A 131,226-nucleotide genomic window follows, 5' to 3' on the forward strand; every position below is an offset into this window, starting at 1 on the left:
CTCCAGATGTAAAGAAATACCTTACGGGGGCCGGGCGTAGTGGCTCACGCCTGTAACCCCAACACTTTGGGAGGCTGAGGCAGCCGGATCACCTGAGGTCAGGAGTTTGTGACCAGCCTGGCCAACATGGTGAAACCCTCTACTAAAAATACAAAAATCAGTTGGTGTGGTGGCAGGCACCTGTAATCCCAGCTACTCGGGAGGCCGAGGCAGGAGAATCACTTGAACCTGGGAGGTGGAGGTTGCATTAAGCCAAGATTGTGCCACTACACTCCAGCCTGGGCAACAGAGTGAGACTCTGTCTCAAAAAAATAAAATTAAATAAGTAAATAAATAAATAAATAATGAGTTTATCCTTCATGATTTTCAAATCTTTTTTTTTAAACTTGGAAGAATCTTACAGGAAATATTATTTATAGTGAAGAAACATTTATCTGAAGTTCCACGGTTCTTTCAGTTAAACTTCTATTTCTGTTCCTTTTGTTAAATTCAAATAAGGTTAAATGTAATTTTAAAAGTAGGATATCCAGTATTAATTGATTGTCATAAAATATTTTTCTATTTATCTGATCAGGTGTCTAGAATGATGCTCACTAAATGTTAACACAGTCATAGTTATTTCTGGGTGGTAAAATAGGGTGGTTTGTTGGTTTCTTTGTTTATTTATGATCTGCTTCAAGTTTTCTAATGAACATGTATTTTAACAGTAATGATAAAGTTATTAATCTTTTTCTTAAGTACTATTTTTTTTTTCTTTTTTGAGACGGAGTCTTGCTGTGTCGCCCAGGTTGGAGTGCAGTGACGCAATCTCGGCTCACTGCAACCTCTACCTCCCGGGTTCAAGATGGGGTTTCACCATGTTGGCCAGGCTGGTCTCGAACTCCTGACCTTGTGATCCGCCCGCCTCAGCCTCCCAAAGTGCTGGGATTACAGGTGTTAGCCACAGTGCCCGGCCTTTTTTTTTTTTTTTTTTTTAATACTGGATCTCACTCTGTCACCCAGGCTGGAGTGCAGTGGCGTGATCACAGCTCACTGAAACCTTGACCTCCCAGGCTCAAGTAATCCTCCCATCTCAGCCTCCCGAGTACTTAAGACTACAGGTGCACACCACCTTGCCTGGCTAATTTTTGTATTTTTTTTGTAGAGACAGGAGTCTTGCTATGCTGCCCAGGCTGGTCTTGAACTCCTGGTCTCAAGCGATCCCCTCACCTTAGCCTCTCAAAGTGCTGAGATTACAGGTGTGAGACACTGCGCCCAGCACCCTTGCCTCTGTTCTGAATGGGCCCCACTGTGTGGTTTTCTGGACAACACTGGGTCATGCTTGAGCAAAGGTACCAGGTCTCTTGGGAGCACATGTGTAGCCGGGGCATGGGGCGGGGCTCCAGGCACAGGCTCATGGGACATTGAGTCTTTGCCATTGGTTGGCGGCATTATGTGTTATTGGGGCAACCCTTGACAGGCCCAGGAGAGGCCTCATAGGAGGGGTCAGGGCACTTGGTGGGTGGAATCAGTTAGAACCTGTGAGTGAGAATTATTATCCCAGTTTCCAGATAAGGGAGCAAACTGAGGCTCAGAGAGATTAAGGGACTTGTCCAAGCTAGTGATGAACAAAGGCAGGAACTGGGTGCAGTGGCTCATGCCTGTAATCCCAGCACTTTGGGAGGCTAAGGCGGGCAGATTGCTTGAGGCCAGGAGTTCAAGACCAGCTTGACCAACATGGCAAAATCCCATCTCTACTAAAAATAGAAAAAATTAGCCGGGCCTGGTGGCACACACCTGTAATCCCAGCTACTCAGGAAGCTGAGGCTCGAGAATTGCTTGAACCTGAGAGGAAGAGGTTGCAGTGAACCAAGATGGCACCACTGTACTCCAGCCTGGGTGACAGAGTGAGACTCTGTCTCAAAAAAACAAACAAACAAAAAAAGATGAACAAAGGCAGGACTTGAACCGAAGCCCACTGCCTCCTAAATTGCTGGGATTCCCAAGAATTCAGCTTCTGGTGTAACCAAAACAGAGATGGAGATGAGCTGGCCTGCAGGGTGGGGCATGATGGGGGTAGAGGGGGGCAGAGCTGCTGACCTCTGACCTCTGCCGAGACAGACACCTTGGACAACAGAGCTGGGCCCGGGATGAGGCTAATTCCTCCAGATGTGAAGAACACTTTGAGGGGGCTGGGCGTGGTGGCTCACGCCTATAATCCCAGTACTTTGGGAGGCCAAGGCAGGAGGATCACTTGAGGTCAGGAGTTTGTGACCAGCCTGGCCAACATGGTGAAACCCCGTCTCTACTAAAAATACAAGAATTAGCCAGGTGTGGTGGCATGTGCCTGTAATCCCAGCTACTTCGGAGGCTGAGGCAGGAGAATCACTTGAACCCAGGAGGTGGAGGTTGCAGTGAGCCGAGATCACGCCACTGCACTCTAGCCTGGGTGACAGAGCAAGATTCCATCTCAAAAAAAAAAAAAAAAGACGGGCCCGTGGCTCACGCCTGTAATCCCAACACTTTGGGAGGTCAAGGCGGGCGGATCACGAGGTCAGGAGATCGAGACCATCCTGGCTAACACGGTGAAACCCCATCTCTACTAAAAATACAAAAAATTAGCCGGGCGTGGTGGCGGGCACCTGTAGTACCAGCTACTCGGGAGGCTGAGGCAGGAGAATGGTGTGGACCCAGGAGGTGGAGGTTGCAGTGAGCCTAGACCACACCACTGCACTCCAGCCTGGGTGACAGAGCAAGACTCCGTCTCAAAAAAAAAAAACAAAAACAAAAAACACCTGGGGTGGGGGTCAGAGAGAGAGAAAGGGAAGACCCAGAGAGAGGCGGGTGGTGGTGGGCTCTGGTGGGGTTAGCCTGCCCTCCCAGGTGAGGCCTGCCCCATGTATGCCGTCCACCTGTGAATAGTACCAGATCGAGTATCTGCCTCACTCTCCCCGTCCTGTCCCTCCTCTTCCCCCTGCTCCACTACCATGGCACAGCCCACGCCTCGGTGCACCCACTTAATGGGCCTCCTATAATCCCCTGACATCACCACCTGCCTGGCACAGGCCCTGCCGGCCAGCCCTGGCAGCCCCCAGCCTTGGAGAGCCTGTTTAGGACCCCTCACCTCAGAATCCATCTTTTCTTCAACCTCCTCCCTCCTTCAGCTCGCAGTTCAGATCTGGAACCCCACAGCCAGCCCCAAGCTGGGGACAGGAGTCTAGCATCTGCCCTGACTCTGCTGTGTGACTCCAGGTAAGTAGCCGTCCCTTTCTGGGCCTCAGGCTCCTTATCTAAGTCTTCCCAACACCCAGCTCATCACACCAACCTGTCTGGGCTTCTTTCTCAGCACCATGTCACTTTAGGAAATCTTGCTGTTTGTTAATTCACATGTTTCTTGCTGGTCTCCCCGACCGGACTGTGTGCTCGTGAGGCAGGGACCTTACCTGCCTTATTATTCACCCTGGTGCTGGCACACAGTAGGTGCTGTGTTAATATCTACTGGGGTCAGGTGCAGTGGCTCACACCTGTAATCCCAACATTTTGAAAGGCCAAGGTGGGAGGATCACTTGAGCCTGGGAGGTGGAGGCTACAGTGAGCTATGATGGTGCCATTGCAGTCCAGCCTAGGGAACAGAGCAAGACCCTGTCTCTCTTTTTTTTTTTTTTTTTTTTTGAGATGGAGTCTTGCTCTGACACCCAGGCTGGAGTGCAGTGGCGTGATCTCAGCTCACTGCAACCTCCACCTCCCAGGTTCAAGTGATTCTCCTGCCTCAGCCTCCCTAGTAGCTGGGATTACAGGGAGGCTCCTGCCTCTGCCTCCCTAGTAGCCTGTGCCACCACACCTGGCTAATATTTTTGTATCTTTAGTAGAGACAGGGTTTCACCATGTTGGCCAAGCTGGTCTCAAACTCCTGACCTCAAGTGATCCACCTACTTCAGCCTCCCGAATTTCCGAGATTACAGGTGTGAGCCACCACGCCCGGCCGACCCTGTCTCTTTTTTTTTTTTTTTGAGACGGATTCTTGCTCTGTCGCCCAGGCTGGAGTGCAGTGGCGCAATCTCGGCTCACTGCAAGCTCCGCCTCCCAGGTTCACATCATTCTCCTGCCTCAGCCTCCCGAGTAGCTGGGACTACAGGCACCCGCCACCACGCCTGGCTAATTTTTTGTATTTTTAGTAGAGACGAGGTTTCACCGTTTTTTAGTCAGTATGGTCTCGATCTCCTGACCTCGTGATCCACCCGCCTCAGCCTCCCAAAGTGCTGGGACTACAGGCATGAGAAACTGCGCCCAGACTTTTTTTTTTTTTTTTTTTTTTGAGATGGAGTTTCGCTCTTGTTGCCCAGGCTCGAGTGCAATGGTGCGATCTCGGCTCACTGCAACCTCTGCCTCCCCCGGATTCAAGCAATTCTCCTGCCTCAGCCTCCCAAGTAGCTGGGATTACAGGCATGCACCACCATGCCCGGCTAATTTTGTATTTTTAGTAGAGAAGGGGTTTCTCCATGTTGGTCAGGCTGGTCTCAAACTCCCGACCTCAGGTGATCCGCCCACCTTGGCCTCCCAAAGTGCTGGGATTACAGGCGTGAGCCACCACATCCGGCCCGGCCAACCCTGTCTCTTAAAAAAAACACCTGTTGGCCGGGTGCGGTGGCTCAAGCCTGTAATCCCAGCACTTTGGGAGGCCGAAGCGGGTGGATCACGAGGTCAGGAGATCGAGACCATCCTGGGTAACACAGTGAAACCCCGTCTCTACTAAAAATACAAAAAATTAGCCGGGCATGTTGGCGGGCACCTGTAGTCCCAGCTACTCGGGAGGCTGAGGCAGGAGAATGGCGTGAACCCGGGAGGCGGAGCTTGCAGTGAGCCGAGATCGTCCCACTGCACTCCAGCATGGGGGACAAAGACTCCGTCACAAAAAAAAAAAAACAAAAAACACCTGTTGGCCGGGCACAGTGGCTCACATCTGTAATCCCAGCACTTTGGGAGGCCAAGGCGGGCGGATCACGAGGTCAGGAGTTCGAGACCAGCCTGACCAACATGGAAAAACCCTGTCTGTACTAAAAATATTAAAGTTAGCTGGGCGTGGTGGCACTTGCCTGTAATCCCAGCTACTCAGGAGGCTGAGGCAGAAGAATCGCTTGAACCTGGGAGGCGAGGCAGAGGTTGCAGCGAGCCGAGATCATGCCACTGCACTCCAGCCTGGGCAACAGAGTGAGACTCCGTCTCTCAAAAATAAAAAATAGGCCGGGCGCGGTGGCTCACGCTTGTAATCCCAGCACTTTGGGAGGCCAAGGCGGGCGGATCACGAGGTCAGGAGATCGAGACCACGGTGAAACCCTGTCTCTACTAAAAATACAAAAAATTAGCCGGGCGTGGTGGCGGGCGCCTGTAGTCCCAGCTACTCGGAGAGGCTGAGGCAGGAGAATGGCGTGAACCCAGGAGGCGGAGCTTGCAGTGAGCCGAGATTGCGCCACTGCACTCCAGCCTGGGCGACAGAGCGAGACTCCGTCTCAAAAAAAATAAAAATAAAAAAATAAAAATAAAAAATAAAAATAAAAATAAAACACCTCTTGAGTGACTGTGTGGGCCCCTCTGCCTCCAGGTCACCACCTGACCAGGAAAGCTAGAGTGGAGCAGTATTCCAGCCCACTAGGGTGGGAGTCTGACCGATCACTGCCTGACTCAGGGGGTGGGCAGGGGATAAGAACTTAACATTGGCTCCATGATGGAAAGATTGGGGAAGTACTGGAGAAAGACCAGAACCCAGCGTCTGCCTCTCCGACCCTGTCCCTCTGCTGCAAGGCTTCCCCAAGGGACAGTGTCTCAGGTGTGTGTGTGTAAGTCCAAGTGTGTTGTGCCTGGGCAGAGGGATGAGATCTCCTACTGTATCAGAGGCTGAGACGTGGCCAGATCCCATGACCCCTGGTCCCCACCTCTGCGTGCATCTATGGGCATGAGGTGTGTGTCCCACGTCTGCTCTGTGTAGGTGCCTCTGGCTGGGCCCCCAGGGATGCACTATGGGTTCCCCTGTGTGCATGCATGTGTCTGGGACTCTGTGTGTGACGTGTGTAGGCCTGGCATGATCCCACATATATGTACCCATGCCTACTAAAGTGTCAGCTCCACGAGGGCAGGGATTTTTGTCTGTCTTGGTCCATGGTCTGTCCCCAGCACTTAAAACAGGGACTGGTGCACAGTCAGGGCCCATTAAGTCCTGAATGAATGAGCGCATGAAAGTGTGTGCTCATGCCTGTGTATGCCCACGTGCCAATGCGTGTGTAGACGTGTGACTGTTCCTGTGCCTAAGGGTGCACCTGGGTGTGGACGATGATGTTGCTCACACACCATCCCTCCTGTCCTTTTTCCAAACTCCTTAGGAGCCCGGGCCCAGCGCCTGGGTCCCTGTGGGGTGGAGCAGGGGGCGGCCTCCTCTGGGAAACTGGATCCCAGGACGTGCAGAACAGCAGGGAGCGGGGCGGCCCCTTTGTCCCTGGATAATCCCCATCACGCCCTTGCACCCTCCCTCCCAGCCATCAGGGTTTAGGGTCGAGTTTGGGAGCTGGAGGGGCCTGGGGGCCCCATCTGTGTCCCCTTCCCTACCCGTTTCCTGCCTCTGGGGTTCTGCACACGAGGCCTCCTCGTGCGGAACATATGTCCCCCTTCTGGGTCCTCCCACCCGCTCCCTGTCCTGTCTGGTGTCCAGGTCTGTCTCTCATTCTTTGCCAGGGCCCTGCCCGCTCCTGCCACTCTCCCCAGGATGTGACTCCCTCCCTCCCTCTTGGGCCGTCCCAGGGCTCAGCCCCAGGTATAAAGACACGTGAGGGGCAGAAGGACAGGTGTCCTGAAAGACCCAGAGGCTTCAGAGAGGAAGAAGCTGAGGAGAGAGCATGAGCTGTCCACTGGGTGAGTGAAGGGCAGGGGTGCCAGGCCCCAGAGACACAGGAGGGGGGGAAGCGCAGAGCCCCTCCTCTCTCTGACTCAGGTGTCTAGCTCTCTTTGCACCTGCTGAAAACCTCCAACTCCTCCCACATCAAGGCTTCCTTCATCATTAATTCGACAAATATATATTGAATGCCTATCATGTGCTAGGTACTGTTGGAAGCATCTGGGGAGACAGCAGTGAACAAACAGAAAAAAATCCATGGCCTCATGGAAATTTCATTCTGCAGACACGTAATATGTGTACTAATAAGAAAATTGTAAAGCTAGTGTGACAGAAAGTGGTGCAGTGATCCAACTGTGGCTTTTTTTGTTGGTTTGTTTGGTTTTTGAGACAGAGTCTTGCTCTGTGGCCCAGGCTGGAGTGCAGTGGCAGAATCTTTGCTCATTGCAGCCTTAAACTACAGGGCTCAGGTGATCCTCCTGCCTCAGCCTCCTGAATAGCTGGGACCACAGGTGCAGGACACCAGGTTACGCTAATTCTTTTTTTTTTTTTTTTTTGAGACGGAGTTTTTGCTCTGTTGCCTAGGCTGGTGTGCAGTGGCACGATCTCGGCTCACTGCAACCTCCGCCTCCTGGGTTCAAGTGATTCTCCTGCCTCAGACTCCTGAGTAGCTGGGATTACAGGTGCCCACCACCACGGCTGGCTAATTTTTGTATTGGTAGTAGAGACAGCATTTCACCATGTTGGCCAGGCTGGTCTCGAACCCCTGACCTCAAGTGATCTACCTGCCTCGGCCTCCCGAAGTGCTGGGATTACAGGCGTGAACCCCCGCGCCTGGAATAATTTTTTTTTTTTTAACTTTTTGTAGAGATGGGATCTCCTATGTTGCTCAGGCTGGTCTCGAACTCTGGGGCTCAAGTGATCTTCCCAAAATATTGGGATTGCAGCTGTAAACCACTGCAGGCCCGAAGTTTGTCAAATGAAGGAATTAAATGGTCTTGCCTCTCAGGCTTCTCTGAGTTGCTTCTGAACTCTGGGAACTCAGGAATGTGGCAAGGGGGATGAAGGAGGCTGCCCTGGGTTTGCCTCTCATCTCCGTTGCTCCTGGGTGGTGACCTTAGGTCATTCTCCTCCTCTCCGAGCCTCACACTGTTGGTGGAAACATAAACGGACCAGATTTTTTTTTTTTTTTTTTTGAGACGAAGTCTCACTCTATTGCCCAGGCTGGAGTGCAATGGCGAGATCTCAGCTCACTGCAACCTCCGCCTCCTGGGTTCAAGCGATTCTCCTGCCTCAGCCTCCTGAGTAGCTGGGATTACAGGTGCATACCACCATGCCCAGCTAATTTTGCATTTTTAAGTAGAGACGGGGTTTCACCATGTGGGCAAGGCTAGTCTCGAACTCCTGACCTCGTGATCTGCCAGCCTCGGCCTCCCAAAGTGCTGGGATTACAGGCATAAACCACCGTGCCCGGCCTTTTTTTTTTTTTTTTTTTTTTTTTTTTGAGACAGAGTCTCGCTGTGTCACCCAGGCTGGAGTTCAGTGGCTTGATCTTGGCTCACTGCAACCTCCGCCTCCCAGGTTCAAGCAATTCTCCTGCCTCAGCCTTTTGAGTAGCTGGGATTACAGGCACCTGCCACCACGCCTGGCTAATTTTTTTGTATTTTTAGTAGAGACGGGGCTTCACCATATTGGCCAGGCTGGTCTCCAACTCCTGACCTTGTGGTCCGCCCGCCTTGGTCTCCCAAAGTGCTAGGATTATAGGCGTGAGCCACCGCGCCCAGCTTGGACCAGATCTTTGAGAGGACAATTTGGCAGCATCTATTTACATTTAAGATAAGCATGCAGCCAGGTGGAGTGGCTCATACCTGTAATCCCAGCACTCTGGGAGGCCAAGGCAGGAGGATTGCTTGAGGCCAGGAGTTGGAGCCCAGTCTGGGCAACATAGCAAGACCCTGTCTCCACATAAAATTTAAAAAATTAACTGAGTGTGGTGGTGTGGGTCTGTAGCCCCAGCTGCTTGGGAGGCTGAGGTGGGAGGATCGCCTGCTCCCAGGAATTCGAGGCTGTAGTGAGTTTTGATCACACCCCTGTATTCCAGCCTGGGTGAGAGAGCAAGACGCCATCTCTAAAAGAAGGAAAAAAGTCACACTTGCACTGGCTGCCTTTAAAGCATAGAGCTAGCAGGATTTCCTGTGGGATTGGGTGTGTAGAGTAAGAAAAAAATGAAGCATCAAAGAGCACACCATGACTTTGGCCTGAACAACTGGAAGAATTGAAATGCCTTTACCTGAGACAGGGGGGCCTGGGAGAGGAGGGGCTTGGGGGGAATATTCCAGAATTAAACCCTGGATATTTTGGGTTTGAGATGCTTACTAATATTCAAGTGAAAATGTCAAGTAGCGGCCGGACGCGGTGGCTCACACCTGTAATCCCAGCACTTTGGGAGGCCAAGGCGGGCGGATCACGAGGTCAGGAGATCGAGACCATCCTGGCTAACATGGTGAAACCCCGTCTCTACTAAAAATACAAAAAATTAGCCGGGCGAGGTGGCGGGTGCCTGTAGTCCCAGCTACTCGGGAGGCTGAGGCAAGAGAATGGCGTGAACCCGGGAGGCAGAGCTTGCAGTGAGCTGAGATCACGCCAGTGCACTCTAGCCTGGGCGACAGCGAGACTCCGTCTCAAAAAAAAAAAAAAAAAAGAAAATGTCAAGTAGCTGAATCAATCAGCCTGGAGTTCAGCGGGTTCTGGGCCAGGATAATCTACCTGCAGGAGGGTTTGTCACTGACTTGGACACGCAAGATCGCTGGAGCCCACAAGGGATGGGCCCTTTTCCGGAGTTGTGGAGATGAATAAATGAATCGGAGGCAGGGTCGAGGCCATGGTGCTGACCTCCGGCTTCCTCCGCCAGCCCGCCTCTGCCTGCTGACCGTGTTGTCGCCACCCCTCAGCTCAGCAGCCTCCATCTCCCCAGCTGAGCCCATCAGTCAAGCCTATAGCCTGGCCCTCTACATGCAGAAGAACACCTCAGCGCTGCTGCAGACTTACATGAGTGACAAGGGGCATGAGCAGGGGATGAGGGGAGAGGGATGCTGCCTCCCTGGCCCTGCCATGGGTAGGGCGAGCAGAGCAAGTCCAGAAGACTCCTCCATAGCCCGAGGGGACAGGGATGCCTGTAACACTCTAGTGTTCATTAGAGCCACACTCACTCGTGCCACTCATGTCACTGGTGGCTGGGTGACCTTAGGCAAGTCATTCTTCCTCTCTTGGTCTCAGCTTCCTTATCTGCAAAATGGGATGCTGAGCGTGCCTTTGCTGACCTCCCAGGACTGTGACAGGGTTAAAACGACACACCGAGAGAGAAAGGCTTTACACAGCCACATTTAATTCCCCACCATTCATGCTGTGTGATTATCTGGGCCCATGCCTGCTTGGCACTCTACCCCCAATGTCTGTCACCCAGGCTGGAGTGCAGCGGTGTGATCTCAGCCACTGCAACGTCCACCTCCCGGGTTCAAGTGATTCTTGTCCCTCAGCCTCCTGAGTAGCTGGGATTACAGGTGCATGTCACCACGCCCGGCTAATGTTTGTATTTTTAGTAGAGACAGGGTTTCACCATATTGGCCAGGCTGGTCTTGAACTCCTGGCCTCAACTGATCCACCTGCCTTAGCCCCCAATGTGCTGGGATTACAGACATGAGCCACTGTGCCTGTCCTTTACCCCCATTATCTTACTGACTCTTCAAACAGTTTTAGGAGGTGGAATTATAATCCATTTTACAGATGAAGAAACTGAGTCTTAGAGGGGGGTGAATAATTTGCCCGAGGTCACAGAGCTAATAACTGGCAGTGCCAGGATCTGTAGCCAGGTCTGTGGAATTTCCTCCCCCTTCCATGGCCTCCCACACCGTCTCAAAGTTAAAGCTGGAAGCCTGCTGGCTGAGTCTGACCCACAGCTATTTTTTTGTCTGGCCCATACAGCTCCTGTTCAGAGTCTGAATATGAATGGAATGCCTGTCTACAGCAGGCACCGGGATACTGTTGGTCAAAACTCCCACCTGGCATCATAGTCCTGCCTTCTTCGCAACTTACATGGTCTGTCTGGCCCTGGAGCTCCTGACATCTGGAGTTCTTTCTCTGGGCTAGATTTCTGGCCCCCGTGAAGTGACTGAACCTTTCGACCTAGTTTCTAGTCCCACAGCTGTCACTATTCCCTGGATAGCCTTGGGCACCCTTAGCCTCAGTTTTTCCACTTGTAAAATGGGACCAGGCAATCTGCCAGTTAGGACATCTATCAGTGTGCACTAAGGTCCCAGGGCTAGGGGCTGTGGCTCACACCTATAATCCCAGCACTTTGGAAGGCTGAGGTGGGAAGATCACCTGGGGTCAGTAGTTCGAGACCAGCCTGGCCAACATGGCAAAACTCTGTCTCTACTAAAAATACAAAAATTAGCCAAGTGTGATGGTGCACACCTTTAGTCCCAGCTATTCAAGAGGCTGAGGCAAAAGAATCTCTTGAGCCCGGGAGGCAGAGGTTGCAGTGAGGCCAGATTGCACCACTGCATTCCAGCCAGGGTGACAGAGTGAGACCCTGTCCCAGAGGGAAAAAAAAAGATTCTGGCGATCTTACTTTGTGGAAGTAAGAACTTTGATGGGGAAGGTTCTCAATTAAATGTAGTAATATTAACAAGTATTTATTAATGATTGTAAGAAAATTAACAGGCCAGGCATGGTGGCTTATGCCTGTAATCCCAGCACTTTGGGAGGCCGAGGTGCACTTGTGGTAAGGAGTTCAAGACCAGCCTGGCCAACATGGTGAAACTCTATCTCTACTAAAAATACAAAAATTAGCCGGGAGTGGTGGCACATATCTGTAATCCCAGCTACTCAGGAGGCTGAGGCAGGAGAATTGCTTGAACCCGGGAGGCGGAGGTTGCAGTGAGCCGAGATCATGCCACTGCACTCCAGCCTGGGTGACAGAGCAAGACTCCATCTCAGGAAATAAAATTAAAATAAAGTAAACAAACATAACTAAATGCCATAAATAAAAAAGATACCAGGCTGTAACTACATTGTCAATAATATACTTGGTTTAAAATATTTCAGTAGGCCAGGTGTGGTGGCTCGTGCCTGTAATCCCATCACTTTGGGAGGCTGAGACAGGTGGATCACCTGAGGTCAGGAGTTCGAGACCAGCCTGGCCAACATAGTGAAAATACAAAATTAGCCAAGTGTGGTGGCGTGTGCCTGTAATCCCAGCTACTTGGGGGGCTGAGGTGGGAGAATCGCTTGAACCTGGGAGGCAGAGGTTGTAGTAAGTCAAGATCACACCATTGCATTCCAGCCTGGGCAACAAGAGCAAAACTCTGTCTCAAAATAAATAAATAAATAATAAAAGAAAAGAGCCGGGCGCGGTGGCTCACGCTTGTAATCCCAGCACTTTGGGAGGCCGAGGCGGGCGGATCACGAGGTCAGGAGATCGAGACCACGGTGAAACCCCGTCTCTACTAAAAATACAAAAAATTAGCCAGGCGTGGTGGCGGGCGCCTGTAGTCCCAGCTACTCGGAGAGGCTGAGGCAGGAGAATGGCGTGAACCCGGGAGGCGGAGCTTGCAGTGAGCCGAGATTGCGCCACTGCACTCCAGCCTGGGTGACAGAGCGAGACTCCGTCTCAAAAAAAAAAAAAAAAAGAAAAGAAAAGAGAACATTACAGTAAATAATGTAATCATAGTGTTCATTGATTGATATTAATATAAATATATTATTAATTAATGATGGCTTATCACACCCTTATTGTATATCAGATGCTGTATTCTATATTAGACTGTGCTAAGTGCTTTTTTTTTTTTTTTTTTTTTAAGAGTTTCACTCTGTCGTCCAGGCTAGAGTGCAATGGTATGATCTCGGCTTACTGCAACCTCTGCCTCCTGGGTTCAAGTGATTCTCGTGCCTCAGCCTCCTGAGTAGCTGGCATAGCAGGCGTGCACTGCCACAGCTGGCTAAGTTTTGTATTTTTAGTAGAGACAGGGTTTTGGCATGTTAACCAGGCTGGTCTCAAACTCCTGACCTCAAGTGATCTGCCCATCTCGGCCTCCCAAAGTGCCAGGATTACAGCTGTGAGCCACCGTGCCCAGCCTGCTAAGGGCTTTATATATATTATTTCCTATAATCTTCATAATAACACTGCCAGATGGGAATTTCTGAAGCTTGTGACTCCACGTTGCACAGCTAGCGTGCAGAGGATGACACACCTGAGCCTCCTAGGGCCCTTGCCCTGTGTCAGGACATCCCAGCAGCTCCCTGAGACGCAGCCAGAGACGACTCCTGGGAAGAAGCCAGTCTCAGTGGGCAGGCACTGAGTCAGAGTCCCAGGCACCGCTCTGGTCCCCTCACTCCTGTCTGTCTCTGTCCCTCCTGCAGCTCCAGTACCAGGGCAGCCCCTTTAGTGACCCTGGCTTCTTGGTCCCTGAGCTCCTCCAGCTCAGCAGCCTGCCTCCTGCCACCACCTTCTTTAAGACCTGGCATGCCCTGGATGACGGGGAACGGCTAAGCCTTGCTCAGAGGGCCTTCCTGGCATTGACCCAGCACTTCCAGCTCGTGGGGGACGACCAGAGCGACCTGAACCCTGGCAGTCCCATCCTGCTGGCTCAGCTCGGGGCTGCGAGACTCAGGGCCCAAGGCCTGCTGGGCAATATGGCCGCCATCATGACAGCCCTGGGGCTGCCAATCCCCCCAGAAGAGGATACTCTAGGGCTTGTTGCCTTTGGGGCCTCGGCCTTTGAGAGGAAATGTCGAGGCTACGTGGTGACCCGGGAATATGGCCACCGGACAGACCGAGCTGTGAGAGACTTGGCTCTGCTCAAGGCTAAGTACCCAGCATAGAGGGGTAGGACTTCCTGTCAGAGGCTGCAGCACTTCCTCTTTCACAATGGCCTCTTTTCTGCCTTGCTTGTGGGCTAGAAAAGGAGATAAACCTCGTCTAGCAGACGGGGCTTGGGTGCCATGTCTGGGAATATTTCCTGGGAGCCAGGCGTCAATTTCCTTATTTCAGGGCCTTCCGGCCCAGGTCCTCTGGCCTGCCTTCCAGGTCTGGGTCAACCTCCATGGATACCATTCCATGGGTTACCCATCCAGTGGTACTGGGTGTCCACTTCCTGGTTGGAAAGATGCACCTCTCCAAAGAGGCTTCACCTGTTACTCCACAGGGAGAGGACAATTGGTCCCCTTCCTAGGCTTTCCCTGAGACCTTCCCCTTTTTGTAATTTTGGGATGGTTGGGGCTGCCTTCCTGTCTCTGTCTACCTTATTCCCTGTATGAAGAGCCCGCCTTTCTAAGCGGATGGGCTTCCTTCTTCCTGCTGAAGTTCATTGGCTCCCCTCGTTGGCCTGTCTGTCTGGGGCCACCGTTCCACTTCCTGTCCTCAGGGGCTCCACTTCCTGATCCATGGAAGCCCAATTCTTGAAGAACTAAGGACTGCATCACATCTGTTTCCTGTTAGGACACATCCACTTTCTGTTCTGGGCTGGCAGAGGGCACCACTGGCCAGGGGCTGTCAGCCTCCTATTTATACTGCTGCGCTTCTTGGGCATGTCTGGGGGACTAGGCTGCATCCCAAGCGTCCTTTTCTCCCTAAAGCTGTCTCCCCATTTTCAATAACTATATATACAGGTAACTTTAGTTTCTTTTTTATTTTTAAACATTTTATTTACAAAAAATTAATTTATTTTCAGAAATAAAACTCTTTTAAGGTGTTGCTTGTTTTGTCTCCACAGATCTGGTGGGAGGCAGTGGAAGTGTGCAGGGACAGGGCAGAGGGGCTGAAGGAAAGGAAGACATCAAAGGGACAGGGCTGAGGCCCAAAGGGATGGGGTGTGGAAGACTGGGGATGTGGGTGGAGTGAGCCTGAGGAGGGTGGCTGAGATGTGGAGTAGCCTTCCCCCCATAGGACCAGCAGGCACGCCCCTGGCCAGGGAAGCACAGAGAGACGGCCAGACGGGGACAAGGAGAGAAGGTGTCACCTCCTTGAGATGAAGCTGAGATGTACACATGCGCTCACACAGGGCCATGGGGAGGCAGGAAGTGGGGATGGAGAAAAACAGAGACCCCCCCAAGAGCTGGGTAAAGGGGGAGGCCAAAGGGAACTGAGGCAGGCCCAAGGAAGGAGGGAGAGCAAGAAAATGGTAGACCCAGACGGAGTTACCATGCAGACGAGGAGGGCCCAGGAGTTAAGAGAACGGGGCAGGCAAGCAAAGAGAGGCTGGGACAGTGGCTCACGCCTGCAATCCCAGCACTTAGGGAGGCTGAAGTGGGAGGATCGCTTGAGCCCAGGAGTTCAAGACCAGCCTCGGCAACATGGCGAAACCTCGTCTCTACAAAACATTAAATAAAAAACTAGCCAGCTGTGGTGGCGCGTGCCTGTAGTCCCAGCTGCTGGGGAAGCTGAGGCGGGAGGATGGCTTGAGTCCAGGAGGTTGAGGCTGCAGTGCTGGGATCGCGCCACTGCACTCCAGCCTGGGCGACAGAGACCCTGCCCGTCCCCTCCCCTCTCCCCAACAAAAAGCAAAGAAGGCCGAGGCAATGGAGACAGCTAAGAGCAGACAGACACCGACAGCGGCAGAGAAAGACAAAGAAGCGGAAGGAGAGACGGAACCCAGCGAGAGGAGGCGGCGCGAGCTGCCCTGCCGCGCTCAGGCAGAGCCCCCGGGCAGCAGCTGGCCCAGGTCGCCCTCGGTGCGGCTCAGCCACTCGCGGTAGAGGCCGCAAACGCGGAGCCCCAGCACCTTGGCGGGGAAGACCCCGGCGGCGGAGGCGGCAGAGGCGGTGGCGGCGGGGGGCTCGGCCCGGGGCCCGCGGTTGGCGGCGCCCAGCGCGGCCAGCAAGGCCTCCACGGCGGCGCCCAGGGCCCGGGCCTGGCGCGCCGCGTCCTCCAGGCGGCGCAGCAGGCGCGGCGCACGCGGGTTCAGCTCGGCCTGGCGGCGGCGCACTGCGTCCAGCAGCGGGGGCAGCGCGGCCAGCGCCGCCGCGTCCAGCCGCAGCCGCTCGTGCACTGGCAGCCCCGAGTGGCTCGTAGCCGGAGCGCTCAGGCCGGCCACCGGCAGCCGCGGCGGCGAGAAGCTGGGCAGCCCGAAGGGGTCTCCCTGGAGCTGCACCTGCGGAGACACGGCCGGCGGGTCAGCGGGGCCCCGGAGCACGGGCAGGGGGCTGTTAATTGGGCTCTCCAACCTGCTCTCTGGGGGCCTCAGTTTCCTCATCTTGCAGATGATAATCCCTCCTAACAGACAAAGCTGCTCTGTTTAGGGCAAAACAAAGTGGCATGCGCTTGACACCAATGCCTGTTTCTTCCTCCCTAAACTGGACCCAGACTGGGCCAGTTTAGGTCAGCACTTTGGGAGGCCAAGGTGAGAAAATCACTTGAGCCCAGGGGTTCGAGACCAGCCTAGGCAACACAGCAAGACCACAGCTCTAAAAAAAAAAAAAAAAAAAAAAAAAAAAAAAATAGCGAGTGTGGTGGCGCATGTCTGTAGTTCCAGCTATTCCGGAGGCTGAGGCTGAGGTGGGACGATTGCTTGAGCCCAGGAGGTCAAGGCTTCAATGAGCTATGATGGCACCACTGCCCTCCAGCCTGGGTGAGAGTCAGACCCTGTCTCAATAAATAAATAAATAGGCCGGGCGCGGTGGCTCACGCTTGTAATCCCAGCACTTTGGGAGGCCGAGGCGGGCGGATCACGAGGTCAGGAGATCGAGACCACGGTGAAACCCCGTCTCTACTAAAAAAAATACAAAAAATTAGCCGGGCGTGGTGGCGGGCACCTGTAGTCCCAGCTACTCGGAGAGGCTGAGGCAGGAGAATGGCGTGAACCCGGGAGGCGGAGCTTGCAGTGAGCCGAGATTGCGCCACTGCACTCCAGCCTGGGCGACAGAGCGAGACTCCGTCTCAAAAAAAAAAAAATAAATAAAAATAAAAAATAAAAAAAATAAAAATAAATAGGACCTAATAACAGCAGCAACTTCATAAAGCAGTTATGACCATGTCAAGTGTTCAAGACAGGGCCTGGCCCTAGGAAGAGTTCAGTAAAAATGTCAGCTCTTTTATTAAAGTTACCTTACAGACCGGAGTTCAAATCCTATCTTCACCACTTACTAGCTGTGCAGTTTGAGCAAAACCACTTCCCTTCTCTGAGCCTCAGCCTTCTCATCTGTACAATGAATGGGGAAGCTTCCTGTCCTGTCTTCATGGAAATCATGTAAGATAGTTGAGGGGCCAAGGGGGCTTCATTCCCTTCCCTATCCTCCCCAACCTCTGTACCTGCATTGAGCAGGGGCTCAATGAATCAACGTCATATGAATGAACAAATGTAAGATAAATGTGGGGCTGGGCACGGTGACTCACACCTGTAATCCAGGCACTCTGGGAGGCCAAGGCGGGCAGATCACGTGAAGTCAGGAGTTCAAGACCCACCTGGCCAACATGGTGAAACCCTATCTCTACTAAAAATACAAAAATTAGCCAGATGTGGTGGCAGTGACTGTAATCCCAGCTACTCGGGAGGCTGAGGCAGAAGAATCCCTTGAACCTGGGAGGCGGAGGTTGCAGTGAACTGAGATCGCACCATTGCACTCCAACCTGAGCCACAAGGGCGAAACTCCGTTTCAAAAAAAAAAAAAAATGGGCCGGGCGCGGTGGCTCACGCTTGTAATCCCAGCACTTTGGGAGGCCAAGGCGGGCGGATCACGAGGTCAGGAGATCGAGACCATGGTGAAACCCCGTCTCTACTAAAAATACAAAAAATTAGCCGGGCGTGGTGGCGGGCGCCTGTAGTCCCAGCTACTCGGAGAGGCTGAGGCAGGAGAATGGCGTGAACCCAGGAGGCGGAGCTTGCAGTGAGCCGAGATAGCGCCACTGCACTCCAGCCTGGGCGACAGAGCAAGACTCCGTCTCAAAAAAAAAAAAAAAAAAAAAAAAAAAAAAAAAAAAAAAATGTTGGGCGGGAGATACAGTGACTACAGTGACTTACCCTAGGAAGTGGCAGAGCTGGAATTTGAACCAAATTTCATAGCAGTACAAAGCTAATTTTGTTTGTTTGTTTTAAATAGATGGGGTCTCATACTGTCGCCAAGGGTGGAGACCAATGGTTTGATCACACAGCTTCCAGGGCTCAAGCAATCCTCCACACTCAGCCTCCTGAGTAGATGGAACCACAGGCATGCACCACCATGCCTGGCTATTTTTTTCTTTTCCTTTTTCTTTTCTTTTATTCTTTTCTTTTTTAAGAGATGAGAGCTCACTGTGTTACCCAGGCTGGTCTTGAACTCCTGAGCTCAAGCGATCCTCCTGCCTCAGCCTCCTAAAGCAATGGGATTACAGGCATGAGCCAATGCACCCAGCCCAAAGCTAGTTCTATTATGCCACTATTCTCCCACTATCCGCTGCCATAATTGTTACATTATTATTTTTAATGTTATTGTTACTGCCCAAGCTCACAGTTAACAAGTTGGCAGGCCTGCAGCCTGATTCAGCTATACCCTCCCTTCACTACATGAGGGTAATTTGGGGAAATATTTTCTTTCCTTGGGCAGGGTCCTTTGCCCAACTAAAGATGTCAGCAGATCCCTGTCTTCTGTAAAAGTGCCCTCTTGGGATAACTGTTGCTCCAGATTGGAACCTCTTCTTGGCTTCCCTGAATATCCCAAGTGGGAGAGTTCACAGTTAATCATATTTAGCTGCCTCCTTTTACAGTTGGGGAGAGACCAAGGCACATGGAGGGGAGATGTCAAGGTCATGCAGAGCCTAGAACCTCGGTTTCCTGACATACAGATCAGAGTTCTCTTCACTACCCCAGGCTACCTGGCTACCTCTGACTTAAAGCACCAAGGTCACTTGAGCCCAGGAGTTCAAGACCAGCCTGGGAGGCCGGGCATGGTGGCTCACGCCTGTAATCCCAGCACTTTGGGAGGCCGAGGTGGGCGGATCACGAGGTCAGGAGATCGAGACCATCCTGGCTAACACGGTGAAACCCCGTCTCTACTAAAAATACAAAAAAATTAGCCGGGCGAGGTGGCGGGTGCCTGTAGTCCCAGCTACGCGGGAGGCTGAGGCAGGAGAATGGCATGAACCCGGGGGGGCGGAGCCTGCAGTGAGCCGAGATTGCGCCACTGCACTCCAGCCTGGGTGAAAGAGCGAGACTCCTTCTCAAAAAAAAAAAAAAAAGACCAGCCTGGGCAATATAGCAAGACCCTGCCTCTATAAAATAATGAAAAAATTACCCAGGCATGGTGGTGCGTGCCTGTGGCCCCACCTACTTGAGAGGCTAAAGCAGGAGGATTGCTTGAGCCCAGGAGGTTGAAGCTGCAATGCGCCATAATGGCACCACTGCACTCCAGCCTGGGCAACAGAGCGAGGCCTCCTCTCAAAATCAAAGCACTGAGGAGGGTGCCTCCAAGCTGGAGAGGACAGAGTGGCATCTGGGTCACAGACAGGGTCCTCTTCCAATTTGCTGTGTGGCCAGGGGCAAGTTGCTGTCCCTCTCAGGAGCCCTGATTTCCACAGCTGGAAAATGAGGTTGAGAGAATGGGTGATCGAGGACCTCTGTGATGTCTGCTGCCATTCCCCAGGCCCCCGGCACCCCCACCCCCATTCCCACTCACATATTCCTGGAGCAGCTGCTCAGCGTATTTGGTGAGGAGGTGTGCAAGGCTGTGTGTCTGACGGATCTTGGCCTCCAAGTGGGGAAGAAGTGAGACTGAGGAATCAGCCTGGGGGTCTTCTGGTGGGAAAGGGGGGAGGAATGAGGATGGCCCAACCTCCTGCTCATTGATCACCTCTCCCAGGCTGGCTCTTTGTTCCTGACCCCATCAGGGTCTGTCCCATTCCAACTGAAGGAAAATGAGGCACCAGACCTTTGTCAAGCAGGTGGTCTACCTGAAATGTATTGCCTGTCCCCAAATCACTGTTGAAATCCTATTAAAGTCAAATTCAAAGACAGTCATGCCTTGCTTAACAACGGGGATACATTCTGAGAAATGCATCCTTAGGTGATTTCATCGTGGTGCAAACATCATAGAGTGTATTTACACAAACCTAGGTGGTACAGCCTGCTACACACCGAGGCTATGTGGTGTTAGTCAATTGTTCCTAGGCTGCAGACATGGACAGCGTGTTACAGTACAGCAGGCAACTGGAACACAGTGGTACTTGTGATCTAAACATAGAAAAGGGCCGGGTGAGATTGCTGATGTCTGTAATCTTAGCATTTCGGGAGGCCAAGGCAGGTGGATTGTTTGAGCCCAGGAGTTTGGGACCAGCCTGGGCGATATGGTGAAATCCCATCTTTACAAAAAATACAAAAATAAACCAAGCATGGTGGCACATGCTGGTAGTCCCAGCTACTTGAGAAGCTGAGATTAGAGGATCACTTGAACCCCGAGAGGTCGAGGCTGCAGTGAGCTGTGAGTGTGCCACTGCACTCCAGCCTGGGTAACAGAGTAAGACCCTATCTCTAAATAAATAAATAAATAAATAAATACATAGAAAAGCTAGTTAAAATACATATATATGTATGTATTTTATTATATAATATATATTGGTTGGGCGTGGTGGCTCATGCCTGTAATCCCAGCACTTTGGGAGCCCGAGATGGGCAGATCACTTGAGGTCAGGAGTTTGAGACCAGCCTGGCCAACATGGTGAAACGCCATTTCTACTAAAAATACAAAAATTAGCCAGGCATTGGGCTCAGTGGCTTACGCCTGTAATCCCAGCACTTTGGGAGGATGAGGTGGGCAGATCACTTGAGGTCAGGAGTTTGAGACCCGCCTGGCCAACATGGTGAAACCCCGTTTCTACTAAAAATACAAAAATTAGCCAGGCACTGGGCTTAGTGGCTCACGCCTGTAATCCCACACTTTGGGAGGATGAGGCGGGCAGATCACTTGAAGTCAGGAGTTCAGGACCATCTGGTGAAACCCTGTCTCTACTAAAAATACAAAAATTAGGCATGATGGTGGGTGCCTGTAATCCCAGCTACCAGGGAGCCTGAGGCATGAGAATCGCTTGAACCTGGGAGGAGGAGGTTGCATTGAGCTGAGATCAGGTCACTGCACTCCAGCCTGGGTGACAGACCGAGACTTCCTCTCAAAAAAAAAAAATTGTCTGGGCGCAGTGGCTCACGCCTGTAATCCTAGCACTTTGGAAGGCTGAGGCAGGTGGATCACGAGGTCAAGAAATCAATACCATCCTAGCCAACATGATAAAACCCCGTCTCTACTAAAAATACAAAAAAAATTAGCTGGACTTGGTGGCACGCGCCTGTAGTCCCAGCTACTTGGGAGGCTGAGGCAGGAGAATTGCTTGAACCCAGGAGGCAGAGGTTGCAGTAAGCCGAGGTCACTGCACTCCAGCCTGGCGACAGAGCAAGACTCCATCCTAAAAGAGAAAGAGAGAGAGAGAGACAGAGTCTCGCTCTTTCACCCAGGATGGGGCGCAGTGGTGCAATCTTGGCTCACTGCAGCCTCGACCTCCTGGGCTCAAGTGATCCTCCCGCCTCAGTCTCCTGTGTAGCTGGGACTACAGGCATGCGCCACCATGCCCGGTTAATTTTTGTATTTTTTGTAGAGACAGGGTTTCGCCATGTTGCCCAGGCTAAAAATGCTTAGAATCTTATGGGACCTCCATTGTCTGTGCGGTCCACCTGTTGACCAAATGTTGTTATGCAGTGCGTGACTGTACTGCCTCCTCAGTGAAGCCTCCAGAATCACTCCTCCTTTATAAACGAACTCCTTCCTCTGACTTAAGGCCATATGCATGAGTTCCAGGGTAGCTCTTTTAATGGCTTTTCTGTGTGTATCTGCCTTAGCCTGAGAGCCCTTTGAGGACAGGGCTTACATATTTCTACCTCAGCGACTGCTAGTGGACTTCAACATCATCGAAGCACAGAACTTCACATCAAAATGTGCCTTGAAGGCCCATTTTACAGATAGGGAGACTGATTTCCATTTCCATTTCTCTCCCTGATGCCCCATCCATGCAAGGCGCTGGCCTGGCTAGTCAGCGAATCAAGGTCCGCAAGAGCCAGTGTCTGGCACCCTGGGAGGGACTCCACTTCCCGAAACGCACAGCGCGCGCCCGATATGTGCTGGGGAATGTAGTCCTGACCTGGTGCCCCGCCCCGCCCCCCCCGAAGGTTCCCAGCACCAGTCGCGATCCTCAGCAGCCCAGACTTTCGTCTCCTGTTGTCACTCACTACTTCCTGTGACTCCAAGACTGCCTTCCCTTACTCTACCCCTTCCTTCAGCCCCCCCAGCTCTGATTCTTTCCCGAGACTCAGTGGACGCAGGGGTCCTGCCCCAGCCCCGACCCCAGTCCTCCCCCTGGGTGTACTCGAACCGGTGATCTAAGCCCTGAGCCCAGGTCCCTAAAACCTCAGCCCCAGGCCTCCTCTAAACCCTAGCGCCTGCCGTTTCTCACAACTCACCCGCTCACTCGTTACCTGACACCGGAGCCCTGCCCTTCCCCGCCAAGGCCGCTCCCCTCCCGGACCCGGGGGTGGCGGAGACCCAGACCCCCAGCTCCCAACCCCTTTGACTCCTGCGCCCCTCAGCGACCCGGCGTCCGGTCCCTCAGCCCCTTACCCAGACTTCCCTCCCTCCGGCTCATGCTGGACCCTGGCTGATCCCGGCTCCCTTCACGCCCCCCTTTCGGGGGGGGGAGAAAGGGGAAAGGGCTGGGGGCGTGGCCCGGGCGCAGCCAATCAGAGCCCAGACCCCAAACATTTCATCCTACCCCCCCTTTTCAGACAGGATTCCTTGGCCCTGAGCTCAGCTCCTCGCCCGTGGGGCCTAGTGGGGGAAGGGGCCCGAGGGGGGAGGCAAGTTGTCCGCCGGGTGGACAGGACCTCGGGGCTGGGGGTGTCAGGGCCCGGGAGGCAGCCCAATGTCCTGCCGCGGGCTCAGGCTTGGACCTGAGGCAGGGGCTGCTTTGGGTGTAGAGCTGAGGAGACAGGAGAGGGAACTGCCGGACTGGCAGGACAGGAATGCGCAGGCCCTCTCTCTAGTCTGGGGCGTGGCTTGCGAGGGAGGCCACGATGGGGGCCGTCAGGCTTGGGGCACGCTTGTCCAGACATACATCTCCTGGCCTATCTTAGATGGCTTCCAATCTCATTGTCACACCCACCAGGAGGGAGACAGTTACACTGCTCTCCTCTCCTTAGCAGGCCTAGTAATAGAATCACACCCCCCCCCCCCCCGCCCCAGGAGAACAAGCTTCAGAGACCTGGACAGGAAGTCACACCCACATATCAACCCCATTAACCTGGTGCAGACTGAAAGGAAGGCACATAGGGACGATCCATACTCGGTTTCTGGCCTCCGCGAGGGGCTCGCGGTCTGTCGAGGAAGCCCATAGACAACAGCAGCTAAAGGGGTTTGTGAGTGAAGACGAGGAGGCCCGTGTGTGTGTGTGTGTGTGTGTGCGCGCGTGTATCTGCGTGTGTGCGTTCATGCGGACGTGTGTGCGTGTGAGCGTGCGTGTGTGCGAGTGGATTTTTGTGCCTGTGAGGGTGCAGGTGTGCGCGTGTGTGCATGTGCGCGTGCATGTGTGTGCGTGTGTTCGTGTGAGTGGGTGTGTGCGTTGCCATGAGCAGACAATTGCTGGAATAAAGGAAGAAAGAGTTTAACTGGAGAGGGCACAGCAGATAGAATTGAGCCAGACAATTGGTAGGGCCGACAATCACATGTGTATTAACCGTAAATATTTATTAGGCATTTAGCATGTGCTGGGCACTGTTCTAAGAGCTATATGCACATTAACTAACTCCTATGTTATAGATGCAGAATAGAGAGAAGTGACTTGTCCAGGGTAACACAGTTAGGTGTGGCACAGCTGGGATTTTACCTAAGCAGCTTGGCTCAAAAAAATGCTGTCCTAACCATGCTCCTAACCCCTTATACCCTTAACCTCTGGACATGGTCACGCCCAAATTCACAGACACAACAGCCACACCTTGAAACACACACACACACACACACACACAGCAGCACAAATTTTGACATGGTGTTATCTGCTTACAAGCCAGCCTCAGATAAAGTCAACCAAGACATACTCATTTTATTTAAGTAACGTACATTTTATTTAAGTCATGTGATGGATTTTCACAGAATACATATGCCCAGGGAACCAGCACCAGATTACACAACAGAACTGGATCAACTCCCAGAAGCTCTCCCTTCGTCCCCTCGTCCCCTCCCAATCCTAAGGGCTGCCACTATCTTGACTTTGGTGCACTATAAATTAGTTTTGTCTGGTTCTGAACGTAATACACCTGGAACCATCTAGTATGTACTGTTGTATTTGGCTTCTCTCACTCAAGATTTCATCATGCGACTTGTCTATGTTGTTGTGTGTAGCTGGGCATGTCAATCCCGTTGCTGTGTCTATATGCATGGTAATGAGTAGGGCATCATTCATTTTCCATTCTGTTGATGGGTTATTTCCAGTTTGGGGCTGTTATGAAAGGGCTCTGAACGTTCCCATGCACCCTCTTGATGCTCACACCTACACATTTCTGCTGGGTGTTGACAGCCTAGGAGTGGAACTGCTCTATCGCAGAGGTGGCATATGTTCGGCTTCATTAGAAAACTGCCAGTTTTCCAAAATGTCTCTACCAATTTACACTCCCCCAGAAATACAAGAGAGGTCCAGTTGCTCTACTTTCTCGCCTCCACATGGTGCGGTCTTTTTCACTTTAGCCATTCTGGTGGTGGAGACCCACTCGTATTCGCAGCGCCTGGCGCGTAATTGGCACTCAGTTAACAAGACTGTTGAATGAATGGATGACTAAGTTGAGCGGTGTAGACCAAGAGCCTGGCGAGGGCGGACACACGCACGCACTCCACACACAGCGTTTCGCAGACACCCACCGCGGCTCACGCAGCGCAGGACACAGACCCTCTCGCGCACCCCGCGCCCACGTGGTCTGAACACACGGCCTCGGCCCTGCCTCGCGCGTCCGGTCGCCGAGCCGTCCCCAACTCCCGCTCTCGGCGGCGGGCAGGGGGCGCTGCGCGTCCAGGCGCTCCGAGGGGGCGGGCCCGGGTCGGGGCGGGGCCGGCCGGGCTTCCAGGCCTGGGCTCTGGCCGCCCGCGCCACCGGGCCGCTCCGGGGACAGGCCGGGGCGGGGCGCGGCGGCAGGAAACGGGGCGGGGACTCGCGGAGGCGTTGGGGACGAGAGAGGGCGCGGCCAACTCCCGGGGGGACGGCAGGCCGAGAGCGCGGCGCCCGGGCCTGGCGCCGAGCCTGAGCCCGCCGGACGGGAGGCGGCCCCGCTGCGGGCTCGGCCTCGGCCCCAGCCCCGCCAGCATGGCCGGCCGGACCGTACGGGCCGAGACCCGGAGCCGGGCCAAGGATGACATCAAGAAGGTGATGGCGACCATCGAGAAGGTCCGGAGATGGTGAGCGCTGCCCGGGGGCCAGGGACGGGACGCGGCGGGACCACCACCACCAAAGGCGTCTACGCTACCCTCGCCAGCTCTGGGCCCCGGGTGTTCGGTGTATCTCTGCCCACTAGCTTTGCCCTGGATCCACAGGGCTGTGTCCCCGTTCCCCTGGCTACTCCTGGGGGTCTACAAAGCGTGATCCCCAGCCGTGTCCTCCCAGAGCGGGAGCCCCCGCTTGTGCCCCGCCCCCTAAATCTTTGACACCCCTCCTGCAAGTGCGCCCCGGGATCTGCAGGGCTCTGATCCCGGGCCAGGCCCATAGCCACGCCCCCCATGTGTGCCCCAGGGGTCCGCAGAGCCAGGGCCCCAAATCATATCCTCTCTCTAGAGGCACCCACCGCCTAAGCCCTGGGGTTTGCAGGACTCTCTTTCTCCATGTAACTATGCCCCATTAGCAAAACTGCTGCTATCCTCCTGTGCCTCCTCAACCTCTGCAGGTACCCCCAGATGTGTCCGGCTCCTAGGGGGGTGGGTCTCCCCTCAGGCCTCTCTGACCCAGCCCCCCACCCTCCCACAGGGAGAAGCGATGGGTGACTGTGGGCGACACTTCCCTTCGTATCTTCAAGTGGGTGCCAGTGGTGGACCCCCAGGAGGAGGTGAGCAACCCCCATTCCCACAAGGCCCTGCATCTGTGCAACCTCAGGCAAGTTCCTCCCCACCCTGACCTCTACCTCCAGCTCCCCGAGACCTCAGATGCAGCAGGACAGATGGGAACCATCATTAGCAGCTCCTCCCCTTTTGCCCTTTTCTGCTCCACACCCCCTGAGTTTGAGCCCTTTTGCTTCTCAGTGCCTCAGTTTCCTTAGGTGTACGGTGGGGCTTTCCAAGAGCTCTGACCCTAATCCTCTAACCCCCAGGAGCGAAGGCGGGCAGGTGGCGGGGCAGAGAGATCCCGTGGCCGGGAACGTCGGGGCAGGGGTGCCAGTCCCCGAGGGGGTGGCCCTCTCATCCTGCTGGATCTTAATGGTAGGTAGGGATCCTGAAACGCGGGGGGCTGTGGGGACTGAAGGAGTGTACTAGGGATCTCAGGCCAACCATCTTGGCTCTTGCTCCCGCAGATGAGAACAGCAACCAGAGTTTCCATTCGGAAGGTTCCCTGCAAAAGGGCACAGAGCCCAGTCCTGGGGGCACCCCCCAGCCCAGCCGCCCCGTGTCACCTGCTGGACCCCCAGAAGGGGTCCCTGAGGAGGCTCAGCCCCCACGGCTGGGCCAAGAGAGAGGTAGGACCAGGTACCTCCCAGGAGCCCTCTCCTCTAAGTCCTGTCTTCTCCAGAGTCTAACCTACCAGCTTATCCCTATACCTGCTCCCCGTCATGTGCACCCTCCTCAAGGCGTCTTCCAACTCCTGCAGAATCTCCCTATAGCTGCTGTCTCATTCCTCTGGTCTCTTAGAATCTATACAGACATATCACTGTCTGAGATTTTCATGTAAATTAATTTTTTACTAGTTTATCTTTCTCCTCACTCTCATGTCAGTTTCCTGAATGTTGGAACCATATTGATCCTTTGTTTTTTTTTTTTTTTTTGAGACAAGGTCTCGCTCTGTCACCCAGGCTAGAGTAGTGTAGTGGTGTGATCATAGCTCACTGCAGCCTTGAACTTCCTGGGCTCAAGAGATCCTCCCGCCTCAGCATCCCAAGTAGCTGGGACCACGGGCATATGCCACCACACCTGGCTAATTTTTGTATTTTTTTGTAGAGATAAGGTTTCACCATGTTGCCCAGGCTGGTCTCAAACTCACTTGCTCAAGCGATCCTCCACCTTCAGCCTCCCAAAGTGCTGGGATTACGGGTGTGAGCCATCACACCCACGCCCGGCTCCCCCCCCTTTTTTTTTAGAGACAAGGTCTCTGTCACCCAGGCTGGAGTACACTGGTGCAATCATAGCTCACTGCAGCCTCAAACTCCTGGGCTCAAGGGATCCTCTGGCCCCAGCCTCCCAAATAGCTGGGACTACAGGTGTGTGCCACCATGCCCAACTAATTCTTAAATTTTTTGTAGAGATAGGGTCTCACTATGTTGCCAAAGTTGGTTTTGAACTCGTGGCCTGAAATGATCCTTCTGTCTCAGCCTCCCAAGGTGCTGGGATTATAGGCGTGAGTCACTGTGCCTGGCCCTATGTGATCTTGTTCACTACTGTATCCTCAGAATAACATGGGACACATAGTAGGTGCTCAGTAAATATCTGTTGAGTGAATAAATAATAGTGATAGTCATAGGGGTGATTAATAATAATAGGAATAACAACAGCTAGTATTTATTGAGCTCTTACTGTGTGCTAGGCGCCCTGGTAAACACTTTACGTGGTTGGGTTTTTTTCTTTTTTTTTTTTTCTTTGAGAGAGTTTCGCTCTTGCCAAGGCTGCACAATCTTAGCTCACTGCAACCTTCACCTCCTGGGTTCAGGCAATTCTCCTGCCTCAGCCTCCTGGGTAGCTGGGAATATAGGTATGAACCACCATGCTCGGCTAGTTTTGTATTTTTAGTAGAGTTGGGGTTTTGCCATGTTGGCCAGGCTGGTCTCGAACTCCTGACCTCAGGTGATCTGCCCGCCTTGGCCTCCCAAAGTGCTGAGATTACAGGCACGAGCCACCATGCCCAACCTTTTTTTTGTTTGTTTTGAGATGGAGTCTTGCTCTGTTGCCCAAGCTGGAGTGCAGTGGTGCGATCTTGGCTCACTGCAACCTCTGCCTCCCAAGTTCAAGCGACTTCTGCCTCAGCCTCCCATGTAGCTGGGATTACAGGCATGCCACCACGCCCGGCTGATTTTTGTTTTTTTGTTTATTTGTTTGTTTGTTTGTTTTTTAGACGGAGTTTCATTCTCGTTGCCCAGGCTAGAGTGCAATGGCACATCGCAGCTCACCACAACCTCTGCCTCCTGGGTTCAAGCGATTCTCCCGCCTCAGCCTCCTGAGTAGCTGGGATTACAGGCATGCACCACCATGCCCCGCTAATTTTGTATTTTTAGTAGAGACGAGGTTTCTCTATGTTGGCCAGGCTGGTCTCGAACTCCCGACTTCAGGTGATCCGCCTGCCTCAGCCTCCCAAAGTGCTGGGATTACAGGTGTGAGCCACCATGCCTGGCCTAATTTTTGTATTTTTAGTAAAGATGGAGTTTCACCATGTTGGCCTGGCTAGTCTTGTACCCCTGACCTCAGGTGATCCACCCGCCTCGGCCTCCCAAAGTGCTAGGATTACAGGTGTGAGCCACCGTGCCCAGCCAACACTTTACGTGTTTCTCATTTAATTTTCACTATAACCTTATAAGGGCGATGATCGTGTTATGATCCCTATTTATAGATGAGGAAACTGAGACCCAGAGAAGTAACTCAGCCAGTGAGCCAGCATCTTGGGCCTGGGTCCTCATCAGCTCTGCTTTTTTTTTTTTTTTCCTTTGAGATGGAGTCTCACTCTGTCACCTAGGCTGGAGTGCAGTGGCACAATCTCGCTCACTGCAACCTCCACCTCCCAAGTTCAAGCAATTCTCCTGCCTCAGCCTCCTGAGTAGCTGGGATTACAGGTGCACAACACCACGCCCGGCTAATTTTTGTGTTTTTAGTAGATACGGGGTTTCACCATGTTGGTCAGGCTGGTCTTGAACTCCTGACCTCGTGATCCACCTGCCTTGGCCTCCCAAAGTGCTGGGATTACAGGCTTGAGCCACCGCGCCCAGCCAGCTCTGCTTTCTTCCATGCAGTCAAACCCGTCTGATTGGCACCTCTTCCTCCCAGGCCCCGCCCTGGCCTTCCCATTTCTCACCCGGTTTTGGTTCCAGCTGGTCTTTTCTAGTCACCTCCACACAGCCGCCAGAACAACTTTTTCCTTAATATTTTTTAAGCTTTGCTTTTTTTTGTTTTTTTTTTTTGAGACAAGGTCTCACTCTGTTGCCCAGGCTGGAATGCAGAGGCGTGATCATGGCTCACTGCAGCCTTGGGATTCCTGGGCTCAGTCAGCCTCCTAAGTAGCTGGGACTACAGGCATGCATCACCATGCTCAGCTAATTAGTGTTATTTTTTATAGAGATAGGGTCTTACTATGTTGCCCAAGCTGGTCTCAAACTCCTAGGCTCAAGCGATCCTCCTGCCTCAGCCTCCCAGAATGTGAAACCCTGTCTCTACTAAAAATACAAAAAATCAGCAGGACGTGGTGGCACATGCCTGTAATCCCAGCTATTAGGGAGGCTGAGGCAGGAGAATCACTTGAACCTGGGAGGCAGAGGTTGCAGTGAGCTGAGATCGCGCCACTGCACTCCAGCCTGGGTGACACAGCAAGACTCTGTCTCAAAAACAAAAACAAACAAAAAGAACACCCTGATGTGGGCCTGTGGGCTGGGTCTGGGTCTAGACAGTGCCAAGCACTTGTATACCTTTGCTAATATAAAAATGGTAGCAAGCATTTATTGAGCACTTACTGTGTGCCAGCCACTGTGCTTTACCTGCATCCGCTCATCTGACCCTCACAACAGCCACATGAGGTAATTACTATCATTATCCCCATTTTACAGATGGGGAAACTGAGGCCCATGGAAATTAAGTAGCTGGCCCAAGGTCAAGATTTGAACCCAGGCAGTCCAAGCCCAGAATCTGTGGCAAATTAGCACGCACTCTGTGTCACGCGTCATACTTTCCTGTCTGTCCACCGCATCACCCTCGAGCTCCCATGTCAGTGTTCCCTCCTCTGCTTCCTGGGGCACAGCCAGGTTCCTGCTCTGTCCTCTCTGCTCCTGTGGCCCTCTGCCCTCTGTGACTGGGGCCTGTGACCATCTGTTTCCCCCACTGTCTGTGCTGCTGGCACAGAGTGGCTGTTCAGGGGATGTTTGTTACCTTGACGTTCCAGATCCCGGGGGCATAACTGCTGGCAGCACCGATGAACCCCCAATGCTGACCAAGGAGGAGCCTGTTCCAGAACTGCTGGAAGCTGAGGTGAGAGAGGCCAGAAGGCTGGACTCCTGGGTCTTGGAGGGAATGGGGGATCTGGGCAGCCGAAGGCTTGGAGCCTGCATCCTGAGGGCCTGGAGGAGAGGCAGACCTGGGACGGAGCTGAAGGCTTAGGGGCTGGGTTCTTGGGACTGAAAAAGAAAGGGTGTTTAAGAGACAAAGTGCTGAGGGCTGGATCAGGGCTGATTGAGACCATTAAAAGCCTGACAAAGCCGGGCATGGTGGCTCACGCCTGTAATCCCAGCACTTTGGGAGGCCGAGGCGGGTGGATCATGAGGTCAGGAGATCGAGACCATCCTGGCTAACACGGTGAAACCCCGTCTCTACTAAAAATATAAAAATTAGCCGGGCGTGGTGGCACGTGCCTGTAGTCCCAGCTACTCGGGAGGCTAAGGCAAGAGAATCGCTTGAACCCGGGAGGCGGAGGCTGCAGTGAGCCAAGATCGCGCCACTGTACTCCAGCCTGGGTGACAGAGCAAGACTCCTTCTCAAAAATAAATAAATAAATAAAGCCTGACAAAATCATGGCGCTCCTCCATGCATTTTCAAAAAATATCAAAAAATATCTTAACCGTATAATCAGCGTAAGAAAATTCCTCATAAACCTCTGACATTTCTCACGAGGCTACCTCGATGCATTTTCAGAAATATCAAATATCAGGTTCATTCCTCCACACAGTGTCACTGTTGTTGTTGTTGTTTTTGGTGCCTGCTTCCTCTGCATCCTGGGCATCTGGCCCTGGGCTTGCCTCCCGGGCCCAGGAGGGGAGGGGAGTGGAGGCTTTGGAGAAGGCAGAGGCTCGGAGGCTGGACGCCTGGGTTCCGTGGAGCTCATGCCTGTCCACCCTTCCTCTCCAGGCCCCTGAAGCTTACCCTGTCTTTGAGCCAGTGCCACCTGTCCCTGAGGCAGCCCAGGGTGACACAGAGGACTCGGAGGGCGCCCCCCCACTCAAGCGCATCTGCCCAAATGCCCCTGACCCCTGAGAAGCCGGCCTGCCTGCCCTGTTGCCCCAGGGGCCCCTTTGGCTTTTTACAAATAAAGACCCTTTTGTAATTTTGTGTCATGTCATTTCCCCGTCAGGGCTGGGGAGGGTCTTTGGAGACAGTTTTGTCTCATGCTCTATTGCTCAGACGTGGTCACTGAGGCTCTGAAAGGACCTTCTTGTAGTCACACCACAAGGCAGAGTGGGGTGGGGGCTTGAGCCAGGACCCTGCCTCCCAGTACTTCCCGGGTCTGCCCTATCTCCCGACCTTCACCTCCTCCTCTGGGAGGCCCAGGACCCCTCTTCCTGCTCAGCCCTTGCCTGGGCCTAACAATTACCAAAACTCTGGGTAGCTAGGCCATGACTCTTTTTTTTTTTTTTTTTTGAGACACAGACTTGTTCTGTTGCCCAGGCAGGAGTGCAGTGGTGCGATCATGGCTCACTGCAGCCTTGACGTCCCACCTCAGCCTCCCAAGTAGCCGGGACCACAGGTGTGTGCCACCATACCCAGCTAATTTTATTTATTTATTTATTTATTTATTTATCACTATTTTTTTTTAGAGAGTTTCGCTCTTGTTGCCCAGACTGGAGTGCAATGGTGCAATCTCGGCTCACTGCAAACTCTGCCTCCTGGGTTCAAGCAAGTCTCCTGCCTCAGCCTCCTGAGTAGCTGGGATTTGAGGCGCCTGCCACCACGCCCGGCTAATTTTTGTATTTTTAGTAGAGACTGGGTTTTGCCATGTTGGCCAGGCTGGTCTCAAACTCCTGACCACAGGTGATTTGCCTGCCTCGGCCTCCCAAAGTGCTGGGATTACAGGCATGAGCCACCACGCCCAGCCTGCTAATTTTATTTTTTGTAGACATGGAGTCTCGCTACATTGCCCAGGCTGGTCTTGAACTTCTGGGCTCAAGTGTTCCTCCTGCCTTGGCCTCCTAAAGTGTTAGGATTACAGGCGTGAGCCACCACGCCTGGCCTATTCACATTTCATACGTAATAACACAGAGGCCCAGAGGGACTTGGGGGCCTGGGATGACCAACCCATTCCCTGCCCTGAGGAAGCCACTCCTCCACCCGGGAGTGGAGTTTGAGACCAGCTTGAGCAACAAAGCAAGACAAAAAATGAAAAAATTAGCCAGGCATACTGGTGGGCACCTGTAGTCCAAGCTTCTCGGGAGGCTGAGGTGGGAAGATTGCTTGAGCCCGGGAAGTCGAGGCTGCAGTGAGTGATGATTGCACCACTGCACTCAACTCTGGGCAACAAAGCAAGACCCTGTGTCCAAACAAACAAAGGAAATGTAAGGATGCTTCCCACAGCAGCCGCAGTGGTGATGGTGGAGCCAGCACTGTCCAGGGAAGCCAGGCTTGCTGCGATGTAGTGTAACTGTTTCTTATCGCTGCTGTAACAAATTGCCACACATATAGGGGCTTAAAGCCACAGACATTAGCCAGGCACAGTGGCTCATGCCTATAATCCCAGCACCTTGGGAGGCCGAGGTGGGTGGATCACCTGAGGTCAGGAGTTCGAGACCAGCCTGACCAACAAGGTGAAACTCCGTCTCTACTAAAAATACAAAAGTTGGCTGGGCATGGTGGTGGGCGCCTATAATCCCTGCTACTCGGGAAGCTGAGACAGGAGAATTGCTTGCATCCGGGAGGTTGCAGTGAGCCGAGATCACGCCACTATACTCCAGCCTGAGTGACGGAGCAAGACTCCATCTCAAAAAAAAAAAAAAAAAAAAGCCACAGACTTTTTTTGGGATTACAACTCTTACAGTTCTGGAGAAGTCCAAAGTTAGTCTCACTGGGTTAAAGTCAAGATCTCAGCAGTAGTTCCCTCTAGAGGAGGATCTCTTTCTTTGCCTTTTCTGGCTTCTAGAAGCCACCTGCATTCCTTGGCTTGTGGCCCTTCCCTCATCTCAAATCAGTGTAGCATCTTCCAATCTCTCTCCATCGTCACATCTTTTCTAACTCTCCTGCCTCCTTCCTCCAAGGACCCTGTGATGACACTGGGCCCATTTGAATAATCTAGGACACTCTTCCTATCTCACGATCCTTAGTTTCATCACACCTGCAAAAGCCCATGTGCCACAGAAAGCAACACATGCACAGATTCTGGGGATTCAGATGTGAACTTCTTTGGAGGGCCATTCTTCATGGTAATGTTGGCTGTTTGCTGGGTGTGTGGCCACCTCATGACTCCCCTCAACCACTCCCGAGGGAGGAGAGTGTTCGGTAGTTGGGAAAGTCCCCTGTGTGGGTTAGTGGTGTGGTGTTAAAGCTCAGAATTCAGGTTCCGGGTTTGAATCTCAGCATCTGCATTCATTTGTTGTTTGACCTTGAGCAAGTGACTGAACCTTTCTGTGCATCTGTTTTCTCATCTATAAAATGGAGATAACAGGCCGGGCATGGTGGCTCACACCTGTAATCCCAGCACTTTGGGAGGCTGAGGCAGTTGGATTACTGAGGTCAGGAGTTCAAAACCAGCCTAACCAACATGGTGAAACACTGTCTCTACTAAAAATAGAAAAATTACTTCGGCATGGTTGCGGGGCACCTGTAATCTCAGCTACTCAGGAGACTGAGGCAGGAGAATCTCTTGAACCCGGGAGGAGGAGGTTGCAGTGAGCTAAGATCATGCCATTGCACTTCAGCCTGGGCAAAAGAGGGAGACTCCGTCTCAAAAAAAAAAAAAAGGAGATAATAGTGACATCAGCCTGGTGAGAGTATTCTGAGAGTTAAATTAGGCCACACATGGAGAGACAGCCCTTGGCCTGGGACGTAATAAGTGCTCAATAAATGGCAGGTTTTGTCCTATTGCCCCATGTTACAAATGAGGTTACCAGAGACTCTCCTATCCCTGAGGCTGGGGACAGAAGTCTGGCCCCAGACGGGGTGTCCATTTCTGAGCAGCCTTGAGAAGCTAAAGTTTGAGTCTCCCCTATTCTTGTCCCTCTCCTGGTCAAGGGGCCTAGGAAACTGTCCTGATTCCCCCCAGGAATGCCCCCTTCTTTGACCTGTTTTTTTTTTTTTTTTTTTTGAGACGGAGCTTCGCTCTGTCGCCCAGGCTGGAGTGCAGTGACGCGATCTTGGCTCACTGCAAGCTCCGCCTCCCAGGTTCACGCCATTCTCCTGCCTCAGTCTCCCGAGTAGCTGGGACTACAGGCGCCCACCACCTCGCCCGGCTAATTTTTTGTATTTTTAGTAGAGACAGGGTTCACCGTGTTAACCAGGATGGTCTCGATTTCCTGACCTTGTGATCTGCCCGCCTCTGCCTCCCAAAGTGCTGGGATTACAGGCGTGAGCCACCACGCCCGGCACTTTGACCTGGTTTAAAAGCCAGTTTGGGCCTGGCATGGTGGCTCACGCCTGTAATCCCAGCACTTTGGGAGGCCAAGGCGGGTGGATCACTTGAGGTCAGGAGTTCGAGACCAGCCTGGCTAACACAGTGAAACCCTGTCTCTACTAAAAATACAAAAATTAGCCAGCCATGGTGGTGCATGCCTGTAGTCCCAGCTACTCGGGAGGTTGAGGCAGGAGAATCACTTGAACATGGGAGGCGGAGGTTGCCTGGGCAACAGAGTGAGATTCCATCTCAAAAAAAAAAAAAAAGCCAGTTTGGCTGGATATGGTGGCTCACACCTGGAATCCCAGCACTTTGGGAGGCTGAGGCGGGAGGCTCGCTTGAGCCCAGGTTGAGCCTGCAGTAAGATATGATTGTGCCACTGCACTCCAGCTTGCATGACAGGGCGAGACCCTGTATCTTAAAAAAAAAATAGTGAACATGGTAAATTTAAAAAGCTATCTCTTCCAGAGCCACAGCCCTTATTTACCACCTTGCTGTCTCCCCTTTCCACCTCCTCCCCAAGTTCCACACTCTCTTTGTGGAAATCCTTCTACCCCTGGCTCTCAGGCCTCACCTCTGGGGCTCACTGACTCCTCCCCTCTGAGCCCTCATCCATCCTTGGCCACTCCCCTCTTCCTGGTCTGGGAACTGTCTCTTGCCCTGACCTTGCTTCTCTTTGTGCACACTCTCCCTGCTGGGTCCCACCTGCCCTTTGAATCAACAGTTCCTCATTCTGTGACTCTAAGTTCCGCCCCCACCTCCAGACTCCAGGAGCCAAATGGCTGCATCACATCTCCATTGGGATATCCCAGAGACCCCAGCCTCACCCTCCCCACAACCTATTCCTACCATCCCAGGAGCCAGCCGAGATGGTGACACCAGGAGTCAGAGTCACCTTCCAGGAACCACCACGTCCTGTTAGGTCTCTGTCTTAAGTAATTTTCCAGTTAGCCCCTTTCTTCAGGGCAACGCTGCTTTACTAGGTGCCAGCAAAACTAACAGCCTCCTGGTGGGGTTCCCTGCCTCCCTCTTGCCCACCTCCAATCCATGCTCCACCCAGTAGCTGGGCAATCTTTCAGAAACCCAAATCTGTCCATGCCACTGCCCCCAGTTAGAACCTTCCTGTCCTCACTACCTGCAGGATGGAGCCCACAGCCTGCTGCATACCCACACCTGCAGCCACTCTCTGAACTGCTCACAGCCCCCAGATGCCTGCTGCCATCTCTCACCCCTTGGGTTTTGCTCACACTGGCTGCTCCACCAGGAAAGCCCTTCCCATCCCCTCTTTGCCTGGCAGATGCCAAAGCAGTTTTCACGTCTCAGCTTCTGGGGTGTCTCTTCTGCCTTCCCTCAGCCCCTTACCCCTCCTCGGCTGTGTCGTGGAGTAGTGGCTGTTGCTTTGTAGTGGTCCGTGTCTGCGTGGTTCTTCAGCACCAGCCTGGAAGCCCCAGGAGGGCAGAGGATTCCCTTTATTCATAGCAATAGGTACTTATTGTGTGCTTACTGTTTGCTGGGCACTGTTCTAGGACCTGAGGATGCAGCATAAAGAACACAGAATAAATGGCCAGGCGTGGTGGCTAGCACTTTGGGAGGCTGAGGCGGGCAAATCACCTGAGGTCAGGAGTTCAAAACCAGCCTGGCCAACATGGTGAAACACTGTGTCTGCTAAAAATACAATAAAATTAGCCAGGCGTGATAGTGGGTGCCTATAATCCCAGCTACTCGGGAGGCTGAGATGAGAGATTCACTTGAACCCGGGAGGCGGAGGTTGCAGTGAGCGGAGATCGCACCACTGCACTCCAGCCTGGATGAGTGAGATTCTGTCTCAAAAAAAAAAGAACACAGGAAAAAAAAAATCCCTGCCCTCATGGCACCTGCCTTCAGGCAGTTATATCCTAAGCAGGAAGTTAGAGTGCTCTGGAAAAAGCAAGCACAGAACGGGAGATGGGGAGAGAGCAGGGTGTGATTTTAAGTGGGGGCGAGGCAGGGGCCTCACTGAGGCAAAGGCTGAAGAAAAGCTGGAAGGAGGTGAGGGAGAGAGCCCTGCAAGTTTCTGGGGAAGAGCATTCCAGGCAGAGGGAATGGCCAGGGCAAAGGAGAGCCAGTGTGGCTGGAGAGGAGGGAGGGACGGGCAGGGGAGTGAGTTCAGGTCAGCTGGGCCTCGCAGGCAGGGCAAGCACTTAATCTGTCCTTCACACTGGGAGAATGAAAACAAGGGCAGTACTAATCACGCTGGGAAGGCAGGCAGAAGCTGGGCCAGCAGAACTTATGGTCGCCTTGCTCAGAGGCCAGTGTCAGGACTTGGCTTTTCCTCTGGGTATTGTGGAGTATTCTGAGCAGAAAAGCATAATCAGACTTAGGTTTTGTTCCTAATTTGTGTGTGTGTGTGTGTGACGGAGTCTCACTCTGTCACCCAGGCTGGAATGCAGAGGCGCAATCTTGGCTCACTGCAACCACTGCCTCCTGGGTTCAAGCGATTTTCCTGCCTCAGCCTCCCAAATAGCTGGGATTACAGGCACCCGCCACCACACACAGCTAATTTTGTATTTTTAGTAGAGACAGTGTTTCACCGTGTTGTTCAGGCTGGTCTCGAACTCCTGACCTCAGGTGATCCACCCGCCTGGGCCTCGCAAAGTGCTGGGATTACAGGCAAGAGCCAGTGCGCCGGGCCTGCAGGCACATTGTTAATTAGAGCCCAGTATTCATTCACAGGTTTTTCCCCCCTCTTTGATGTAAAATATCCATATAGTAAAATATATAGGTGTTAATTGCTCGATTCAGTGAATTTTAACAAAAGCATGGTGCCAGGTGTGGTGGCTCACTGGGAGGCCAAGGCAGAAAGATCATTTGAGTCCAGAAGTTTAAGACCATCCTGGGCAACATAGTGAGACCTCATCGCTACAAAAACTTAAAAAAAAATTAGCCAGGCATGGTGGTGCACACCTTTAGTTCCAGCTACTTGGGAGGCTGAGGTGAGAGGATCACTTGAGTCCAGAAGTTCAACATTGCAGTGAGCTATGATTGTACCACCACACTCTAGCCTGGGCAACAGAGCAAGACCCTGTCTAAAAAAAAAATAAAAATAAACAAACCAGAACAAAACAAATGCATACATCTGCATAAGGAAACTGTTCTCAAATACAAAACATCACTATCACTTGCCAGAAAGTTCCCGTTGTCCCCTTCTCATCTCCAACTTCCCATAGTCAACCACTGTTCTTTTTTTTTTTTTTTTTTGTATTTTTAGTAGAGATGGGGTTTCACCATGTTAGCCAGGATGGTCTCAATCTCCCAACCTCGTGATCCGCCAGCCTCGGCTTCCCAAAGCACTGGGATTACAGGCATGAGCCACCGCGCCCGGCCTGTTCTCACTTTTTTTTATAAGACAGGGCGTTGATCTGCTGTCCAGTATACAGTGCAGTGGCATGTTCACAGCTCACTAATTTTTTTTTGTATTTTTTGCAGAGACGGGGTCTCACCATATTGCCCAGGCTGGTCTTGAACTCCTGGGCTCAAGCGATCCACCTACCTCTGCCTCCCAAAGGCTGGGATTACAGGTGTGAGCCACTGCACACAGCCTTTTTGTTGTTGTTGTTCAAACGACTTTAATGATGCCACAATGTCTGTCCTCCCCCAAGTAACTGGGTAAAGTGTTTTTTTTTGTTTGTTTGTTTTCGATCATAGCTCACTGCAGCCTTGAACTCCTGGGCCCCGGTGATCCTCCCACCTAAGCTTCCTGAGTAGCTGGGACCACAGGCATGTGCTGCTGCGCCCAACTACTTAACATTTTTTTTTTTTTTTTGAGACTGAATCACGCTCTGTCACCCAGGCTGGAGTGCAGTGGCGTGATCTTGGCTCACTGAAAGCTCTGCCTCCCAGGTTCACGCCATTCTCCTGCCTCAGCCTCCCAAGTAGCTGAGACTACAGGTGCCTGCCACCACGCCCAGCTAATTGTTTTGTATTTTTAGTAGAGATGGGGTTTCACCGTTTTAGCCAGGATGGTCTCAATTTCCTGACCTCGTGATCTGCCCGCCTCGGCCTCCCAAAGTGCTGGGATTACAGGTGTGAGCCACTGCACCCGGTTTTTTTTTTTTTTTCTTTTCTTTTTTGTAGAGAAGGGGGTCTCTCTGTGTTGCCTAGGCTGGTCTGGAACTCCTGGCCTCAAGGGATCCTCCTGGCCTCACAAAGTACTGGGATTACAGGCATGAGCCACCACACCTGGCCTGATGGTTTGAAAATAACGGATTGGGTGAACCTGTTCTGGAACTTCATGTAAATAGAATTAAGCAGTATGTAACTCTTTTGCATCTGTTTTCTTTTACTCAGGCTAATATTCTTGAGGGTCATCCGGATTATTGTGTGGATCAGTAGTTTATTCCTTTTTACTGCTATATTATATTCCATAGGTCAGGATCACTCTGCTGGGTGGAGAAGAGATGGGCCCTGCCAGGGCTCAGAGACTCGGGTGAATGCACCCCAGGGAGATGGGCAGCCTTTTCTTAGGAATTTCTAGAATGGGGAGTCTGTGGCATCAGTCTCCTCAGAATCTGGGAAAACAGAACTACATCAGGAGAATCTAGCATGACCAAGCATCCCTGTTTGCCCAGGACTTTCCTGGTTTTAGCACTGCAGGTTCCGTGTCCCAGGAGACACCCCAGTCTTGAGCAAACTGAGATGGCAGATCACTGTCACCCTAGCAGGATCCTGTCACTGCCCTTGGGGCTTCCGGACCCTTTTCACATGATTACATTCTGTTCCTCCTAAGGGCTGATTTTCCTTAAACCCTAAACTGGGCTCCTGTTCTAAAACTTCCCATGGCTCCCTATGGCTGTGCCTGGCAACTGAAAGCACATAGTCTCTGGTAGAGGTTCTCAAACGGCTGCATATTGGAATCACCTGGGGAATCATTTAAATATTCTGATGCCTGCCTTCTACCCTCGACATTTTTTTTTTTTTTTGAGATGGAGTCTCTCTTTGTCACCCAGGCTGGAGTGCAGTGGCACAATCGTGGCTCACTGCAATCTCCGCCTCCCAGGTTCAAGCGATTCTCCTGCCTCAGCCTCCTGAGTAGCTGGGATTACAGGCGTGTGCCACCATGCCCGGCTAATTTTTGTATTTTTAGTAGAGACGGGGTTTCACCATGTTGGTCAGGCTGGTCTCAAGCTCCTGACCTCGTGATCCACCCACCTCCGCCTCCCAGAGTTGCCAGGATTACAGGCGTGAGCCACCACGCCCAGCCACCCCAGACATTTTTGTTTTTTTTTTGAAATGGAGTCTCGCTCTGTCGCCCAGGCTGGAGTGCGGTGGCACGATCTCGGCTCATTGCAACCTCTGCCTCCCGGGTTCAAGTGATTCTCCTGCCTCACCCTCCTGAGTAGCTGGGACTACAGGCGCCTGCCACCACGCCCAGCTAATTTTTTTATTTTATTTTATTTTTAGTAGAGATGGGGTTTCACCGTGTTAGCCAGGATGGTCTCAATCTCCTGACCTTGTGATCCGTCTGCCTTGGCCTCCCAAAGTGCTGGGATTACAGGCATGAGCCACCACACCTGGCCCCACCCCAGACATTTTTCACTGGTATCATGTGCAACCTGGGCCCTGGGATTTTTTGTTTTGTTTTGTTTTTTTGAGTCTTGAGTTTAGCTCTATCACCCAGGCTGGAGTGCGGTGGCATGATCTTGGTCACTGCAACCTCCACCTCCCAGGTTCAAGCCATTCTCGTGCCTCAGCCTCCCAAGGAGCTGGGATTACAGGTGCCTGCCACCACACTCGGCTAATTTTTGTATTTTTCGTAGAGACAGGGTTTCACCATGTTGTCCAGGCTGGTCTCGAACTCCTGACCTCAGGTGATCCACCCGCCTTGGCCTCCCAAAGTGCTGAGATTACAGGCATGAGCCACTGCGCCCGGCCAAGGGCCCTGGGATTTTTAAAAGCTCCTCAGGTGATGCTAACATGCTGCAAAGCTTGGAGCTGCGAGCCTGTGAATGTGATTTGTTTGGCTTACATGGTGTTGAACATGTTGGCAACATTAAAATCAAGTGATTTCATATAAAAATCCGGACTCAGGCCGGGTGACGTGGCTCACACTGTAACCCCAGCACTTTGGGAGGCTGAGGCAGGAGGACTGCTTGAGCCCAGGAGTTGAGGCTACAGTGAGCTATGTGTTGTTACCCTTCAACCTGTGCGACACAGCGAGATCCTGTCTCTACCAAAAATAAAAAAAGAAATCTGGACTCCAGCTACCCTTGAAAGCAGATGTTCTGAGATACTGAGTTTGCCTCCTGGAGTGATCATGGAGCGGAGGTTGGTAGGGTAGGGGGGTGGGGGGTGCAGAACACTGACTGCCCTGGGGGCAGAGCCTCTGCCTTCCAGTCCCCGCAATCCCTACCGCTCCCTGGTGTTCCACTCTCCTCCTTGCTGTTCACTTGCATGGCCTCCAGGCTAATGGCTGAGTTTTGCGGCCAGGCATTCCAGGCCTCCCAGCCTTGACCTCTGCTCACCTTCTCCACCTCCTCATTCCCTGCTCTAGTCATCTTCATCTCAGGTCCTGCCCTCCAGCCACATGGGCTGCTTGGTCCCTTCCACACCTATTTTTGCCCATGGAGTTCTCCCACCAAGTTCCTTATGGTAGACAAGCCCCTGCTGGATTTGGCCCCTGCCCACCTCTCCTGCCCCTTTCCCCAAGCTTTCTTCCAACTCATGCATAGAACTTCTACCACAAGGAAGCTGGCCAGGCTGTTAGCACTCCCGTTCCCTCTGTCTGTGAAGCCCTTTCCTTCCCTCCACCCTCCCCTTCTCTCTCTTATCTCAGGCTTTGGGTTTTATTTCACCTCCTCCAAGGTTCCCTGACCTTCAAACTAGGTCAGGTCCCTGGTTAGTCACTATACTTCCTCTTTCTCACCTCCTTCATCTCACTTCCCCAGCTAGAATAAGGCCACATCTGTCTCATAATCTCTGTCTTCCTAGGGCCTAGTGTGGTGCCTGGCATACAGTAGGTGCTCATTAATGATGAATGAAAGCAAGCACATCTCCCTTTCTCTACTGGCAAAATCCTAATCCTTTTCTGGTTACATTTCTCCTGTAGCATCCAATTCTGTTCTCGAGACCCAAAAGATCTCTGAGGTCCTGTGATCAATGGAGTTTTAGCTCAGGTCCATTTCACAGTGGGCCCAGTGGATCCCCAGATTTATCCTGTGGTTATTTCCCCAGGCCCAGAGTGAGTGCACTGGTGGCACAGGCATACCCAGCAAGTGGCAGAATCCCCCCATTAGTTAACTGGGTGTCGCTGTGCATGGCGGTGAAGGCAGGGTTGCACCTGGCTGGTGACCCCAGAACCCCTCCGGGTACAGCACAAGGGCAGAGCCCAAGAACTTACTTTCCGTCCTCTTGCATTTGCCTGTGGATTTGCAGTTGGTAATGGCGTTCTTGCCCGGCCCTCCTTTGTTCCTCCAGGCAGCCAGGCAGCTGTGGCGTAGTGAAAGGGCAGGATGCGGGTAGGAATGGAGTTATTCCTGATTCAGACTGATTTGCTATAACTGTGATTTGGGGCAAGTCCCTTCCCCTGTCTAGACCTTAGCTGGCTGCTGCATCTAAAAAATGAAGTCAATAATCTTTTCCTCGTCTTTGGGGTCATCCATCTTTCAACCACATCAGGAGCAGCGGGAACCAAGTGCAGAGAATGGCCTTAAAAGCAGTATGGGAACCAAATTTTTGTAAAGTAAATATTTTCAACCTTTATATTTTGGAATCACCAGCGGTATTTATTACGTGCACTCTAGGAAATGGAGGCAATGCAATGCCAAAAACAGAAAGTAAAACTCTGCTGTCCTGTGCCGCGGCCGGGTGGTTTTAATGTCTGTATCTTAAGATCTGGTGAGGGCACGGGTAGGTGCGGCTGGACCGAGTGAAACCAGCCCCATTGGGCGCCTGGGCTGTCTCAGGGCTGTGCTCGCAGTGGAGACATCTGCAGCTCGGCACCCACAGGCCCCGCGACCCTTCCAACCTTTGTGGCGCTCCGCGGAGACAAAGGCGGGTGGCACAGCCTTGGGAAGGGTTAAGGCCTCCGACGCAGCCCTGACGCGTGCTAGAGCGGCCGGTGGCGGACTTCCGGTTGGGGCGCGGGCGCGCGCCGCGTGTTCCCGACCCGCCGCTGCCGAGATTTCGAGCAACCCAGCCGGGCGCAGGGCTGCACTGTCTCCGTCTGCGGCCTGCAGTACGCGGGTAGGGGATATGTCGCGCGGCCTCGCCTGCGCCGCGGCGGGAGACTCGCATCTAAGCCAGACCCTCCCGCAGGGTCCGCACTGGCGATCTGGGCTGTGGGCAGCATCGTGGCCCCTCGGGGCCTTATAGGGGCGTGAGGATCCCGGGCGAGCTGGGGGCGGGCGGCTTCTTCAGCTCCCTTGCGCCATGGAACCCACTGTATGCCCGTTATGCAGTCAGGAAAGCTGAGGCCGGGAAGGAGGGCGTTACGCTGCAACCGCGGAGACCAGCGCTCCCTCGCGTGGCCGCAGTCGGCAGAGGCGTGGCCAGAGCCATTCCCGGTCTCCAGTGCGGCTGCAAGGGCGGGCGCCCGAGGGCGTTTTGCTCCGGGCCTCCACCCGCGAGCCGACCGTGTCAGGCGCGCCACACATGGCGCTTCTCGTTCTCACTGCACCTCACGAGGCAGGAACTGCCGTTCCCGTGTCACAGACAGAAAAACAGTCTGGGGTGATTTATCCGGAGTCGACTCAGGTCTGTGGCTCAGTCGGGAAGGATAGAAACCCAAGCTTCCTCCGAATGGTTCAGAGACCCGACCAAGTTAAATAATAATGGCTCAGGGGTCTTTAAGTCTTCCCCCCGCCCTCGCCTTTTGTTTTTGTTTTGTTTTGAGACTGCCTCACAGTCCCCCAGGCTGGAGTGCAGCGGTGCGATCTCCGCTCCCTGCAGCTTCGACCTCCCGAGGGCTCAGGTGATCCTCTCACCTCAACCTCACAAGTGTCTGGGACTAGAGACAAGCGCCACCACGCCCGGCTAATTTTTCTATTTTTTGTAGAGTCAGGATTTCGCTATGTTGTCCAGGCTGGTCTGGAACTCCTGGGCTCAAGCGATCCTCCTGCCTCGGCCTCTGAAAGTGCTGGGATTACAGGCATGAGCCACTGCGCCCGGCTACCCTTTAATTAACTCAAGGAGTTTAATAATTGAATTTAGGCTGGGCTCAGTGGCTCACGCCTGTAATCCTAGCACTTTAAGGGGCCACGGCGGGCAGATCACTTGAGGTCAGGAGTTCAAGACCAGTCTGGCCAACATGGTGAAACTGTCTACTAAAAATACAAAAATTAGACGGATGTGGTGCCATACACCTGTAATCCCAGCTACTCGGGAGGCTGGGGCAGGAGACTCCCTTGAACCCGGGAGGCGGAGGTTGCAGTGAGCCAAGATCGCACCACTGCACTCTAGCCTGGGCCACAGAGCGAGAATCTGTCTCAAAAAAAAAGATTTGACACCTATACCTACCTCTGTGTGTGTGTGTGTATACATATATATATGTATATATAGAGAGAGGAGGAAACATTATATAATTTTTCCTCATATATGTATATACACACATTTTTTTTTTTTTTTGAGACAGTCTCGCTCTGTGGCCCAGGATGGGGTGCAGGGACTCGATCTCGGCTCACTGCAACCTCTGCCTCCCGGGTTCAAGTGATTCTCCTGCCTCAGCCTCCCGAGTAGCTGGGATTACAGGCGCCTGCTACCACGCCTGGGTAATTTTTGTATTTTTATTAGAGACAGGGTTTCACTATGTTGCCCAGGCTGGTCTGGAACTCCTGAGCTCAAAAGTAATCTGCCCGCCCCAGCCTTCCCAAATGCCAGGATTACAAGTCTGAGCCATCACACCCGGCCCATATATACATATTTTAAAATAACACCTTTACTGAGAGAGATGACTCACACACCGTACAACTCACCCATTTAAAGTGTACAGTTCAATGATTCTTAGTATTATCACAGTTTTGCAAATATCACCACAGTCAATTTTAGAACATTTTCATTACCCCTAAAAGAAACCACCCGTTAACAGTAACTCCCAAGCCTTCCTCCCACTACAGCTCTAGACTACTACAAATCTACTTTCTGTCTCTACAAAGAGTTGCTTATTTTGGACATTTCATATTAGGGCTTTATGTGGCCTTTTTTGACTGAGATAACCTTTTTGTTGTTGTTTTTAACAAAATCAACTCCTTGAGCTCAGAGCCCTGGCCTGTAATCATAGCCAGCTAGAACTGAACAGCATTGTTTTGGTTTTGTTGTATCTATTTTTACCACTCTCGGGTAAATGATAGGAATTTCTCATTTATGGCAGTGGTTAAAGTTTCCTTTTTGAATACACCTATTTCCATCAAAACGTGAGTTGATAATTTTTAAAGAACAAGATTAAGTAAACAGAAGTAGAGGTGGTCCACAAATTTGTCAGAGGTTGGGAAGATGGGATGTGAATGAAGTTTGGCAAACATTGGACTGTCTGATTTAAGGTTCTCCAGGTCATCATTTGAAAACCACCCTCACCTTATTCTTTCATTGCATTTTCCTGACAACTCCTGTAAAGAAGTGCATGATTTTACTGATGAAGAAACAGGTTCAGAGAAGTCAGGTACAATTACTTGTCCAGTGTCACACAGCTAGTGACAGAAGCTTGGCTTAACCAAGTCTGTCTGATTGCCAAAACTACCTACTTACCAAGTCTGGAAGTAGGATAGGGGGTGGGGAATGGACTAGCAGGCTTGAGAGGGGACTCTGGCCACTACCCAAAACATGCGGGTACCAGGCTGGCTGAGTTGTTTTGGGTACCTCTTCTAACAAATATTCAAATATATCTATGAAACAATTTATGACTCTAAACAGAAATCCCATCTCATTTGCCACTGGGGCTTTCACCGTCTCTCAAGGGCACACCGCAGTTCAGGAAGTGTGCCTGCCTGGAGAATGAGGGTGTGTGTGGACGTACGTGCTGGTGGTGAGGAGAGTCTGATCTCTAGTTCATCTTGGTTGCTACTGGCATCACTTTCCAAGCCCACAGGGGTCCCTTACACTCCACGACTTCTGCCCTGTTCCACCTGTGGGCACCAGAGTCTCTAGGCTGGCTGGGATTACCTGCATATAGGGTCCCATGTTTCTGGAATGTCGGGCCACCACCTGCTCTCAGGACTGACCATTTTCCTGGAGCACAGCCACAGGGCATTCACCGGGACTCCCTCTCTCCCCTTCCTGGCCAAGGACTTTCCCATCTCTTGCCATCGTCTTCATCAGAACTCTGCCTCCTCCCTCAGACCCTATTCCTCATTTTATTCTTTCCCTGTGGGCTTTAACAGACCATTAAATTCAGAGCCCATTCCAATAACACGAATATCCTTTTCCAGAGAGAGCTTAATTTTACACCTTAATTTTTGAAATTATAGCATATAGAAGATAAGCAAAACAACCAGGTCCTGCCATGCTCTTGTTCAACACTGATTTAACTCAGTCCACCTCTCTCACAGCTGTGCAATTCAACTTGACCCAAACTTGAAGCCAAGCACCTCCAGACAGGGTGATTAGGGTCCATCTAGTCTCACTCAACTTAGGTGAGAATCTCAACCCTAAATCCAGGCAATTATCTGAGTAATTCTGGACCCTATAAAACAATATAGCGGCCGGGTGCAATGGCTCACACCTGTAATCCCAGCGCTTTGGGAGGCCAAGGTGGGCAGATCACCTGAGGTCAGGAGTTCAAGACCAGCCTGGCCAACATGGTGAAACCCTGTCTCTACTAAAAATGCAAAAATAAGCCAGGCGTGGTGGTGCCTGCCTGTAGTCCCAGCTACTCAAGAGGCCGAGGCAGGAGAATCACTTGAACCCAGGAGGTGAAGGTTGCAGTGAGCCGAGATCGTACCACTGCACTCCAGCCTGGGCGACAGAGTGAGACTCAGTCTCAAAAAAAAAAGCTAACATTGAGCTAGGTGGATATTCTCAGAGCACTACATGCATAATCTTACAAAATCATTTCAACAACTTTGGTAGGTACTCTTATTATTTCCACTTGACAGATGAGAAAAGCAAGTGAAGTCACTTGTCCCATAGTATATAATAGAGGCAGATTTGAATCCATATCATCTGATTTCAGAGTGTGTACCCTCAAACACAGAGTTCAGATGAGGCTAACTCCAGCCATCGTTTACAGCAGCATTTCAGTGTTCCCTATACGCTGTCCCCCTCCTAAGTCAGTTTCTAGCTACTTGGGAAGCAGAGTTGGGGATTCCTCTTCCCAGAGATCCAGAGTCTGAGCACCCCAAGACCTGGATCTCCCACTCAGGACACCTTTCCCCGTGCCCAGTTCTGGCCCCTCTGGCGATGAGTTAACGACTGTTCCCCTGGCCTGCAACTGCCACCTAGTTACTATGTGTCAGCACTGGGCTGGGTACATTTACAATTTATCTGGTCCTCGCTACTTCCCAGCAAGGCGCTGTTCTTCCAATTTTACAGATAAGTAAACTGAGTTCTAGGACAGTGAAGTGACTTGCCCAGGGGCACACAGCTAGTGAATGGAGCAACAAGGATTGGAACCCAGGTGCCCATCCCTGAGTCTACTGCTCTGGCCACTCCTTAGGGACATTCTGGAGTTGAGAGTTATGTAAGGGAGGGAGGTGATGCTTGGCTGTGGTACCCCAGCAAGTCTCTTACCTCTTTGGCTCTACTTCCTTATCTATAAAATCTCTTTCCCCAGTTTTTTTATTTATTTTATTTTATTTTTTGGTGGGGGGACAAGATCTTGCTTTCACCCAGGCTGGAGCGCAGCTCACTGCAGCCTCCAACTCCTGGGCTCAAGCGATCCTCCTGCTTGATCTTCCTGAGTAGCTGGGATTACAGGCGTGAGCCACCACGCCCAGCCCACCCGGCAAATTTTTTTTTGTAAAGACGGGGTCTCGCTATGTTGGCCACACTGGTCTCAAACTCCTGGGCTCAAGTGATCCTCCCACCTTGGCCGAGAAGACAGGTGTGCTGGGATTACAGGTGTGAGCCGCTGCACCTGGCCTCTTTTCCCAATTTTTCTAATGAAAGCAAGCTTTTTTTTTTTTTCTAGCAACTTCAAAATAAAACTTAAAAGACCACTATGAAAAGAGTGTTCTTATAAAAAAGAAGTCTCACTCCTTTGGCAGGCCAGGAGTCGTAAGGCTTGGTCTAAGGAACCATTTTCTGCCTAGGCTTCTAGAGCAGCAGCTGGGCTGAGGAGCTTGGAGTTTGGGGAAAAGGAGATGAGAATCCTTGAGCCTCCCTGGGGAACAGGAATGTGATGGTAACAATGGCTCCAATTTACTGGATCTTCCTAAGGTGGCAGGTGCTGGGCTAAGACATTGAGATACAGGCGAGATATATAGATATATGAGATAGATGGATAGATGCATGTATTCATACACATGGATTCTAGGCTTTTAGCCACTGCCCTACTCTATTTTTCTAGAATTTTAGAGAAGAATTTTCTTAGATATCACCTCATTCTATCTTCTAATTTAAGGGCAAGGAATAATTTGTTTACTCATTCAACAGTCGTGGAGGTGCCATTCTATGCTAGGTCCATGCTGAACTCAGAAAAGACAGAAAAAGGCCAGGCACCATGGCTCATGCCTGTAACCCCAGCACTTTGGGAGGCCAATGTGAGAGGATTGCTTGAGGCTAAGAGTTGGAGACCAGGTTGGGCACCATAGCGAGACCCCATCTCTACAAAAAATAAAAAAAATTAGTCGGGCATGATTGTCCTCACCTGTAGTCCCAGCTACACTGCAGGTGAAGGCAGGAGGATGCCTTGAGCCCAGGAGTTTCAAGGCTACAGTAGCTTTGATTGTGACACTGCACTCCAGCCTGGGCAACAGAGCGAGACCCCGTCTCTTTAAAAAGAAAAGAGCCAGGCTTAGTGGCTCACGCCTGTAATCCCAGCACTTTGGGAGGCAGAGGCAGGAGATCCACTAGAGCTTAGGAGTTTGAGGCCAGCAACATAGTGAGACCTCATCTCTACAAAAAGTAAAAAAAAATGAGCTGGGCATGGTGGCAGGCTCCTGTAGTCCCAGCTACTCAGGAGGCTGAGGCGGGAGGATTGCTGGAACCTGGGAGGTCGAGGCTGCAGTGAGCCATGATTGTGCCACTGAACTCCAGCCTGGGTGACAGAGTGAGACCCTGTCGCAAAAAAAAAATAAATAAAATAATGAAGGCTATAGGCTCAGAGAGGGAAAGTGATAGGCTCAGAGAGGGAAAGCCCCAAGTGACACAGCAAAGCTGGAACTATGACTCTGGCCCCTAATCTTCAAGCTCAGCACTCTTTCTACTTTGTCTTTCCCATAGCTGTCGACTCACAAAGCCATGGCCATGAAAAAATTAGATTCATGGCTGGGCACGGTGGCTCACGCCTGTAATCCCAACATTTTGGGAGGCCGAGGCAGGTGGATCATTTGAGGTCAGGAGTTCAAAAAAAAAAAGGAAAACTTACAGATTCATTTTAAAAGTGTAATGTGGAAGCTGAGAAGGGAGGTAAAGCAGAGGCATAACAGTAAGGCCAATTTTTTAAAAATCTTTTTTTTGCTGTTGTATTATTTTTCTTTTCCGTTCTGTTCTTTTTTTTTGTTGTTGTTGTTGTTTTTTGTTTTGTTTTCAGATGGAGTTTCGCTCTTGTTGCCCAGGCTGGAGTGCAATGGCGCGATCTCCGCTCACCACAACCTCCACCTCCCAGGATCAAGAGATTCTCCTGCCTCAGCCTCCCAAGTAGCTGGGATTACAGGTGTGTGCCACCACACCTGGCTAATTTTGTATTTTTAGTAGAGACCGGGTTTCTCCATGTTAGTCAGGCTGGTCTCGAACTCCTGACCTCAGGTGATCTGCCCGCTTCGGCCTCCCAAAGTGCTGGGATTACAGGCGTGAGCCACCGCGCCTGGCCTATTGTATTGTTTTCTATGGCTGTAACAAATTACAGCAAATTTAGTGGCTTAAAACAACACAGATTTGGCTGGGTACGGTGACTCACACCTGTAATCCCAGCACTTTGGGAGGCTGAGGCGGGCGGATCATGAGGTCAGGAGATGGAGACCATCCTGGCTAACATAGTGAAACCCTGTCTCTACTAAAAATACACACATACAAAAAAAAAAATTAGCCGGGTCGGGTGGTACACGCCTGTAGTCCCAGCTACTCGGGAGGCTGAGGCAGGAGAATCACTTGAACCTGGGAGGCGGAGGTTGCAGTGAGCTGAGATCACACCACTGCACTCCAGCCTGGGTGACAGAGCAAGACTCTGTCTCAAAAAAAAAAAAAAAAAACCCACAGATTTATCATATTACAGTTCCATAGGTCTGAAGTCTGACATGAGTCTCATTGGACTAAAATCAAGGTGTTTCTGTTGGACAAGAGATTGTTGTAAAACAACAACAAAAAATAATAAATAAATGAAATCAAATCAGGGTGTCCTCAGGGCTGTGTTCCCTCCTGGAGGCTCTAGGGGACAGTCTGTTTCACTCTCTCTTCCAGCTTCCAGAGGCCCCTCCCTCCATCTTCAGAGTCAGTCACACTGCATTTCTGACCATTCTTCCACAATCACATCTCCCTCTGATCAAAATCAGAAATAAGTCTCTGATTTTATTCTAATTTTTTCTTTTTGAGATAGAGTCTTGCTCTGTTGCCCAGGCCGGAGTGCAGTGGCACGATCTTGGCTCACTGCAACCTCCACCTCCCAGGTTCAAGCGATTCTCCTGTTTCAGCCTCCTGAGTAGCTGGGATTACAGGCATGCGCCACCATGCCTGGCTAATTTGTGTATATTTAATAGAGATGGGGTTTCACCATGTTGGCCAGGCTGGTCTCGAACTCCTGACCTCAGGTGATCCGCCTGCCTCGGCCTCCCAAAGTGCTGGAATGGCCAAGTCTCTGATTTTAAAGACCAACATGATTACATTGTGCCCCCCTGGATAATCCAAGACAACCCCCAGCTCAAGGTCCTTAATCACACCTGCAAAATCCCTTCACCATGTAAAGTAAGACATTCACGTGTTCCAGGGATTAGGGTGTGGGAATTTTAGGACATCAGAATAATGGCCATTATTCTGCCTACCAGTTATGAAGCATCCATATACATAAATATTCATAGAAAAATAGACAGTCTAAGATAGTATTACACAACAAAATATCCTCATAACCACCACCGAAACCAAGAAATAAACATGGTCAGAATCTCAATGATACCCACCCCCCTCAATCATGTTTTTTTGGCCTGGAATTTTTTTGTCCATCTATTAATTTTCAACATTTTTGTCACTTTGTTTTATGTGCATTTCCTGTACATTGCATATGGCTAGATTTTAAAAGTAATTTGGTTTGACAAGCTCTGACTTTTGTTTGTTTTTGAGACAGGGTATCTCCCTGTCACCCAGGATGGAGTGCAGTAGCACAATTGTAGCTCACTGTAGCCTCAAACTCCTGGGCTCAAGTGATCCTCCAGCCTCAGCCTTCTGAATAGTTGGGACTACAGGTGTGCACCACCATGCTCAGCTGATTTTTAAACTTTTTGTAGAGAAGATATCTCACTATGTTGCCCAGACTGGTTGTGAACCTTGGCCTTATATAATCCTCCCACCTCAGCTTCCCAAAGTGCTGGCATTACAGGCGTGAGACGGCACACGCAGCCAACCTCTGACTTATAATAGGTTAATTCAGCCTGTTCATATTTATTTCAATAAGCAATATACTTTCTTTCCGCCTTATTTTACATTTACTATTTACATTTCATTAATGTTTTCCTCTGTGCCTTTCTTTTTTTCTTTAACTTTGGTGGGTTTCATCAAGTTCCTGTTAATTCCCCCATCCCTTTTTTTTTTTTCAGACAGAGTCTCGCTCTTTTGGCCAGGCTGGAGTGCAGTGGCACGATCTTGGCTCGCTGCAACCTCTGCCACCCAGGTTCAGGTGATTCTCATGCCTCAGCCCCCCGAGTAGCTGGGACTACAGGTGCGTGCCACCACGCCTGGCTAATTTTTGTATTTTTAGTAGAGACAGGGTTTCACCATGTTGGCCAGGCTGGTCTCGCTCCTGACCTCAAGTGATCCACCCACCTCAGCCTACCAAAGTGCTGCAATTACAGGCGTGAACCACCGTGCCCAGTCTTCCCTTTGCTAACCTGCTAGTGTTTATCTTCTTTCCTAACAATCATATCCTTAAATTGCTCTATGGATACGTGGTGAATAATCCTCCTCCATCAAAATGTTATGCCTGCCCACTCCTCCATCACTCCCTGAAAGACGCTGCCTTTAGCATGCTTCTAACTCTCCCACTCTCCCCAGTCCTCGAGTTTTATTACTGAGATAGTTTACAATTTTTTGTTCTAGTCTATTATGAGGATTTGTTGTTGTTGTTGTTATAAAACCCATATGGCTGGGCGCAGTGGCTCACGCCTGTAATACCACCACTTTGGGAGGCTGAGGCGGATGGATCTTCTGAGGTCAGGAGTTCGAGACCAGCTTGGCCAACAGAGTGAAACCCTGTCTCTACTAAAAATACAAAAAAAAAAAAAATTAGGGCATGGTGGCGGGTGCCTGTAATCCCAGCTACTACGGAGGCTGAGGCAGGAGAATCGCTTGAACCTGGGAGGCGGAGGTTGCAGTGGGCCAAGATCACGCCACTGCACTCCAGCCTGGGCGACAGAACAAAACTCTGTCTCAAAAAAAAAAAAAAAAGAAAAAAAAAGCCATATGTATGTGCACGGTAGAAAGTCAGGAAATACAGATGAGGAAAAATGAGAGTAACACTGTTCCCGCCACCTAGAGTTCTACTGCCAGTACCTTGAATTGGTGTTTTATTTTATTTTTATTCATTTATTTTTTAAAGATACAAGATCTCATTCTGTCACCTGGGCTGGAGTGCAGTGGCATAATCATAGTTCACTGCAACCTCAAACTCCTGAGCTCAAAGGGATCCTCCTGCCTCAAGGCTGTTTATTTCACCTGGGTGCAGGTGGGCTGAGTCCGAAAGAGGAGTCAGCAAAGGGTGGTAGGATTATCATTAGTTCTTATGGGTTTGGAATAGGCATACAAAGTACATTCTCAAGGGTGGGGAGAATATTACAAAGTACTTTTTTTTTTTTTTGAAATGGAGTCTTGCTCCCTCGCCCAGGCTGGATAGAGTGCAGTGGCGTGATCTCGACTCGCTGCAAGCTCCGCCTCCCAGGTTCAAGTGATTCTCCTGCCTCAGCCTCCCAAGTAGCTGGGACTACAGTTGCCCGCCACCACGCCCGGCTAGTTTTTTGTATTTTTAGTAGAGATGGGGTTTCACCGTGTTAGCCAGGATGATCTCGATCTCCTGACCTTGTGATCCGCCCGTCTTGGCCTCCCAAGGTGCTGGGATTACAAAGTACCTTCTTAAGGGCGGGGGAGAATATTACAAAGTACCTTCTTAAGGGTGCAGGGGCCGGGGGGTGGGGTGGGGAGAATATATCATATCAGTTAGGGTGGGGCAGGAACAAATTACAATGGTGGAATGTCATCAGTTAAGGCTATTTTCACTTGTTTTGTGGATCTTCAGTTGCTTCAGGCCATCTGGATGTATACATGCCGGTCACAGGGGATATGATGGCTTAGCTTGGGCTCAGAGGTCTGACATTCCTGTCTTATATTAATAAGAAAAACAAAAAATAGTGGTGAAATGTTAGGGTGGCGAAAATTTTGGGGGTGGTATGGAGAGATAATGGGCAATATTTCTCAGGGCTGCTTCGAGCAGGATTAGGGGCAGCGTGGGAACCTACAGTGGGAGAGATTAAACTGAAGAAAGATTTGGGGGTAAGGGGTGATATTATAGGGTTGTTAGAAGGAGCATTTGTCCTATAGAATTATGGGTGATGGCCTGGATGCAGTTTTGTATTAATTGAGAAACTAAACAGAAGACACAAGATCTGAACAAAAGAAGGAGAAAAATAGGTATTAAAGGACTAAGAATTGAGAGTACTCAGGACATCCAAATAGAGAGTGTCTAAGGGGGTTCAGCGTAGTTATTTGCTTGGTTGGAGAGTTTTTGGGCTCTATCCTTGAGTTTTTTTATGTTGTCATATACCAGGCCAGATTGATTTAGGAAAAAACAACACTCTTCATTTAAAAACATAGAGTCCTCCTTTTTCAGCAGTGAGTAAATCAGGGCCTCGGTGATTTTGGAGGAAACAGAAATGCAAAACCAGCAATTATTTGTTAAAGAAGGATTAGAAATGGCTAGGAGAGAGTGAGTGAGATTGATAGTGTGGTGGAGATAGCTGGGGAGAGGTAGAGGGTGGCATAAGAATGGGAACGAGAATAAAAGTGAGTATAAAAGTAAAGAATAGGACTTCATCAGGGTGAAAGTATTGGAGTATGCCCTGTCAGCAAAGATCATCTATCCACTCCAAGAGGGAGTCAAGAGTGGCGGACTGGGGATAGATTTTCACGATGGAAAGGAAATGAGAGGTTTTAAGAGGCGGGCTAGTGGCTTATAACCTACATGGAAGAGGTTATGAAATGACGACAAAATAGAATAGGCCTGTGAGGTTGGAAGGAGATATTTTCCTTGGTCCAAGAACCGTTTGCTTTGTGTGGGAAGAGATTGATAGGTGGAAGTTTCAGTGGGAGAGTAGGTGGGAGTGACCGGTGAGAAGGAGAAAAACTGGCCATGAGGGACAGAAGTTGGAATGCTAGCTGCTTCTTTAGCTACCTTATCAGCGTAAGTGTTGCCCTGAGCAATGGGATCTGACGCCTTTTGATGGCCCTTGCAGTAATTGACTCCAGCTTCCTTTGGAAGTAAAAAGGCCTTGAGAAGAGTTTTTATTAAAGAGGCATTAATGATGGAGGACCCTTGCATAGTGAGGAAACCTCTTTCAGCCCATATAACAGCATGGTGGTACAGGATATGGAAGGCATATTTAGAGTCAGTATAGATTTTGATGTGTAGTCCCCTTGCAAGAGTGAGGGCCTGAGTTAAGGCAATGAGTTCTGCTTGCTGAGAGGTAGTGGAGGAGGGCAGAGCAGTGGCCTCAATGATAGATGTGGAAGATACTATAGCATAGCCTGCCTTTGCTGGTGAGTGGTGATTAGGCCTGGTGGAACTGCCATCAATAAACCAAGTGTGATCAGGGTGAGGAACAGGAAAGAAGGAAATATGGGGAAATGGAGTGAATGCCAGGTGGATCAGAGAGATACAGTCATGGGAGTCAGGTGTGGTATCAGGAATAATGGGGGGGCCAGCCTAAAACAGTAAGGTCAAGTTGTTTGGACAGAAAGGCTACAGGGCATGGTCCCAGCTCTTGTATAAGAATTCCAACTGCATAGCCCTGCACTTCAGCTGTGTGTAATCAAAAGGGTTTGGGATGAGTTAGGGAGAGCTAGTATGGGAGCAGCTTTTAGGGCTGTTTTTAAGGAATGGAAAGAGGAGTGGGGAAAGGATTTAGGATTTATGGGGTCAGCTAGGTTTCCTTTTGTGAGTTTATATAATGATTTAGTTAGGATGGCAAAACCAGGTATCCAAAGGTGAAAGTACCTAACCATGCCTAGGAAGGAAAGGAGTTGTTGCTTTGTAGAAGGGGTTGGGGTTTGGGAGATTATCCGGACACGATCAGCTGGGAGAGCATGTGTGTTTTTATGAAGAATTATGCCGAGATAGGTAATGAATGAGGAAGAAATTTGGGCTTTGGAGGGGGATATGAGATATCCCTTTGAGAATAGATGTTGGAAGAGCAGGAGGGTGTCCTGTTGGGAGGATTTGTAGGGGGAACTACAAAGTAGAAGGTCATTAAAATATTGAATAAGGTGAGAAGCAGATGGATGGAAAGAAAGTAAATGAGAAAGGGCTTGACTGAAGAAATAGGGGCTGTCCCTGCAGCCTTGCGGCAGTACAGCCCAGATAAGTTGCTGAGACTGATGGGTGTCAGGGTCAATCCAAGTGAAAGCGAAGAGAGGCTGGGATGAAGGGTGCATAGGAATAGTAAAGGAAGCATGTTTGAGATCCATAACAGAATAATGGGTTGTAGAGGGAGGTATTGAGGTGTGGCTGTAGCCCAGGAATAGTCAAGGAGGCAAATAATTTGGTTAAAATATCTCGACCTAATAAGAGAGCTGGGCAGGTAGGGATAACTAAAAAGGAGTGCATAAAAGAATGTTGTCCAGGCCGGGCGTGGTGGCTCATGCCTGTAATCCCAGCACTTTGGGAGGCTGAGGTGGCGGGTCACGAGGTTAGGAGATTGAGACCATGGTTAAACCCTGTCTCTACTAAAAATACAAAAAGTTAGCCGGGCGCGGTGGCAGCGTCCCACCTACTTGGGAGGCTGAGGCAGGAGAATGGCGTGAACCCAGGAGGCGGAGCTTGTGGTGAGCTGAGATCACACCACTGCACTCCAGCCTGGGTGAAAGAGTGAAACTCTGTCTCAAAAAAAAAAAAAAAAAAAGAATGTTGTCCAAGTTGGCACCAGAGTTGGGGAGTTTTAAGAGGTTTAGAAGCCTGGCCGTGAATACTCACAACAGTTATGGGGGCAAGGGAAACAGGCCCTTGAAAAGAAGGTAATGTGGAGTGGGTAGCCTCCATATTGATTAAAAGGGGACGGAGTTGCCCTCCACTATAAGAGTTACCCAAAGCATCTGTGATGGTCCAGGAGGCTTCCCAGGTGATCAGGCAGCATCAGTCTTCAGCCACTAATCTGAGAAGATCTGGGAAGGAGTCAGTCAGAGAGCCTCGGGCCAGAGTTCCAGGGTCTCTGGCAGTGGCTGCTGGGCGAATTGGACAGTCCAATTTCCAGTGGGATCCCACACAGATGGGACATGGCTTAGGAGGAATCCTGGGCTGTGGGCATTCCTTGGCCCAGTGGCCAGATTTCTGGCACTTGAAGCAAGATCCTGGGGGAGGAGGTCCTGGAGGAACGCCTGGCTGCAGCGGTTCAGGGGTTTGGAAGTTCTTGTGTGCTGGAGATGTGGCTGGGGTTTCTCTCACAGTGGAGGCAAGGAGTTGCAACTCAGAAATATGTTGCTACTTGGCTGCCTCTACTCTATTATTGTACACCTTGAAGGCAAGGTTAATTAAGTCCTGTTTTAGGGTTTGAGGGCCAGAATCTAATTTTTGGAGCTTTTTCTAATGTCGAGTGAAGGGTGGTAAAGTGTCTAAGGGTTATTGCCAAACGGGCATTGGACTGGGCTGGGTTTTTATATTTAATGAAAAAGAGCCTAAACGCTAACTGATTTGGGAGAGGTTGGATAAAGAAGAAGGAGCATTAACCTTGACTATACCTTCAGCTCCAGCCACCTCTCTAAGAGGAAATTGTTAGGCAGATGGGGGAGGGCTAGTCACAGAAAAAAACTGTAAGCTAGACCGGGTGTGAGGAGGGGAGGTGATAGAAGGATTATAGGGTTGGGGAGCGGAGGCTGAGGGAGAATTGGGACTTGGCTTGGCCTGACAAGGAGCAAGCCTGGGAAGGAGGGGAGAGGTCAGATGGGTTCATAGAAAAGGAGGATTTAGAGGACTCAGAGCTTGGGGTGGAGACTGAAGGAACAGACAGGAGAGAAAGAAGAAAGATTTGGGACGAGTCGCATTAGGAGCAGAGACTAGAGAGGGACTGATGTGTAAAAGAATGCCTGGATGTCAAGCATCTCAGACCATTTGCCCATTTTACAACAAGCATTATCTAGATCTTGTAGGATGGAGAAATTGAAAGTGCCATTTTCTGGCTATTTGGAACCATTGTCGAGTTTGTATTGGGGTCAAGCTGTATTGCAGAAGAAAATAAGGTGTTTAGGTTTTAGGTCAGGTGTGAGTTGAAGAGATTTTAAGTTTTTGAGAACACAGGCTAAAGGAGAAGAAGGGGGAATGGAGGGCAGAAGCTTGCCCATAGCGAAGGAGGTAAGTTTAAAAAGAAAGGTAGAGACACGGAGTGGTGAGCAGCCCGGGGCTGCAATGTGGGTGAGCAGCCAAAGCAGGCGTCCCCACAATTGACTTGCCACCAAGGGAATGTGGGTGAATGACCAAGGCAGGCATCCCCACGGTGATCAGACACCAATGAAATGTGGGGTGAATAATCAGGCAGGTGTCCCCGCAATGATTAAACACCAAGGGAAGACTTCCCGAGTCTGTGACCGGCACCGGAGTTTTGGGTCCACGGATAAAATGTGTCTCCTTTGTCTCTACTAGAGAGGAAAAATAGCTGGAATTGGAAGGACAGGGAGATTGAAGGGTAGCAAGAGAGGGAGATGGAAGGGTAGCAAGAGAGGCTGGAGAAGAGAGTGAAAAGACCACTTACCTGATTTGAAATTGGTGAGATGTTCCTTGGGCTGGTTGGTCTGAGGACCCAAGGTCGTAGGTGGATCTCATTACGGAGTGAGAGCAAGGACAGGGGACTGGTCTCCCAAAGGAGTCCTCCTGTCCCGGGTTTTGGCACCAAATGTCACACGCATCTGTGTGAAAAGACCACCAAACAGGCTTTGTGTGAGGAACAAGGCTGTTTATTTCACCTGGGTGCAGGTTGGCAGAGTCCGAAAAGAGAATCAGCAAAGGGTGGTGGGATTATCATTAGTTCTTATGGGTTTGGGATAGGTGTACAAAGTACATTCTCAAGAGTGGGGAGAATATCACAAAGTACCTTCTTAAGGGCAGGGGAGAATATTACAAAGTACCTTCTTAAGATCAGGGAGGGGGAAGAATATATCGTATCAGTTAGAGTGGGGCAGGAACAAATCACAATGGTGGAACGTCATCAGTTAAGGCTATTTTCACTTCTTTTGTGGATCTTCAGTTGCTTCAGGCCATCTGGATGTATATGTGCAGGTTACAGGGGATGTGATGGCTTAGCTTGGGCTCAGAGGCCTGACAGAGACAGGGTCTCGCTATGTTGCCCAGGCTGGTCTTGAACTGCTGGCCTCAAATGATCCTCCTATCTCAGCATCCCAAAGCACTGCGATTTCAGGTGTAAACCACCATGGTGGGACTGTTATTAGGATTTTCATTAATCACTTCGGCAAAACAGTTTCTAAACACTTGATGCACAAATTCCTAGTCTATCCTCCACCATCTAAGCCGAACTCTCTCTCTGTATTGCATAATTCATTGCTAACTCTGCTACCTTACCTCTTCCTCTGTCATTATTGTGAATTTGTAACCACTGCTGAGAGGATTTTCTTAAGGAAATCCCTCAGAGGGCATGTAGGTGATATATGCACTGAATCTTGAAGCCAGAAAATGTCTTTCTTTTGCCTTGGTTACGCAATTACACTGGTTGGTTTTGATTCTTTGGTCACATTCCTTTTCTCTTAGCAATCTGTATTTTACTATCTCCTGGCTTGTAGTATTGTAGTAATCCCTTAGAGGATTCTCGTTCTTTTATAAGTAACCTAATCTTTTTGTCTGGAAGCTTATAGGGTGTTTTTTCTATTTCTGGAACTCAGGGATTTTATCAGGCTATATCTAGATGCTTATCTTTATTCACGCGAGTCATTTTACTCTTCAGACTGAAATTTCCCACTCCACTGTTCCTGTTCTCTTCTTTGGGGACTCCTGTTGTTTGGTGTTGGTCTTCTGGATCAACCCTTCAGTTTCACATGTAATTGCAGGGCTCCTTCTCTTGAATTTCTGACATGTGATAGGATTTCTTCCAGTATCTCTGAGTGTCTCATTAATGACTATGCCAACTACCGAATATGTCTATTCTAGGTTTTTCCTGGCATTGAGGAAGTAATCACAGGATGGGTCTGTGAACCACTTGGGCCCACTGAGGAGGCCTGGAATTAAGATTCCATCTATCCTCTGACCCCCTTAAGCCCTTATTTTGACTGGTGGAGCACACTGGCATTTTGGGTTCCTAGGAATAAGCATAAACTTAGAGCCCATGTCTAGTAATCCCTAAAGAGCCTGGATATTCCCTCTCCCCAGGGCACAGACACCCTGGTGAGTGGCCATAGGTCACTTTGGAAAGGCTTGAAGGAAGATTTGTGCTGCAAGGACCTTCCTCCAGGGGACTGGTTATCTCCTTCAATCAAGGAGCTCTGGGTTTGCTAATGACTTAGGTCTGGAAATGAATGAGAGGCTGGGACTCCTCACTGTGGCAATGGAGTCAGGATCTTGGCTACCAGACCTAGGGTTTCTCCTAGTGTATAAAGGAAGCAGGAGAGAAATGCTCTGCAATGGCAGAGTAAAGACTTCCAAAAATCCATTCCCCCATAAAAGCAATGAGAACACTGGCAAAAATTGCCCAAATCAGCTTTTTCAGAACTCTATAAATTAACCAAAGGCTAGCTATTACAATCCAAGGCATGGTTTTTCTTTCTTTCTTCCTTCCTTCCTTCCTTCCTTCCTTCCTTCCTCTTTCTTTCTTTCTCTTTCTTTCTTTCTTTTCTTTTCTTTTCTTTCTTTTTTTGGAGATGGAGTTTCGTTCTTGTCACCCAGGCTGGAATGCAATGGCGCAATCTCGGCTCACTGCAACCTCCACCTCTTAGGTCCAAGTGATTATTCTGCCTCAGCCTCCCGAATAGCTGGGATTACAGGTGTGCACAACCACGCCCAGCTAATTTTTGTATTATTAGTAGAGACGGGGTTTCATCATGTCGGCCAGGCTGGTCTCTAACTCCTGACCTCAGGTGATCCACCCGCCTTGGCCTCCCAAAGTGCTGGGATTACAGGTGTGAGCCACCGCGCCCGGCCTCCAAGGCATGGTTTTTCAAGAAAAAACAGCTGAATCCTAGTAAGGAGAGTGAGCTTTGTGGTATTTTAACTTGCTCTGCTCCCATTCTTCTCTCCCTTGGTCCACAGCAATCTTGATAACTAAGAGCCTCACAACTAAGAGACCTGTGAGAACCAATAGCCTAGCAGCCATTGGAGGGGCAGAACAGGTTTGAACCTCAACAAAAGCTCTGTTTCCAGAGAAGTGTCATTATTTGACCTATCTGCTGACTCCTTGAAAAGTTCTATTCTCAGGGTTTATCTTTTTTTTTTTTTTTTTGAGATGGAGTCTCGCTCTGTCACCCAGGCTGGAGTACAGTGGCACAATCTCGGCTCACTGCAACCTCTGCCTCCTGGGTTCTAGTGATTCTCCTGCCTCAGCCTCCTGGGTAGCTGGAACTACAGGCATGCAGCACCATGCCTAGCTAATTTTGTATTTTTAATACAGATGGAGTTTCACCATGTTGGCCAGGCTGGTCTCGAACTCCTGACCTCATGTGATCCGCCCGCCTCGGCCTCCCAAAGTGCTGGGATTACAGGCATGAGCCACCATGCCCAACCCTCAGGGTTTATCTTTATTTGACCTGACTCAGGACTTTTCCTTTACTAACAGCCATATCCCTAGGGCATTTGTTGAAAACAAAAACAGGCAGTGACAACTGTTTAACATCACAAGTGCCTGGGGTGGTAATACCAGTTGCAGATATAAGAGGCTGACAAAAAAACTTGAAAGAAAACCATGCCATATCCAATAGAGAGCAAAGCTCTGACATATTCTTAGGAATTCCTAGGTCACCAGCATGTCTAGGGCTGTGAACATGCGGAGAAAAGACCTGAGAAGACCCTATGCTTTCACCTCTAGCTGACCTTGTGGCTCTGTGCCGGCAGCAAGGGAAGGTGAGAACAGTAAACTGCCTTTGGAACACTGAGACACACACATAGAGCCCCTCGGAAAAGCTGGGAGAGTCATTCGTGAATAGTATTTAAGAAAATCTCTGTCCAGTCATTAGCTGACAACTAAGCTAACTGGGCTAACTGCTCTAACAGAGCAGACTTCAGTGGCTGCACAACATAGAATACAGATGCAACTGAATTAGTCTAGAGATTCACATAACAAACAGTAGCAGCAACAACGCACAGTGACAATAACAAAGCCTGCGGAGGGCGGAATCTAGTTTTCAGAGCTGCCATGCTTTTTTTTTTTTTTTTTTTTTTTTTTTAAGACGGAGTCTCACTGTGTCGCCCAGGCTGGAGTAGAGTGGTGTGATCTCGACTCACTGCAACTTCTGCCTCCCGGGTTCAAGTGATTCTCCTGCCTCAGCCTCCTGAGTAGCTGGGACTACGGGCACCCGCCACCATGCCCAGCTCATTTTTTGTATTTTTAGTAGAGACGGGGTTTCACTGTGTTAGCCAGGATGGTTTCAATCTCCTGACCTCGTGATCTGCCTGCCTCGGCCTCCCAAAGTGCTGGGATTACAGGCGTGAGCCACTGCATCTGACTTTGGTTTTTAAAATGTCACTTTCAACCAAAAATGATGAGACATGCAAAAAAATAGAAAGTTTTATTTATAACTTTCTTCTTCTGTTTTTTTTTTTTTTTAGATGGAGTCTTGCTTTGTTGCCCAAGCTGGAGTGCAATGGTGCAATCTTGGCTCACTGCAACCTTTGCCTCCTGGGTTCAAGCGATTTTCCTGCATCAGACTCCTGAATAGCTGGGATTACAGGCGCCTGCACCACCATGCCTGGCTAATTTTGTATTTTTAGTAAAGACGGGGTTTCTCCATGTTGGTCAGGCTGGTCTTGAACTCCCAAACTCAGGTGATCCAACTGCCTCAGCCTCCCAAAGTGCTGGGATTACAAGTGTGAGCCACCGCGCCCAGCCCTTTCTTCTCCTTTTAAATAGAGACAGGGGCTCGCTATGTTGCCCAGGCTGGTCTCAAACTTCTGGGCTCAAGCAATCCTCCTGCCTCAGCCTCCTAAACTGTTGGGATTACAGGCAGGAGCCACCATGCCCCGTCCATAGCAATGATCTTAAAGAACAAGAACAAAGTGACAGAAGCTATTAAAGGATCTGCTTCATTGAAGACAATGAGACTCATAAAAATTTGAAAAGGGCAGGGCCAGGTGCAGTGGCTCATGCCTATAACCCCAGCACTTTGGGAGGCTGAGGTGGACGGATCACTGGAGGTCAGGAGTTCAAGACCAACCTGGCCAATGTGGTGAAACCCCATCTCTATGAAAAATACAAAAATTAGCCGGGTGTGGTGGTGGGCACACGCCTGTAATCCCAGCTACTCACGAGGCTGAGGCAGACGAATCGCTTGAACCCAGGAGGTAGAGCTTGCAGTGAGCCAAGATCATGTCACTGCACTCCAGCCTGGGCAACAGAGGGAGACTCCATCTCAAAATAAATAAATTAATTAATTAATTAATTTGAGAAGGGTAGCCTATATCAGATGTGGAGAAACTTCTGATGACCTGGATTGAAGACTAGACGCAGAAGCATAGCTCTCTCAGCACCATGATGATCTCAGCCAAAACAAAAAGTCTGTGTGTGACATTGAAAGAAACGGCTGGACCCAACTATTAATGTTGAATTATTGCTAGCTCTGAGTGGTTTAAAGGATTAATTATGTTATTAATTACATAACGTAAAAGTGAGTGGTGAGGTTGGGCATGGTGTCTCATGCCTGTAATCCCGGCACTTTGGAAGGCCAAGGCGGGTGGATCACTTGAGGTCAGGAATTCGTGACCAGCCTAACCAACATGGCGAAACCCTGTCTCTACTAAAAATACATTGGCCAGGCACTCAGGAGGTTGAGGCAGGAGAATCGCTCCGGGAGGCGGAGGTTGCAGTAGGCTGAGATCATGCCACTGCACTCCAGCCTGGGTGACAGAGCGAGACTGTGTCTCAAAAAAAAAAAAAAAAAAAAAGTGAGTGGTGAGTCTGTGAGTGCTGATGTGAAGGCAGCTGAAGAATTTTTGGAAACTTTAGATAAGCTGATTGTGCAGGAAAATTACTTGCCAGAGAAAATCTTCAATATGGACGAAACTTCCCTATTCTGAAAATGGATGCCTAAGAGAACTTTCATCCATAAGGAGGCCAAGTCAATGCCAGGTTTCAACGCTTTGAAGAACAGGAAAACAGTCTTCCTTGGGGGACAATGTTGTAGGCTACAAATTGAAACCCTTTGTGATCTGGCACAGTGAGAACTACAGGGCCTTGAAGCACATCAGTAAGCATACATGGCCAGTGTACTACAGGAGCAATAAGAAGTCTTGGATGACCTAGCTCGTCTTCCAAGATGCAATCCTGAATTGTTTTGCCAGAGAAATGCAGAAATACTGTTTGGAGAATAATATATTTTTCAAGATTTTGCTTACTGTTGATAAGGCTCCCGTACATCCTCCTTTTACTGGTGATATTCATCCCAATATCTTAAGTGGTGTTTTCCCCTCCAAACACCACCTCTTTGTTTCAACCAATGGATCATGGAGGTATAGCATCTTTTAAGGCCTATTACCTGAGGAGACCTTTGCCCAGGTGATTGCTGCAGCTGAGGAAGACACTGAGACAATTCTGGAAGGATTGCAACACATCTGCGACTTCATCAAAAACCCTGCTTAGACTTGGGGTGATGTCGCCATGCGGTATGAATGCCATCTGGAGGAAGACACTCAAAAGGTTGGTCCATGACTTAAAAGTATTTGTTAAGGATGAGGTGGTTTCAAAAATCAATAAAGCTGTGGTTGAGGTGGCAAATAATTTTAACCTGTGTGTGGATGAGGATGACACGGTAGAGCGCCTAGAGGTAATTCCTGAGGAATTGACTAATGAGGAGCTGTTGGAACTGGAACAGGAATACATAGCTGAACAAGAGGCAAGAGAAAAAAGAAACTGCAGGAGAAGAAAAACCCAGAAGAAAATTCACAGTGAAGGGTTTAGCAGAAGCTGCTGCAGACCTCAACAAACTCCTTAAAACGTTGAAAACACAGACCCCCAGACTGAATGGTTTTCATTAATAGAGAAAGATGTTCATGGTGCATTAACTGTTTACAAGCAAATGTATGATTAAAATAAAAGAAAGAAAGAAGCCAAGCAAACCACCATGGACATTTTTTAAAGAGTAATAGTCCCTCAAGAAGAGCCTCAGGCAGGTCCTACAGGAGGGATTCCAGAAGAATGTGTTATCATAGGAGATGACAGCTCCATGCGTGTTATTGCCTCTGAAGACCTTCCAGTGGGGCACGATGTGGAGGTGGAAGACAGTGATCTCGATGATCTTGACTAGTGTAGGCCTAGGCTGATGTGTGTGTGTGTGTCTTGGTTTTTAACAAAAAAGTTTAAAATATTGAAAAATACACTTTTTAAAATAGAAAAAGTTGGCCAGGCGCGGTGGCTTATGCCTGTAATCCCAGCACTTTGGGAGGCCGAGATGGGCGGATCACTTGAGGTCAGGAGTTCGAGACCAGCCCGACCAACATGGAGAAACCCCGTCTCTATTGAAAAAAATACAAAATTAGCTGGGCGTGGTGGCGCATGTCTGTAATCCCAGCTACTCGGGAGGCAGAGACAGGAGAATCGCTTGAACACGGGAGGCGGAGGTTGCGGTGAGCCGAGATCATGCCATTTGCACTCCAGCCTGGGCAACAAGAGCAAAACTCCATCTCAAAAAATAAATAAATAAAATAAAATAGAAAAAGCTTCTGGAATAAGGATATAAAGAAAGGAAATATTTTTGTACAGCTGTACAATGTGTACTTTAAGCTAAGTGTAATAACATTTATTAATGAGCTTATTGACAAAAGAGTAAGTTTAAAAAATTAAAAAGTTTGGCTGGGTGAGGTGGCTCATGCGTGTAATTTCAGCACTTTGGGAGGCCAAGGCGGGTGGATCACCTGAGGTCAGGAGTTCGAGACCAGCCTGACCAATATGGTGAAACCCCGTCTCTACTAAAAATACAAAAATTAGCCAGGCGTGGCGGTGTGTGCCTGTAATCCCAGCTACTCAGGAGGCTGAGGCAGAAGAATCGCTTGAACCCGGGAGGTGGAGGTTGCCACGAGCCGAGATCACAATACTGCACTCCAGCCTGGGCGCCAAAGCAGGACTCCATCTCAAAAAAAAAAAAAAAAAAAAAAAAAAAAAAAATTTATAAAGTTACTAAGTGAGTGCAAAAGTAATTGTTGGACTTTGCCATTTGATTTTGGAATACATTCTTAAATAAATGTGGTTATGTTATACATCATTTTAATGGTCATTTCTCACTTTATTTTTTTTTAATGACTCATTACTGCTGTTTATTTTACGTTTATTTTAGACTATGGAAATGATGTTAGACAAAAAGCAAATTCAAGCGATTTTCTTATTCAAGTTAAAAATGGGTCATAAAGCAGTGGAGACACTTCGCAACATCAACAACACATTTGGCCCAGGAACTGCTAACGAACATACAGTACAGTGGTGGTTCAAGAAGTTTTGCAAAGAAGACGAGAGCCTTGAAGATGAGGAGCATAGTGTCCGGCCATCGGAAGTTGACAATGACTAACTGAAAGCTCTCATTGAAGCTGATCCTCTTAAAGCTACACAAGAAGTTGCCCAAGAACTCAACCATCAACCATTCTATGGCCATTTGGCATTTGAAGCAAATTGGAAAGGTGAAAAAGCTCAGTAAGTGGGTGCCTCATGACCTTACCAAAAATTTAAAAAATCGTCATTTTGAAGTGTCATCTTCTCTTATTCTATGCAACAACAATGAATCATTTCTTGATCAGATTGTGACGTGTGACAAAAAGTCGATTTTATGTGACAACCGGCAACAACCAGCTCTGTGGCTATACTGAGAAGCAGCTCTAAAGCACTTCCCAAAGCCAACCTTGCACCAAAAAAAGGTCACGGTCACTGTTTGGTGGTCTGCTGCTGGTCTGATCCACTGCGACTTTGTGAATCCCAGTGAGACCATTACATCTGAGAAGTATGCTCAGCAAATCAATGAGATGCACCGAAAACTGCAAGGCTTGCTGTGGCATTGCTCAACAGAAAGGGCCCAGTTATTCTCCATGACAACAACCACACATCGCATAACCAACGCTTGAAGTGTTGAGCCGGGTGCGGTGGCTCACGCCTGTAATCCCAACATTTTGGGAGGCCAGTGGACAGATCACTTGAGGTCAGCAGTTCGAGAACAGCCTGGCCAACATGGTGAAACCTGTCTCTACTAAAAATACAAAAATTAGCTGGGTATGGTAGCTGGCGCCTGTAATCCCAGCTACTCGAGAGGCTGAGGCAAGAGAACTGCTTGAACCCAGAAGGTGGAGGTTGCGGTGAACCAAGATTGTGCCACTGCACTCCAGCCTGGGTGACAGAGTGAGACTCCATCTCAAAAAAAAAAAAGTTGAATGAATTGGGCTATGAAGTTTTGCCTCATCCACCATATTCACCTGACCTCTTGCCAACTGATTACCACTTCTTCAAGCATCCCAACAGTTTTGCAGGGAAAACGCTTCCACAACCAGCAGGATGCAGAAAATGCTTTCCAAGAGTTCGCTGAATCCCGAAGCACAGATTTTTAAGCTACAGGAATAAACAAACTTATTTCTCATTGGAAAAAACATGTTGATTGTACTGGTTCCTATTTTGATTAATAAAGATGTGTTTGAGCCTAGTTATAATGATTTAAAATTCATGGTGCAAAACTGCAATTACATTTGCACCAAAAGTTGCAGTTAGCTAAAATTAATTTATTACTGCAGAAAAAATCTTTTTTGTAAATTTAGTGTAGCCTATATATATAGTGTTCATAAAGCCTACAGTGGTGTACCATAATGTCCTAGGCCTTCACATTCACTCACTACTGACTTACTAACTCATCTAGGGCAACTTCCAATCCTGTAGGCTCCATTCTGGTAAGTGCCCTAGGTACTTACCATGGCATACCATGGTATACCAGTGTGGCATATCATTTTATCTTTTATGCTGTATTTTTACTGTACCTTTTCTGTGTGTTTAAATACACAGATACCATCGTGTTACAGTATTTTATATATATATATCACCTACAGTATTCAGGACAGTAACATGCTGTACATATCTGTAGCCTAGGAGCAATAGTCCATATGGATAGTCTAGATTTATAGTAGCAGGTTATACCATCTAGGTTTGTGTAACTACATTCCATGATGTCTGCACAATGACAAAGTCGCCCATGACACATTTCTCAGAATGTATCCCCATTGTTAAGCAACACATGACTGTATATAGTGCCTTTATACTCAAAGATAAATAGTTTGTAAGTAAAAGGGTGTAACAAGATATGCCATGCAAAAGTAACTATAAGAGATGTGTTTGCTGGGTGTGGTGGCTCATGCCTGTAATCTCAGCAATTTGGAAGGCATATTTCTTTTTTTCTTTTTTCTTTTCTTTTCTTTTTTTTTTTTTTTTTTGAGATGGAGTCTCGCTCAGTCACCCTGGCTGGAGTGCAGTGGTACGATCTCGGCTCACTGCAAGCTCCGCCTCCTGGGTTCACGCCATTCTCCTGCCTCAGCCTCCTGAGTAGCTGGGACTACAGGCGCCTGCCACCATGCCCGGCTAATTTTTTTGTATTTTTAGTAAAGATGGGGTTTCACCGCGTTAGCCAGGATGGTCTTGATCTCCCGACCTTGTGATCCGCCCACCTCGGCCTCCCAAAGGTGTGAGCTACCACGCCCAGCCTGGAAGGCATATTTCTTTAGCCCAGAAGTTTGAGACCAGCCTGGGCAACATGGCAAAACCCATCTCTACAATAAAAAATACAAAAGTTAGCTAGGCATGGTCGAGGCTTCAGTGAGCTGTGATCGTACCATTCATTCCAGCCTGAGTGACAGCAAGACCCTGTCTCCAAAAAAAAAAGAGAAAAAAGGAGGCCAGGCACAGGGGCTCATGCCTATAATCCCAACACTTTGGGAGGCCGAGGCATGCAGATCGCCCAAGGTCAGGAGTTCGAGACCAGCCTGGCCAACATGGTGAAACCTCGTCTCTACTAAAAATATAAAAATTAGCTGGGCGGGTGGTGGGAGCCTGTAATCCCAGCTACTTGAGAGGCTGAGGCACAAGAATTGCTTGTACCCAGGATGCGGGGGTTGCAGTGAGCCGAGATCGTGCTACTGCACTCCAGCCTGGGCAATAGAGCTAAACTCAGTCTCAAAAAAACAAAAAAAAAGGGGATGTGGAGTGGCTATGCTAATATATATATATCAGACAAACCAGAATTTAAGACAAAAATTGTTACTAGATACAAAAGACATTTTATAATGATAAAGAGGTCAATCCATCAGGAAGCCATAATAATTGAAAACATACATGCATCTAACAACAGAGCCTCAAAATACATGAAGCAAAAACTGATAGAACTGAAGGGAGAAATAAGCAATTCAACAATATTAGCCAGAGATTTCAATACTCTACTTTTTCTTTTTCTTTTCTTTTTTTTTTTTTTTGAGACAGAGTCTCGCTCTGTCCCCCAGGCTGGTGTGCAGTGGCTCAATCTTGGCTCACTGAAAGCTCCGCCTCCTGGGTTCACACCATTCTTCTCTCTCAGCCTCCCAAGTAGCTGGGACTACAGGTGTGAGTCACCAGGATGATCTCGATCTCCTGACCTTGTGATCCACCCACCTCGGGCTTCCAAAGTGCTGGGATTACAGGCGTGAGCCACCGCACCCAGCCTTTTTTTTTTTTTTTTTGGCAACGGAGTCTCACTTTGTCGCCCAGGTGAGAATGCAATGGCACAATCTTGGCTCACTGCAACCTCTGCCTTGGGTTCAAGTGATTCTCCTGCCTCAGCCTCCTGAGTAGCTGGGATTGCAGGCATGTGCCACCACACTCAGCTAGAATTTTTTTGTATTTTTAGTAGAGATGGAGTTTCACCATGTTGGCCAGGCTGGTCTTGAACTCCTGACCTCAGGTGATCTGCTGGCCTCGGCCTCCCAAAGTGCTGGGATTACAGGTGTGAGTCACCACACCTGGCCTCAATACCCTACTTTCAATAATGGATAGAACAGATGATCAACAAGGAAACAGACCAAGCAATATTGGAGTACACTGCCCATCTACTTTGTTCCTAGGGACACTATAATCCATTAGCTACTGCCAAGACCTCTGCAAGCCAAGAAATTAGATTGCCTGGTGATCTCTGCTGCCCTTTACAGTTGATGTATCTAACTTGTGAAGGTCCCTTCATATCCCGAGATCAGAGGGCCCACCTCAATGGTGCATTTCCTACAGCCTTACTTGGCCTACAAAGGACAGCAACCAGAGAACTTCTCAAAGATACAGCTGCTCCCTTCAATGCCCTAGCAAAAGGAGTGCCTTCTGGGTCCTCTCATAAAATAGAGGTGATAGAGTGCACATGATAAATGCAGTCTATCACGCTAAGCCTTTGGATTCTGTCTTCCTTGTGATTGCTAGGAAAGATCTAGCATCTCATTTCACTAACCACTTAATAGTGGTAGGCCACCATGAAGTCCAAATTCCAGTCAACCAGCCAAGTAGTCTCTTACAGCCAAATTCAGGTACACAAGCTAACACATTACGTCTGGAGTCTCTAGCACATGCACCCATATCAATGAATTTGGCCTTATCTAGTATCACATTCTCCCCTCACTGGTCTAACATCCTTAGCACCCATCTTCCCAGACACCCTAGTTTTCTGCTAACGTATCAACAATGTCCTGCAATTATTTTAGTGTGTAAGCTGGGCCATTTCCTCCTGGGTCTCAGTGTGTATCTGTCCCCCTGAAACAAGGTGAGATTTTTTTTTTTTTTTTTTGAGAAGGAGTCTCATTCTGTTGCCCAGGCTGTAGTGCAGTGGCACAATCCTGGCTCTTGGCAACCTCCGCCTCCCGGGTTCAAGCGATTTTCCTGCCTCAGCCTCCTGAGTAGCTGGGATTACAGGTGTGCACCATCATGCCCGGCTAATTTTTGTGTTTTTAGTAGCAACAGGGTTTCACCATGTTGGACAGGCTGGTCTTGAACTCCTGACCTTAGGTGATCCGCCCGCTTTGGTCTCCCACAGTGCTGAGATTACAGGTGTGAGTCACTGTGCCTGGCCCATGATGAGATTTGACCCTATTAAAGACCTACTGGCAACAGATTGGTTGTGGTGGATTTTGAGGGTATGAGCATCCACTTTCAAGGCATTTGCCCAGGTGAGGTTATCACAGGGTTTTCAGACAGAGGAAAGTGGTCTCTTCAGACTGTGGACATCAGGCTACTTCCACTCACAAGGGAGACTCTGAATGACGTAGGAGTTCAATACTGTTGGCTTCATCTTGGTGCAACCAGATTCACCATTCCAAATTTCTGGATCCTATTCTTTCCCAATTAGTGCCCTAGTTTTTGCATGACAAATTTGATTAGACTGCAAATTCAACTCATTACTTTTCAGCAAACCACACAATTAAATTATGTGTTTGACTTTCAGCAATATCAGCCCTGGGTCTACACAAGTCAGAGATTGTTTTAGGCTTGTCATGGAAGCATTCTGATTCTCAAACTGTGACTTGAGCTGAGAGTGAATAGACCTGAGCTTGCCATTTTCTCTTCGTAATAACTCAACTGTACTGAAAAGAATCCATCGCACGCCACAGTCCTTGTTCCTTGGTCATTACTGCTGTCACTGTAGTCAAGAATAGCAGCCATTTGGGTTCCCAAGGCATGTGCTTCAGTCAGCACTTCACCACCATCACTTGACAGCATCACTAGCTGGAATGCTACTGCAGGCCATGGGTTGCTGGCATCCCACTTCCCATGGCAAGGAGCTCAGCAGGGAGCTCAAGCCCAGGGTGTGATTAAATAAATCCCCAAATCCAAGGCCGGGCGCGGTGGCTCACGCTTGTAATCCCAGCACTTTGGGAGGCCGAGGCGGGCAGATCACGAGGTCAGGAGATCGAGAACACGGTGAAACCCCGTCTCTACTAAAAATACAAAAAAATTAGCTGGGCGTGGTGGCGGGCGCCTGTAGTCCCAGCTACTCGGAGAGGCTGAGGCAGGAGAATGGCGTGAACCCGGGAGGCGGAGCTTGCAGTGAGCCGAGATCGTGCCACTGCACTCCAGCCTGGGCGACAGCGAGACTCTGTCTCAAAAATAAATAAATAAATAAATAAATAAATCCCCAAATCCATCTCTGCAGGTCTGTCTCCTGGGATCACTCCCAGTGCCACTTATTATATCAGTTAAGGTTCAATCAAAAGGCAGAAGCCACAATGGGAGTTTAACGTAAGGAATTATTGATAGGGGATTGGAATGATAGGGAATTGGTTAATGAGAGCTAAAGACAATTCTAAAGAATACAGAGAGCCTGGGCAATATAGTGAGACCCCATCTCTACAAAAAATAAAGATAAATTTTAAGCCGGGCACGGTGGCCACGCTTGTAGTCCCAGAACTTTGGGAGGCTGAGGCGGGTGGATCACGAGGTCAGGAGATCGAGACCATCCTGGCTAACACAGTGAAACCCCGTGTCTACTAAAAATACAAAAAAAATTAGCCAGGCGTGTTGGCAGGCGCCGTGTAGTCCCAGCTACTCGGGAGGCTGAGGCAGGAGAATGGCATGAACCTGGGAGGTGGCGCTTGCAGTGAGCCAAGATCGCGCCACTGCACTCCAGCCTGGGCCACAGAGCGAGACTCCGTCTCCAATAAATAAATAAATTAATTAATTAATTTTAAAATTAACCAGGCATGGTGATGCAAACCTGTGGTCCTAGTTACTGAGGAGGCTGAGGCTGAAGGATCTTTTTTTTTTTTTTTTTTTTTTTTTTGAGATGGAGTCTTGCCCTGTTGCCCAGGCTGGAGTGCAATGGCGTGATCTCAGCTCACTGCAACCTCCGCCTCCCAGGTTCAAGCAATTCTCCTGCCTCAGCCTCCAGAGTAGCTGGGACTACAGGCACCTGCCACCATGCACAACTAATTTTTGTATTGTTAGTAGAGATGGGGTTTCACCACGTTGGCCAGGCTGGTCTCGATCTCCTGATCTTGTGATCCACCTGCCTCGGCCTCCCAAAGTGCTGGGATTACAGGCATGAGCCAGCCTGCCCGGCTGAAGGATCTCTTGAGCCCAGGAGTTTGAGGCTGCAGTGAGCTGTGATTGCACCACTATACTCCAGCGTGGGCAACAGAGTGCTGTCTCAATTAAAAAAAAAAAAAGAATACAGAAATAAGTACAGAGGTGGCAGATATAAAGATCAGCTACTATCGCCAGGGCTGAGATACAGTATCCAAGGAAGAATCTTCTCCCACCAGGGCTGAGATCCAGACGTCATTTGAAAGGCATGGCAGAGAAGCCACTGACATGCCTCACTAAATGAGACCTCCTAGAAATCTGCCCTCTGGGATATCAGGTGAAGCTGCTATTCCACCAAGCACTGTTGGAACCAAGAACTGTAGGAAACTCACTCTGCAGGAGCCCATTGCTGGAAAGAGCTTTGCCAGTGCAAGGATCAAGCCCTGTAGAGAGTCAGGCCGTTAGAGGAGTCAAGCACGAGAGCATGCAGACTCAGCGAGAGCCCAGTGCCTGAGGAAGCTGTACCCATACAGGAACCAAGTGCCAGAGAAAGCCATGCTTTCTACCTGTTAGAAAAAGTGCGCTTGGTGAGAGCACAGTGCTGGAGAAAACTAGACTGCTACAGAAGTCAAGTACTGGAGAAGCGTGCTCTGCCAGAGTTCAGTGCTAGAGAAAGCCACATGAGGGTCAGGACCAGTGGTGGGTGTGCAAAAACTGTCCAAGTGCCAGGAGCCACTCACTGCAAAGGCAGCATGTGGTATGGGATTTGTGGTGTCCATATTGGGGGAGGGAACGTGGTAAAGTGTTGCAAACTGGGGTCTTTGAGCCTCCCAAGGACTTTTCACTCTGGACATGCATCTAGGGCAGAGAACCACTGGGATCTGCCCCTGAAAAACTGCAGCAAGAGCAAGAAAAATGAAACCTCAACAGGACCAGAACCAGGAAGAGCTTCCCCTTCTTCTTGCAATGTCCCACCAGCGCCCTCTACTGACAAAGCATAACATCATGTTCTTTGCAAGGAGAAATGTAATAGAAGTCCAGCCTGTTATCTTAGAGCAGGTACTGGAGGGTGACATTTAGAGCTGAGACAACTGATTGAAAACTGACATAGTGCCAGAATCCCCACATAGGCTCTCTGACTCATAGACTGAAGGTCAATATGACAGGAAGGTCTAAGTGAAAGCCCCTGGAACTTCCCCTCCCTAAAGAGAAAAGAAGCCAGTAGAAATACCACATTCCTGAGGGAAGCACAGAGATTAATGCCGCCATCAAAAAATTAAAAGAAGCAAGGGTGATGACACCTATCACATACTCATTTAACCCACCAGTGTGGCCTGTGCAGAAGTCAGATGGATCTCGGAGAATGACTGTGGACTATCATAAACTTTATCAGATGGTGACTCCAATTGTAGCTGCTGTTCCCAGATACAGTATCTTTATTGGAGCAAATTAGTATTTGTAAGGCTGCTAGTTTGTTTGTTTTTTTCCTTTTTTTTTTTTTTTTTTTTTTTTTGAGACGGAGTCTCACTCTGTCACCAGGCTGGAGTGCAATGGTTCCATCTCGGCTCACTGCAACCTCTGCCCCCTGGGTTCAGGCAATTCTCCTGCCTCAGCCTCCCGAGTAGCTGGGACTACAGGTACGCACCACCAAGCCCAGCTAATTTTGGTATTTTTAGTAGAGATGGAGTTTCACCATGTTGGCCAGGATGGTCTTGATCTCTTGACCTTGTGATCCGCCTGCCTCGGCCTCCCAAAGTGCTGGGATTATAGGCATGAGCCACCATGCCCGGCTTTTTTTTTTTTTTTTTTTGAGGCAGGGTCTCGCTTTGTCACCAAGGCTGGAGTGCAATGGTGCAATCTCAGCTCACTGCAACCTCTGCCTCCCGGGTTTAAGAGATTCTCCTGCCAAGTAGCATCCCAAGTAGCTGGGATTACAGGCATGTGCCACAATGCCTGGCTATTCTTTGTATTTTTAGTAGAGATGGAGTTTCACCATATTGGCCAGGCTGGTCTCCAACTCCTGACCTCAAGTGATCCGCCCACCTCGGCCTCCCAAAATCCTGGGATTACAGGCATGACCCACAGTGCCTGGTCTATGCTGCTAGTTTTGAGCAGGGACCGCAGCGAGAGAAGGCACTGCAGCAAGTCCAGGCTGCATTACATCACATGCTGCTCTACTGTGTGGTGCTTGAGATCCAGCAGATCCGGTAATGCTCAGTGTCCATGGCAAACATGGCAAACACCAATAGAAGAATCGACTCCTTCAACAACAACTTTTTTTTTTTTTTTTGGGTCAGGGTCTCACTCTGTCACCGAGACTGGAGTGCAGTGGCATGATCACAGCTCACTGCAGCCTCAACCTCCCAGGCCCAAGTGACCCTCCTACCTCAGCCTCCCAAGTGGCTAACTTTTTGCCACCACGCCTAGCTAACTTTTTCATTTTTAGTAGAGACAAGGTCTCACTATGTTGCCCAGGCTGGTCTCAAACTCATGGTCTCAAGTGATCCTCCTGCCTCAGCCTCCCAAAGTGCTGGGATTACAGGCATGAGTCACGGCCCCCAGCCCAATACCAACTCTTGCTACATTGTCTTCCTCTCCCTCCATTAGTGCCTATGATCTCCTGGAGTATCTCTCATTTTACAGAAGAGTCTGCAAAATCTGCTGTCATGGCCTCGCAGTGGCCGGAATTTTGACTAGTATGTTTGATTGTTTGCTATGTTTGGAATGAGAAATAGCCAGAAGTACAGACCTATACTAACGCATGGGCAGTTGCTCATGATTTGGCTAGATAGCCTGGTATTTGGAAGGAACAGGATTGGTGACAAGGAAGTTTGAGCTCTTGTAACCTTTTTTTAAAAACAGACCTCAATCAATTTTACTTCAGTTAAAACCATTTCGGCCAGGCACAGTGGCTCACGCCTGTAATCCCAGCACTTTGGGAAGCCAAGGCGGGCGGATCACAAGGTCAGGAGATTGAGACCCTCCTGGCTAACATGGTGAAACCCTGACTCTACTAAAAATACAAAAAATTAGCCAAGTGTGGTGGCACGCACCTGTAATCCCAGCTACTCGGGAGGTTGAGGCAGCATCTCTTGAACCCGGGAGGCGGAGGTTGCAGTGAGCTGAGATCGCACCGCTGCACTCCAGCCTGGATGACAGAGCGAGACTCTGTTTTAAAAAATAAATAAATAACGTTTCATCCAGGGACTGGCTTGATCTTCTCTCCTCTGGTTTCTGAGTCCCTTAGATGGGCTGTAACTTTTCTTTAATTATTCCTTATTTTATTCACAATTAGCAGTCAGAATAGTATATTAGGTTCTATCAAACAGTGGCAAGTGCTGTAAGGCAAGTTTCCTCTTGAGTGGCCAGTGTGTTCTTTAGCTAGGTATACCATAACAAGGTACCACAGACTGGGTGGCTTAAACAACAGAAGTTCATTTTCTCATAGTTCTGGAGGCTGGAAGTCCAAGATCAAGGTGTCAGCAGAGTTGGTTTCTTCTGAGGCATCTCTCATTGTCTTGTAGATGGCCTTGTTCTCCTTGTGTCTCTACATGGTCTTCACCTTGTATATGTCTGTGTCTAAATTTCCTCTTAAGTGCACCAGTCGTATTGAATTAGAGCCCACCCTAACAACTTCACTGTAATTCAATTACTGTAACCTGTACGGACCTTGGGAGACTGAACAAAGCAGGGTGAATGTGGGAATAAAAGACAAAGACAAAAGAGTATATTTGGAAGAAGGGGTCAGGGGGCACCTTGTCTCTAGTGGACGAGGGCCCTGAGCTTTTTTCTTTTTTTTTCTTTTTGAGATGGAGTCTCGCATTTGGCCCAGGCTGGAGTGCAGTGGCGTGATCTCGGCTCACTGCAAGCTCCGCCTCCCAGGTTCACACCATTCTCCTGCCTCAGCCTCCCAAGTAGCTGGGACTACAGGCGACCACCACCACGCCTGGCTAACTTTTTGTATTTTTAGTAGAGATGGGGTTTCACTGTGTTAGCCAGGATGGCCTTGATCTCCTGATTTCATGATCTGCCCACCTCAGCCTCCCAAAGTGCTGAGATTACAGGTGTGAGCTACCACGCCTGGCCAAGGGCCCTGAGCTTTACACAGCCCTCCGTATTTATTGGTAAAAGAGATAACGAGAAAGGGGGGCTGGTTGTTGGGTAATTGTCAGTCAGCTGTTTGGTTCACAGCAGGCTTGTGAGACTGTATCCTTCGAACAATAGGCGCTAGATTTCCCAGTAGCTAACTTCAAGGAGCCTGGCGCCAGGGAGTGATGGCCCTCAGCAAACCTTTTGGTGGCAGGTGCAGTGTGAGTTTGCTTACATCCTGCATTCATAATAAACAGTTTGCTGTTTGATCATATAGCCTCCAGTGGAATGCTGAGTTGGTCACGATCCCTGTGGCCTTTTCGGCTCCCAACAAATTACCTCTTTAAAACCCTCTCCAAATACAGTCACATTCTGAGGTATCAGGACTTCTTCATATGAATTGGGGTGAGGGGGCAGGATATACCTTCAGTCCACAACACCCAGTATTGAACAAATTTGCAGACCACTATCTGACTATCAAGGCCTGAATAGGAAGCCTTACCTGCAGGGCTTTTCACGTGCAGGCAGGCATCTTTCCTCAAGTCAGTCTACCTGTGTAGCTCCCTTCTAAGTGCTCAAAGGTGAGCAGATTAGGTCAGTTCTTCCAGGGCTACATGTTTACATGTGGTTTCTGGCAGGGGTGGGAGAGATGAGGGAGACCATTAATTAAGGTATTTGATATGGTTTGGCTGTGTCCCCCCACCCAAATCTCATCTTGAATTGTAGTCCCCATTGTAATCTCCACGTGTCATGGGAGGAACCCAGTGAGAGGTAATTGAATCATAGGGGGCAGTCACCTCCATGCTGTTCTTGTGACAGTGAGTGAGTTCTCATGAGATCTGGTAGTTTTATAAGGGGCTTTTCCAACTTTGCTCAGCACTTCTTATTATTCCCGCCATGTGAAGAAGGACATGTTTGCTTCCCCTTCCGCCATGACTATAAGTTTCCTGAGACCTCTCCAGCCACACTGAACTGGGAGTCAATTAAACCTCTCTCCTTTCTAAATTATCCAGTCTTGGGTATATCTTTAGCAATGTGAGAACAGACTAATACATCTTTCTTCTTCCCCAGTTCTGGACCATGTTTACCAATCCATAGTCACAGGTAGTACTCGACTTTGACAGGCTTCCCCTTGTAAAACTTGGAATTTGATGGCTGGGCACAGTGGCTCACACCTGTAATCCCAGCACTTTGGGAGGCTGTGGCAGGTGGATCACTTGAGGTCAGGAGTTTGAGACCAGCTGGGCCAACGTGGTGAAATCCTGTCTCTACTAAAAATAAAAAAATTAGCCATGCATGGTGGCATGTGCATGTAATCCCAGCTACTTGAGAGGCTGAGGCAGGAGAATCGCTTGAACCTGGGAGGCAGAGGTTGCAATGAGCCGAGATGGTGCCACTGCACTCCAGCCTGAGCAACAGAGCAAGACTCTGTCTCAAAAAAAACAAAAAACAAAACAAACAAAAAAAAACTTGGAATTTGACGGTGTAGAACAGAACCTAAGTTCTTAGGCAACAGGTTCACTCTCAAGGGGAAAAACAGAGGAAGGAACAGATATATAGACATACCATTTCTCCTTCTTAGTAACTCCATTCCTTCCTAAGTAAGTCAGGAGGTGGGGAAAGGTCAGTAATGTTACACCTTTAGATCTTTATCTGCATAAAAGTAAACATCAGGAGTGGGGAAAATGTGTTCTCTCCACCAGCATAATGCAAGACAGCTGACAGAATCCTCTCCTGGAGGGATCCCCAAGTTATCTCCAGCCGAGCTCTTTCATGAAACAAATAATATTTGTTTCCTATTGCTGCATAACAAATTACTACGCATTTAGCAGCTTAAAGCCACAACCAATTATTATCTCGCAGTTCCCTAAGTCCCACTGTATGGGCATGACTGGGTTCTTAGCTCAGTCTCGCAAGGGCAAAGTCTAGGTGTTGGCTGACCTGGGCTCTTATCCAGATGCTTTGAAGAAGAATCCACTTTCGAGCTCATTTAGGTTGTTAGCCAAATTCAGTTCCTTGCTGGATGTCGGGTAGTGGCAGCTCTCTGGAGGCCTCCACATTCCTCAGCACATGGCTGCCTCCTTCTTCAAGTCAGCAATGGCTCAAATGCCCCTCATAACTTCCTGTTCTGCTACCAGCTAGAGAAAAGCTTGCTTTTAAATGGCTACCTGACTGGGTGGTAATCTCAGTATCCCCATATCAACTGACTTGGAATTTTAATTACATATGCCAAATCCTTTAACAGCAGCACCTAAATTAGTGCTTGACTGAATAACCAGGGGACAGGAATCTTGAGGGGAGCATCTTTAGAATCCTGTCTGTCACACCAGGGAATCCCACTCTTTGCCCCAGACCCTGAGAGAAGACAGTTCCTCTCTGCCACAGGTTTGTTAGATCCTAATCTAGCCCAATAGACAAGTGTGGTACACACTCTCTCCCCTAGAGAGGCCACAGTCAGCTCTTCAGCTCATTCATAAATTCTTAGCAACTTTGTATGAACTAGAAAAAAGGTGCCCTTTCCTTAAAACAATGTACTGTTATCTGTTGGAAATCTGTTGCACTAACTATACAAACCTCTTGTTTACCTGGTAGTGAATGGCACCCACCTCCAGGTGTTGTGAGTGGCCTTGATCTCAGTAGATCCTGTGGGCTCAAATACAGCCTGTGCATTGCAACCACTTGTCCACTCTGGCTATTGTCATAGAGACATTTTTTTCCCAGAATCTTTCTGACATTCTTCATTGATATATCTGTTAACGATTTGGGGAAAATTTGAAATAAAATGGTTATAACTTCCTGAAAATGCTATAATGCATTATTAATACCCAGAAAAAAACATTTTGCCACTGGTCTGATCTAATCTATTTGGGGTTTTTGTTTGTTTGTTTGAGACGGAGACTCGCTCTGTCATCCAGGCTGGAATGCAGTGGCGTGATCTTGGCTCACTGCAACTTCTGCCTCCTGGGATTTTTTTAGTAGAGACAGGGTTTTACCATGTTGGCCAGGGTGGTCTCAAACTCCTGACCTCAAGTGACCCACCTGCCGCGGCCTCCCAAAGTGCTGGGATTACAGGCATGGGCCACTGCGCCTGGCCTAATCTGTTTGTTTATATTCAGAAGCAAATATCCAAAATCCTCCAAGGAGCAAACCCTGAAGTAACTGGAATATTAAGGCAATAATGGCGGCCACTAATGTTACTCAGTGCCTCTATCTATCTATCTACCTACCTACCTAGCTACCTACCATCTATCTCTGATCTATGTGTATGCTATATACACATACACTCACATAATCTCATTTAATCATCACATTCCTTTTGGGTAGGGATTATTATGCCTACTTACAAATAAGAAAACTGAGGCTTTGTAATGTTATATTATTTGCCCAAGGTCACAGATAAGAAGAAGCTGAGTCAGGATTCAAACCTCTGTCATCCATTTCAAAGCCTACGCTCCTAACCACTTTGGTGGAGATTAGCCAAGTGCCTGTGCCCTGAATTGAGACCTTGGGCTGTTCTGTGGTGAAGCCAGTGGAATTGCTGCAGGCCCAGTGCCAAGTGCTTTATCTGCATCTTCTTATTTAAAGTCCTCACAGCCGGGCGCGGTGGCTCACGCCTGTAATCCCAGCACTTGGGGAGGCTGAGGTGAGTGGATCACCTGAGGTCAGGAGTTTGAGACCACCCTGGCCAACATGGTGAAACCCCATCTCTACTAAAGATACAAAAATTAGCTGGGCGTGGTGGCACATGCCTGTAATCCCAGCTACTCGGGAGGCTGAAGCAGGAGAATCACTTGAACCTAGGGATTGCAGTGAGGCAAGAGGCTCTATTGCACTACAGCCTGGGCAACAAGAGCAAAACTCCGCCTCAAAAAAAGCACTTTGGGAGCTTTGGGAGGCTGAAGTGGGTGAATTGCTTGAGCCCAGAAATTCAAGACCAGCCTGAGCAACATGGCAAAACCCCATCTCTACAAAAAATACAAAAATTAGCCAGGCATGATGATATGCACCTGTAAGTCCCAGCTACTTGGGAGGCTGAGGTGGGAGGATTGCTTAAGATGCAGTTTGAGGCTTCAGTGAGCCATGATTGTACTACTGCACTCTAGCCTGAGCAACAAAGGGAGACCCTGTCTCAAATAAATAAATAAATAAATAAGACAGGGTCTCAACTCTGTTGCCCAGGCTGGAGTGCAGCAGCATGATCATAAGTTCTCTGCAGCTCAGACCTCTCAGGCTAAAGTGATCCTCTCACCTTGCCACCCCACCCCAGTAGCTGGGACTACAGGCACATGCCATCATGCTGGGCTAATTTTTTAATATTTTGTAAAGATGGAATCTCGCTATGTTGCCCAGGCTGGGCTTTTTGGTTTTTTTGTTTTGTTTTGTTTTGTTTTTGAGACGGACTCTTGCTCTGTCACCAAAGCTGGAGTGCAGCGATGCGATCTTGGTTCACTACAACCTCTGCCTCCCAGGCTCAAGCGATTCTCGTGCCTCAGCATCCCAAGTAGCTGGGATTACAGGTGCCGCACCACCATGCCCAGCTAATTTTTGTATTTTTAGTAGAGATGGGGTTTCACCATGTTGGCCAGGCTGGTCTTGAACCCCTGACCTCAAGTGATCCGCCCACCTCAGCCTCCCAAAGTGCTGGGATTACAGGCATGAGTCACCACGCCTGGCCCCAGGCTGGTCTTGAAACCCTGGCTTCAAGAGATCATCGTGCTTTGTTTGGCCTCCCTCCCAAAGTGCTGGGATAGCAGGCTAAACCATCGTGCTCTGCTAAACAATTTTTTTCTTTTTTTTTTTCAGACGGAGCCTCGCTCTGTTGCCCAGGCTGGAGTGCAGTGGTGCGATCTCCGCTCACTGCAACCTCTGCCTACCAGGTTCAAGAGATTCTCCTGTATCAGCCTCCCGAGTAGCTGGGATTACAGGAGCCCACCACCACGCCCAGCTAATTTTTATATTTTTAGTAGAGACGGGGTTTCACCATATTGGTCAGGCTGGTCTCCAACTCCTGACCTCAGGTGATCCACCCGCCTCGGCCTCCCAAAGTGCTGGGATTACAGGCGTGAGCCACCGAGCCCGGCCAAAAATTTTCTTAAATGTAAAGGTTTATATTGATCTTTCCAATTTAACATATCCCTGATGGCCTGTGGATGCACCAACCACACTGACAGAATCATTTGAGCCTACCTTTACCGTTATCTCCGTCTTAGAGCTTCACAAGAAATTATGTAGCTTGCCCAAGATTACACTACAAGTAATGGCTGGAATTATGATTCAAACACAGCCCTGTCTAGTTTCAGAAACTGAAGTCCTACGGGTTTCCTACAAGGCCCTGCCTCACCCTCTGCCTGCTCTCAAAAATACACAACTTAATCGCTTGCAAAAGACTTTCCACCAGCTTGCCCCATTTGGAAGTCATAAATGGGGCAAGTTGGTGGAAAGTCAGTGAGGTGAGGAGAAGAGGACACTACCCAGATTCTTCTTGTCTCCTTACAGGAGTCGGGAGTGAGAATGACGAGGAGAGCCCTCCACGAGAAGGGGCTGAAGACAGAGCCCCTCAGGAGGCTCCTGCCCAGGAGGGGCCTCCGGACAAATGCCCGGCCCAGTTCCATGGTGGTGCCAGACACCAGAGCTCCCGAGGGAGGCAGCAAGGCCCCGAGGGCACCCAGAACAATCCCCCAGGGTAAGGGGAGGTGAGTGGGGTCCCCAAGCAAGCCAAGGCCCCTAAAGCCTCCCTTGGCTGCCCCAAGATCCAGCCACTACCTGTGCCCCGAGGGCGGAAAGAGCTTCCCAGCTCACCCACCGCGGTAGCATCGGGGGCGAGCGGCCCTACACTTGCCCGAACCTAAGGCCACAGCACCCATCTGGCTCGCCACTGGCGCCCGAATGCATGGGAAGGGCTTAGGGCAGAACTCGGATCACATCCAGCGCCTGAGGCCGCCTTGCTAGAGGCCCAGGGGAGAGGTGCACTGGGCTGCCTCACCCACCTCCTCACGCACCCACGCGGCCACCCGCCCAGCGGTCTGAGTGTGCCATGCGAGGCGCCTGCCACCCCGGGAGAGGCGCCGAGTCCCCAGTCCTGCCGGCACTGAGCCTCCGGGTCCACAGCGGGCAAGGGCCGTGGCGGGGACAGGCGCACGGGACCCGCCGGCCTCGCGCCTTCTGCAGCACCACGAGACGTCCACGTGGCGCCCGGACGTCCACGCATGTGTTGAGGCCCGCGCACGCGCAGAGACCCCAGCGCGGAAGCCGCCCCGCACGCCAGGGCTTATGTACGCCAGCGCTGGGGGACCTCCAGCGCCCGAGGACATAGGGCAAGTGCTTCCACCAGGGTGTCAGCCTAGCAGGCCAACCTGGGAACCCACGTGGACAAGCGGCCTTTCAGCCCAGGCGCCCACCTTGTGTGGAGGCGTGGAGACTTCTGGCGCAGCCCTGAGCTGGTGGCCTAACCTACCTGGAAAATCCTAGCCCGAGAAGCAGCACGAGTGAGCCTTTTGGGTGGTTCCAAGGCCCTTCACCAAGCTCTCACTTCCTGACTTCACCGTTGGGTCTGTTGTACTAGGAAATAATAATGCCTCCCATTTATCAAGGGTTTACTCTGTACCAGGCATTGTGACTGATGTAATTTAGTTCTCACTGCATCTCTATGGCACGGATATTATCTGCATTTTGCAGATGGAGAAATTGAGTTTCTGAGAGGTTAAGGAACCTGCCCAAAGTCAGCAATGCAGTACCACTTCTCGTGCTGGGACACAGCGGGGTTAATTAAGGCCGTGGGCTAACAGGGCCTCCACTTATGGAGAGCATTCATTTTTCTCTGGTGAATTATAGAAAACGCTTTTTACACTGAAGTGAGTAGATACTCCCTGGGATGAAAGTTAACATTTGTACCAATGATTGAGATGACACAGAAATTTCACACTTCAAGCCAATGCTTTAGGTTCAGCCCACGGAATTCTGGAGTGACCTTTTCCCTTTTTTCAGTCGTCACCAGGGTGATGTTGGTGAAGGAAGCTCCACTCCAGGACCAGCTCCTGTGTAGAGCCTTCCTGGAGGCCAACAAGGATGACCTCTCTCCGTTTGCCATCCCACTGGGTTGTCTGGGAAGTTCATCCAGTTCCTCTGGACTAAGATTTCCAAGTTCCCAAAAGGGAAACTAATCTTCAGGAGTTGGGAATGAAAAAATGGAATTTGGGGGAATTCCTGAAAGCATGTTATTCTGTATTTTTCATAACTTTCTGTATTTTTTTTTTTCTTTTGAGACGGAGTTTTGCTCTTGTCACTCAGGCTGGAGTGCAGTGGTGTGATCTCGGCTCACTGCAACCTCCGCCTCCTGGGTCCAAGTGATTCTCTTGCCTCAGCCTCCCTAGCAGCTGGGATTACAGGCACGTGCCACCACGCCCAGCTAATTTGTTGTATTTTTAGTACAGAGAGGGTTTCATCATGTTGGCCAAGCTGGTCTCAAACTCCTGACCATAGGTGATCCACCCACCTCAGCCTCCCAAAGTGTGGGGATTACAGGCGTGAGCCACCATGCCCGGCCACTTTCTGTATTTTTTAATAAATAAGAAATACACATTTAGTAGTAGTTACAAAGAACTGTAGGCCGTAGCAAATGTTCAATAACTGGAAAATGCCAACGAACATTTGTTGGGTAGTATTTAAATAACGAAATGTTCAAATATTTGACAAGATTAACAACACTACACAGAATCACGAGTTGAAATTGCCAGTTTAGGCTGAGTATGGTGGCACATGCCTATAATTCCAGCACTTTGGGAGGCCAAAGCAGGAGGATCACTTGAGCCCAGAGTTTGAGGCTATAGTGAGCTATGATTGCACCACTGCACTCCAGCCTGAGCAACAGAGCAAGACCCTGTCTCTTAAAAAAAGAGAGAGAGAGAGAAATTGCCAATTTAAGGACTTATTTGTTTCCAAAACTTGTTATTGATTAGAACATCATTTGCAGGATTTGTATAAAATACAGTGCACGTAAACATTAATATTTGTGAGAATGACTCGCTCTTAACAACAGGTAGAACCACAAATATACTTTCAGTGTGTCAACAGCTACAAAAAGTATTTTGACTACTTATCTCCTAGGTACTCTTGTCCCATATTCTGGAAATGTCTACCTTAACATTATTTATTTATTTTTTGAGACAGTCTTGCTGTAGCTCCCAGGCTCAAGTGCAGTGGTGTGATCTCGACTCCACCTCCTGGGTTCAAGCAAATTCTTGTGCCTCAGCCGCCCGAGTAGCTGGGATTAGAGGCATGTGCCACCATGCCCGGCTAAGTTTTGTATTTTTTGTAGAGACAGGGTTTTGCCATGTTGGCCAGGCTGGTCTCGAACTCCTGACCTCAAATGATCCAACTGCCTCAGCCTCCCAGAGTACCCGGATTACAGTACCTTAACTTTAGACTCCGTGTGTCAACATTGCCTTCTCTTGCTTTCAATTTGGCATTAGTGGATTTCTTTAAGCCAGGAATGCCTCTGTGTTGATTGTTAAGCATTAATTCTCACAGGAGAATTATAATGCTTTTCCCCATTTTCCCAATTTCTTGACTGATTGTTTTTGGGATTCAGAAGAACATACAGATTTCCTGATAAATTCCAGGAGGGATTTCCTGCATAGAAACACTACTTTGGGGTTGGGCGCAGTGGCTCATGCCTATAATCCCAGCACTTTGGGAGGCCAAGGCAGTCGGATCATTTGAGGTCAGGAGTTCAAGACCAGTCTGGCCAACATGGTGAAACCTCATCTCTACTAAAAATACAAAAAAAAAAAAAAAAATTAGCCGGGCATGGTGCTGTACACCTGTAGTCCAAGCTACTTGGGAGGCTAAGGCAGGAGAATCACTTAAACCCGGGAGGTGGAAGTTGCAGTGAGCAGAGATTGTACCACTGCACTCCAGCCTGGATAACACAGTGAGATTCTGTCTCAAAAAAGAAAAAGAAAGGCCGGGCGCGGTGGCTCATGCCTGTAATCCCAGCACTTTGGGAGGCCAAGGCGGGCAGATCACGAGGTCAGGAGTTCAAGACCAGCCTGACCAACATGGTGAAACCTGTCTCTCCTAAAAATACAAAAATTAGCCAGGCATGGTGTTGCGTGCCTGAAATCCCACCTACTCAGGAGGCTGAGGCAGGAGAATTGCTTGAACCCAGGAGGCAGAGGTTGCAGCGAACTGAGATCCCACCACTGCACTTCAGCCTGTGTGACAGAGGGAGATTTGTTTCAAAAAAAAAAAAAAAGGAAAATTAAAGAAAAAGAAACACTACTCTGGGCTGAGCAGCATCGGCAAGTCAAGTCGGCTGCTGGAATTTTACCTACAACATTGAATCTTGCCTTTTTGGTTTCAGGGGCCTCAGAGCCAGAGAATCCAAGTGTGCGTCCTGGCTCTACCAGCTCCTGGTGGCGAGGTCTTGGGCAAGTCACTTTACCTCTCTGAGCTTCAATTTAATGGATGAATAATGTGTGGGGAGTCAATGCTTGCTTTTTGAGGCAATATTGTAGGAGGGTTAAGAGTGTGGCTCTGGAGTCAGTCTGAGGTTTGAATCCTGGCTCCATTACTTACTATCTCTTTGATTTGAGGCAAGTTACGAACCACTCCATTTTTCTCTTCTGTAAAGTGGTAGCACTGATTGATGATTGTGGCAAACATCATCTTCATAGAGTTTTCATGAGTTTAAATGAGATCACATATGAAAATGCTTAACACAGAACATGGTACATTGTAAGTGCTTGATAAACGCAAACCACTGTAGCTGTTACCTGCTGTATCTACCTCACCGGGCAGTTGTGAGGATGAAAGGGAGGCTGTGTTGGGGAAGTGCTTTCCAAGCTGTGAAATGGTAGCCACACACTTCTCTTGCCTTCAGAGATGGGATGGTCCGAAGCTATGGGCAGACATTAATGGTATCCCCAAGTAAGGGGCCTGAGAATACTTACCTATGTCCACAGAAGGTAGCTGTGTTGAGGTGAGTGTCACCATGGGTAGCTGGGAAACAGTGCAAAATGCTCTCAGCTAAGGGTTAATTGCAGTCATGAGGGCAAACCCTGGCATGGTATGACTTGGGGCACCCTTGGAGACAGGGAGAAAACTGATTTTTCAGAAAGAGGCTTTAGAGGAAGGATCATGTTAAATGGAACCTGCCCACTATCTGTTTTTGTTTTTGTTTTTAATTAGGGGCCGCATCAGAGGAAGGGGACATGTAATAGAAGGTGGTTGGAGGGCTCTGACTTTTGTCTGAAACTGCTATTGGTGAAAGGCGGAACTTAGGACACATTCCTGTGAGCTGGAACCAGTGCACCCTCTCGCACTGTGCATGCACCAAGATGTCATTCATTGCCTAGACCGTAGACCAAACATGGCTCAAAGGGCCTTCCAGAGAGGATCGCATGTCATTCTGACAGCAGCCCCTCAACAACGTACAGATGAGGGCTTGAAGTCTCGGAAAGTCAAGTCCATTGCCCAGGGTCACACAACTGATATTAATATATTATGAAGTCAGGATTCAGAGACAGTCCAAGTTCTTTTTTTTTTTTTTTTTTTTTTTTTCTGAGCCAGAGTCTCGCTCTATCACCCAGGCTGGAGTGCAGTGGCACAATCTCGGCTCACTGCAACCTCCACCTCTCAGGTTCAAGTGATTCTCGTGCCTCAGCCTCCCGAGTAGCTGGGACTACAGACGTGTGCCACTGCGCCTGGCTAGTTTACAGTCCAAGCTCTTAACCCCACCAGCCTGCCTCAACCACCAGGGGCCAGACTGCTGATTTTGAACAAGGAAGAAGAAAATCCAAATGGTTTCAGTGCCTAAATGTCCTCCTTTCTTGCCTTTGGTAACAACTTTTTCTGTCTCTGAATATTACTGCTACTTCTCTGGACACTGCTTCTTTGCTTCCAGGGCTGTTTTTCTTGCTTAGCCCTAAGTCAGCCTCATTTGGGCCCTGTCCTTAGACTCTGTCTTCTGCACGGGTCTGTGAAAGATCTCCTTTACGTGTGCAGCTCCAGCTGTTGGTCCTCTCTCAGTCTAACCCAGACTGCCCCTCTGAGCGCCAGCCTGAGCAGCCAGCTGCCTCCTTGACATCCCTTCTCTGGGTCTCATTCGTGATGTCTCCCCTAACACAGCTTGCCTCTCAAGTGCCACCTCCTCCCTACCATGGCCTCTTAGTTCCAAATTGTGGCGTAGTGGTGGGGAATTTAGAAAGCCTTCAAAGACGAAGGCTCTTGAATGAGTTCTCAGGGCTAGAGATAGACAACAGAGTGTGTTCTCTGAGAGCTACCAACAGTCTAGGCGTGAACTTGGAGAGTGGAATTCACCATTTAATCAGTCAGCTGGCTACGGAATGCCCAGCTGCATGCCAGGTCCAGCTGCTGGGGTGGAAAGATGCATTCATGTGTAGAACAAACAGGATTCCTGGCTTCAGGGAGCATTCAGGCTGTTGGAGAAGACAGACGTCATGCAATCCCCCAAAATACACTCCTATAAACTGTGATAAGTGTCATGAAGGAAAAGTTCTTGGTGCCATAAAAGCATATTGTCGATCTAAATTAGATTAAGATGATCAAAGAAGGTCATTGTGAGAAAGTGACAATTACTATCTCCCTGAGATCTGAGTTGGGGAGGAGAATTCCATAGACAAGCAAGAATAGGCACAAAAGACCCAAGGGTGGGAAAGAGCATGGTATGGTGGGGAAACTGAAAGGCAATCCTTATAGTGGTAGCTAAGCATGCAGGGGCATGGGCTGAGATAAGGCCGGGTGGCCTGGGCAGGGGTGATGGCAGAGCCTTGTGGGCCACAGTAAGGAGCCTGGAGGTTTTGGGTTAACGTTTTTTTTTTTTTCTTAAATTTGAGACACAGACTCACTCTGTCCCCAGGCTGGAGTGCAGTGGCGTGATCTTGGCTCATTGCAACCTCTACCTCCGAGGTTCAAGCGATTCTCCCACCTCAGGCTCTCAAGTAGCTGGGATTACAGGCGCCCGCCACTACACCTGGCTAATTTTTGTATTTTTAGTAGAGAGAAAGTTTCACCATATTGGCCAGGCTGGTCTCAAATTCTTGACCTCAAGTGATCCACCCTCCTCGGCTTCCCAAAGTGCTTACAAATCCCCAAAGGGATTACAGGCATGAGCCACCATGCCCTTCCTGGTTTAACTTTTTATTTGGAAATAATTTCAAAGTTACAGAAAAGTCTCAAGAATAGTACAATGGACATCTGCATAGCCTTTGTCCCAGACTCACCCGCTGTTCACATTTTACCCCATTTCTCTGTCACTGGCCATCTGTCTATTTAAGGTATACACAGACAACTTTGATTCCGATCTAGTTGAGAATAAGTTGCAGACCTCATGTTCCTCTACCCCTAAATAGTGTGTGTTTCCTCCCACAGTACAGTTATCCACTGCATTAAATTTCACACTGATCCAATATGGCATCTAATTTACCTCCCATCTTGTCACTTGTCTCAGTAACACCCTTTAGATGGCATTTCTCCTCTAGCACAGGATCCACTCTAAGAATGATGTATTGCATTCGGTTGTTGTTTCTCTCTAGTATCCCTTAATCGGGAGCCTTTCTTTGTCTGCATGGTGTTGATATTATTGAAGAATTCAATCTTCCCCTTTATCTTAATAGAACATTCTTCATTTGGGGTTTGTCTGCTTGTTTCTTCGTTATAATATATGGGTTATGCATTCCTGGCTGGAAGACTGTGTAAGTGATACTGTGTCCTTCTCAGTGTAACAGCTAAAGCCACACATGTCTGTCTGTTCCTCCATGGTGATTTTTTTTTAAACAGTCTTGCTCTGTTGCTCAAGCTGGAGTGCAGTGGTGTGATCTCAGCTCACTGCAACCTCCGCCTCCTAGGTTCAAGCAATTTTCCCTGCTTCAGCCTCCAGAGTAGCTGGGATTACAGGTACCCACCACCACGCCCAGCTAATTTTTGTATTTTTTAGTAGAGACTGGGTTTCGCCATATTGGCCAGGCTGGTCTTGAACTCCTGACCTCAGGTGATCCACCTGCCTCGGCCTCCCGAAGTGCTGGGATTACAGGTGTGAGCCACCACACCCAGCCCCTCCTTGGTGATTTTAATTTTGATCACCAATTCAAGGTTATTTGATTTCTCCAATCTAGAGTTACTATTTTTCCCTTGTAACAAGTAATCAATGAGGAGGTATTTTATGACCATGACTATATCCTATTCCACATCAAAAGTTAAATAGATGAGGTTTAACACCTATTGATGATTCTTGCCTGACTAAGAATCACGATGGTTACAGAATAGTAACTCAACTCCAGGACTCCCTCCACATTTATTAGTCAACACTTGGCATTCTTCTGTCCACTTATTTTAGATTCACTATTCATAGGAACTCTTGGATTTATATTATTTTCCAATAAATTTTATAATTAGTTATTAATCTTAATTATTTTGGTGCTCAGATTGTCCCAGATTTGGCCGCTGGAAGCTCCTTAAAACTAGAAGCCTGGATTTCATCCCAGCTTCAGTGTAGTGGCATGATTCAGTTTACAGATAAGATCACCCTGACTGCTGTATGAGAATGCACTTATAGGGGCACAGATGAGGAAGCAGGGAGACCCTTGTGTAGTCCAGGTGGGAGATGTGGCTTAGATTAGGGTTGTGACATACATGGCGAGGGAATGGATGGAAGTAAGAGAAACATTGGAAGCCAGGTGCTGTGGCTCACGTCTGTAATCCCAACACTTTGGGAGGCCAAAGCAGGAGGATAGCTTGAGGCCAGGAGTTTGAGACCTGCCTGGGCAACATAGCAACACCCTATCTCTTAAAAAAAACAGTAAGAATCGGCCGGGCGTGGTGGCGCACGCTTGTAATCACAGCACTTTGGGAGGCCGAGGCGGGCGGATCACGAGGTCAGGAGATCGAGACCACGGTGAAACCCCGTCTCTACTAAAAATACAAAAAATTAGCCGGGCGTGGTGGCGGGCACCTGTAGTCCCAGCTACTTGGAGAGGCTGAGGCAGGAGAATGGCGTGAACCCGGGAGGCGGAGCTTGCAGTGAGCCGAGATCGCGCCACTGCACTCCAGCCTGGGCGACAGAGCAAGACTCCATCTCAAAAAAAAAAAAAAAAAAGTAAGAATTAGCCAGGCATAGTGCTGTGCACCTATAGTCTTAGCTATTCAGGAGGCTGAGGTGGGAGGATCACTTGAGCCCAGGAGTTTGAGGCTCCAGTGAGCCATGATTGTGCCACTGCCCTTCAGCCTCAGTAACAGAGTGAGACCCTGTCTCTAAAAGAAAGTAAAAACATTGGAGGTAGAATCAACAGGACTTAGTGGTGGATTGAACGCACAGTCAAGAGAGGGCAGAGTTGAGAGCCACCGGAGCAGCTGGGGGAATGGTGATGTTGACTGATACAGGGAAGACAAGCAGAGTAAGGGGTTGGGTGGCGGGGGAGGTGTTAGATGCGTTGAGTTTGAGGGGTCTGGAACATCCAGTGTTCTCTGGCACCCAAGTGAAGGGGTCAGTGAGACAACTAGACTCTGGAGCTGACACAGAAGTCCAGACCAGAAGAAAACTTAAGGCCATGAATCCATGGTCTTGGATGAAATGTTGTAAGGGGAGAATGTGGACTGAGATGGGAGTGCACTGTTTGGAGGTGCAGGGCTGTATGGCCAGAATTTGCAGTGGAGAGGTAGGTGGGGACCAGGGCACATGGTGCCTGGAGTGTCAGGCTGAATGCTGAGCGCTGGGTAGCCCACTGAAGAGTCCTGGGCAGGGAAGTGAATGACAGGTGTGATTGGCGTTTCAGCAGGACTGTTCTGACAGCCAAGTACAGATGATCTGGGGGGCTGTGGCAGTGGCTGATGCTGTCGTCCTTTCTAAAGCAAATCTGCTCATCTCTTGCCCCTGGAGGTGGCTCAGGTGGGTCGCCATGCCTGAATGCCCTCTCCTTGTTCATCTGGGTGCAAAAACGATGATTAAAACACCTGTCTCAACTGCACTCACCAGCCCCTGGTGATGTGATAGCAAACCCACGTCTCCCTGCCTCATTGTAGCTAGAGCTATACAACCTGCTCCTAGGACCTTTACCCAGCCAGGTGTAACACAGCAGGTGTGAGTGTGCACAGGCTGGTCCCCAAGGCTTGTTGGAGTCTGTTTGGGGACCATGATCCTCTGCCCTGGCATGCTTTGAGTTCAGTGTGGTCTCTGTCACTCAGGCCACTGCTCATTCAAAACTGTATCTTGTCCCCTCCCACCCCGCACGGCCCATAGAGGGTGGGTTCAAGTCAGAATGAACATCCTGGGGTGCAGGCGTCTAGGAAGTATGCAGTCCTTCCTATGGGGTGCTGACAGCCCCTTGGCAGGACACAGATAACCAAAGGCAGAAATTGTAAGAGACCAGAGGAAGGGGCACCTGCTCTGGGAGCCCAGGATAGGCCAGAGTGTTTCTAGTTGGAGAAATCAGGGTTGGTCCTCAGAGAAGATGGCGTTTGAACTGGGACTTGAGGAGAAGACTATTTTCCATTTCACACAAGAAATCTTTGATTATTCAGTAAAAAGAGGAAATAAGAAAAAAAAATCAGACTAGTCTGGCCAACATGGTGAAACCCCGTCTCTACTAAAAATACAAAATTAGCCAAGCATGGCGTTGGGCGCCTGTAATCCCAGCTACTTGGGAGGCCCAAGCAGGAGAATCGCTTAAACTCGGGAGGCGGAGGTTGCAGTGAGCCAAGATCACGCCACTGCACTCCAGCCTGGCGGACAGAGCAAGACTCCGTCTCAAAAAAAATTTTTAAAAAAAGAGGCCGGGCGCGGTGGCTCACGCTTGTAATCCCAGCACTTTGGGAGGCCGAGGCGGGCGGATCACGAGGTCAGGAGATCGAGACCATGGTGAAACCCTGTCTCTACTAAAAATACAAAAAATTAGCCGGGCGTGTTGGCGGGCGCCTGTAGTCCCAGCTACTCGGAGAGGCCGAGGCAGGAGAATGGCGTGAACCCGGGAGGTGGAGTTTGCAGTGAGCCGAGACTGCGCCACTGCACTCCAGTCTGGGTGACGGAGCGAGACTCTGTCTCAAAAAAAAAAAAAAAAAAAAAAAAGAAAAAAAGGACGGGTGCAGTGGCTCATGCCTGAAATCCCAGCACTTTGGGAGGCCGAGGCGGGTGGATCATGAGGTCAGGAATTCGAGACCAGCCTGGCCAATATGGTGAAACCCTGTTTCTACTACTAAAACTACAAAAATTAGCCGGGCGTGGTGGCAGGCATCTGTAATCCCAGCTACTTGGGAGGCTGAGGCAGGAGAATCACTTGAACTCGGGAGGCGGAGTTTGCAGTGAGCTGAGATCGTGCCAGTGCACTCCAGCCTGGGCGACAGAGCGAGACTTCGTCTCAAAAAAAAAGGAAAAAGAAAAACAATCAAAGCCCCACTACGTCATATTTTATTGACATTGTCAACACAACAGTCCATTAGGTGGACCTGCATAGTTAGTCCTCTTATTGTTGGACTAATTCATTCCAGGCCTCAGGACATGGGCTTCCAGCCTGTGGCTGGGCAATGGGGCCAGATGCAACTCAGGAATCGGTGCTTGAGCCCATCCGCTCATTCTTCCACTCATAATGTCTATTAAGAACTCAATGCCTACCAGGCCCTGTGGATCCAATGAGTATCAGGACATGGTTCCTGTCCTGTCAAGTCTACTAGTAAGTGAGTCATAAGTGAAAAGAATTAGTTGTAGAGAAACCTGTAGAGTGCCACAATCCAGGCACAGGATGTTCAAGTGTGCGGTGATGACATAGACACAGGAGCTTCAGCCCTGGGAGCAGGAGAGGACACCAGGCGGAGCTCGAGGAGTGAGAGGGGACAGGCCTGATGATACACGCCAGGGGACCAAGCCCGCGGGGATGCCCCCAAGCGTGTCTCTGTCCACAGGCAGAAAGCTCATCCCACTGCCTCTCAGGCCTCTGAGTGTTTGTTTTTTCTGTTTTCTATTTCAAATATTCCCTTTCTCCCATTTTTGGGGGAACTGTTTTTATGCTACTTTCCAAAATCTCAACTTGCATGCATGCTTAATTCGTTTCATTTTTTTTTTTCTCTTTTTGACACTAAAAGCATTTAATGCTGTTTTTACCTCTGCATATAGCTTTGGCTGTTAATCCTACTTTTTAAATTATTTTCTAAATAGTCTGTTTTTTAATTTTTTTAATTCTTGATTTACATCTTGTCCTAAGGATAATTTGAGATGCTACTTATGTTTCAAAATTTCTAAGTGGTGTGTTTTACATTATTGTTAGTTGTATTGCATTTTGATCTGAGAATGGTTTCTAGAATTTCTGCTTTTCAAAATTTACCAAAATATTCTTTGTAGCTTAATAATTATTTAATTTTGTCCATTGTCCATGAAACTTAAAGAAGATGTATTGTTTGTTTTCAGGGTAAGAAATTTATATGTTCATATTTTCTATGTCCTTATTTATTTTTTGATTATTTGTTCAGAAAATGTGTTAGAATATTTCCAATAAAAGTGTTTCTCATGTTTTTCCTTGTATTGCTATATATTTTATTTCACAGTTCTTTGTTGTTTATTTAACATAAGAAAAAAAAAAAAGGCCGGGCGCGGTGGCTCACGCCTATAATCCCAGCACGTTGGGAGGCAGAGGTGGGCAGATCACCAGGTCAAGAGCTCCAGATTATCCTGGCCAACATGGTGAAACCCCATCTCTACTAAAAATACAAAAATTAGCCTGGTGTGGTGGCGCATGTCTGTAATCCCAGCTACTCAGGAGGCTGAGGCGGGAGAATCGCTTGAACCCAGGAGGCAGAGGTTGCAGTGAGCTGAGATCTCGCCATTGCACTCCTGCCTGGGCAACAGAGCAAGACTTCATCTCAAAAAAAAAAAAAAAAAAAAAAATTAAACCCATGCAAGGCTGGGCCCGGTGGCTCACACCTGTGATCCCAGCACTTTGAGAGGCCGAAGTGGGCGGATCCCTCGAGCTCAGAAGTTTGAGACCAGCCTGGGCAACATGGCAAAACCCCTTCTCTAACAAAAAATACAAAAATTAGCCGGACAGGGTGGCGTGTGCCTATAGTCCCAGCTACTTGGGAAGCTGAGTGGGGGGATCACTGGAGCCCGGGAAGTAGAGGTTGCAGTGAGCTGAGATCACACCACAGCACTCCAGCCTGAACGACAAGAGCGAGACTCCGTCCAAAAAAAAAAACAAAATTAGGGCTGGGCGCAGTGGCTCACGCCCATAATCCCAGCACTTTAGGAGGCCGAGGTGGGAAGATCACGAGGTGAGGAGATTTAGACCATCCTGGCTAACACGGTGAAACCCCATCTCTACTAAAAATACAAAAAATGGCCAGGCACGGTGACTCACACCTGTAATCCCAGCACTTTGGGAGGCTGAGGTGGGTGGATCACGAGGTCAGGAGGTTGAGACCATCCTGGCTAACACGGTGAAACCCCATCTCTACTAAAAATACAAAAAAATTAGCCGGGCGTGGTGGCGGGTGCCTGTGGTCCCAGCTACTCGGGAGGCTGAGGCAGGAGAATGGTGTGAACCTGGGAGGCGGAGCTTGTAGTGAGCCAAGATCGTGCTGCTGCACTCCAGCCTGGGCCACAGAGCGAGACTCTGTCTCCAAAAAATAAAAATAAAATACAAAAAAATGGCCGGGTGCAGTGGCTCACGCCTGTAATCCCAGCACTTTGGGAGGCCAAGGCGGGCGGATCACGTGAGGTCAGGAATCGGTGACCAGCCTGACCAACATGGAGAAACCCTGTCTCTACTAAATATACAAAATTAGCCGGGCATGGTGGCACATGCCTGTAATCCCAGCTACTCAGGAGGCTGAGGCGGGAGAATCACTTGAACCCAGGAGGCGCAGGCTGCAGTGAGCCGAGATTGTGCCATTGCACTCCAGCCTGGGCAACAAGAGCGAAACTCTGTCTCAAAAAAAAAAAAAAAAAAAATTAGCCAGGCATGGTGGCACCCGTCTGTGGTCCCAGCTGCTTGGGAGGCTGAGACAGGAGAATTGCTTGAACCTGGGAGGCAGAGGTTGTAGTGAGCCAAGATCTTACCACTGCACTCCATCCAGGGTGACAGATGAGACTTCATCTCAAAAACAAACAAACCAACAAAACAAAATAAAAAAAACCAAAGGCAATTCAGTGGTGCTTTTCAACAGCGGGTGTTAGAGTAATTAGACATCCATCGCTTTTCGGCCTTTTGGCTAAGATCAAGTGTAGAGTAATTAGACATCCATAGACAAAAACACAAAACCCTAAAAACCCGTACACAAAAATAAACTCCAAATGAGTTACAAACTTAAATGTAAAATGTAAAAACTATAAAACTTTCAGAAAAAAACAGAAGAATATCTTAAGGATCTAATGTTATACAAAGAGTTCTTGATACCTAAAGCATAATTCATAAAAGGAAAAAGTGACACATTGAACTTCATCCAAATTAAAAACTTTCTGAAACATAGACTGAGGCACCAGAATCACTTGAGCCTTGGAGGTGGAGGTGGCAGTGAGCTGAGATCACTCCACTGCACTCTAGTCTGGGCAACAGAGCAAGACTCTGTCTCAAAAGAAAAAAAACCCACAACTTTCTGAAACAGCTTTATTGAGATATAATTCACATACCATATAATTCACCCATCTAAAGTGTACAATTCAATGGGTTTTTGTTTACTATATTAATTTTTTTTTTTTTTTTTGAGATGGAGTCTTGCTCTGTCGCCCAGGCTGGAGTGCAGTGGCGCGATCTCGGCTCACTGCAAGCTCCACCTCCTGGGTTCACGCCATTCTCCTGCCTCAGCCTCCCGAGTAGCTGAGACTACAGGAGCCTGCCACCACGCGGGCTAATTTTTTTGTATTTTTAGTAGAGACGGGTTTTCACTGTGATCTTGATCTCCTGACCTCGTGATCCGCCCACCTCGGCCTCCCAAAGTGCTGGGATTACAGGCGTGAGCCACTGTGCCCGGCTAATTTTTTTTTTAATGGAGTTTCACTCTTGTTGCCCAGGATGGAGTGCAATGGCACGATCTCAGCTCACCACAACCAATGGCTCCTGGGTTCAAGCCATTCTCCTGCCTCAGCCTCCCAAGTAGCTGGGATTACAGGTATGCACCACTACGCCCAGCTGATTTTTGTATTTGAGTAAAGACGGGTTTTCTCCATGTTGGTCAGGCTCGTCTTGAACTCCCAACCTCAGGTGATCTGCCTGCCTCAGCCTTCCAAAGTGCTGAGATTACAGGCATGAGCCACCATGCCCGGCCTACTATATTATTACTTTTTAAAAACTGTGATAAAACCAGCGAAGCATGGTGTCTCATGCCTGTAATACCAGCACTTTGGGAGGCTGAGGCAGGCTGATCGCTTGAGCTCAGGAGTTTGAAACCAGCCTGGGCAATGTGGCAAAACCCCATCTCTAAAACACAAGCAAACAAACAAAAATTACCCAGGCATGGGCCAGGCGTGGTGGCTCATGCCTGTAATCCCAGCACTTTGAGAGGCCGAGGCAGGCGGATCACCTGAGGTGAGGAGTTCGAGACCAGCCTGGCCAACATAGCAAAACCCCATCTCTACTAAAAACACAAAAATTAGGCCAGGTGTGGTGGCTCACACCTGTAATCCCAGCACTTTGGGAGGCCAAGGCGGGTGGATCACCTGAGGTCAGGAGTTCCAGACCTGCCTGGCCAACATGGTAAAACCCCGTCTCTACTAAAAATACAAAAATCTGCTGGGTGTGGTGGCACACTCCTGTAATCCCAGATACTCAGGAGGCTGAGGCAGGAGAATCACCTGAACCCTGGAGACGGAGGTTGCAGTGAGCCAAGATCAAGAGATTGCACTCCAGCCAGGGTGACTAGAGTGAGACTCTGTCTCAAAAAAAAAGTAATTAATTAATTAATTAATTAATACAAAAATTAGCTGGGCATGGGCTGGGTGTGGTGGCTCACGCCTGTAATCCCAGCACTTTGGGAGGCCGAGACGGGCGAATCGCCTGAGGTCGGGAGTTCAAGACCAGTCTAATCAACATGGAGAAACCCCATCTCTACCAAAAATACAAAATTGGCTGGGCGTGGTGGTGCATGCCTGTAATCCCAGCTACTCGGGAGGCTGAGGCAGGGGAATCGCTTGAACCTGGTAGGCGGAGATTGTGGTGAGCCAAGATTGCGCCATTGCACTCCAGCCTGGACAACAAGAGTGAAACTCTGTCTAAAAAAAAAAAAAAAAAAAATTAGCTGGGCATGGTGACAGGCGCCTATAATCCCAGTTTTCTTGGGAGGCTGAGGCAGAATTGCTTGATCCCAGAGGCAGAGGTTGCAGTGAGCCAAGATAGCACCATTGCAGTCCAGCCTGGGCAACAAGAGCGAAACTCCGTCTCAGAAAAAAAAGAAAAACAAATTAGCCAGGCGTGGTGGTAGGAGGCTACTCAGCAGGCTGAGGTGGGAGAATCACTTGAGCCCTAGAAGTTGAGGCTACAATGAGCCATGATCATGCCACTGCACTCCAGCCTGGGTGACAGAGTGAGACTCCATCTCAAAAAAAAAAAAAAAGGACTTGATGGAAGGTGTTCCTCCCCTCTGGAGGATGCATCCAAGGCTCCAGCTTGGAAGCAGAAAGCAGCCCTCACCACATGCTAGTGCCTGAATCTTGGACTTCCCAGGCTCCAGAACTGTTAGAGAAATAAATTTGTGTTCTTTATAAATTACCCAGTCTCAGGTATTCTGTTATAGCAGCACAAAATCTGTAACCATTAAGTAAAAACTCCCATTTTCCCCTCTCCCTAGGAATAAGTTACCCACTGATACCTCTAATCAACTCTCTGTCTCTATGAATTTACTTATTCTAGGTACCTCATGTAAGTGGAAACATACAGATAGCTTTGTCTGACTTATTTAGCATCATGTTTTCAAGGTTCACCCATGTTATAGCATTGTGTAGAAAAAGCACTGTTTTTCCTCTATTTGCACACCACAGTGTATGGGACTTTCCGCCTATACACCAAGAAAGCAATCAATTCTGCAGAGAACACCAGCTGAGTGTCTTCCAATTCTATTCTGATACCATCTACCCGGAGATAGTGTCAGATCCCCAGGTTGAGGGCTCAGTCCCACAAGACTGCCCCTGACTTCTGATGCCAACCGCAGGCCTCAGGTTGTTTTACCTGTGCTTCTGACTCTGACTGGCTATAAATCAGGGTTCCCATTCCCTGCTCCTTGGATTTAATTTGCCAGAGTGGTTCATAGAACTCAGGGAGATACTTACGTTTACAAGTTTATTATAAAAGATATTACATTGTAATCCCAGCACTTTGGGAGGCCAAGGTAGATGGATCACCTGAGGTCAGGAGTTCAAGACCAGCCTGGCCAACATGGTGAAACCCCGTGTCTACTGAAAATATAAAAATTAGCCAGGTGTGGTGGCACATGCCTGTAGTTCCAGCTACTCGAAAGTATGAGGCAGGAGAATAGCTTGAACGTGGGAGATGGAGAGTTCAGTGAGGCAAGATCGCGCCACTGCACTCCAGCCTGGGTGACACAGTAAGACTCCATCTCTTTTTTTGAGATTCTTTTCTCAAAAAAAAAAAAATTATCTGTTTAGCTCTCTCTTTCTCACTGATGTCTAATCTGACCACCTATTTAATGATGTAGTCAGCTCTACTTTTTCCCCAGAGCCTTGTAGCAGTCTTCTAATATGTGACATAATGTATGCCTGCCCTTATTAGAATATAAGCTCTATGAGGTGGGGAGCTTAGGTGGAAGGATCCCTTGAGGCCAGGAGGTCAAGGCTGCAGTGAGCCATGTTCATGCCACTGCACTCTAGCCAGGGTGACAGAGTGAGCTCCTGTCTTAAAAAAAAAAAAAAGGGACGGGCGCAGTGGCTCATGCATGTAATCCCAGCACTTTGGGAGGCCAAGGCAGGCAGATCACCTGAGAGCAGGAGGTCGAGACCAGTCCAGCTAACATAGTGAAACCCTGTCTCTTCTAAAAATACAAAAAAATCAGCCAGGCTTGGTGGCACGCACCTGTAATCTCAGCTACTTAGGAGGCTGAGGAAGGAGAATCACTTGAACCCAGGAGGCGGAGGTTGCAGTGAGCTGAGATCATGCCATTGCATTCCAGCTTGGGCAACAAGAGTGAAACTCCGTCTCAAAAAAAAAAAAAAAAAAAAAAAAGCCAGGCACGGTGGCTCACGCCTGTAATCCCAGCACTTTGAGAGGCTGAGGTGGGGGGATCACTTGAAGTCAGGAGATCGAAACCAGCCTGGCCAACATGGAGAAACTCTGTCTCTACTAAAAATACAAAAATTAACCAAGGCTGGTGGCTGGTGCCTATAATCCCAGCTACTTGGAAGGCTGAGGCAGGAGAATTGCTTGAACCCGGGAGGTGGAGGTTGCAGTGAGCTGAGATTGTGCCACTGCACTCCAGCCTGGGCGACAGAGCAAGACTCCGCAAAAAAAGAAAAAGAAAGGGCCAGGCGCGGTGGCTCACGCTTGTAATCCCAGCACTTTGGGAGGCCGAGGCGGGCGGATCACGAGGTCAGGAGATCGAGACCACGGTGAAACCCCGTCTCTACTAAAAATACAAAAAATTAGCCGGGTGTGGTGGCGGGCGCCTGTGGTCCCAGCTACTCGGAGAGGCTGAGGCAGAAGAATGGCGTGAACTCGCGAGGCGGAGCTTGCAGTGAGCCGAGATTGAGCCACTGCACTCCAGCCTGGGTGAAAAAGCGAGACTCCGTCTCAAAAAAAAAAAAAAAAGAAAGAGAGAGAAATTAGAAAGAAAGAAAGAGAGAGAGAGAGAGAGAGAGGGAGGGAGGGAGGGAGGGAAGGAGGGAAGGAGGGTGGAAGGAGAGAAGGAGATATAAAGGCCCAAAGTCCAAGAAGGCAGGAATCTTTGTTTTGTTTATGGCTGGCACTCAATAGATGTTAAGCACCTGTGTTCCTCACAATACTACTACTTAGAAGCATAAACCAAAAAGTGTCAAAGACAGATCTCAATCAATCTAGAAGTTTATTTTGCCAAGGTTAAGGACTATGACCAGAAGAAAGCAACACAGAATCACAGAAGGAGTGTAGTTTGTCATTTTCTCCAAAGATAATTTTGAGGGCTTCAGTAATTAAAGAAGAAATGCAGACGGGAAATGAAAGAGGGAGGAGACTGTCACTGTAACATACTGGATCCACAGGCTGCAAGAGAAAAGCAGCAGATAGAGGAATAAATTATGTATTCATCTCACGCTCAGTAAATCAGATATTGTGAACATAGAGTAGCTATCTGTGGAGATATTTAACCTTATTTATTTATTTATTTATTTATTTATTTTGAGATGGTGTCTTGCTCTGTTGCCAGGCTGGAGTGCAGTGGCGTGATCACAGCAGCCTCCACTTCCTGGGTTCAAGCGATTCTCCTGCCTCAGCCTCCTGAGTAGCTGGGACTACAGGCACCTGCCACCACGCCCGGCCAATTTTTTGTATTTTAGTAGAGATGGGGTTTCACCATGTTGGCCAGGCTGGTCTCGATCTCCTGACCTTGTGATCCGCCTGCCTCAGCCTCCCAAAGTGTTGGGATTGCAGGCGTGAGCCACCATGCCCAGGCAATATTTACCCTTTTATCTGTAACTATCTGCTTAGGAACAAAAGGAAAGGCAGTTGCTTTTTTATTTTTTTGAGCCAGGGTCTCACTCTCTTGCCCAGGCTAGAGTGCAGTGGTGCGATCTTGGCTCATTGCAGCCTCGACCTCCCAGGCTCAAAGGATCCTCTCACCTCAGCTCCGAGTAGTTTGGACCACAGGCACATGCCACCGTGCCCGGCTAATTTTTCTATTTTTTTTGTAGAGATGCGGACTCACTATGTTGCCCAGGCTGGTCTCGAACTCCCGGGCTGAAGCAATCCTCTGGCCTTGACCTCCCAAAGTTCTGGGATTATAGGTGTGAGCCACTGTGCCCTGCTGAAAGGCAGTTTCTTGCGTAACTTCGGTTTAATTGTTTTCCTTTTGGACTAGTGAATTGGGGGTCCCAAGATTTTGTTTTTCTTTCACAGAAGTATAATTAATCATAGATTCTGCTGTTTAGTATATATGAATTCTTTCTTTGCTGTTCAAGAGTTTGTCAACGTAGAAAATTTTCCAAAAGAAGTGTAACTATCACGCCTGTAATTCCAGCACTTTAGAAGGCCGAGGTGGGCAGATCACGACGTCAAGAGATCGAGACCATCCTGGCTAACATGGGGAAACCCCGTCTCTACTAAAAATACAAAAAAATTAGCCGGACGTGGTGGCGGTCGCCTGTAGTCCCAAGCTACTCCGGAGGCTGAGGCAGGAGAATGGCGGGAACCCGGTGAACCCGGGAGGCGGAGCTCCAGCCTGGGCGACAGAGCAAGACTCAAAAAAAAAAAAAAAAAAAAAAAAAAGAAGTGTAACTAAGGCTTGGCACAACGGCTCATGCCTGTAATCCCAGCACTTCGGGAGTCCAAAGTGGGCAGATCATCTGAGGTCAGGAGTTCAAGACCAGCCTGGCCAACATGGCCAAACCCCATCTCTACTAAAAATACAAAAATTAACTGGCGTGGTGGCACATGCCTGTAATCCCAGCGACTCTAGAGGCTGAGGGGGGAGAATCGCTTGAACCTGGGAGGCGGAGGTTGCAGTGAGCTGAGATGGTGCCACTGCAGTCCAGCCTGGACAAGGGATTGAGACTCCGTCTCAAAAACAAAACAAGGCCGGGCGCGGTGGCTCATGCCTATAATCCCAGCACTTTGGGAGGCCGAGGTGGGCGGATCAAGAGGTCAGGAGATGGAGACCATCCTGGCTAACACGGTGAAACCCCGTCTCTACTAAAAATACAAAAAATTAGCCGGGCGCGGTGGCGGGCGCCCTGTAGTCCCAGCTACTCAGGAGGCTGAGGCAGGAGAATGGCGTGAACCCGGGAGGTGGAGCTTGCAGTGAGCCAAGATCGCACCACTGCACTCCAGCCTGGATGACAGAGTGAAACTCTGTCTCAAAAAACAAACAAACAAAACAAAACAAAAAAACAATGGCGGGGCACAGTGGCTCACGCCTGTAATCCCAGCACTTTGGGAGACCGAGGTGGGCGGATCACCTGAGGTCAAGAGTTCGAGACCAGCCTGACCAACATGGAGAAACCCCGTCTCTACTAAAAATACAAAAATTAGCTGGTGTGATGGCACATGCCTGTAATCCCAGCTACTTGGGAGGCTGAGGCAGAAGAATCGCTTGAACCCAGGAGGCGGAGGTTGTGGTGAGTCAGGATCGCACCACTGCACTCCAGCCTGGGCAACAAGAGCAAAATTCCACCTCAAAACAAAAAAAGAAGTGTAACTAACAACATCAGGTGGTGGGACCCGGGCATTTTTGGACCCCTCATACCTTCACCCACACCTCGGAGAGCAGATGTTTTGATTTGGAAACACCGAATTTTCAGTCCATCTAGAGTAAGCCCTTTGTTGGCTCAGCTTCTTGAACGTATGCGTTTCAGGCTCACCACATCCAAACTGTAAGGCTCCATCCAACCAACCAACCAAAATCCCTGTCCTGGCCGGGAGCGGTGGCTCCCGCCTGTAATCCCAGCACTTTGGGAGGCCAAGGCGGGCGGATCACTTTAGACCATCTTGGCCAACATGATGAAACCCCGTATCTACTACAAATGCAAAATTTAGCTGGGTGTGGCAGTGCACACCTGTACAGCTACTTGGGAGGCTGAGTTGGGAGAATCGCTTGAACCCGGGAGGCAGAGGCTTCAGTGAGCGGATCATGATACTACACTGCAGCATGGGTGATTGAGTCAGACTCTGTGGAAAGAAAGAAAAAGAAAGGAAAGAAAGAAAGGGAAGGAGGGAAGGAGGGAGGGAAGGAAGGAAGGAAAAAACCTCCCTGTCCTTTTGGCCCTGAAGGGACCTTCGCTTTCCAAAGGGCTGTGGCAAGAAGGGCGGGTCGCAGCCAAGTCACCGGCGGGAGGGTCGGCAAGGACGGTTGCTAGGTCGCCGCACAGCTTCCGCCGCGAAGAGAACCAAGGGACGGGGAGGAGAAGCGAACGCCCGCCCCTATCCACGGTGCGGCCTGGGATTGGCTCACCGTTGTAAGGCCATGCCCCCAACCCAGGCAGCGCCGCGGCCACCTGCCCGGTTCCGAGACGGACCAGCAGGGGGCGGCCTGCAAGTCCTGGCCGTGGCTCCTGTCCGTGGAGGAGACCCCAGCAGCCCAGACACCTAAGACCCGTGTTGAGTAATATCCCCGGCCCCGCACAGGGAGAGGTGCCTCTACCCCCGGGGACCCTGGCGAACGCACATTCCCCTGTTGATCATTCAGGCTGCACTGCGGAGCCGGAAGTCTGGGTCCAGATCCAGCGAATTCTGAGAATCCTCAGCGGCCCCTCGTCTAAGCCGCGGCAAAAAAAAGGGATTGGACTCACTGGACCACCTCCAAGGAGCCTGTCCAGTCTGACAGGCCCTATTTCTCATGGAAGACCCTGCGCTTCTCTGGCCTGAAGTTGAGAGCTGGCCCTGGCTCTGGCATTCCCTCTCTGAGTGCCTTGGGCAAGTTATAGCCTATTTCTGAGCTTGTTTCCTCATCCTATTGTTAAGTCCTATGAGGATTAGATGTCCTCAAAGGTCCCTTCCAGTTCTTAGCCATGAAACAGACTTGATAACATGTGGAAATCTCTGACATGTTAAATCTCTGACATGTTATGCTATTTAGCCACCTTCACCTTCTTTTCTTTTTTTTTGAGACTGAGTCTCGCTCTGTCGCCCAGGGTGGATTGCAGTGGTGCGATCTCAGCTCACTGCAACCTCCACCTCCTGGGTTCAAGCGATTTTCCTGCCTCAGCCTCCTGAGTAGCTGGAATTATAGGCATGCACCACCACATCCAGCTAATTTTTGTATTTTTAGTAGAGATGGTGTTTCACCGCGTTGGCCAGGCTGGTCTTGAACTCCTGACTTCAGGTATCCACCTACCTCGGCCTCCCAAAGTGCTGGGATTACAGGCATGAGCCACTGTGCCTGGCCCTCTTTTCTTTTTTTTTAAATACAGGGTCTCATTCTGTCGCCCAGGTTGGAGTGCAGTGGCACAATCCTAGTTCACTGCAGCCTCCAACTCCTGGGCTCAAGCAATCCTCCCGCCTCAGCCTCCCGACTAGCTGGAACCACAGGCACACACCACAATGCCCGGCTTTTTTTTTTTTTTTTTTTTTTTTTTTTTTTTGAGAGACGAGCTCTCACTGTGGTGCCCAGCCCCACCTTCACTTTCTGTACACAAAAGTTCTAGAAAAGGAGGGGAAAGGCTGGGTTGGCACCTAAAAATAAAATAGGGACTGTCAACAGATCCCTGAAAGAGTGCCTGCCTGCACTCAGGGGATGATGCTAGAGAGGATAATGGAGTGTCCACTGTACTCTAACTCCCTCATTTTGCAGATGAGGAAACTCTGACAGCAGCTAAGTCACATTAAGAGGAAAAACCCAGGTTTTCTGATTTCATAATCAGTTCCTTTACAAAGTGTTAGGAAATAGAAGGCATAAATATGTTAAAACAGGGAAAGAAAATTATCCACAGGAATAAAAGCAATTTAATTTGTAGCACTTCCCACTTTGGTGTACTTAGGATTTCTATCTGCCTACATTCTTTTTTTTTTTTTTTTTTTTTTTTTTTTTTTTTTTTTTTTTGAGACGGAGTCTTGCTTTTTCACCCAGGCTGGAGTGCAGTGGCGCGATCTCGGCTCACTGCAAGCTCCACCTCCTGGGTTCACGCCATTCTCCTGCCTCAGCCTCTCCCAGTAGCTGGGACTACAGGCGCCCGCCACCACGCCCGGCTAATTTTTTGTGTTTTTAGTAGAGACGGGGTTTCACCGTGGTCTCGATCTCCTGACCTCGTGATCCGCCCGCCTCGGCCTCCCAAAGTGCTGGGATTACAAGCGTGAGCCACCGCGCCCGGCCTATCTGCCTACATTCGTGGTGACTTACAAAGCAAAAATAGAGTAATAAAAAATAAAACAGAAGTGAGTTATCTCTCTCTTCTGCTTTTCCATCTATCACCATTGCCCCATTGTCCCCTCCAGAAGAGCTTCTAACCCCTACCCTAATGTTCCAAACTGACCTTTGTAATCTTTTTTTTTTTTTTTGAGACAGTCCCAGCTACTCAGGATGCTGAGGGGGTGAAAATTGCTTGAGCCCAGGAGTTTGAGACCAGCTTGGGCAACACAGCAAAACTCCATCCAGTACTTTGGGAGGCCGAGGCAGGTGGATCACTTGAGGCCAGGAGTTGGAGACCAGCCCGGCCAACATGGTGAAACCCCATCATTACTAAAAAATACAAAAAAATTGTCAGGCGAAGTCGCTCATGCCTATAATCCCAGCACTTTGGGAGGCTGAGGCGGGCAGATCACCTGAGGCCAAGAGTTTTGTACTAAAATGCAAAAATTAGCTGAGTGTGGTGGCGGGTGCCTGTAATCACAGCTACTAGGAAGACTGAGGCAGGAGAATTGCTTGAACCCAGGAGGTGGAGGTTGCAGTGGGCCGAGACTGCACCACTGCACTCCAGCCTGGGCAACAGGCTGAGACTCTGTCTCAAAAAAAAAAAAATATTAGCTGGGCGTGGTGGCATGCACCTGTAATTCCAGCTACTTGGGAGGCTGAGGCAGGAGAATCGCTTGAACCCGGTAGGCGGAGGTTGCAGTGAGCCGAGATCGCACCATTGCACTGAAGCCTGGGTGACAGAGCGAGAAAAAAAAAAAAAAAAAAAAAAACAACTAGATGAAGTGTATGGTATGTGAATTACATCTCAATAAAGCTGTTACGTCAAAAGAGGCACACCAAAAAGCAAAACAAAACCAACCAACATGTGCCTGTGTTTCTTCCCTAGGTTCTGTGTGGCTACATCCTTTCACTCTGGGGAGATCTGGGGTGTGGTTCTCGGCCGTCTGCTCCTGCAGATGGCTCCCAAATCTCCAGGTGTGTCCCCCCACAGCGTCCCCATCTCCCACTCAGCCACCACTTTACACTCTACCCAGCTCCACTCAGTGGAAGGAAGCATGCCAGCTCCCCTGATCTCCTGCACGCCTGCCTCGGCTGCCACCTAATTTCTTGGCTACCCAGGACGGAGTTGGGATAGAGAAGGGGAGAACAGAAAAGGCAGAAGGCAGGTGAGTCTTGCTGGAGATTGGAAAAGGGAGAAACTTCCTAGAGCAAACTAGGAAAGAACAAAAGACAACTTTGAAAAGGAAAAGATTCCTTAATATTTTGTGATATTTTTCCCTTCTGGACTTCAAGTGTTTGAGTAGCTTTTTCATGTCTGTCTTCCTTCTGGAAGTGATTTTGGAGGGGGCATAATTTTATTTTATTTTTTTTTGAGATGGAGTCTCACTCTGTTGCTCAGGCTGGAGTGCAGTAGCACAGTCTCAGCTCACTGCAACCTCTGCCTCCTGGGGTTAAGTAATCCTCACACCTTAGCCTCCCAAGTAGCTGGGACCACAAGAGCACACCACCATGCCTGGCTATTTTTTTGTATTTTTAGTAGAGACGGGGGTCTCACTATGCTGCCCGGGCTGATCTCAAACTCCTGAGCTCAAGCAATCCATCTGTCTTGGCCTCCCAAAGTGCTGGGATTACAGGCATGAGCCACCACGCCTGGCCTAAACATCTACTTTCTTTATGACTTTATTAAAAGTCCACCTTCAGCTGGGCTCAGTGGCTCACACCTGCAATCCCAACACTTTGGGAGGCCGAGGCAGGTGGATCACCTGAGGTCAGAAGTTCGAGACTGGCCTGACCAACATGTTGAAACCCCATCTCTACTAAAACTACAAAAATTAGCCGGGTGTGGTGGCACATGCCTGTAATCCCAGCTACTTGGAAGGCTGAGGCAGGAGAATCACTTGAACCCAGGACACAGAGATTGCAGTGAGCTGAGATCATGCCACTGCATCCCAGCCTGGGCGACAGAGCGAGACTCTGTCTTAAAAATATATAATAAGGCTGGGCATGGTGGCTCACATCTGTAATCCCCAGAACTTCTTTTTTTTTTTTTTTTTTTTAAAGACAGAGTCTCGCCCTGTCGCCCAGGCTGGAGTGCAATGGCGCGATCTCGGCTCACTGCAACCTCTGCCTCCCGGGTTCAAGCTATTCTCCTGCCTCAGCCTCCCGAGTAGCTGGGATTACAGGTGTATGCCTCCATACCCAGCTAATTTTTGTATTTTCAGTAGAGACAGGGTTTCACCATGTTGGCTAGGCTGGTCTCAAACTCCTGACCTCGTGATCCACCCTCCTCGGCCTCCCAAAGTGCTGAGATTACAAGCGTGAGCCACTGCGCCAGGCCCTTGTAATCCCAGAACTTTAGGAGGCCGAGGTGGGTGGATCACCTGAGGTCAGGAGTGCGAGGCCAGCCTGGCCAACATTGTGAAACCCCATCTCTACTAAAAATACGAAAATTAGCTGGGCATGGTGGTGCATGCCTTCAATCCCAGCTAGTCAGGATGCTGAGAGGCAGGAGGATCGCTTGAACCAGGAGGCAGAGGTTGCAGTGAGCCAAGATCATGCCACTACACTCCAGCCTGAGTGACAGAACGAGACTGTCTCAAAAAAATAAAATAAAATAAAATTTTTAAAAGTCCACCTTCTCAGAGAAGTCTCTGCTGGCCCACCTATCCAAAATTTCAACATCTTCCCTGACCCCTTTATTTTTCTCATTATTTTCTTTGTTATCTGTCTTCCTTAACAGAATTTAATCTCTAGTAAGGGCAGCAGTTTTTGTTTTTTAATTTTTATCTGTTTTGTTCACAACTACAGTGGTCACGAGAGCCCAGAGTAAATGCTCTGTATTTACTTATTGAATGAATGAATGAATGAACCTACTGTATACTGGGCACTTTTGTGATAAAGGAAAGTCTTGTTTTGTTTAGACGGGATCTTGCTCTTTCTCCGAGGCTGGAGTACAGTGGCACAATCACAGCTCACTGCAGCCTTGAACTCTTGGGCTCAAGTGATCCTCCCACCTCAGCTTCCAGAGTAGCTGGGACTACAGGCGTGTGTCACCATGCCCAGCTAATTTTTTTTGTTTTTGTTTTTGTTTTTGTGGAGACAGGGTCTCACTATGTTGCCTAGGCTGGTTTTGAACTCGTGGGCTCAAGCGATCTGCCTGCCTTGGCCTCCCAAAGTGCTGGGATTACAGGCGTGAGCCACCACGCCCAGCCTGGAAAGTCTTAAAATAATTTTGTAAACTTGACAGATTTACGGCTGGGAGACAAGGGAGATAAAGAGGCCAATTTTTCACTTGTGTGGACACATCTAAAATAACTCTAGGGTACAAGGAGAGAACATCTAGAATGACACTTGGACAACGAGAGACTAGGGCCATGGACCCACAACTCATACATTAACAGTTTCTTTGGCTTATTTCATGGAGACGCAGAAGACAGGGTGAATGCTAGACAACTCTCTGACTACCAGGACTGCCTTCTGATCCAAGCTCAGTGTCAGTTTAAATTTTGTAAAATTGGCTGGGTGCAGTGGCTCACACCTGTAATCCCAGCACTTTGGGAGGCCGAGGCGGGCAGATCACCTGAGGTCAGGAGTTTGAGACCAGCCTGCCCAACATGGTGAAACCCTGTCTCTACTAAAAATACAAAAAATTAGCCGGGCGAGGTGGCGGGCATCTGTAATCCCAGCTACTCGGAAGGCGAGGCAGGAGAATTGCTTGAACCCGAGAGGCAGAGGTTGCATTGAGCCGAGATCGCGCCACTGCACTCCAGCCTGGGCAACAACAGAGAAACTCCATCTAAAAAAAAAAAGGTGCAAAATTACATAGCATTTTAAGCTTCACTTCCCTCTTCTGTAAAATGCGATGACAACACTTTCCTATGTGTAAGGATTCAGTAAGATAAAATGTGAAAGTGGCTGGGAACTGCAGCTCACGCCTGTAATCCCAGCACTTTGGGAGGCTGAGGTAGGAAGATCACTTGAAGCCAGGAGTTTGAGACCAGCCTGGGTAACATAGCAAGACCCTGTCTCTACAAAAAATTAATTAATTTTTTTCTTTTTTGAGACAGAGTCTCACTCTGTTGCCCAGGCTGGAGTGCAGTGGTGCGATCTTAGCTCACTGCAACCTCTGCATCCTGGATTCAAGCGATTCTCCTGCCTTAGCCTCCTGAGTAGCTGGGACTACAGGCATGTGCCACCACACCTGGCTAATTTTTTTGTATTTTTAGTAGAGACGGGGTTTCACCATGTTGGCCAGGCTGGTCTCGAACTCCTGACCTCAAGCTATCTACCCACCTCAGCCTCTCAAAGTGCTGGGATTACAGGCTTGATCAACCGTGCCCAGCCAAAAAATTAATTAAAAAAAAAAAAAAAAAAAAACCAGGCCAGGCGTGGTGGCTCACGCCTGTAATCCCAGCACTTTGGGAGGCCAAGGTGGGCAGATCACGAGATCAGGAGATAGAGACCATCCTGGCTAACACGGTGAAACCCCGTCTCTACTAAAAAAATACAAAAAAAATTAGCTGGGCGTGGTGGCGGGTGCCTGTAGTTCCAGCTACTCGGGAGGCTGAGGCAGGAGAATGGCGTGAACCCAGGAGGTAGAGCGTGCAGTGAGTGGAGATGGCGCCACTGCACTCCAGCCGGGGTGACAGAGCGAGACTCTGTCTCAAAAACAAAACAAAACAAAACAAAAACCCAGATGTGGTGGCATGTGTCCACAGTCCTAGCTACTTGGGAGGCTGAGGCAGAAGACTGCTTGAGCCCAGGAGTTTGAGGCTACAGTGAGCTATGATCACACCACTGCATTCCAACCTGGGGGAAAGAATGAGGCCCTATCTCTAAAAAAAAAAAAAAGAAAGAAAGAAAAAAAGAAAAAGAAAAAAAAAAGGAAAAAGAAAAAAATGTGAAAGCATCTGTCGTTCCCTGGCACACACTAGATGCTTGATGCCTTTGATGCCTATCAATTTCCCTCTCTGTCCTTTCTTTGGGAAGCTACTTCTCCCAATATAACTTCAAGAGTTTGAAGTTTTATATATATATATATATTTATTTTCTTTCTTTTTTTTTTTGAGACGGAGTCTTGCTCTGTCGCCCAGACAGGAGTGCAGTGGCGCGATCTCGGCTCACTGCAAGCTCCGCCTCCCAGGTTCACGCCATTCTCCTGCCTCAGCCTCATGAGTGGCTGAGACTACAGGCGCCCGCCACCACGCCTGGCTAATTGTTTTTGTATTTTTTTAGTAGAGACGGAGTTTCACCGTGTTAGCCTGGATGGTCTCTATCTCCTGACCTCGTGATCCACCCACCTAAAGGCTGGGATTACAGGCGTGAGCCACCGCGCCCGGCCGAGTTTGAAGTTATATTGTCTGTTGGTTTGATCTTTTAAAAAATGGGAAGTTTTGGCCCGGCATGGTGGCTCACACCTGTAATCCCAGCACTTTGGGAGGCCAAGGCAGGCAGATAGCCTGAGGTCAGGAGTTCGAGACCAGCCAACATGGTGAAACCCTGTCTCTATTAAAAATACAAAAATTAGCCAGGTGTGGTGATGCACCCCTGTAATCCCAGCTACTCAGGAGGCTGAGGCAGGAGAATCGCTTGAACCCAGGAGGCAGAGGTTACAGTGAGCCAAGATTGCGCCACTGCACCCCAGCCTGGGTGACAAGAGCGAGACATCGTCTCAAAAAGAAAAAAAAGGTGGGGAGGAGTTTAAGTGGGTGCGGTGGCTCACGCTTGTAATCCCAGCATATTGGGAGGCCGAGGCGGACGGATCACCTGAGGTCAGGAGTTCGAGACCAGCCTGGCCAACAGGGTGAAACCCTGTCTCTACTAAAAATAAAAAATTAGCTGGGTGTGGTGGCACACGCCTGTAGTCCCAGCTACTGGGGAGGCTGAGGCAGGAGAATCACTTGAACCCAGGAGGCAGAGGTTTCTGTGAGCCGAGATCATGCCACTGCACTCTAGCCTGGGTGACAGAGTGAGATTCTGTCTCAAAAAAAAAAAAAAAAAAAGGAAGTTTCTCTTTGAACTTAAGGTTTCATTGGTTCTGATGTATTTTAATCCCTTAGGTAGAGAGATAAAGAAGGATGTTAGAGAAAACTGGTGAGAAGGAGTTGGGGGCAGGCGCTGCTTTAGGTTTACTCTTGGACACAGAACCCAGAACCTGAAGGAGCTGCCAGCGGAGGCTCTGGGTCCCGACCATGCCCCTCTTCAGCCCCAGATGTTTCAAAAAGCACAGTGCCAAGCACAGGGGCCCTGGAATCAGCCCCCGTGGGCTTGAAATCCTGGGTCGGCCTGTTACTCTGTGGCCTTTGGCACGTTACTCAGGCATGGACCTCAGCTTTATTTTGTTTCATATTTTAGACGGAGTCTTACTCTGTCACCCAGGTTGAAGAGCAGTGGCATGATTATTTATTTATTTATTTATTTAAGACAGAGTCTCACTCTGTCGCCCAGGCTGGAGTGCAGTGGTGTGATCTCAGCTCACTGCAAGCTCCCCCTCCCGGGTTCACGCCATTCTCCTGCCTCAGCCTCACGAGTAGCTGAGACTACGGGCGCCCGCCACCACGCCGGGCTAATTTTTTTTATTTTTAGTAGAGATGGGGTTTTACCGTGTTAGCCAGGATGGTCTCGATCTCCTGACCTCGTGATCTGCCCGCCTCGGACTCCCGAAGTGCTGGGATTACAGGCGTGAGCCACCATGCCCAGCTAATTTTTGTATTTTTAGTAGAGATGAGGTTTCGTCATGTTGGCCAGGCTGGTCTCGAGCTCCTGACCTCAAGTGATCCACCTGCCTCGGCCTCCCAAAGTGCTGGGATAACAGGCTTTAGCCATCGCGCCTGGCCATTGGCTCCAATAAAAAAAAAAAAAGAAAGAAAAGAAACACTCTTTGCCAGTTGAAACACATTTCCCAGTTGCATCTGCCAGTCTGTGACCTCTACTTAGGGAACCAAGATAGATCAGGTTAGAGAGGTGGGCTTGAGCCAGGTTTCAAATCGTCTTGAATGCCAAGCTGAGTTTTGACTTGAACTCACAGGCAGTGAGTAAATCACTAAAAGGTATTTTTGGAACGAGGGGTGGCCTGAGGCAAGGATTTGGGGACTCCTTGTAGTGGAGTTTCACGTGAAATAAAAGGAGGGGCAGCAAGGTTGCAGGTTGTTGCAACGACAGGTTTGCGGCAGTACGGCCGAGGGAGGGCTGGAAAGACGGGTTGGATGAAAAAAGATGAAGCATAAAAGTATGGTCAGGGGAGGACGAGGGAAGCGGACGGAAAGCAGGAGAGAAAAACTGAGGTTCCGATTTGACTGAGAATGAACCCTCACTCGGGAGGAGGGCCCAGGTAGTTTGGTGCTGGTAGTGCTGAGTTTGAGAAGCTGGCCCCAAAAATCTGGTTTTGACCGCAACACGGAGCGGGGTCTGAGCTCCTCGGTGCAGCCCCAGCTACTCGCTCCTGAGCGACCTTGGACGAGCCCATGTCTAAATCAGACTTGATAAAGGAGTCGCCTCTAAGGAGGAACCGGGATCCCTTCCTTCCCAGGCTGGTGATCGGGAGGGTGGAGGATGGAAGGAGCGGGTCCTTCCCCCAGGGAGCTCGGGGTCTACAGCAGGGCGGGGAAGCGGCCCTTCCAGAAGAGGCAGGAGAGGGCCGCTCCCTCGGCCAGCCTCGGGCCGCCTGGGCTTTACTGGGACGAGCAGCCGAGGTCCTGGAAGACTCGCGCCCCGCGGCCCTCTCCTTGCCTCCCCAGCGCCTGGTTCTCCCTTGCTGGAATTCGGGAGTCAGGGATGCCTTTGGGGAATCCCTTCCCCTTCTTCGGTCCTCGGCACAGCCTCTGTGTGCGGAGGCCCCGGCCACCTGGGCCCGGACGCCAGCCCGGGAAGCCGCAGGTCAGGAGCGGGAGCCGGAGCCAGAGCTGGACCCAGGCCAGAAGTGCGGCGCCCTCCGCGGCCTCTCTAGGAGCCGAGGCGCCCGCGTCTCAGTGGGAATAACCCCTTCAGCTCCGGGAGGCCGTCGCCGCGTGAGGTGTTCGCTCGCTTTCTTCCTGAGAAGGGCCGAATGATCGCCGCTAGTCACTCTGGGGACATTTGGAGGATTGAGTGCCTGTAACAGCGCAGGGCCCACGGCCTGGGTTTCCATGCCCGATCCGCCTCATGGCTGAGCTCCTTGGACAAGTTATTCAACCTCTCTGAGTCACAGCTTTCTTCCTCGCAAGGGGTTTGCTGTAAGGATTCCATGAATTAATGCATGTGCAGCACTCAGAAGAGAGGCTGGACCTGGCGTGATGGCGCGGGCCTGTGATCCCAGCACTGGGAGGCCAAGGCGGGAGGATAGCGTGAGCCCAGAGGCTTGAGGCTGCAGTGAGCTATGATCACGCCACTGCATTGCAGCCTGGGTGACAGTGAGACACTGTCTGCAGGGGGAAAAAAAAGCTATATATCATTTTTTTCATTATTTATACTCTGCTATAAAAGAACTTTTGTTGGAGGGTCACGTTTGAGACATGAGAATAAGAAACATGATAAAAATGATAGTAATAACTGCTATTTACTGAGAGCCTTCTGTGTGCTAGGTTCCTCACACACCTTATCTCTATAACCTCAGGACAATTCTGTGAAGGGAATGTTAATATTATTCCCATTTTATGGATTAAGAAACGGGTTAGGCCAGGCATGGTGGCTCACGCCTGTAATCCCAGCACTTTGGGAGGCCGAGGCAGGTGGATTACGAGGACAGGAGTTCAAGACCAGCCTGGCCAACATGGTGAAACCCCCCTCTCTACTAAAAGTATAAAAATTAGCCGGGTGAGGTGGCGGACGCCTGTAATCCCAGCTACTCGGGAGGCTGAGGCAGGAGAATCGCTTGAACCCAGGGGGCAGAGGTTGCAGTGAGCCGAGATCACACCACTGCACTCCAGCCTGGGCGACAGAGTGAGACTCCGTCTTAAAAAACAACAAAAACAAAAACAAAAACGGGTTAATGGCCAGGCGCGGTGGCTCATGCCTATAATCCCAGCACTTTGGGAAGCCGAGGCGGGCGGATCACGAGGTCAGGAGTTCGAGACCAGCCTGGCTAACGTAGTGAAACCCCATCTCTACTAAAACTACAAAAATTAGCCAGGCATGGTGGCACGCATCTGTAGTCCCAGCTACTCGGGAGGCTGAGACAGGAGAATCGCTTGAACCCGGGAGGCAGAGGTTGTGGTGAGCGAGATCTCGCCACTGCATTCCAGCCTGGGCAACAAAGCAAGACTCCGTATCAAACAAACAAAAAGCCGAGCACAGTGGCTCATGCCTGTAATCCTAGTACTTTGGGAGGCTGAGGAAGGTGGATCACTTGAGTTCAGGAGTTTGAGACCAGCCTGGCCAACGTGGTGAAACCCTGTCTCTACTAACAATAAAAAAAATGCCGGGTGCAGTGGCTTACGCTTGTAATCCCAGCACTTTGGGAGGCTGAGGCGGGCGGATCACGAGGTCAGGAGATCGAGACCACGGTGAAACCCCATCTCTACTAAAAATACAAAAAAAATTAGCCGGGCGTGGTGGCGGGCGCCTGTAGTCCCAGCTACTGGGAGAGGCTGAGGCAGGAGAATGGCGTGAACCCGGGAGGCGGAGCTTGCAGTGAGCCAAGATTGCGCCACTGCACTCCAGCCTGGGCGACAGAGCGAGACTCCATCTCAAAAAATAAAATAAAATAAAATAAAAATAAAAATAAAAAAAATTAGCCGGATGTGGTGGCAGGCGCCTGTAATCCCAGCTGCTCAGGAGGCTGAGGCACGAGAATCACTTGAAACCAGAAGGCAGAGGTTTCAGTGAGCCGACATTGTGCCACTGGTCTCCAGCCTGGGTGACAAGAGCGAAACTGTCTCAAAAAAAAAAAAAAAAAAAGGGCTGGGTGTGGTAGCTCACGCCTGTAATCCCAGCACTTTGGGAGGCCAACATGGGTGGATCACGAAGTCACAAGTTCAAGACCAGCCTGGCCAAGATGGTGAAACCTCGTCTTTACTAAAAAAAAAAAAAAAAAAGAATAGAAAAATTAGCCGGGCGTGGTGGCAGACACTTGTAATCCCAGCTACTCGGGAGGCTGAGGTAGGAGAATCTCTTGAACCCAGTGGGCAGAGGCTGTAGTGAGCTGTCACGCCACTGCACTCCAGCCTGGGTGACAGAGTGAGACTCCATCTCCAAAAAACAAAAAGAAAGAAAGAAACGGGTTAATAACTGAGTATATGTCAGAGTCTGATTTGAACTCAAAACTGCCTGATTCCAGAGTGCACGATTTTCCCTCTCCTCTGCACCGAATCTCCATGTGGGAAACTTTTTCTGGGAATTCCAAACTAAAGCATCAAACTTGAACATCGAGTTAGTTCAGAGCTGTGCTAAATCACCTAATTCCTACAACAGGATGAAAATCAATCATGAACGGTGCTGCCCCAGAACAGACACCAACTTCATTTAAAGAAGAGCTCACGCCTGTAATCCCAGCACTTTGGGAGGCAAAGGAGGGAGGATTGCTTCAGCCCAGGAGTTCCAGACCAGCCTAGGCAACATAAGGAGACTCAGTCACTACAAAGGGGGGGAAAAAAAGCCAGCTGTTTTGGCCTGCACCTGTGGTCCCAACTACTCAGGAAGCTGAGGTGGGAGGATCACCTGAGCCCAGGAGGTCGAGGCTGCAGTGAGCTATAGTCATGCCACCACACTCCACCCTTGGTGACAGAGTGAAACCCTGTCTAAAAAAAAAAAGAAGAGGATCTTGTGACCTTGAAAAGAAGTAAGTTTTAGACAAAGACAGAAAGCCGAAAGGCACTGTGTGTGTTTTCAGGATAAAATAACACCATGCTCTTACGTGCAAGAACAATTACCATCCGGCCTCCCCTTTCATACAGCCTGTGGAGACTTGGAAGAACAGACCTTCCCGCGCAGCCTTTCTTCCTGCTTCCACTGCTCAATGGCTCTCTGGGCAGATTCCACTCCAGTATTTAGTACTAAAGTCTCCAGCATTTAGTACTATCAGCTCCAGCGTTTAGTACTAAAGGCTCATGGAGTTTGTGGAGGCCTGGAGGAAATGGCCTGTCCTGTCTTCCTTTCATTCCCTGTGGAGCTTGAACCCTAGAGACTTAGCAACTAGACAGTCATTGAGGAGGGCAGGCCAGAGAGTAGGGAGAGCCTGGGGTGAGGACTTTCTCACGGCCATGCCCTTGGCCATGCTGCTGTCTCTGCCTGGTGTAAGCTTGGAGGGGCAGGGCACTGTCCATCTCATCAGCTCTGCATCCTAACCCTGAGAACAGTGTGGGGCTTTTTCAAGAGGACTCTACAGGTTGTAGTTTAGTCAGGACTGGAACCCAGATTCCTTACCTGCTGGCTGAGGGCTTCATGTTGCAACAGATTCTCTCTGGTGGCTGGGTGTGGTGGTTCACGCCTGTAATCCCAGCACTTTGGGAGGCTGAGGTGGGCAGATCATCTGAGGTTAGGAGTTCGTGACCAGCCTGGCCAACATGGTGAAACCCCGTCTCTACTAAAAATACAAAATTAGCAGAGCGTGGTAGCGGGCGCCTGTAATCCCAGATACTCCAGAGGCTGAGGCGGGAGAATCACTTGAACCTGGGAGGCGGAGTTTACAGTGAGCTGAGGACGCGCCATTGCACTCCAGCCTGGGCAAAAAGAGCGAAACTCTGTCTCAAAAAAAAAAAAAAAAAAAAATCTCTGGTGTACATGGACCAGGGCAGCAAATGTCTCACAGAAGGTAAACAAGGGTACCAAGAGGAGTACGGCATGTCCCTGGATTCAAAGACCATGCACATTTTTTTCTTTTTTTTAGAAAAAGATAGGATCTCACTCTGTCCCCCAGGCTGGAGTGCAGTGGTGGGTCACTGCTGTCTTGACTTTCCAGGCTGAAGCAATCCTCCAACCTCAGCCTCCCAAGTAACTGGGACCACAGGTACCTGCCACCATGTCTGGCTAATTTTTGTATTTTTTAATAGAGACAAGGTCTCACTATGTTGCCCAGGCTGGTCTTGAACTCCTGGGCCCAAGCAATCCTCCTACCTCAGCCTCTCAAACTGCTGGGATTACAGGTGTGGGCCACTGTGCCCGGCCGACCATGCACACTTTTCTCTAGCCAAGAAAATCATGCCTGTACAATACAGGGGATATGTTTTCTAACAAGATTTATATTTTTCTGTCTGGGCGCGGTGGTTCATGCCTGTGATCCCAGCACTTTGGGAGGCCAAGGCGGGCAGATCACTTGAGGTCAGGAGTTTGAGACCAGCATGACCAACATGGTGAAACCTCATGTCTACTACAAATACAAAAAAACTAGCTGAGTGTGGTGGGGCACGCCTGTAGTCCCAACTACTCGGGAGGCTGAGGCAGGAGAATCGCTTAAACCAGGATGTAGAGGTTGCAGTGAGCCGGGAGCAAGCCACTGCACTCCAGCCTGGGTAACAGAGCGAGACCCTTTCTCTCTCTAAAAAAAGAAATGAAAAGAAAAAAAAGTGTGCATGGTCTTTGAATCTAGGACATGCTGTACTCCTCTTGGTGCCCTCGTGTACCTTCTGAGATACTTGCTGCCCTGGCCGTGTTACACCAGAGAGAATTTGATGCAATGTGAAGGATCCCCGTTTTTTTTTGTTTTTTTGTTTTTTTTTTTGAGACAGTCTCACTCTGTCACCCAGGCTGGAGTGCAGTGGCTTGTTCTCAGCTCACTGCAACCTCTGCCTCCTGGCTCCAGCAATTCTCCTGCCTCAGCCTCCCGAGTCGCTGGGACTACAGGCACATGCCACCGTGCCTGGCTAATTTTTGCATTTTCTTAGCAGAGACGGGGTCTCACCATAATGGCTAGACTGGTCTCAAACCCCTGGCCTCAGGTGATCTGCCTGACTTTGCCTCCCAAAGTGCTGGGATTACAGGCGTGAGTCACCGCGCTTGGCCACTCTTTTTTACTTTTTAAATTTTTTTGTAGAGATGGGGGTCTCACTATGTTGCCCAGGCTAGGTTTGAACTCCTGGCCTCCTCCCGCCTCAGCAATTTTTCACCTTTTATATTTTGAAAAAGAATTCATGGCCGGGCGTGGTGGCTCATACCTGTAATCCCAGCACTTTGGGAGGCTGAGGTGGGTGCATCATGAGGTCAGGAGATCGAGACCAGCCTAGCCAACATGGTGAAACCCCCATCTCTATTAAAAAAATACAAAAATTAGCTGAGCATGGTGGTGAGTGCCTGTAGTCCCAGCTACTCAGGAGGCTGAGCAGGAGAATTGCTTGAACCCGGGAGGCGGAGGTTGCAGTGAGCCAAGATTGCCCCACTGCACTCCAGCCTGGGCAGCAGAGCGAGACTCCATCAAAAAAAAAAAAAAGAGAGAGAGAGAGAAAGAAAGAGAAAGAAAACGAATTCACATGGTTAAAAGAAATTCAAACTGCATAAAAAGGTAGATGTATAAAAAAAGCAAGATTCCCTCCTGCTTCTGCGCAGCCCCTTCCCGTTCCCTCTCCTGAGCTGAGCTGTTACCAATTTGTCGTGTCTTTCCGAGCTAGTCCATGCATATGCAAGCATCTCCTTTTAGAAAGCAGAAAATGGATGGCATATAGTAATGCTTGCTTTTCCCCTTGCATTTTTTCACATCAGCACCTATTTTGGAGAATGTTTCATGTCAGTTTCTACATAGCTGCTTTTATTTTCAAAGCCAAGTATTCCATTATATGGATATGCTATGATTTATTTAATCAACTCTCCTATGGTGGACATAGGTTATTTTCAGTCTTTTGCTATAAAAACATTTCAGTGGAAATTGTAGTATGTAAATACATCTTCGTGTGCATGTGTGACCATGCCTGTGGGATCTAGAAGTGGAATTGCTGCATCAAAGGGTATGGGCATTTTGAATTTTGATCAGTGTAGCCAAATCTCTTCTTCAAAGAGGAAGTGCACATCTTACTAATGTTTGAGAGTGCCTCTTTCTCCACTAGTATATAATTAAACTATTTACATTTGATAACCTCTTAGGTTAAAAATAGTATTTCAGCCTCCCTCCCTCCGTCCGTCTTTCTTTCTTTCTTTCTTTCTTTCTTTCTTTCTTTCTTTCTTTCTTTCTTTCTCTCTCTCTCTCTCTCTCTCCCTCTCTCTCTCTCTTTCTTTCCTTCCTTCTTTCTTTTTCTTTCTTTCCCTCTCTGGCCCAGGCTACAATCTACTCGGCTTGCTGCTGCCCGCGCCGCGGACTGCCTGGGACTGCCGGCGCGCGCCACTGCTGCCTGCCTTTTCTCCTTTGGATGCAGGCACGCATTCGCCATCTTGGCCACGCTGGTCGCCAGCTCCTGACGCCGAGTGCTCTGGCCGCCTCAGCCTCCCGAAGTACTGGGACTACAGACGGAGTCACGCTCACCCAGTGCTCAGTGTTGCCCGGGCTGGAGTGCGGTGGCGTGGTCTGGCCTCGCGGCACCCTCTAACCCCAGGCCGCCTGCCTTGGCCTGCCAGGGTGCTGGGATTGCAGCCCCTGCCCGGCCGCCACCCCATCTGGAAGGTGGGGAGCGCCTCTGCCCGGCCGCCCCATCTGGGAGGTGAGGAGCACCTCTGCCTGGCCGCCCCGTCTGGGAAGTGAGGAGCGCCTCTGCCTGGCCGCCCCGTCTGGGAAGTGAGGAGCGCCTCTGCCCGGCCGCCCCGTCCGGGAAGTGAGGAGCGCCTCTGCCCGGCCACCCACCGTCTGGGAAGTGAGGAGCGCCTCTGCCCGGCCACCCACCGTCTGGGAAGTGAGGAGCGCCTCTGCCCGGCCTCCCATCGTCTGGGAAGTGAGGAGCGCCTCTGCCCGGCCGCCCCGTCTGGGAAGTGAGGAGCGCCTCTGCCCGGCCACCCATCGTCTGGGAAGTGAGGAGCGCCTCTGCCCGGCCACCCATCGTCTGGGAAGTGAGGAGCGCCTCTGCCCGGCCGCCCTGTCTGGGAAGTGAGGAGCGCCTCTGCCCGGCCGCCCCATCCGGGAAGAAGTGAGGAGCGCCTCTGCCCGGCCGCCCCGTCCGGGAAGAAGTGAGGAGCGCCTCTGCCCGGCCGCCCCGTCTGGGAAGTGAGGAGCGCCTCTGCCCGGCCGCCCCCGTCCGGGAAGAAGTGAGGAGCGCCTCTGCCCGGCCGCCCCGTCTGGGAAGTGAGGAGCGCCTCTGCCCGGCCGCCCCGTCCGGGAAGAAATGAGGAGCGCCTCTGCCCGGGCGCCCCATCCGGGAAGAAGTGAGGAGCGCCTCTGCCCGGCCGCCCCATCCGGGAAGAAGTGAGGAGCGCCTCTGCCCGGCCACCCACCGTCTGGGAAGTGAGGAGCGCCTCTGCCTGGCCGCCCCGTCTGGGAAGTGAGGAGCGCCTCTGCCCAGCCACCCACCATCTGGGAAGTGAGGAGCGCCTCTGCCCGGCCACCCACCGTCTGGGAAGTGAGGAGCGCCTCTGCCCGGCCACCCACCGTCTGGGAAGTGAGGAGCGCCTCTGCCCGGCCACCCACCGTCTGGGAAGTGAGGAGCGCCTCTGCCCGGCCGCCCCGTCCGGGAAGTGAGGAGCGCCTCTGCCCGGCCACCCACCGTCTGGGAAGTGAGGAGCGCCTCTGCCCGGCCACCCACCCTCTGGGAAGTGAGGAGCGCCTCTGCCCGGCCGCCCTGTCCGGGAAGTGAGGAGCGCCTCTGCCCGGCCACCCACGGTCTGGGAAGTGAGGAGCGCCTCTGCCCGGCCACCCACCGTCTGGGAAGTGAGGAGCGCCTCTGCCCGGCCACCCACCGTCTGGGAAGTGAGGAGCGCCTCTGCCCGGCCGCCCTGTCCGGGAAGTGAGGAGCGCCTCTGCCCGGCCACCCACCGTCTGGGAAGTGAGGAGCGCCTCTGCCCGGCCACCCACCGTCTGGGAAGTGAGGAGCGCCTCTGCCCGGCCACCCACCGTCTGGGAAGTGAGGAGCGCCTCTGCCTGGCCACCCACCGTCTGGGAAGTGAGGAGCACCTCTGCCCGGCCGCCCCGTCTGGGAAGTGAGGAGCGCCTCTGCCCGGCCACCCATCGTCTCGGAAGTGAGGAGCGCCTCTGCCCGGCCACCCATCGTCTGGGAAGTGAGGAGCGCCTCTGCCCGGCCGCCCCGTCCGGGAAGAAGTGAGGAGCGCCTCTGCCCGGCCGCCCCGTCCGGGAAGAAGTGAGGAGCGCCTCTGCCCGGCCGCCCCCGTCCGGGAAGAAGTGAGGAGCGCCTCTGCCCGGCCGCCCCGTCTGGGAAGTGAGGAGCGCCTCTGCCCGGCCGCCCCCGTCCGGGAAGAAGTGAGGAGCGCCTCTGCCCGGCCACCCCGTCTGGGAAGTGAGGAGCGCCTCTGCCCGGCCGCCCCGTCCGGGAAGAAGTGAGGAGCGCCTCTGCCCAGCCGCCCCGTCTGGGAAGTGAGGAGCGCCTCTGCCCGGCCGCCCCCGTCCGGGAAGAAGTGAGGAGCGCCTCTGCCCGGCCGCCCCGTCTGGGAAGTGAGGAGCGCCTCTGCCCGGCCGCCCCGTCCAGGAAGAAATGAGGAGCGCCTCTGCCCGGGCGCCCCATCCGGGAAGAAGTGAGGAGCGCCTCTGCCCGGCCGCCCCATCCGGGAAGAAGTGAGGAGCGCCTCTGCCCGGCCGCCCCGTCTGGGAAGTGAGGAGCGCCTCTGCCCAGCCACCCACCATCTGGGAAGTGAGGAGTGCCTCTGCCTGGCCACCCACCGTCTGGGAAGTGAGGAGCGCCTCTGCCCGGCCACCCACCGTCTGGGAAGGGAGGAGCGCCTCTGCCCGGCCACCCACCGTCTGGGAGGTGAGGAGCACCTCTGCCCAGCCACCCACCGTCTGGGAAGTGAGGAGTGCCTCTGCCCGGACGCCCCATCTGGGAAGTGAGGAGCGCCTCTGCCCGGACGCCCCGTCTGGGAAGTGAGGAGCGCCTCTGCCCGGCCACCCACCGTCTGGGAAGTGAGGAGCGCCTCTGCCCGGCCACCCACCGTCTGGGAAGTGAGGAGCGCCTCTGCCCGGCCACCCACCGTCTGGGAAGTGAGGAGCGCCTCTGCCCGGCCACCGCGTCTGGGAAGTGAGGAGCGCCTCTGCCCGGCCGCCCCATCTGGGAAGTGAGGAGCGCCTCTGCCCGGCCACCCATCGTCTGGGAAGTGAGGAGCGCCTCTGCCCGGCCGCCCTGTCCGGGAAGTGAGGACCGCCTCTGCCCGGCCACCCACCGTCTGGGAAGTGAGGAGCGCCTCTGCCCGGCCACCCACCGTCTGGGAAGTGAGGAGCGCCTCTGCCTGGCCACCCACCGTCTGGGAAGTGAGGAGCACCTCTGCCCGGCCGCCCCGTCTGGGAAGTGAGGAGCGCCTCTGCCCGGCCACCCATCGTCTGGGAAGTGAGGAGCGCCTCTGCCCGGCCGCCCCATCCGGGAAGAAGTGAGGAGCGCCTCTGCCCGGCCGCCCCGTCCGGGAAGAAGTGAGGAGCGCCTCTGCCCGGCCGCCCCCGTCCGGGAAGAAGTGAGGAGCGCCTCTGCCCGGCCGCCCCGTCTGGGAAGTGAGGAGCGCCTCTGCCCGGCCGCCCCCGTCCGGGAAGAAGTGAGGAGCGCCTCTGCCCGGCCACCCCGTCTGGGAAGTGAGGAGCACCTCTGCCCGGCCGCCCCGTCCGGGAAGAAGTGAGGAGCGCCTCTGCCCGGCCGCCCCGTCAGGGAAGTGAGGAGCGCCTCTGCCCGGCCGCCCCCGTCCGGGAAGAAGTGAGGAGCGCCTCTGCCCAGCCGCCCCGTCTGGGAAGTGAGGAGCGCCTCTGCCCGGCCGCCCCGTCTGGGAAGTGAGGAGCGCCTCTGCCCGGCCACCCATCGTCTGGGAAGTGAGGAGCGCCTCTGCCCGGCCGCCCTGTCCGGGAAGTGAGGAGCGCCTCTGCCCGGCCACCCACCGTCTGGGAAGTGAGGAGCGCCTCTGCCCGGCCACCCACCGTCTGGGAAGTGAGGAGCGCCTCTGCCCGGCCACCCACCGTCTGGGAAGTGAGGAGCGCCTCTGCCTGGCCACCCACCGTCTGGGAAGTGAGGAGCACCTCTGCCCGGCCGCCCCGTCTGGGAAGTGAGGAGCGCCTCTGCCCGGCCACCCATCGTCTCGGAAGTGAGGAGCGCCTCTGCCCGGCCACCCATCGTCTGGGAAGTGAGGAGCGCCTCTGCCCGGCCGCCCCGTCCGGGAAGAAGTGAGGAGCGCCTCTGCCCGGCCGCCCCGTCCGGGAAGAAGTGAGGAGCGCCTCTGCCCGGCCGCCCCCGTCCGGGAAGAAGTGAGGAGCGCCTCTGCCCGGCCGCCCCGTCTGGGAAGTGAGGAGCGCCTCTGCCCGGCCGCCCCCGTCCGGGAAGAAGTGAGGAGCGCCTCTGCCCGGCCACCCCGTCTGGGAAGTGAGGAGCGCCTCTGCCCGGCCGCCCCGTCCGGGAAGAAGTGAGGAGCGCCTCTGCCCAGCCGCCCCGTCTGGGAAGTGAGGAGCGCCTCTGCCCGGCCGCCCCCGTCCGGGAAGAAGTGAGGAGCGCCTCTGCCCGGCCGCCCCGTCTGGGAAGTGAGGAGCGCCTCTGCCCGGCCGCCCCGTCCAGGAAGAAATGAGGAGCGCCTCTGCCCGGGCGCCCCATCCGGGAAGAAGTGAGGAGCGCCTCTGCCCGGCCGCCCCATCCGGGAAGAAGTGAGGAGCGCCTCTGCCCGGCCGCCCCGTCTGGGAAGTGAGGAGCGCCTCTGCCCAGCCACCCACCATCTGGGAAGTGAGGAGTGCCTCTGCCTGGCCACCCACCGTCTGGGAAGTGAGGAGCGCCTCTGCCCGGCCACCCACCGTCTGGGAAGGGAGGAGCGCCTCTGCCCGGCCACCCACCGTCTGGGAGGTGAGGAGCACCTCTGCCCAGCCACCCACCGTCTGGGAAGTGAGGAGTGCCTCTGCCCGGACGCCCCATCTGGGAAGTGAGGAGCGCCTCTGCCCGGACGCCCCGTCTGGGAAGTGAGGAGCGCCTCTGCCCGGCCACCCACCGTCTGGGAAGTGAGGAGCGCCTCTGCCCGGCCACCCACCGTCTGGGAAGTGAGGAGCGCCTCTGCCCGGCCACCCACCGTCTGGGAAGTGAGGAGCGCCTCTGCCCGGCCACCGCGTCTGGGAAGTGAGGAGCGCCTCTGCCCGGCCGCCCCATCTGGGAAGTGAGGAGCGCCTCTGCCCGGCCACCCATCGTCTGGGAAGTGAGGAGCGCCTCTGCCCGGCCGCCCTGTCCGGGAAGTGAGGACCGCCTCTGCCCGGCCACCCACCGTCTGGGAAGTGAGGAGCGCCTCTGCCCGGCCACCCACCGTCTGGGAAGTGAGGAGCGCCTCTGCCTGGCCACCCACCGTCTGGGAAGTGAGGAGCACCTCTGCCCGGCCGCCCCGTCTGGGAAGTGAGGAGCGCCTCTGCCCGGCCACCCATCGTCTGGGAAGTGAGGAGCGCCTCTGCCCGGCCGCCCCATCCGGGAAGAAGTGAGGAGCGCCTCTGCCCGGCCGCCCCGTCCGGGAAGAAGTGAGGAGCGCCTCTGCCCGGCCGCCCCCGTCCGGGAAGAAGTGAGGAGCGCCTCTGCCCGGCCGCCCCGTCTGGGAAGTGAGGAGCGCCTCTGCCCGGCCGCCCCCGTCCGGGAAGAAGTGAGGAGCGCCTCTGCCCGGCCACCCCGTCTGGGAAGTGAGGAGCACCTCTGCCCGGCCGCCCCGTCCGGGAAGAAGTGAGGAGCGCCTCTGCCCGGCCGCCCCGTCAGGGAAGTGAGGAGCGCCTCTGCCCGGCCGCCCCCGTCCGGGAAGAAGTGAGGAGCGCCTCTGCCCAGCCGCCCCGTCTGGGAAGTGAGGAGCGCCTCTGCCCGGCCGCCCCGTCTGGGAAGTGAGGAGCGCCTCTGCCCGGCCACCCATCGTCTGGGAAGTGAGGAGCGCCTCTGCCCGGCCGCCCTGTCCGGGAAGTGAGGAGCGCCTCTGCCCGGCCACCCACCGTCTGGGAAGTGAGGAGCGCCTCTGCCCGGCCACCCACCGTCTGGGAAGTGAGGAGCGCCTCTGCCCGGCCACCCACCGTCTGGGAAGTGAGGAGCGCCTCTGCCTGGCCACCCACCGTCTGGGAAGTGAGGAGCACCTCTGCCCGGCCGCCCCGTCTGGGAAGTGAGGAGCGCCTCTGCCCGGCCACCCATCGTCTGGGAAGTGAGGAGCGCCTCTGCCCGGCCGCCCCATCCGGGAAGAAGTGAGGAGCGCCTCTGCCCGGCCGCCCCGTCCGGGAAGAAGTGAGGAGCGCCTCTGCCCGGCCGCCCCGTCTGGGAAGTGAGGAGCGCCTCTGCCCGGCCGCCCCGTCCAGGAAGAAATGAGGAGCGCCTCTGCCCGGGCGCCCCGTCCGGGAAGAAGTGAGGAGCGCCTCTGCCCGGCCGCCCCATCCGGGAAGAAGTGAGGAGCGCCTCTGCCCGGCCACCCACCGTCTGGGAAGTGAGGAGCGCCTCTGCCCGGCCACCCACCGTCTGGGAAGTGAGGAGCGCCTCTGCCCGGCCACCCCGTCTGGGAAGTGAGGAGCGCCTCTGCCCGGCCGCCCCGTCTGGGAAGTGAGGAGCGCCTCTGCCCGGCCACCCATCGTCTGGGAAGTGAGGAGCGCCTCTGCCCGGCCTCCCATCGTCTGGGAGGTGAGGAGCGCCTCTGCCCAGCCGCCCCGTCCGGGAGGAAGTGAGGAGCGCCTCTGCCCGGCCGCCCCGTCCGGGAAGAAGTGAGGAGCGCCTCTGCCCGGCCGCCCCGTCCGGGAAGTGAGGAGCGCCTCTGCCCGGCCGCCCCGTCCGGGAAGAAATGAGGAGCGCCTCTGCCCGGGCGCCCCATCCGGGAAGAAGTGAGGAGCGCCTCTGCCCGGCCGCCCCATCTGGGAGGTGAGGAGCGCCTCTGCCCGGCCACCCATCGTCTGGGAAGTGAGGAGCGCCTCTGCCCGGCCACCCACCGTCTTGGAAGTGAGGAGCGCCTCTGCCCGGCCGCCCCGTCCGGGAAGTGAGGAGCGCCTCTGCCCGGCCGCCCCGTCCGGGAAGAAATGAGGAGCGCCTCTGCCCGGGCGCCCCATCCGGGAAGAAGTGAGGAGCGCCTCTGCCCGGCCGCCCCATCTGGGAGGTGAGGAGCGCCTCTGCCCGGCCACCCATCGTCTGGGAAGTGAGGAGCGCCTCTGCCCGGCCACCCACCGTCTTGGAAGTGAGGAGCGCCTCTGCCCGGCCGCCCCGTCCGGGAAGAAGTGAGGAGCGCCTCTGCCCGGCCGCCCCGTCCGGGAAGAAGTGAGGAGCGCCTCTGCCCGGCCGCCCCGTCCGGGAAGAAGTGAGGAGCGCCTCTGCCCGGCCGCCCCGTCCGGGAAGAAGTGAGGAGCGCCTCTGCCCGGCCACTCCGTCGGGAAGAAGTGAGGAGCGCCTCTGCCCGGCCACCCCGTCGGGAAGAAGTGAGGAGCACCTCTGCCCGGCCGCCCCGTCTAGGAGGTGAGGAGCGCCTCTGCCCGGCCACCCATCGTCTGGGAGGTGAGGAGCGCCTCTGCCCGGCCACCCATCGTCTGGAAAGTGAGGAGCGCCTCTGCCCGGCTACCCATCGTCTGGGAGGTGAGGAGCGCCTCTGCCCGGCCGCCCATCGTCTGGGAGGTGAGGAGCACCTCTGCCCGGCCGCCCATCGTCTGGGAAGTGGGGAGCGCCTCTGCCCGACCACCTATCGTCTGGGAAGTGAGGAGCACCTCTGCCCGGCCACCTATCGTCTGGGAAGAAGTGAGGAGCGTCTCTGCCTGGCCGCCCCGTCTGGGAAGTGAGGAGCCCCTCTGCCCGGCCGCCCCGTGTCTGGGTAGAAGTGAGGAGCTCCTCTGCCTGGCCGCTCTGTCTGGGGCGTCTACCATAGAGGCCAGAAGCAATGTGGGGGCTGGACGTGGTGGCTCACGCCTGTGGTCCCTGCACTCTGGGGGGCGAGGCGGGTTGATCACTTCGGGCTAGGAGTTCGAGACCAGTCTGGCCAACTTGGCGAAACATGAAGAATACAACAGACAAACCAACCAACCAACTCAATGACAACAAAACAGGTCTACCCTGGAGTCATACTCTAATTTTTTCTATTTTCCTCCCTTTCTGATCCTTTATCCCACTTTCTTTTTCTTCCTCTTCCTTCTCCCTCTTCTTTGTCAAATAGAGGATTGAGTTATTATCACTGATCCATATAAAGTCCCTCTCTCATTTATTTTAACTCCCACCCCCATTTCTATTCCCCGACTTCCCATGTGCAACCTTCCTAATATGTTTGATACGCATCTTTTTGTTTGTATGTATTTTTAGAAAATGTTTATTGTTTTTGTATGCAAAAAAAATTAATAAAAAAAAAAATAGTATTTCAGGCCAGGCACAGTGGCTCACACTTGTAATCCCAGCACTTTGGGAGGCCAAGGCAGGTGGATCACCGGAGGTCAGGAGTTCGAGACCAGCCTGAGTAACATGGTGAAACCCTGTCTCTACTAAAAATACAAAAATTAGCCGGGTGCATGTGCCTGTAGTCCCAGCTACTCAGGAGGCTGAGGCAGAAGGATCGCTTGAGCCCAGGAGGCGGAAGTTGCAGTAAGCCGAGATCCTGCCACTACATTCCAACCTGGGCAACAGAGCAAGATTCTGTCTCAAAAAAAAAAAAAAAAAAGTGAGTGGTGAGTCTGTGAGTGCAAAAGTTAGCCGGTTGTGGTGGTGTGCGCCTGTAGTCCCAGCTACTCGGGAGGATGAAGTGGGAGGATTGCTTGACCCTTGGGAGGTCGAGGCTGCAGTGAGCTAGGATTGCACCACTGCACTCCATCCTGTGCAACAAAGTGAAGACCTGTCTCAAAAAAAGAATAAATAAATAAAGCCCCTATTACAAGTCATATGTCCCAGCCTTAATCTAGAGAATGTCAAATTTTAAGCACTGGTTAGGCCGGGTGCGGTGACTCATGCCTATAATGCCAGCACTTTGGGAGGCTGAGGCAGGTGGATCACCAGAGGTCGAGAAGTTCGAGATCAGCCTGGCCAACATGGTGAAACCCTATCTCTACTAAAAATATAAAAATTAGGCCAGAGACGGTTGCTCATGCCTGTAATTCCAGCACTTTGAGAGGCTGAGGTGGGCGGATCACGAGGTCAGGTTCAAGACCAGCCTAGCTAACATGGTAAAACCCGATCTCTACTAAAAATGCAGAAATTAGCTGGGCATGGTGGCACGCACCTGTATTCCCAGCTACTTGGGAGGCTGAGGCAGGAGAATCACTTGAACCTGGGAGGCGGAGGTTGCAGCAAGCCGAGATCACACCACTGCACACCAGCCTGGGCGACACAGTGAGACTCTGTCTCAAAAAAAAAAAAAGAAAGAAAATTAAGCACTGGTGAAGTCTAAGAAAAACCAGGACAACATGTAACTTTTAACCCTATGAGGTTACTCCATAGATACACAGTATCTCCCCCCTGCTCAGCTCCAGGGGCCATTCACAAAGAATGAAACACAGTGGCCCTAGAAACATCCAACCAGTAAGAAGATGGTTTCTATTTCATACTCTAAGAGAGTAGTATTTGGAGGTTTTGTTGTTTGTTTGCGTTTTACTTTTTTTCTCTTTTGTAGAGACAGGGTCTCACTGTGTCACCCCGGCTGGAGTGCAGTGGCACAGTCATAGCTCACTGCAGCCTCCAATTCCTCGGCTCGATCCTCCCACCTCAGCCTCCCCAGGTGCTGGGATTATAGGCGTGAGCCACTGCACCCAGCCTGCTTTTGTACTCTTAGTGCTATCCACTAGGTTTGGAGCAAGCCTGCCTATAGGGGCAGTCAAGCTGCGCTGGTATTAAGCTGGTCTAGCTTCAAGTCATCTGTCAGACTCCCTCCTTTTTTTCTCAGAAGTCTAGGGTCCTGTTATGTTGCCCAGGCTGGTCTTGAACTCCTGGCCTCAAGCTATCCTCTTGCCTTGGCCCCCACAAAGTGCTGGCGTTACAGGTGTGAGCCACCTTGCCTGGCCAGTAATGGCAGCTTTAAAAGCAAGACTGTCAAATTCATGGCAGCCGTACTCAGTATCATACATCATTGAGGCTTTGTTTGTCCATCCGTGTCCATGTTAGAGGTGGGTCCAGAACTAAGGGATGGGGTTGAAGACGTGGCCCTGTGCATCTCAAAATATCAGTTTGCTGAAAACCCACAGGAGAACTTTCCTGGATGTGCCACATGAAGTGTGAACCCAGTATTTTTTTTTTTTTTTTTGAGACAGAGTCTCACTGTGTCACCCAGACTGGAGTCAGTGGCATGATCTCAGCTCACTGCAACCTCCGCCTCCCGGGTTCAAGCGATTCTCCTGCCTCAGCCTCCTGAGTAGCTGGGACTACAGGCATGCGCCACCACGCCCCGCTAATTTTTTTGTACTTTTAGTAGAGACGGGGTTTCACCATATTGGCCAGGCTGGTCTCGAACTCCTGACCTTGTGATCTGCCCGCCTTGGCCTCCCAAAGTGCTGGGATTACAGGCTTGAGCCACCGTGCCCGGCCTGGACCCAGTATTTATTTGCACAGGTCTCTAGAAAGATCAGCCAATCTGCAAGCCACTTTTAGCTATTGTATGGAACTTTATACCATATGTTTTGTGTGCAAACACTAGCTTCGTGTTATAATTCCCCCTTTAATTTCCCGTTGCATTTCAGTTTTTTGTCTTGTTAATGATACTACTTACTCCATTACTACTGCTACTGTCAGTAACAATGGCCAAGATTTAGGGACTGTGAGTCAGTAAGGATCAGATGCCAGGCGCCTGTTGTGTAATATGTGGCTCTCTAAATGCTTCATGTCCTTTTTGAAACCAAGCAAGTATAAACAAAGAAACAAACAAACACAATTGTAAAATTCCCTCCTCTCCTTTATGGGACCCACTTAAAGGTGTTCTTTAAATATCTGAAGCCTTATATAACTAGAGAAAGGCTGCATAACTTCAACTTCATAGGTCACCTTATAAATATGTGTTTGAAAATAAACCAGCTGGGCACAGTGGCTCACGCCTGTAATCCCAGCACTTTGGGAGGCCAAGGCGGGTGAATCACTTGAGGTCAGGAGTTCAAGACCAGCCTGGCCAACATGGTGAAACCCCGTCCCTACTAAAAATACAAAAATTAGCCAGGCGTGGTTGTGCACGCCTGTAATCCCTGCTACTCAGGAGGCTGAAGCAGGAGAATCACTTGAACCCAGGAGGCAGAAGTTGCAGTGAGCCAAGATCATGCCATTGCACTCTAGCCTGGGGGACAAGAGCGAAACTCAGTCTCAAAAATAATAATAATTTAAAAATAAACCTACAAAGAAAACAAACAAACTCTTAGCAGTCAGAAGCCATTAGTCTAGTGAGAATACCTTTACAAAACTCAACCCCCGGCCAGGTGCAGTGGCTCATGCCTGTAATCCCAGCAGTCTGGGAGGCTGAGGTGGGAGGATCACCTGAGGTCGGGACTTTGAGACCAGCCTGGCCAACATGGTGAAACCGTGTCTCTACTAAAAATACCAAAATTAGCCCGGCATGTTGGCGCATGCCTGTAATCCTAGCTACTCGGGAGGCTGGGGCAGGAGAATTGCTTGAACCCGGGAGGTGGAGGTTGCAGTGAGCCGAGATCGTGCCACAGCACTCCAGCTTGAGCGACTCTCTAGTGTGCTGCAGTGAGTGCAATCTTGGCTCACTGCAACCTGTGTCTCCCGGGTTCAAGAGATTCTCCAGCCTCAGCCTCCTGAGTAGCTGGGATTACAGGCCTGAGCTACCACAACTGGCTAATTTTTGAATTTTAGTAGAGACCGGGTTTCATCATGTTGGCTATGCTGGTCTCGAACTCCTGACCTCCAGTGATCTGCCTGCCTTGGCCTCCCAAACTGCTGGGATTACAGGTGTGAGCCACTGTGCCTGGCCTATACATTTAT

General features: G+C 50.7%; 3 protein-coding genes, 1 long non-coding RNA gene and 1 pseudogene across 10 annotated transcripts; 3 read left to right on the plus strand and 2 right to left on the minus strand.

The window, feature by feature from the left end:
* Window positions 1–6,863: 6,863 nt before the first annotated feature.
* On the plus strand, window positions 6,864–13,741 carry LOC129493131 (cardiotrophin-2). Its single transcript, XM_055298898.1, has 3 exons — window positions 6,864–6,879; window positions 9,771–9,907; window positions 13,280–13,741. The coding sequence occupies exons 1-3, from the start codon at window positions 6,864–6,866 to the stop codon at window positions 13,739–13,741; spliced, it is 615 nt and encodes a 204-aa protein (XP_055154873.1).
* A 787-nt stretch (window positions 13,742–14,528) lies between these two features.
* LOC129493127 (cardiotrophin-1) lies at window positions 14,529–23,276 on the minus strand. Of its 3 annotated transcripts, none has more exons than XM_055298889.1 (3): window positions 23,208–23,276; window positions 19,505–19,623; window positions 14,529–16,008 (listed from the first exon to the last, which is right to left on the minus strand). In XM_055298889.1, exons 1-3 carry the CDS (start codon window positions 23,254–23,256, stop codon window positions 15,547–15,549), a joined length of 630 nt encoding a protein of 209 aa, XP_055154864.1. In that variant the 5' UTR covers window positions 23,257–23,276; the 3' UTR covers window positions 14,529–15,546. The 3 variants fall into 3 exon arrangements, with proteins under 3 accessions (XP_055154864.1, XP_055154866.1, XP_055154865.1); XM_055298891.1 differs by lacking the exon at window positions 23,208–23,276 and adding an exon at window positions 22,487–22,567 and having other exon boundaries at window positions 19,505–19,620; XM_055298890.2 differs by lacking the exon at window positions 23,208–23,276 and adding an exon at window positions 22,487–22,550 and having other exon boundaries at window positions 14,535–16,008.
* A 1,664-nt stretch (window positions 23,277–24,940) lies between these two features.
* On the plus strand, window positions 24,941–92,819 carry LOC129493126 (B-cell CLL/lymphoma 7 protein family member C). Of its 5 annotated transcripts, none has more exons than XM_063611953.1 (7): window positions 24,941–25,303; window positions 25,866–25,944; window positions 26,206–26,314; window positions 26,407–26,568; window positions 30,183–30,268; window positions 38,076–38,167; window positions 38,724–38,907. In XM_063611953.1, exons 1-7 carry the CDS (start codon window positions 25,212–25,214, stop codon window positions 38,884–38,886), a joined length of 783 nt encoding a protein of 260 aa, XP_063468023.1. In that variant the 5' UTR covers window positions 24,941–25,211; the 3' UTR covers window positions 38,887–38,907. The 5 variants fall into 5 exon arrangements, with proteins under 5 accessions (XP_063468023.1, XP_055154860.1, XP_055154861.1 ...); XM_055298888.2 differs by lacking the exon at window positions 38,724–38,907 and adding an exon at window positions 81,917–82,044 and having other exon boundaries at window positions 24,944–25,303; XM_055298885.2 differs by lacking the exons at window positions 38,076–38,167; window positions 38,724–38,907 and adding an exon at window positions 81,917–92,819 and having other exon boundaries at window positions 24,942–25,303.
* LOC129493114 (histone-lysine N-methyltransferase SETMAR-like) lies at window positions 60,601–66,962 on the plus strand (annotated as a pseudogene).
* Window positions 92,820–100,406: 7,587 nt separating the features above from the next.
* LOC129493136 (uncharacterized) lies at window positions 100,407–105,041 on the minus strand. The gene is made up of 2 exons (XR_008661045.2): window positions 103,107–105,041; window positions 100,407–100,599 (listed from the first exon to the last, which is right to left on the minus strand). It is a non-coding gene; the product is annotated as an uncharacterized lncRNA (long non-coding RNA).
* Window positions 105,042–131,226: the final 26,185 nt, after the last annotated feature.

The sequence above is a fragment of the Symphalangus syndactylus genome, chromosome 11 (genome assembly GCF_028878055.3).
Source record: "Symphalangus syndactylus isolate Jambi chromosome 11, NHGRI_mSymSyn1-v2.1_pri, whole genome shotgun sequence".
NCBI lineage: Eukaryota > Metazoa > Chordata > Mammalia > Primates > Hylobatidae > Symphalangus > Symphalangus syndactylus.

Excerpts from the sequence above, each read along its gene's own strand:
- LOC129493127 (XM_055298889.1), bottom strand. The coding sequence starts at position 23,256 with ATGGGCTTCCTCGACAGACCGCGAGCCCCTCGCGGAGGCCAGAAACCG. Across the intron at positions 19,624-23,207 it reads TCGCGGAGGCCAGAAACCGA|AAGACCCCCAGGCTGATTCC; the intron begins GTATGGATCGTC and ends CTTTCCCACCAG. Across the intron at positions 16,009-19,504 it reads AGCAGCTGCTCCAGGAATAT|GTGCAGCTCCAGGGAGACCC; the intron begins GTGAGTGGGAAT and ends GTGTCTCCGCAG.
- LOC129493126 (XM_063611953.1), top strand. The coding sequence starts at position 25,212 with ATGGCCGGCCGGACCGTACGGGCCGAGACCCGGAGCCGGGCCAAGGAT. Across the intron at positions 26,315-26,406 it reads CATCCTGCTGGATCTTAATG|ATGAGAACAGCAACCAGAGT; the intron begins GTAGGTAGGGAT and ends TTGCTCCCGCAG. Across the intron at positions 26,569-30,182 it reads ACGGCTGGGCCAAGAGAGAG|ATCCCGGGGGCATAACTGCT; the intron begins GTAGGACCAGGT and ends TTGACGTTCCAG.
- LOC129493131 (XM_055298898.1), top strand. Across the intron at positions 9,908-13,279 it reads CAGCGCTGCTGCAGACTTAC|CTCCAGTACCAGGGCAGCCC; the intron begins ATGAGTGACAAG and ends TCCCTCCTGCAG.